We start from the raw sequence: 115,037 nt of genomic DNA on the forward strand, positions 1-115,037 counted from the left end.
AGGATTGTTTGCACAATGTAACTGATCCTGACAATCAACATAAATGATCCTATCAGTCAACATTTGGAAGCAACAAGGCCTTTATCCCTGTTGGGCATTCAGCATCCTGGGTCTCTTAGTCAAGCAAAGCTCCTCTCCTCCTGCCCAGCCCCCTCAAATCTTTCAAAGATTTTCAGGTGATTTCACCTTTTTACTGTTATCATGGGTATCTTTGCAACCCCCCTTGCAAGAAATACAGCCTTTTTGATCCAACCTAAATTCAAAATGCAGTCACAAAACTGGTTAGATTCTGAGATGTTAAAAGAACATAGTCTAGATACCTTACACAGTCTCACACACCCATAGACACCAACAAATCTCTCTTTCCCCAAGAGCAAAATGCTAGCTTCTGCCTTGTATCAGCCCTAGTGAAATTGGTAGGTCAATTCAGGGGCCTAGATTGTAGCCCTGATTCTGCCACTCTGTAAGTGAATGACCTTGAACAAATTACTTCCCTGAGCCCCAGTTCCTTTATCTGTAAAATGATGATGATAATAACTATGTCATAGAAAAGAAAAGTAACATTTTCACACTTTCTGTATAAGCCACTCTGCAGACAGAACAATGTGTGTGGAAGTGCTTTGAAATGAGAAAGCTCCACGTATGCAGCAGTTGACTACATTTTAAACAAATACATGACCAAAGAAGTAACACATCCAAAATTAAATATACCCCCCAATGTCTTCAGTCTTTAAAACCAATTCCAGGTATATATTTCTGCAAAATGACCCAGTTCACAAATCTCATCCTTCAACTAGAACACATTACTTATTAGCTAAAGACAAAGAGTAGGGTCAAGTACTCCTGAGGAGGTTAGTCACATGCAGTCATTTGCAAGTTCAGCAAGCACCCAGCAGTGTTGGCTCTGCAATCAATTCCAGAAGCACACGCATGCACATATAATTGTACTGCCTGCTGCCTGTCCCTTTCCTTCACGCAGCTCATCAATGGAATTGGAACTCTCCTTATTGCTCAGCCCCACCTCTGTCCTTATTCACTTTTGGGAAACTGTCACTCTTGCAGTCCTTCAGACTTCCTTGCCTGGCCAGAGAAGTTCCTGTTTCAGCCCTAGGGGCAGCAGTACAGCCAGGTTCTGACCTCTGGGACACACTTGCCTACCTGAGGTTCTACCCCCAACTGCTTGGGGTGGGTCTGATCCAGTCAGTTTACAAAGGCACAGATCTGGTTCTCTCTGCTCTAAGCACCTTGGGGGCCTGACCCTGACCTAAACAAGGTACTTAACTTGTTTCCCCACCACTTTCTCTAGTCCAGTGTTTCTTAAAATTGACACCAGCTGAGGGGCTTGTTAAAGATTGCTGGGCCCCACTGGGAGAGTTTCTGATTCAGTAAGTTTAGGGTGGGACTAGAGAGTGGCTTCTCGAAAGTTCCCAGGTGATGGTGATGCTGCTGATCCTGGGAAGTACTTATTTGGAAACCCTGCCGCTCTTCTAATGCTGCTAAGAAAGAGGCTCGTTCGCCTAGCTCTGTGCTCACCCATGCTGAGCAGTGTGCACATAAGGAATAACCCTGCAGCAGGGGAGGCTAGAGACCCGAAGGTAGGACCTGAACAGTCTGGAGGGGTTTGTGCAGGTAAGACACTAGGCAGAAAGAAACTTGGAAGCCTACGGATGTTACTGACCTGTTTCTTCATTCAACATGGTCTAGGGTTAGGAAGGTGAAAGGACAGTGTCCTAACCCTCAAGGAGTTGCCTGCAACTAGAAGGGAAGTACACAAACAATTACAACTCCAATACCCTGTTCTGTGGAGGGAGTGCCTGAAGGGAGTATTGAACTTCAGTGCAGGGTGGGTGGGGCTCTGAAATCTGTCTGGGTTACTGGAGGGTTCATAGAAGAACTGGCATTTATGCCCAGACCTGCAGAATTTATGGGAATTTGTCAGGAAGAAAGGGTAGCAGAGAGGTGGGGTGGGAAGAGCTTTCCCCAGACAGAAAAAGTAAGTCATAAGACTACCAAAACATAAGGTTCCAGAGGGAGAAGTGATTGGGAAGGCAGCTCTCCTGTCAGCCTGGTTCCCTCCTACCTTTCTGCTGGCTTCTTCTCCATCTTCTCGTCCGCTGCTTGTCTGTTGCCCTCCCTCATAAACTGATGTTCCCCAAGGATCTGTCCTGGCATCTTTTCCATCTGTGTCCACTTCCCATGGGCTCCTCCACATGCGAGGTCTCACTCCCTGCTCACAATAGGACCCAAATCTGTTTCTGATCCAGTTCTTACCTGCTCACCTTCACAAGGATGTCCTGAGGCACCATTCCTCATATATGCTGTCCCAGTGAATGGCACCTGCATCCACCTAATTACCTAAGTCAGAGGTAACCTCCTTGAGAGGTTGCTGGGGAAAAGTAAATTGGCACGATACATTGCTGGAGGCATTTACCAAGGCACAATATGAGAGGAAAGACACTGGTATCAAATTCTGAGACTATAACTTACTGGATGAGTGACTTCATGCAAATCGTTTCCTTATCTCTAAAATGGGTTTGATGATAGTACCTACCTTACAAGATTGTCCTGTGGATTAAAGAGTAATAATCGTCGTTTTTCGAGCCCTATGTTAAGTACTTTGGATTCTTTCAGAGATGGTGAGGACCTAGTTCAAGGTCACACTGTTAGCAAGTGGTAGAACCAGGTCTGAAAGTGAGTTTTCTTATGCCATCTTCACACTGTCACACTGTCTTTCCAGTCTGTATGCCAAATAGGAAAATGTTTATGGTATTACATTAAGTGAAGAGATTGGCAAATTACATAATCAGTGAAAACAACCATGTTAGAAAGAAATTCAGATTATTAAATATGGTTGTATTGGGTGATTTTTTTAAAAATTACCTATATCCACATTTTCTTTAATATACATTTGTTATTTAAAACATCAAAATATATTGCACTGAAAATAATTAAGTCCATAACTTCTTGTGTTTGAAAATTACACTCTAGTGGTATTCTCAGTTCTAGTCTTACTTTTCTGAATAGAAAGTCTTCAGTCCTTCCACAGACCATGGTAGGAAGTAGGTATTGCAGCCATGTTCACCACTCACCAATGACTGACAACCTGGCTACTGGAGCAGGCTGTCAAAATCAGGCCTGCATGAGGGAAGTTTCAGACACAACTCGGGCTGCTTTGACTGCTTAGGGCTTTCTGCACAGCGCTACTTGAGATCAATTACTTTTTTTTTTTTTTCCTTCTAAATAGTCGGCCGAATGCTCTTTTTCCAGTTCTGGCTGAGTTGTTAGCTTCAGCCGGCGGGGTTGCCTGCCAGGTACCTGGCTTGGTGAACACCGCCCAAACTGGTCAAGCTAGTCCGCTCCGTGCCAGGACTTGCCCGTGTGTTAGAGACCCACCCTTCTCCACAGCAACCCAGGTAGGTGGAAGGCAGCTGCGGGCACCAGCCTGGCAGTCAGGCCAGATGGGTGGAGCTGAATTAATCTAACCTGGAATTTCAACTTGGCCTGCCCAACAGGTGAGGGAAAAAGCAGCTGAGAATGGGCAGTTTAGCAACTTGCAAGTATTCTTGCGCCTTGCCCCATGTCTGGAATATAGCCCAGGGTGACTTTTCAGTGTCTGTGCCAGGTTTTAGGGCTCGGCCACGCTATGGTCCCTCGGAAGCTGTCCCAGCCCCTCTTGAACGCGGTCCTCCTTGGTTACCCTCCGCGACGCGCCCATTCCCCCTCCTCTGGGAGGCAGGGCGGGGGTATCGGATTAGTCTTTGTTTTCGACGAGAAAGAGCCGAGCGCCGCGCGGGGGAGGCTTGTGATGGCAGGGCCCTGGGGTCCGCCTGGGCATGGCGCTCGGCCGTGACCCCCCGCGAGGGTGCCTTACAGCCTGCCCGCGGTCTCTGCCTCGGGGCATCCTCTTCTTGCCGGCCAGGCTGACTTGGTACGCAAACGCGCGATGTACCCCATTGTCCTGCCTCTGAAAGAGCGAGCGGCAAACGGGGAAAAGGGGATCAGTATGGCCCGGAGCTAAGGGCTCCTGGAGGCGCCGGGGCCGTCCGGGACCGCTCGGGCCCACAGGGAGTGGCAGGAAGTGGGGACACTAAGGCCGGCTCGACCGAGGGCCTAGGTTGGGAGGCCCGCGTGGCCCACCCCACCTTGCCAGGTCCGGCTGCAGCACCACCGGAGCGCAGGGACGGCCAGCCCAAGGGGACGGCCGAGTCCAGAGATAGCTGACCGGGAGGGTGGGAAGGTGCTGCAGGTGCAAAGACACGGCAGCCCAGCCAGGCCCTGCCCCCACTCGCTTGCTGGCTGCCGGCTCAGATCCCCCACTCTCGCCGCGGGAACTCCCCCCTCGCGCGGCCCCGGGCCCGGCGGCTGGGGCGACGGCGGGGCCGGCGGGGCTCTGCGGGGCCGCACGTGCGCGCCCTCCCGGGCGGGGGAGTCCCCGGGCGAGCACGTGCCGCAGCGCGCGGGGGGCGGGGAGTCCCGCGGCCGCCTTCATTGCTGCTGCTGTTGCTGCCGCCGCGGCCGCCGCTGCCTCTTCCTTCCTCCTGCGCCGTCCCCTCCTCGGCCCGGGCGGGGGGCTCGGCGCGTCGAGCTCTGCTGAGTCGGGCGCTCCGGGAGGTGGACGCCTCCGGCGGCGGCGGCGGCGGCGGCCGCGACGGTGGTGGTGGCAGCGCGGGCCGGGAAACTTTGCCCCTTTGTGCGCTCCGCCCCGGAGGCGGCGGGCAGGTCGGTGCAGTCGGTGCTTTTCCGGCTCCGGGATGGGGGAGGGGAGGTGTGGGAGGGCCCGGCCCTGAGAGGGAGGGGACGGCCTGGGGCCGGCGTGTGGGGGGTGCTGCTACTTTGTTGCAGGGGGCCAGGCGGGGTGCTATGGGTCACAGTGTAGCGAAGCCGGGCGGGGACGGCTGGGCGGGGGCTGCGGAGCTGCCGGAGCCGTGCGGCCAAGGCCCCAGAACAAAGGAGCCCGAGCGGCTGCGCGCGCGCGCAGCCCGGCCCGCGCCCCAAGCGCGCCCCCCTCCCGGCGCCCCATCGGCGGCGCTGGCCGCCCTCCCCTGTCGGGCTGCGGGCGCGGCGGGGCGGCCGCGGGCGCGCCCCCACCTCCAGGCCTCTTCCGTGCCGGGGGCGCTGGGCAGCCTGGCGAGCGAGGCTCTCACCAAACTTTATTTTGAAAGCTTCGCTCCCTTGGGGAGGGCCCAGCGGTCCCCGGTAAGAAGGGTATGAGGGAATTTTGGTGAAACTCACAAGCCTGTGGGATGGGTGCAGAGGACAACTTTCTCAGACTTTTCCACTTTAACCGCCTCCTTTAAATTCTTCGTCCAGGCCCCCTCATCACTCGGTTCGGCTGTAGACCATCCCCCTGGCGCGTCCTGCCTGAGGTTCTGGGCAGGACTTCATTTGCGTTAGCCCCTCTCTTCCCCCATTTTCTCTTTTTTCCAGAAACAGGAAGAGGTAACACGTGAAAGTTGTCCCTGAGCCCCAAGTGATGCGCTTCCCCTTTCTGTCTCTTTCAGGCAGCGCTGCCTTCTCTATCATCCTGACCCAAGAGGAGAAAAAATACTGGGAGAAGACTCCTTGCCTTGCTCTGCCCCACCACACACCCACTTGCTCACCTCATGCCTGGGTCTCTGGTGGGTGAGGGTGAAGAACTCACCCAGCCAAGATGATCCATTCCCTAGGTGCTGTTGCTGCTGTCCTCCCCCAGATCCGGGGCCCCATTAGGTGGGAGAGTGGCCCTGGAAGGAGCCCTGTCAGACTGCTTCAGAGAAGGTGAAGAGGGCTTAAGAAGAGGCGCCCATCCCAGACACAGAAGCTCCTTGCCTTCGCCCTGTAGACTCTTGGCCGTTTTAGGAGAGAAGAACCTGTTGGTGACCCTTGGGCAGGAGGAAACTGGGCTGTGGTTCTGCCCTGCACCTATGCTCCTTCCTCTGACAGCATCAGTGTCATGAGCCAGTTTCAGGTGCCCCTGGCCGTCCAGCCAGACCTGCCAGGCCTTTATGACTTCCCTCAGGGCCAGGCGATGGTAGGGAGCTTCCAGGGGCCTGGGCTTCCCATTGCGGGGAGTGAGGCCCAACTACGAGGGGGTGGAGATGGGAGGAAGAAACGGAAACGGTGTGGGACTTGTGAGCCCTGCCGGCGCCTGGAAAACTGTGGGGCTTGCACCAGCTGTACCAACCGCCGCACGCATCAGATCTGCAAGCTGCGTAAGTGTGAGGTGCTGAAGAAAAAAGTGGGGCTTCTCAAGGAGGTAAGCTGGCCCTTGCTAGGCTCCCTGTCCCTTCCTTGAGGATGTTAAACTCCTGGAATCTTGTTAAAGATTTGTCCAGTTAAGCCCATTCTCCCATTTTAGGTCTCTTGGTCCACCTTTGAGTGGGCCCATAAGCAGCGAAGCTGACATTGCAAGCACAGTGGGCTTCTTTTTTGTAGGTCTGATAATTTGTATGGAAGTGGGAGTGACTGGGTCTCAGAGGTTGCTAAGCCAGCACCCTCATCTCTAATGTTTGCATTTGATGCAGGATAGTGATGTCTAGCTTGGTTTCTAGAATCTAGTTTCTTGACTTGCTTGAAGCCCCAGACTCTGTATTTCTAGGTCACATTAATGTCTGAGTACAAGGGCAGTGATAGTTCCTGACGGATTGGCAAAGAAAGCTCTGGAGTGACAAGGTGGTTTAATGCTGTCCTGATGGAGTGGGCTATTCCTTCCCTAAACTTTTCTTGGGTGCCATCATTTTTCTTAGATGGCAAGCCACTTGAAACTGTCTGGAAATCTAGTGAGAAACACATGATTTGGGTTTCCTATGGTACTAGTACTTCTTGAGGCCAAAGACTTAAAATCTGTGTTCTAAGGACAGTAGTACCTTGGTGGGTAGCAGGCACCAGATACTAATTCATTAATGAATAATGTCCTTTTAAGACACTCACCCCAAGGAGGAGAACGCCCTGTATTTGGGGTGGATGTGAGAACAAGGAGTTGAGATGAGAGCAACCCCCGGTGAGAAGTGGAAGGACAGTAACTCTGAATTGGCTGTCTTTCCCATTCTGGTGGTAGACTGCTGGCATGAGGTCGGTAGCAGCCGCGACAGTGGAGAGTTGGCAGGAGTACGGACGCGCGAAGTTGAGCAGATTAGGTTGAGCGGCGGAGGTCACTTCAGGCAGCGGAACTGGCGCTGGACAGAGACAGAGGCTTGCGCTGTCTGCAGGGCTCCCCTGGCTCTGCTACTGATTCCTCCACAGGCCCTTGACAACTCAGGCCTTACTGAGCCTGTCTTCTCCTTGGGGAAATGGAGGAGTTGTACTTGATGGTCTTCATCTGAGCTGAGAGCTGCATGCGCTATGGGCTAGAGCACCTGTGGCTGTGATGGGCTCGCAGCATGCACTTGGAATTTCCTTGAGTGCAGAGCTGTGCCTCGAGCTGGGAGGACAATGATCTTGTGACTAGGAAGAAAGAGCCATGTGTTGGAAGCAGGGAAGAGAGTATTGCTGGATGTTTCTTTCCCTTCTGCCTTCCCATGCTCACTTGCTCTGGATGCTGTTTGTTGTGACCCATGGACCACAGACTGTGCCCTACTTATCAAACTGATTAAAGCAGACACCTGAATCACATCTGCAGCTCCCTACCTCAACCTGGGAGATAGTACCCAACTCCTTTATGTTGCTAGTGTGAGGGCAGGTTAGCACGCTGCTCTAGTGCCCTGAAGGTCATTTCTGAAAGGGCTGGGATAAGGTAGAGTCTTTATTTCTGAGCATTGGATCTGGTGTTCTGCTATAAGGAGAACCTGCCTAGTATACTTTGTAAAGCTTGGTTCTTTCATCTCTTTTTTTAACATTCATGTCCTTCCCTACTCCATTCCTCCCATAACCTAAACCTGAAGGGGTAAAGAGGCTGAGCTTTGTGGACTTAGATGCTATTGGAACCAGTGGTCCTTGTGGATGGTGTTAAGTGCTTCTTTTGGAATCAATGGGGATACCTGAGTGACAGGGTCTGGGAGTGAGGCCAGGACCTGTCATTCTTCCGTGTAAGCTGCCAGCCTAGGCTGCCTGGGTGGTCATGGTAAAGATACCATGGATCTGGGTTGGCTGAGGCTTCCACACAACTCTGCTGAGAGGTGTCTGCACCCTGTGGACCTCACCATGATTGGTATCCCCCACCCTCCTACACACCCTGGAGCCTCCAGGTTCAGGTAAAATACAGCTGGATGGCCTGTAATCTCCTAGGGCAGAAGGTCCACATGCAGGTCTGTGGATCAGGGCTGGCTCCCAATTTCGGGAGAAATAACACCATGGGGACAATGGCATCGAGTTTTTTTGGTTGTTGTTTTCCTTAAGGCTCACTTTCTTTGACTTAAAGAGCAGTGCTGTGTTCTATGGATAGGTTTTTTTTCTCCTTTCTCTTACAAAGTGGAGGTGTGGATAGAAAGGTCTATTAAAAAAATTTTTTTTTTTACTTGCTAAAATAGTAACTGGTGGCACGCTCCACTTTTTTTTTTTTTTTAAATTGGTCCATGAAGGCAGAATGACTGGGAACTGCTCTCCAGAAGACACCATGTCTAATGGACATGTCTCTAGCATAGTTGCAGAACTGAGATGTGCCTGACTCTGCCTGAACAAATTGTTTAGGAGCCCCAGGGGGACCACTGGGACCTTAGTCACTAGATCTTAGCAGAACATGACCCCCCCCCGCCCCCCCAGTCCTGGGACATTTTTGGCTCTGACTCTTCAAGTGGGGCAAGACACATCATCCCAGGGAGTCTTGGAAATCTGAGGCTCGTGTCTCCACTCCCTGATATTTCCTCCTCTCTGTTAGAATAGTGCTATTTCTCTGGGCACCCTTTCCTTCCATTCCGGCTCCATTTCTCCCAGCTGCCTTTGGGGCTTTGTTTGAGCTGTCTGCTGACAGCTGCTTTGAATCATCCTGTAAGGGGGAAGATTATCTTGCGTTTCTGTCTTCCTTCCATATTCCTCATTCTTTTTCCCAGTGGGCTTTGGGAAGGTGCTGGGGAATCTGTCTACTCAGAAAAGTAGTTCAGTGCTGTAAGACTAGAGATGGCTCCTGAGAGGCAGGCAGCCACTTCCCTGGGTCCTAACTTAAGGTTGGGGCAAGTTGGCAGTAGCTGTAGGTAATACATGTGAAAGGGTTTATTTGTGTAGCATGGTCTGTCTTCCCAGTTCCAGGAATGATTTAGATCCTAGGCTGATGTCAGAGGCTGTTTAACTTGCATTCTTTTTTACCTGAATGGTGGTTTGGTAGCAGAACAAAGACAGCCGATTAGAGTGGGTGTGGAGGCATTGGAGGGCTCACAGTAGGACAACATAGTTAATAATAAGATAGCCCTGCAAAGAAGGATTGCCCCTATTGTGTGATTGAAAGGTAAGAGAAAATATGCTTAATGCCTGGCACATAGTAGGCAACTAGTGCACTGTGACAAAATGTTCCTAGATTGTGTAGAAGAAAATCTTTATGCATAAACAACTGTGCATTAGTCTGAGGTCTAAACATGCAATACAAATTGTTTATCTTAAAATGTTCCCTGGCTTGCTGAAAGAACTGTAGCACAGAACCTGGGGGCCAGGCATAGGGAGAGGAAGAGGCTGTACACCAGGAGCAAAGAGATACCATGGTGCTGGGCCTGTCTGAAAAGTTACCCATGGGTGAAGAAACAAATACTTGATTGAATAGGAGAATGACCCTTTATGAACACAAAAAGTCTGCATAGAAAAATATATGCATAGTATTGGAAACATGACTGAGAAAAGTATGGGTGAAAATTAGAAAAATGAAAAGATAATATGGTTTGAGAATACTTTCTAACCCTCAGCCAATTGAATTTAATGGCTGAAACACATCTTTCCATCAGATATGAGACAAGATATCTGGGAACTGGGGTGGAGGGATGTCTTTTAACCTTATTAGAAACTGGGTGAATTCTTGCCCAGCCTTCTGATAGCCCTCTTTTTCTGAATCTATAGGGTGTAAGGAGGGATGCTCTCAGCAACAAAGGGTGAATGGATTGGTGGAGAAGCATTGAAAATCTTTAGGGAAAGGGGCACCATCCTGGCATTTATGAGGCCTGAGAGAAGGCTGGGCAAGGAGAAGTGTTTACCATAGACTTAAGAAAATTCTTTTAAATGCAAGCCACTTTTAACCCAATAGCCACAGACTGTAAAAGGGAAGTCAGCTGGAGGGGCAGTATTCATTTTTTTAAAAGGAAATGCTAACAGAACAGCCATGAATGGTAGTCTAAGGAGGAAGGTGGTGGTACTGGGGAAGGACTGAAATGTCTGTGCAAAGGCAGGGCTGCTGTCCAGTGAGTGGAAATAGTAAAGGCCATGCTCACTGGAAGAAAGGTTCAGAAGTGAACTGAGCCTTCACAGGCATATCAGGAAGTCCAGTGACCAGAATGTGCTGAGGCTGGTAGAAGAAAACACACATAAGAATTATTATCATGTACATTCCCATGAAGAATGAGAAGGAAGGGGTAGGTTTGTAATTTTGGGAGCCATAACTGGGGACGGAGAGAACAGCCACTGGGGCCTGGTCATTGCTAGAATGTATAAACTAGAGAAAGGAGAGCCAGTTAGGTGTTCTGCCTGGGCCTGGGACATTGCTCCCTACTGAATGCCTTCACATGTGTTAAGAGAATCACAGTTTTTATACAGAATTATGGTGAGTGAAAGGGGGCCAAAAGACCAGAGACTCATCTTTTGTTCAATTTTTTAGAGATCTTAGAAATTTATAAATGCATAAACTTGATGTTAATTTTTTATAGTTCCAGAATAGATTTTATAAAAAAAAAAAAATGGTTTGTGATACTTTAGAAAGGCAAGTGGTAAACTGTGGATGAACTTAGCCCAGTCAAGCTAAGATCTGGATTTCTGCAGAGAAATAATGGGATCCCCAGTCAGCTTCTTGAACCTATCAGAGATTCTGTGTTTGACATAAAGTTATTCTGAAGGAAAGGCATTGATCTTATGCCCTGTTCAATCTTTTTATCAACCATGTAGATCGGGAATTCCATACTGGGATCACTGTGGAACATTTTAAAAATACCATTGTCTGTGTCCCATTTGCCAAGGATTCTGACATAAGTAATCTGGAGTGAACTCAACTGGACTGGGGCTTCCCAGGTGTATCTAATGTGTAGCTTGTGTAGAGACTTCTGATGCAGATAAGACTGAGGTATTGGGCTCCTGCCTGGCCTTTTCTACTGCACATTGCTTTCTTGAGTCTACAGGCACCTGAATAGTTCACAACCTCACTTCTACCTTACTACTGAGGAGAACATCAGCATCATCTGGGAACTCATTAGAAATGCAGGATCTCTGTCCCTACCCTAGACATTTTGAATCAGAATCTGCACTTCAACCAGATTTCCCAAGTGACTTGTTTGTCCATTAGAATTTAAGGAGCTAGTCTTCACGTCTGTGACTAGGAGAAGGGGGTGGGACATGAAGAAGTTGGCTAATCAGATAAAGAATTTCATTTGCCAAGCAGGATAAGGACTCAACACATTTCTTTACCCTGTAAGCCAGGCAAGAATCTCTTGAGATTTACTCCAAGTTTCTTCTTCTTCTGGAGTTCTTTCCTTTTAGTCTACTGGGTTATCAGTAAACCCTTCATGAATTTGTGTGTATTCTGAGAACAGTCAGGAAAAATCTCAGAAGAGTTTGCTACTCAGCCTGATTCAGGTCACCTGAAGAGACAAAAGTAGTAGACGGTGTTATCAAGAGGAGGGGATGTGTCCATGGAATCCTGGGTCTTGTAGAAGGGTCTAGAGATCTATGGAGCAGAAGGGATGTGTGCTTTTTTCACAAGATTCAGGAAATAGGTGTGTCAGATTCTTGAGTGGGTGCTAGTGGTTAGGATAATGTAGCTATTAAGTTAAAGGATAAAACAAAGGGCAAAGGAGACTGGAGTGGCCTAAGCAGAGAGCCCCAGCCAAGTCAGTGGGATTTAATCAGGATAAACACAAAGTCCTGACCTTTTTAAAAAGAAAAGTGTGTAAGGAGCGCTAGCTTCCTATCAGGTAGAAAGAGTTGAAAGGAGTATTGACAGCCTATCTTGTTCTGTAAGAGTGGTCACATACGGAACAAACAAGACACAGGACTGTTTGGCTTGCACGTGAGTAGAAGAATGCAGGCTGAGGCAAGTGTTAGGTGAAAGAGACTCAGTTTCTTCATGAGGAATGTACAAAACTTTTGTTAGTGAACATTTTCAGCAGACAATTTAAAACCATGTTAGAAAAAAGAATAACATTTTATAGTTTCTACATTGAAGAACTGGTCTGAGAGGTACCCTGTTTCCTGTGACTGCATGAGTCTGGGTAGAGGTAAGGTGCTGACTGGCAGGAATCTTATGTGGACATTCTCTCTCAGGTGGGGGCTCTTCACTTGGACTCTTGCTAGGACTATCATAATATAATATTAGGTCTATTTTTATATTCATTAGACAGCTATATTCCAGAAGAAAGATCTATCATAGACCACATTTTTGGTCAAGTTCTAGACTTTTTTTCCTTTTTGTGATGCTGGGGTTTGAAATCATGGGGCTGCATGCATGCTAGGTGAGCACTCAGTACTTACAACCCTAGCCCTAGACTTAATCTTGTAGCAAGACCTAATCTCAGACCTCAGTTGGGGAAAGGTTTGTGAACTTCCTGAGTTTCAGTCAAATGTTATGTGAATATGTAGAACTGTATTTTCACAGGGGAGAAGGTCTGTGGTTTTTAGTAGAGTCTCAAAAACTATTCATGACCTCCACGAGTTTAAAAAAAATGATCTGAGTTGTTCAATATGATACCCATAAAGCCACAGTGGCTATTTAAGTTAACATTAATTAATATTAAACAACTGTCACACTAGCTACCTTCCGAGTAGTAGATAGCCATATGTAGCTAGTTTGTGTATTGGACAGTACAGATAAAGAATGTTCTTGTCATTGTAGAAGTTCCGTTGGGGCTGTGCTGTGAGCCTGGACCCTCACCACAGCCTCTTTCTAGGTTGGGAGAACAGCTGCGTGGGTTGGCTGCTCTCAGATGTACACTTGGGTTTAGGATCATGGCGCCCACCCTAGGTAAGTGGTAAGGTCTGTGGAGGAGGACATTGCTTTCCTGGGTTTTAACATAGGAGGCTCACTGCTGCTTGAAGGCATGGCAGTGTTTTATCTGCTCTGGGGAGAGAATAGCAGTGAGAATGAGGTGTGGCTTCCCACCCAAAGGCACGCTCCACAGCTCTTCATTGGGGAAAATGAGGCTTCCCCACCCATAGTCCTGATCGCTAGCCCCAGTGAACCTTGTCCATGCCAACTTCTAGTCTCAAACATACTTCTTCAGGGGACCTGTCTGGAGTTGTCCGTCTGCCTTGGATTGTCTTATTCTGGAGCAGACAGTATGGTGACTGGGTGTATTGGCAGCACATGCCTGGTGTCTCAGGAGTTGTCCCTGATTTCTTGCTCCATTACCTATCACTTCTTTACAGCTGCTTTGTGGAATGAGGGTAGGATGCTCAAGAAGAGAGTGGATTTGAAAGAAAAGAGACTCCTTTGTCTTCCTCTTGAGCTCTGCTACACCAGGTAGCTGTTCCGGGAGAGTTCTTCAGGGTTGCTGATGGCCTCTGGGTTCATTCTTGCAGGGCTGAGGCTGCTGCTACACCTGGAATGCACATGTCCTTTGATGGCCTTGTCCCCTGGCACTTCTTGATGAGAAATCAATAACCTAAGTTATCAAGGGGGGAATAAAAAAGAAAGCCCTGACTGGTTTTCAGGTGATCGCAAGTCTGGATGGTTGCTTGATTGCTTCAAGTAGCACAGGCAGCTGGCTGGGGCACTCTCAGATGACTCTGTCCCCATAGTGCTGCCTCAAATTGTAGAAGTTCAAACTCTTGTCCTGTCCTGCTCCCCCACACCCACCACCCTGGGAGTTAATGGACAAATAACATAACATACCACTACTATTAGAGCAGCAACACTGGAGTGTCAGGATGGAGTGGGAGTTTGATCAGATAAAGTCATTTGGGGGCATTGGCTAGAGACTGCAGGTGTCCCTATAGCCCCTTCCTCTCCTATTTACTGCCAGGAAGGCCTCAGGAAGGGAGCATAGGAAGCTTTGCCAAAAATCAAGTGATACAGTACTGGACTAGAGTCTGTTCCACTTTTGAGCCATTCTTGTGGGCAAAGATATTGGGTTGCTCTCTCCCATCTTTTTCTGTGTTTATTGAATTGCTCTTGCAGGGTAAGCTCTAGGCACCCCAGTTCCCCCAATGATACTGGGAATGATTCTGGAGCTCTAGAAGAGAGAGCAAGGGCTGGGTCCTGTTTGTATTGTGTTTACTCTATGGGGTGAGGAGGGACATAGCAAAGGAGTTGGGGCTGGAGTGAGAGGAGAGCTGGTTCTAGGAGGACAAGGAGGAGATACACCTTCCTGGAATGTTTCCTGGGCCTCAGGACCTAAACTGTCCTTTGTGCTGGAGAAGATCAGCTCCCCTCTCTGGTGTTGCTTCACTTTTCAGAGACACAGTGATAATCTGCTTTTACCTGAAGATGTGAAAGCTGTCTTCCCAACCCCATTCAGCAAGCTTTATCTAGGACCAGGTGGGCAAGGCACTGCGTTGAGCCTGGGCAAGGAGTAAAGGGGAGGCAATGTTAACTGTCCTTAATGAGCTTGAGGTGGGAGGGAGAGGGAGACATGCATGGAAACAGATAATTACAGCACATTCTGGTACGGCTGTAAGGGAGGGGTGCCTTGAGGGCAGAGACCAGCCTTAGTCACCTTTGGGCCCCTTTCAGCCCAGCTGGGAAGGGAAGGAACATGTCTTGAGAGGTTCAGTGGAGTGTCATGTGAAGTAATGAGGGTATTGTCTCTTTTGACCCAGCCCGGTGTGGAGATGCTACTAAAATGCTCGTGGCTGGTAGGAGGGGTATGGAAGGACACAGGGAGGCTGCTGGGCACTCCAGAGGATATTTAGGTGCTTTGTATTAATTCCTCTTGGAAGGCTTTCCTCCAGGGCTGCCACATGTTTCTTAAGTACTCAACCTTCTTGTTTTGCCTTCTGCATAATATCATATGGTCCCTCATTATTTGCTTAGGTCCTGGAACATTTTGTGGTCCAAAGCTGTTGAATTTGGGGTGAGGAGACCTTGATGAGGCTCATAGAAGACTTTCTGACAAGCATCTAGGAGGGCATGTGGTGGTAAGCATAGTGTCAACTGCTACCTGTCAGAGACTCTGTGTGCATCCTGTTTTTGGCATGGAAGTGAGAAAGTAGACTTGTTGGCTGCCTTTCATTTGGACATAGATGAGTGCCTTGGTTTAGTCTTATTCTGCGTCTCCAAGAAGGGGCATCTTTTTTCTTCTATTGCTGCTGCTGCTGCTCCTCGGCTTCCTCCTCCCTGTGATTGCCGTTGACACAGACTTCCGCTGCCAAAGCTAATTGTGAGGCCTGATCAGTGAATGAAGGCAAAGGCAGTTCCCATGACAACGGCAAAGAGTTTCAAATATAGGGAATGATGTGTGTGTGATGGGCTGCAATTACTTGGGTGGAAATTGATGCGTGGACACCGGGGACTTCAAACATAGGCTCCGAAGGTGGAGGGGGTGTTAGGTTTCTTTAGCAGAATCCTTTGTGTAGCGGAGAGGGAAGCAGGTCATAGATTTGCCTCATAGTCAATTTCCCATGCCTTCAGTGTGTGGAATGTTGACAAAATCCTCCAGAAGCTTTGGAGAGGCATGACTGTAGCCATTCTAGTTGGGGCGGCAGCACATACACACAGAAAAATTTCAAGTGTCAAGTGAGAAATATCAGAAATGATGTAGGCTGGTGGAGGGCTGGGGTAACTAGATGTGGCTTCCTGGAGGAAGTAGGCTTCAAATAAGCTTTGAAGGAAAGCCCTGTGGGCAGTGACCTCATTCAGGACACAGCCAAGGCAAGGGAAGAGGACAAACCTTTCTTTATCTCCTGCTAGCTCTAGAAGAGGTAAGTGGATTTGAACATTGTAGAGCTACTCATAGTGGCCTTGACTGAAAGTGAGGGGATAGCAAGAGGTCAGCTTAGTCACTTTCTAGCTGTGTGACTTTGGGCAAAGTGCTAAGCCTCTCTGCATTCCAGTTTCTCTGTTAAATGAGCATGAATAATTCCTGTTTTATTGGCTTAAGTTTTTGTTGTTGGGGGAGCGGGGAACTAGGGTTTTGAATTCAGTGCTTCACACTGGCAAAGCAGGCACTCTATCACTTGAGCCACACCTCTGGTCCATTTTGGAGTTGGAGTCTTGAAGTATTAGAACTACGATCCTCTCAATTTCATTCTCTCCCAAGTAGCTAGGATTATAGGCACAAGCCACTAGCTTGTTCTGAGGTTTAAATAAGATTTTGTATGACACGCCTCCTGGTGTTGGGCCCTTCGTGGGGTTGATGCTTGGTTGCTGCTCTTGCAAACCTCTGGAAGTGTCATCATTCCCTGGTCTATCTGTGTGGTGTCCAGCCTACAGGTATCCATATTCTTGAACTTCTCTGTATGTGTCCTGAAAGTGGGTGAATGCATTCACTTCTCCCAGAGGGAACGTCTTTGGCCCCATTCTTCCTGCTCAGAGTGCCATAGGGTTGGGATGGAAGATGGGGGAGGAATCCTCTGGTTTGGTCACTGCGAAGCCCCAAATGTAGAAAGGGGGCATATAGATATGGGAGGAGGTCAGTTGGGGAATGGAATATCCTGGATGGAGATTGGGTGGCCTGGCATGTGCCTTGCCTGAATCAGCTCTGGCATTCTGGGTACCCCAGAAGAGGAAGGAGACCAGAGTGGGATGAGGATGGGAGTAGGTTGGCTGTTGCAGCTCCTTTGAGGTACCAAGGGTTGCTTGAGGGATAGGGTGGAGACTTGTAGTTGAGGTACGGTTGAGTTAGCTTGGAGAGATAAGGTTGACAGGGAGTTGGGGTGAGAACTTGGCTCCATAACTCCTGCAAGCTAGTGAGGAAGATGTGTGCTAATTGAACAAGTCTGGGACTCTGCTGCATTTCAGCCATGGCAGGTCCTGTGCTCCTAGGAGAGCAGGTGTTACCCTGGATCCTTGGGGACCTCAGTGAGAGGGCTGAAGAGGAGAGGGGCCTCCCCACCTGAGGACCCACCCACCCCTGCTGCTCCACCGTCCTTATGTAGAAGCTCAACTCAGCACATTCCAGCTCTGTGCAGAGCCTAGTAAAGTGGGAAAGACAGGGCCCTGCCCACGTGTGGAGACTGTGGAGTAAATAAATAACTTCACTGCGATATGACTGGTGCCCTAGAAGAGGCAGTACGCTGTTCCATGAGGACCCAGGAGGAGCTGGTGACACTCAGGGAAGCTTGGTGACTGAAACTGGATTAAGCCTTGTACCACATTTGCTTGCTGGGAATAGGGGGAGAGTGGGGAGGGATATCTAGGCAGAAGGAGCGGCATCAGGAAAACTCCCAGGCATGAAAGAGAAGTGGTTGGTTCAAGTAACTCCAGTTTTTTTTTGCATCTCTCTGGGATTGACAGAGGTCATTAGAGAATTGCATTGAGAAAGGCCTAGGTCTGAATTCCAGCTACAATTCCAGCTGCCACTCACCAGCTGTGTTAACAGGCAAGTAACTTAATGTTCCCTAAGTCTGTTTCCCTGTAAGAGAAGAGTAAGGCAAATGAGATGATCTTACAACATGTTTGGCACACAGCCTGGTGCGTAGCAGGGGCTTGGTAAACTCTGGCAGCCATGGCAGCAACAGTATTGATACTGTTCAAGCAGTGTTAGTCTCTTATCCAACAGCATTCTGTGTGTAGGGAAGTGGGGTAGCACAAGGATTGGAGGACCAGGATATAAGGAGGGACTCGCCTAGTCAAGGTGAGTTAAGAGGGCCAAAAGCCAAGTTTTTAACCTAGAGCCATGGCTTAGAACATTGTTCCTTATACTGTCTTATCACCTGCTCCCTTCCCTGCCCTGGGAGGAGCACAGTGGAACTGCCCTTTGTCCCCAGGGGGGAGGCAGGTGTGGGCCTGGTGCCTCCTGGAGCCTCCTCATCAAAGGCCAGCCTTGCTGTTTCTCCTAAGGCAGCTCATCCAGTTCTGAGTACCCCCTGGGGCTCTGGGGAGGGGAGCAATTAGGCATCTGTGGTGGAGTGGGTAATAGAGCAAATCATCAGCTCAGGAGTGCTCACACATCCTATGAGTCACATCTCTCTGGCCTCGGCTTATTCATCTGTGAGAATGAGAAGTAGCACCCGGTGAGCTCCTCCACAAATGCAGAGTGCTGCCGGTAACTAGCGAGCAGCACTGGCAGCTTGGCAGGCAATGTGCTGTGTTTCTTCACGGGAGTCCTCGCAACTGTGTGAAGTAGCTGATAGTTCCATTTTTACAGATGAGCAAAAGGAGGCTAAGAGAGGTAAGTTACCACCAGCTGGGTAATACTGAAACTGAACCTAAATTTGAGGGTGGCAGAGTGTAGAGGTAGAAGTTCTGGGGTGTTCAGCTACATGAAGTGGGATAAAGAACAACGTACCCAGGGATACCCAGAAATTGAATCCAGCAGTGGATTGGAGGACCCTTTCTCTTTTCTCTCTGTTGTTACCCTTCCTCCCCTCCCCTTGGTAACCCCTTTGTCTTTCTGGTTGTAGCAGACCGGAGTTTGGGAACTGAAAGACCAGAACTTTTGGGAACTGGGCCATCTTCCTTCTTTTTTTTTTTTTTTTCCCTCCTTCTTCTCATAGCTAGAATTGTATTTTATTTTTTATTTTATTCATATGTGTATGCAATATTTGGGTCATTTCTCCCCTCTTTCCCCCCATCTTCCCTATTCTGCCTCTTTTAGAGATAGGAAGCCCTGAGGACTGAGGTGGGGGGGGCACCTCCTGCAGCCTCTCCAAGAAAGGAGAAACCATGGCCAAGTTGGGTGGGGTATGTCCCAGCACCAGGTGTGACTGATCCTAGAGTGAGGTGGGTGTTTGGGGTGGGGGTGGAGAAGCTGACTTGGGAAAGCTTGAGACACAGGCAGTGCTGGCTCTGGGAAGCAGCTTATTTTCTGAGTCGTGTGCAGAAGGGCAGGGAGTAGTGCAGAATTGTTAAAGAGTATGATCTTTAGAGCTTCACAGCCCTGACTTGGAATTTTAGCTGGTATGTTCTATTTGTATCACCTTGGTTAAGTTACTTCACTCTTTTTGCCTTGTTTTCTCATCTGCAAAATGGGATAAAGGCTCTTGCTGCCTCGGCTTTTTTTTTTTTTTTTCTTCGAGGATTGAAGGGACTGTTGTGCCTCATACTCTTATGTCCTAGCTACTGCCAGGATTAAACTGGCCAGAGTGGCGGGGGTGGGAGACCCAGGCGCAGTCTGGCATTTTTGACCCCGGAGGGGCAGTGGATGCCTTCTGCGTAGTATCTTCGGGGTGTCCTCAGGAGGAGGTGCCCCGGAATCCCCAGACTGCCAAGGGAGCGTTGGTGGCGGGCCTGGGAAGCAGCCCTGGTGGCTCAGCGGCACCCTCGGGGGCGGCCCCAACCTTGAGGCTGGGCAGGTCCATTGGCGGGGGCAGGGCCGACTGCGGGATTGGCTGACGTGCGCACCGCCCCCTCGCACACCAGCCTCGCGGCAGGGAGGGGAGCGCAGCCGGCAGCTGGCCGCCGCCTCCTCTGCAGTGCCTCCCTGCGTGCGCTCCCTCCGGCGGGGATAATGGGAGGCCCGGCGGCGGCCGATGCACCGGAGGAGGCCGGCCGAGGTATAGCACGGAGGGCCTGGAGGGACTGGCAGACCAACACGGGTTCGGGGGAGAAGAGGGCAGTGTTTTCTAGGATTTGGGGAGGATTCAAAAAGGAATAATGAAAACAAAAACAGTAGAAGGCGAATGGGACCATCATTGCGGGTCTGGGAGGCAGCTGGGGGCAGGAAGATGGTCCCTGCTAGCTTTTCTTCCCTAGGCCCCGTCCCCTACCTTGACTCCTTCCCCTTCAGTGTGCTAGGGAGTGCTGCACAAGGACTTTGCTGCTTTCCTGGTACCAGCCTTGCTTATCAGTCTCTCTGGCTTCTTTTGCAGGTGGAAATAAAGGCTGGTGACGGAACGGGGCCGTGGGCACAAGGGGCGGCTGTCAAGGTACCTCGTGTGTGTGTGTGTGGGGGGGGGTGAAGTGTTGGACTGGATTGGATAAAAATAAAGGGTCTCCTCTGGTGATTCCTTAATCTCCCACTGTGTGTGTAGCAGCAGCTGAGGGGGAGGGGCGGTGTGAGTGTGGGCGGCCAATGAATTCTCAGGCCTGTGTGGGTTTTGTTTGGATTCTTTTTGCTTTCTCAGCTGGATGGTTTGGGTGCAGTTGGGGCTTGGTTTGTTGAACTATTTTTCTTTTTTAAAGACATGCAACCCACTTCTCACTCCTGCCTCTGGAAATCTCTGGAGAATGTCCCTGGTACTGTTGGTTTGCATCCAATCTGCAGAAATCCCGGGGGTGGGGGGGTGAGGGGAGAGTGATGATAATGGGGAGGGGAGGTGTGCTCCTGAGTCTGAAGCTGATAGGGTGTCATTAGTCATACTGCTGTCACCATGGAGATGGCTGGAGAGGAAAGGAGGTGGTGGGGGTGAGGATATTTTGGGTAGGTGGGGGCTGATGCAACATCATGGCTGGAAAGCCAGAGGGTGTCTGCTGTTACCCTGTGCAGTTTGGTGTCTGGGAGACTGGAAGGGAGTGTTTCCAGGTGCATGGGAAGCAGAGAAGGGGTAACTGAGCTCCTCCAGATGGTTGTCTGAGAGTGGAGGTTGAGGTATTTGGGGCAGGGGAATGTAGAGTCTGGTGGGATATTGATCATTACTGGGAAACTACGGATAATCTTCTTCCTAGGCTCGCAAGGGCCAGATCAGTAGATTTCCTTGGGCTTTGCCCCTGTATTCTGGATTGGGGACTACTTGTGAGTTTGGGATTACTCAGCACTATCTTTGTTGGCCCAGGGTGAAGGAAACAGTAGGAGGCAGCTCTCAGCAGCAGAGAGATTGGGAGTGTGAGGACAGGTGGGCAGGGGCAAGTCTAGTGGGACTCCTCTTAGAGGAGAGGAAGCTGGGGGAGCCTGGCTACTCCAGTAGCAGGTGGGTGAGCTGTTGGTGACCCTGAATGCTCTTAATCTCTCCTCCTTGAAAATCCTCCTCCCACTTCCTGGGAAAGCTGTGGGAAGCTCCATGGAGGTGCTAGAATTGGCACCCTGTCACTTCACTGGTTGAGTGGGGACATTGGTAAGGAGAGGCTCTGTTTACCCATCTGGGAAGGGGGGCTCCTTATTGAGGCTTCAGGATAAATCTGGAAGCCAGGGAACCACCCTGGAACTTGAGGCAAGGAATGTGCTTGGGGGAGTACATGGATTTTTGCTTTTGAAAAAGCTTCTGTAGGATGGAGAAGAGCCAAAGTGGCATTGGCTCCCCCAGGAAGCTCATATGTCTTGGTGACGTTGGGAGTAGTGGGCGATCACCTGGGATGACACTGTCAGAGGCACTGAGGCAAGCAGAGGATGGCGTGTACTGGTGATGCTTTTTTGGGGGGGCGGGTGGGGAAGAGGGTACGCAGGAAAGAGCTGTGAGCTCACCTCTGTTCATGCTGGCTCTCATTCCACCTCTGCTCCTGAGCAGAATCCCTAGGTTCCATCTCTGCTTCCTCCCCTGGCTGCCCACTGCTGACTAAGGTGAGGTAATAGTCACCACGTGTACTATTTCAGGGCTGTATGCACTAGAGATGTGGAGATCCTGGAGTGGACCTGTTCTGCCCCAGACTAGGGAAAACAGAACAAGGGGATGGAGACAGATGGACTCAGGGAGTGGGCAGCTCCCTCCTCTTCCTTCTGTATTTCCAGCCTTGTCAGCCTAAGCTTCCCTTTGCTGGGAGAAGGAACTGTTGGCTGGTCTGTTTACTCCCCAGAGCACCCCTCCCTCCTGCCTGCCTGCTGTGGTGATGGCTTTCCCTGGCAGACCTGCTTTCCTTCCACTCTTTGCCAGTGTGCCCTCCAGTTGTCCCGCTAGCATTCTCCTGGTGTAGAGTGAGGTCAGTTCTGCAGATCTGCTGGAGACTCTGAGCCCAGTACCCACACCCTTGGGAGTATGAGCATGTGGCAGGGGCTACCTGAGAACCCAAAGAGTCTGCCCCTTTCCCCTTCTCGGTGAGGGCCTAAGGTGGCTGTGTTCTTAACGCTCTGAGGTTGTGTCTGTGCTTGTTTTTATTGTCCAGTTGTTTATCTGAGAACCGTAGCTTCCTGTCAGCCTGGGTACTGCCAGCCCTCAGGTCTGTGCCCCATCGTTCCTGGTTCTGCCGCCTTCTCCCTACCTTGGTTTTCTTGGGTAGCTAGTTGGGGATAGTGTTCCACAAACCCCGGATGAGACAGTTTTGCCCGATTTTCTTCTGTCATCAAGTCATGGTATGGTGTATGATAAGTGTATGATGTATGAGCTTGTTCTGAGGTCAGAACAAGTGTGTGTGTGATAGAGAGCGCGAACGTGCATGCGCGCAGACAGTCTGTGGTCCCCACAGGATAGGTACAAGAGTAAGCGGTGTCCAGTAGCCAGAAGGAATATGCAATACTCCTATGTGCCGAATGCTGCCAGGGATTTAGCACTATCCTGATATGTGGGTGTACACAGTGCCTGGTGCAGGCACAGAGCTGAGTTTGATGAATGCAAATTTTATTGTCTAGTATGCTCCATGATATCCCAAGGAATATGCTATGGCACACACAGTTACCACCTCCCCCCCCCTCTCTTGGCAGTCTGGATAGGAGTGAATGCCCAGTGCTGAGAGCACCAGGCCACCCTGCTTTTGGGTTCCCACACAGCTCCCACGCTCTGCCCCATGGGAACACTCCACTGCACTGGCTGAGGATGTCTGGAAACTATTTTGGGACTGTGCCCAGGATCTCTGCCTTCTGTCTTTCCTTTTGACCACTGCAGAAATGCCCTGTTGTCAAGAATTTGTGGTTCTTAATTTTCCAACCACTGTATGTCGCTCCTACTAGCTCTTTCTTGCCTGATCTTCCAGCCCTTTATGAGGGTTCAGAAGGATCCCCCTTTTCTATAAGGTACATTGATAAGCAGCAGTGAACTTGGAGATACAGAAGCAGGTGACCCTGTCAGGCTATAGAGCGCGAAAGGAACCAACTAAGAAGATTTCAGAGTTGAGTTTGAGAATGGAAAGAGAGGGCATGATAAAAACTAGAGTTAAATCTTAGAGTTTAGCTCTATTTCCTTGGTGACACCGACCCTTTTTGAATGTCAGGGGGAGGAAAAGAGCTTGGCAAGATAGAGTTGAACTGAAGGAAGAGCTTTCCTGTCCATGATGGTATAGGGGCCCAGGGGCTGCATTCAGGGATCCACCATGATGGCTTTGCAGCTCTTTTGCTGGACCTGATGAGGAGGGGCATGAGTGCTGGGCTTCCTCCAGCTACAGATGGACATTTCTGCTAGAAATGGGCTTTGTGGTCTTGCCAAGTCCCCTCCCATACCCTAGGGGCTGTAGCAAATGGTTTGGCTGGCTGGGGGGGCAGGCAGGGAGTATAGGGAGAGGCTTTGGTTTGGCTCAGCTTTTGGGTCTTCCAATCCTCTTAAGTCCTCTCTTTCCCGCTCCTGACCTCTTAGGCTTTTGGCCTCATTTCCTATCACACCCAGACATCTGGCAGTCAGCTGAGGACTCCCTCTCATTCCCAGCATCTCTGCAGCTTCTGAGAAGGAGGTGGCTTTCTTGTGAATTAGTTTAGGAATCCTTTGGCAAACAGAGGACTGGGATAGTTTAGATGATTAAAATGTATAGATTATTACACTAATAAGGACTGTGACCCTGTCTCCATCCACTTTATCTCCCTTTCTTTGTCCCTTTTGACTTTCAGCATTTGCTGAATATTTACCATGTTCAGAGGACAGTAAAAGTGGGAGAAACCATTATCATTACAACCTCATAAAATCATTTGATACTTCCCTAAAATCATAAGTCTTAAGTGGGAAAACGAGCATTGCCAGTTTTTGTTTTCATACAGTGAATGGCTTTGATCTTAACTGTGTGTTTGGGGCTGTGAACTTGCACATTGCAGACACAACCACTCATCCTGTGTACACCCAGCTTTTTACCTTTGTTCCTCTTTGGCTCAGTGAACCTCAAGGGACTTTGAAGGACAAATCAACATGTTGACCTTGTTTTCAGAATGTTAGTGTTTCCGGGATCTGGTGATAACAGGTTAGGGTAGTGCTTCAGAAATGGTCTAGCTGGGAAGTGAGCTTAGTTTTTAAAGGAGAGCATTCACTTTATCTGTGTTGAGTTTGAAATCCAGAGAAAGCTGTATGGAAATAACTGTGCTTGGGCTATTTACCTGAATCTGAACTTGCCTTCAGCTCATTAAAAGTGTGAATCCTGTAGCCCTTATTGCTTCAAGGGGCTTCAGCAAGACCTACTGGCTGAGAGGAAAGGGATAAGAAGTGCACTTGTCCCGTTCTCGTTCTCTCTCTCTCTCTCTCTCTCTCTCTCCTCTCTCTTCTCTCTCTCTCTCTCTTCTCTCTCTCTCTCTCTTCTCTCTCTCTCTCTCTCTCTCTCTCTGTTTTCTACTCTACTCCTACTCTTGGGTTCTGCTGTTAGTCATGGGGAAGTCATTTAATGTCCATGGACATTGTCTCTTCTGTGAAGTAAAGGGGGATTGTCTTCCAAAGTTAGCTTTTCTCAAACTAAATCTGAGAAAGGACCAGTTTTTTTTTCTTGCTTTTAATTTCAAAACCAAACATGGTCCTACTTTGTAAAGCTAACTCACAGCTTGCAGCATTTGTGGCTCACCTCAGGAGTTCAGTATCATTCAGACTGGCCTATGAGCCATTCAGTAGGGCAGGTTCAGTACTCATGCTCTTGGATATCGTGGTGGCTTCATGTTGCTGTAAGTTTGTTGTGATGGACTGGTGATGAATGGTTTACGGGCCATACCTTGGACAGCACTGCTTTTGAACTTTGCTTCTGGATGTGCACAGGGAACTCTTGTTTTGAGGCCTCTCCACCCTTTCTGGACATGACTGCTGTTATTCTGTACTCTCCATCTGGGAGACAGACAGCCACCACTTGGAAAAGTGGAGCTCTTTCTGTACCAGAAATTCTGAGTCCCCCCAAAATTTATTTGTACCTTAGTTTCTGTAGATGAAGAAGCCTCCTGCCTTCCCTGTCATCTCTGCAAGTCTAAGAATCTGATGGCAGAACCTCAGGTCCCCAAAACCCCCACGAAGGGCAGGACTGTGTGTATGTGTGAACTGCTTGACTTAAAGAGGACAGTTTAGGATGAGGCCATGATTCCTGAAGTTGCTGGTGTGGACTTCTTGGTCCCTGCAAGAAAGTAAAGCTGCGTAGCTGGAGGCAAGGCACTTTGACTTCTGAGATTTTTTCCATTTGGTGATTCTTAATAATTTAGAGATGTAGTCCTTTCTTACTGGGGGCTAATTGCAGACTCTGCCCTGATTTCTGTAAGAATCAACATGTATGTTTTCTTTTTTGGGGGGGGGGAAGGAGGGGGGCTGCATGGTACTGAGGGTTGAACTCAGGACCTCAAGCTTGCTCGAGGTGCTGTATCACTTGAGCTATTCCACCATCTAATCTTTTTGACTGCTGAGTTTAAGCATCTTACCCTACTTCCTCCCAGCTGGGAATTTTTTATTTTTTTTGAGATTCTATAGATTAGGCAAAAAGGTAAAAATACTAGCTGCCTCACTCTAGAGGATAGAAGGAGGGGTATAGGGTAAGTAATATTGTCTTGCCACAGAATATTCCTTAAGAGGTAAGCACGCAAAGGATAGGAGGATTAGAGTCTAAGCAAATCCTGGTTGTGTCTGTGGCCTGGAACTCTTGTGCCCTTGGTGTTTAAGTAATTGGATTTCTCAGCCCCGCCTCCAAGCATTTTCACGTGTAATCCTAACCTCTGGGGCTTTGCAAGGAAACAAAGGCATTGAAAGGGTTTGCAACTTGTCCCTGACAGCGAGCCCTTGAGCTCTGTGCCATGTTGACTGACTTCCGCTTTGCTGCCTCTGCAGTATCTACCACCTTTCCCCCAAAAGCCTGTCCCCAGGAGTGTTTTTCTGGCCTGCAGGCTTTGGTTCCCAGCCCTGCTAAGCAAATGGAGTTTACAGAAGGAGCTATTTCTTGCCAGTCCACCTTCCTGCACCTCAGGGATTTTCCATCTCTGGCTTTGTTGGCTACCTTGCAGAAGGGCAAGATCCAGGGAAGACAGTAACACCTGTCAGAGGCAGAGAGAAGGGCTGAGAAGGGCTCTGGGCTGGGAATCCTATCTGGCTCCTTAGACCTGCTGTTTCTACCTTCTGCCTTCAGAGTGCCCCCTTGGGCCAAGCCACTTCTCTGCTGGCTTAAACAAGTTCATACTGAACAAGTTCACAGCAGGTTCTTCTGGACCCATAGAGGGGATGCTAGGCCTTCACAATGTGGGTCATTGTTTCCCTAAACCCCAAGCTCTAGGATGATGAACTTTTGGTGGAGGTGGTTACCCCAGTGATGTCCACCCTGTTTTTTCAACTAGGAGACAACATTTTTCAGGGCTTCATCTTGGGACAGTCTCCATCATAGGACACTCTTCAGGGCTTCAGCCCAGAATAGAGATTCCCATTCCTCATGCTTTGAGCATAGCTCTAAGTCCTAGACTTTGCAGACGGGGCCTCTGAGGGCATGTTTTGGGAAGAGGGGCCCAAGGACTCCTTGGGCCAGAATCGTTTAGAAAGCTAGTAAAATGTCATAGGGCTGTCTGATCAAGATAGCTATCTGCTGGGTCAAACCTGTGGATTCTTATTACAGTTAGGTAGAGTGGCAGAGGTGGAGGCTAGCATGGGGGTCCCAGATGGTAGTGCTAGAAGCTCTGGGCAGGCAGGCCATGCAGCATCCCCTTCCTTACAGACCCTGCCATTTGTCCCTGAGCCGGGTCCTACCTGATAGTTGAGCTCTATGCTGACCTCTGCCCTGTAGCCTTTCCTTCTATTATTTCTCCATGGTTTCCTGTTTCCCAGCTGTGGGTTCCCAGAGACATCATTTGGACCCTGGGTAGTAGTTAGGGCTTAGCTCTGGGGTTGTGTGGTTGGAGTGGCGTGTGTCTTGGGGCTGTACTGGCAAGTGGTCTAGAGCAGTCTGGACACCTCGGCTAGGAGCCAGAACCCAGGATTTTGTGTCCAACCCCAGGGAGCTCCTCCCCCTCACTTAACACATGCTGACTCCTCCATTGCTCTCCATTAAGTCTCTGCCTGAGGTCTGGGGAAGTGGGATCTGGAGGAGGACCTGGGTGGGTGCCAAAGCATGCCAGCCTTAAACACTCCCACCCCATAGCTTCCACTAGAATAGGCAGGGAGCATGCTTTAACTTGTCTAGAGAGTTTCCAGTAGCCAGTCCCTCTGGTTCAACTAGTTTAGTGGTTGTCAGCCCCCACCATATACTAGAATCATCTAAGGATCTTTTAAAAAAGAAAATGTCAGTGCCTGGGCCCCAACCCCAGAGACCTGGATGTTGTTGCTCTGGATTTAGAGCCAGGCCCCTGCATTTTTTTTTTTTTTTTTTTTTAGCCTCCCCAGATGATTAGAATGTGTAGTCAGGGTTGAGAGAAGCTACCTTGTCCAATTTGGCTCTCCCCATGTCTCCCACACCAATGGGTAGCCCCAGAATATCTTTGTTACCTGCTGATAGCTTCAGTGATAATGCAGACTCTGGAAAAGTTAAGACATGTCACATTGGATTGAATACCCCATCCAATGAGACCGATTTATGAGTTCATAGATACTAGAATTGTGAAATTCTATTAAACTACAATTTCAGAAGTAAACTCTGTAGCAAATGATAGAAACTTAAGTTTTCTTCTCAGCTTTTAAAATTTTAAATGTTTCATTGAAGCATAGTATAAAGTATATATTGTATACAGAATGGTAAATTTTCACAAACATACCTGTGTTCAATACTACCTGGATTGAGAAATGAGTACCCTTGCCCTGTTCCAAATGCTCAGAATTTCTGTGCCATTTGGACATAGTTGGAGCAGGCCATGTTACAGCAATGTATGCTGGCTTTGGGCCTGGAGGATTTTAGTTTAGCCTCTGCCAGGAATACCTTTAATTACCTTCACATACTTAAAAGGAGTGGATGTCACTGAGATAGGGTGGGGCGGGAAGGAGGATCCTGTGGGCCCCTCCTCTGTGTTACCCTTCTTACTCCTTTAGTTCCTTTTCCAGCTCTGCATGTCAGTCCCCAGCCTTGGGTAAATTCAAAAAGCATATCTCTTTCTTCTCTGCCTTTTATTCGTTCTCCACTATACAGGTAATACATGTTCTTTGGAAAAAATAGAAAATAGGAGAGGAATTTGCCCATAGCATCACTATAATCACTATTAACTGGAGTACCCAGCTTTTATTCTCTGCCTGTACACCTTTGTAGTGTTTAAAAAATGGAATCTTGCTGTATTATAACCCACTGTACACTGTATAACAGCTAGCAGTCATGACATTCATTGAGCATTCCACATGTGCATAGTGAGCATGTGGACATAGTTTTCATAGCTCTCTCCCTTAGTTCTCATGGTAACTCTGGGGTAGGTGGCAAACCCTATTTCAGATAAGGACACTGAGAATCTGACCAGGAGTTTGACAGGGACTGATGTTACATGAAGGGTAGAGCTGGAGTCAAGGCTAAGGACGTCTGTCCTTCTGTGTTAAATATATTTTCAAAATATTTATTGGTCAGAGAACATCTTTTTTCTAAGTGATTTCTATTCTTTTCACTTTTAATGTGAATAATTGTCATTTTATCCTTAAGTATAGTATTGCCGTTTGGTTGAGGTCTTACAGTTAGTGTTTTTGTTTTGTTTTCTTTTTTTGTATATCATGCTAAAGAAATGGTCTCATTTCTATTTTTTTTTGGCAGTACTGGGTTTGAACTCTGGGCCTCATGCTTGGCAGGCATTCTACCACTTGAGCCACTCTTACCAGCCCTCATTTCTTTTTATTAAGTTTTTTACTATTAGCAGTGGGTGTTTCATTTTGTCTTGTCTAATTAGCATAATTTGAAAATCAAATGGTATTTCTGCCTTTTAATAAGTTGAATTATGTTAATATATTAATATTGAACTGTCTTTGCATTCTTTGAACATACCATACTTAGTAATGGAATTTTTTTAACCTGGTATTTGATTTATTAACATGAGAGTTTTCTATCTATGAGTAAAATTAACCTGTAATTTTTCTTTTGTGTTTTCATTGTCAGATATTGCTTTTAGAATTATAGTAACTTCATATAACAATGAGTTTATTCTTTATGCATTGGTGCAATTAAAAGAATATAGCTGAATAATTCCATTCCTTAAGAACTTGGAAGAATCTGATAAAACTATCTGAACTTGTTACTTTTTTTGAGGGATAGGTCTTTTCTTTTTTTCCTATAGCTTTTGGTATAATACTTTGAAAATGGATCACTCACATAGAAAATACAAATTTATTAGCATAACTGTATTTCATTTCCCGCATAATGTGATTTTTTTTTTCCCCTACTTTGTATAGGGTGTTTTTCCCTTTTTTTTTTTTTTTTTTTTTTGGTACTGGGTGTTTAAACTTGCTAGGCAAGTGCTCTACCACTTGAGCCATGTCTCCAAATCTTTTTGCTTTAGTTATTTTTTTGAATAAGGTTTCAACATCACCCCCCCCACATACTCCACTCCCCCCACCCTGGCCTGCAGTTCTCCTATTTATACCTCCTTTGTAGCTGGGATTATGTAGCTGCAATCCTCCTGACCTGCACCTCCTGAGTACTAGGATTATAGGTGTGAGCCACCATGCTTGACCCAATGTAGCTCTTGATCACTCCCTGAGGCTTTTGTCTCAACCCCCTCTAGTAATAGCTTACCAGCTTGGCAACCAGGATCTGTGGGAAACTTTTTTTAACCGAAGCAAAATCTGAATTTATTACCTTGTGCGTACTTAAGCTCCCATGGAAATTGTAGTAGTAGCACTTAGAAAAGTGTCATGTAATACTAGCACCAAAGGAAATAGATGGAAGCTACAGATAGTGAGAGGGAAAGATAAGCATTTGACCTGGCGCTCATGGCCTGAGATGGCTTTAGGTTAAAATGTTGGCTCCCGGCTTGTTTCATGTACCCCTAGAAAATATCCAAATGGTATCCTTCAGGCTCTAATGAGTGTCCTGGAATGCAGAAGACTGTAGAGGAAAGAGATACCAGAAAAAACAGGGTGGGCATCTCTTGGGCACTGCCTCCAGCCACATTTCAAGTCCATTTCCATATTCTTACCCTAGACTTTGGGGTACAGGGCAACAGTGACTGACACTGTGAAGGCCTGACCTCCTCTGTGTGAGTCCAGCAAGGCCTGTTGCTGTCCTGTACTTGTTCAGGCCAGTAGAGAAATGACTTGGCCCAAAGGAGAAGGTACAGTAGCTTGAGGGATAGATTTTCATGCCCTTTATACTGACTCCTTAGAAGCTATAAAAGGGTAAGGGAGGTTATGGGCAGGGGGATGGACTTTGAGTTCAACATAGAAACCAATAGTAGTTATTATTGGTCACTGTTTCTTTCTTTTAAAATAGAAGTATTTTTGAACTTTAAAAGTAACAATATGTCCATTTAAAGAAACTAAATATAAAATCATGTAATTGTAAGCTGAGAATCCTTATTTCTTCTCCATGCCAGTGTAATCACTAACAATTTATACATATCTTTCCAGACTTTAAAATAAGCACATGGATTTCCTACCTTTCCCTACAGTAATGTGTTTGCAACATACCTGTTTTTGAGTAATCTTTTATTTAGTCACTAATACGTTAAAGACATCTCTCTAGGTCAGTACATCTGTCTTATCCTTTCATTTATTTAGGTGGTACTAGAGTTTGAACTCAAGGCCCTATACTAGCCAGGAGGCAGTCTACCACTTGAACCATGCCCCCAGCCCTTTGTTGCTTATTATTTTTCAAATTGGGTCTCACATTATTCCTTGGGTTGGCCTGGACTGAGATTCTCCTATTTATAGCTCCTGTGTAGCTAAGATGACACCACCATGCCCAGCTTTTTATTGCTTGAAATGGGTAACTTTTTGTTCAGCTGGCCTCAAACTGCAATCCTCCTGATCTCTGCCTCCCAAGTAGTTAGGATTACAGGCATGAGCCACTGCATCCAGCTTTATCTTAGCCTTTTAAATAGCCGTGAAATATTTCATTTTATAGGTTTATTGTAATTAAACTTATTTTCTATTGATGGATACTCACAGATCCATTCTTTGCAGTTATAAATGATAATATAATGAACATAATTTTATTCATTAGATCTTTTGTTACTTGTCCAAGGATGTCCACAGGTCAAAATCATGCAAATGAAATTTTAGTTGATGTTACCAGCTTACTCTTCCAAAAGGTAATTTGATACTACCTATTCTATGTACTTTCACCAACACCAAATGAAGAGTTACCTGTTTTTGTTTGTGTTGAGTTGATAAAGATATCTCATTTTAGTTTTTTACTAGTGAACCTGAGAATGTTTTAAAATGTTAAGTCATTTGCATTTATTCTGTGTATTGCCTGTTATATCCATTACCTCCTCTCAAAAAGACTTTGTATTGATCCATAAAAGTTCTTAATATATTCCTGATATATGCATATGTGTTTGGTTTGTTTGTCTTCGTCCTGGGGATTGAACCCAGTGCCTTGTACATTTTAAGCATGTGCTGTACCACTGAGCTACACAATTAGCCAACTTCTGTTTGAATTTAAAAAATTTTTTTGACATCTGTTTTTCATTGTGTCTGTCATATGGAGATGTCACTTTAGTGCAATCAGAATTTGTCAGTATTTGGCTTCTGAGTTTTTACCTTGAAGTCTTATTTTAAGTATTCACATTTCTAAGGTGAGAATTTTTTTTTTTTTTTTTTTTTTTGTGGGTGGCAGCACGGTACTGATGTTTGAACTCTGGGCCTCACACTTGCTAGCCAGACACTCTACCATTTGAGTTACTCCACCAGTCCTTTTTTGTGTTGGGTATTTTTGAGATAGGGTCTCAAGAACTGTTTGCCTGGAGCTGGCTTTGAACCACCATCGTCCTGATCTTTACCTCCTGAGTAGATAGGATTATAGGCATGAGCCACCAGCACTCAGCCAAGATTTATTTTTTATAAATGGTATGAGATAGGGATTGACCTTTTCCGAAATAGCAAGCCTATTATTCTCAGTCTGCTAGTTTCCCCAGTGGTTTATAATTCTGTTAATCATTTCACAAGCACTTATATTTATTGGTGTTCTAGAGTCTCTCTGCAGTTGTTTGTTTTGTTTTTGTGGTACTGGGGGTTGAACTCGGGGGCTTTGTGCTTCCTAGGTAGGTGCTCTACCACTTGAGCCACTTCATCTGTCCTTTTTACATTAGTTATTTTTGAGATAGGATCTTGCTTTATGCCCAGGTTGACCTGGATCACAATCCTCCTTTTTGTGCTTCCCCAAATAGCTGGGATGACAAACACACACCACCACACCCAGCCATTGGTTGAGTCTTGCAGACTTTTTGTCCAGGCTGGCCTCTTAACTGCATCTTCCAGATGGGGTCTCACTATATAGCCCAGGCTGGCCTCAAACTCGCAATCTTCCTGCGTCCACCCCCTCAATGCTGAAATTACAGGTGTGTATCACCACACCAGACTATTGCATTATTTTAATAACTACAATTTTTAATGTAACAGTTTGATTTAAATTTTTTCCCACAAAATCTGTTTGCATTTTTGGGGGAGCTGGGGGCGTTTCTTTCTCCAAATAAGCTTATGAACAACTTGTCAAATTCTGTGAAAAATGTTGGGAATTTTCTATTTGGATCACATAGAACTTACAGATCTGGGGGAGAGTAGACAGCTTTATATTGAATCTTCCCATTCAGGGAAAGGGAAGTGTATCTTTCCATTTATTCTAATCTTTCTGGGTGTTCATCAAAGTTTTCTTCATATGGATGTTACACATTTCTTAGTTATTATTGCTGTTGTGAATGGGTTCTCTTCTGTTGCATTCTCCCCATCCCAAGTGCTGGGATTGAACTGGGGCCTCACATATGCCAGATAAGTATTCTACTACAATGCTACACCCCGCAACCAGCCCCAGCCAGCAGACTTTTTAACTTGTCTCAAGGCACATTAGAATTGTTCCCATGTTTCTTCACCTCCCAGCCCCTCAGATCCCTGTAGCTCATTGTCTGCCTCTGTGGCAATACTGTAGTGCCTGGATATGGGTTCCTTGTGGTAGGATGCTCATCTTATCCATTTCACATCCTCAGAACCTGGCACAAAGCCTACCATGCAGTAAGCCCTTTTGATAAATGCTTGTGGAATCAAATTGGTGAGGGACCATGCACTTTACCTCTTCAAAGTGTGCAGCCTGGACCAATGCGAGGATCAGAGCCTAAGGCAGCCCTGGCTCCAAGCCTGGAGGCTGTAATCTGGATAACAGATGAGGTTAGGGGTACCCTCCCTCTCTCCGTAGGAAAAAGAAAGTCCTGGACCATTTTTCCACATGCAGACATCAGGGAGGAGCCCATACCTCATAATTACCCTGAGACCAACAACCCACTTGTCATTAACACTCATTAGTACTAACTAGTAGGGAGACCCGCTTTCTTGTTTCCCAAATGCCTGAAGGAAGCACAAAACAAACATATCTACCACTTCTCTTCAGGGGAGAGGAATCATCCAGGCTGGAAGCAGAGCTTGTAAAGACCACTGGTGAAATGGGTTCCACATCTCTGTGCCCAGGGACCTTTGTCAGGGTAGCATTTTCTTTCCCTTTTCTTCTCCAAAGTCTGTACCCTGCAAGTGGTTCCTAGGCCGGGTTTATACCCAGCAGCATGCTAATCCTTACCATGGTGTTTGTATTTTAAGCTTCTGTTGCTGTCCTGCACTGCCATCTTGGTGGTTCTTTCAGTTCCTCTGGTCCTTATCTCTGCTGCCCCAAGAGCTAGGGTGGCAATGGAGGTGTCTGTCTGACAGGAGGGCTGGGTCCACCTGAACCCATGAGGAGGGGACTCCTCATCCCTGGAGCATGGGGCCTGTGGACTTGGAGATGTGGTTCTCCTTGCTGTGAATTGGGGTGAGGATTTTTGCTCTTGACTTGCATAAAGTGAAGGTAGGGACAGAGGATCTGAGCAGGTCAGAACTGTGCATCTGCATGTCACTGGTTTCACTTCACTGCTGCCCTGAACTGTAGTCTGGGCTCATCCTACCTTCTGGCTCACTCACCTCCCATGCTCAGGGTAGTAGGGGAGATGGAAATACTTCTGGCTCATTTACTAGCTTGTTTTGAATCCTCAGAAACAGTAGAAGCAAGGGTACACTCAACAAATGTTGGGAGTAGGGGAGGGAGGTGCCAGTATTGCTTTGGGTCTCCATCCCATCCCATCTGCATCTGTTCAACTCCTAGTGCCCACCTGGAGAAGGCAATGCCTTGTGTGCCAGGTGGCCCCAGGACTGAGAGAGGGGCCCCTCCTGGCAGCCACAGCTTTATCTCTGCCAGCTTTGAAGGAGCTGCCTTCTCAGGGTGCTGAGCAGAAACTATGACAGATGGACCTCTGTGAACCCATGGATTTGTTCCAAGTGCCTTCTCCCGGAGCAGAGCACATTCCAGCAGTGAGGCTGCAAATGCTGGACTGCTCAGAACTTCACCTCACCTGTTGGACAGAGCTTTTTTTTTTTTTTAACCTCCTCCTATATATGAGTTGCCCTCTTTCAAAGAGCAGAGGCACTGACCACTGATGAGTGAAGTCTGTGTGTGCACACAGGAGGTTGACTGTTGTCCCGGACCAGCCTATAAGAGCCCTCGTTCACCCAGCTTCTGAACTATCTGGGGCTTTCCTCTTGTCTCTACTCACCCTTAGCCCCATAGGGTTATTGAAGTCATGGTTCTCAAGCACTCCTGCTTGTCAGTTTGGGGACCACTTGAACCATAATCCTCTCCTGGTCAGACAGGGATGAGGGTGGGACCTGGGAATCAGTATCTATAGCCAGCTTCCTGCAGGTGATTCCTTTGCCTACTGGAGTTTGAGAACTGCTAGTCTGTGGACTAATGAAACAAAAGGTTCCCTGCGTATTTGGGGCTCTCAATACTTGATCATGACTGAGAAGACCTGCCTTTCAACCCTGGATGGTTTGTGCAATAGCTAGGTGTTATGCAAATACTTGTAAAAGCACAAGGAAGATTGTATAAAAGCTGTTCTGTTTCAGATATGATCAAATTCAAAATAGTTAAAACTTTTTTGCTGTTATCTATTATAAACAATGCAGTTTCAATGCAGAAAAGTCAAAGTTCAGGTAAACAGAAAAAAAATTTTTAATTCTTAATTTTTTTCACTTCTCATGTGCTCCATGTAATGCTGATGCTGCTGGGTTTTGGACCACACTTGGAGTGGCAAGGGGCCAAAAGGGTCCACAACTGGCTGATCACAAGAGGTGCCTCAGGGGCATGTCAGAACTCAGTTTTCTGGGCCTTTTTCTGGAAATGTCAGACTGTGCCACTGAGTCCCACATTTGACTAAGTGATTTAGACAATGGCTGGGCCCTTCAGAGTGAGTCCCTGTATTTCTTGTCTGCATATACAGCAGAGAAGACATTACTTCATAGAGATCTGCAGAATTAAATGAGAGACTACAAGAGGTCAACTCAGCTATTGGGCAGGGTGGAGTGGTGGTTCTCTGACAGATGGAGATGTCTTCTGTGGTGATTGATACTTTCAATATTTCTTTTTTTTTTTTTTTTTTTTTTGTGGAACTGTGGTTTGAACTCAGGGCTTCATGCTTTACAAAGCAGGTGCTCTACAGCATGAGCCCATTCCAATTCATTTTTTGCTGTGGTTATTTTGGAGAGGGGGGCTCTAAATCTGTTTCCCTCCTCCTGATCTCAGCCTCCCAAGTAGCTAGGATTACAGATGGTTAACCATGGCACCTGGCCTCAATATTTCTGTCAATTGTTGCAAAAATTTCCTAGTATAATGTTGTTTCATGTTTTCAAAGTTTTTAGTAAATCACTTAAATCCATGGATGGTGACTATATTCCTTTTAGCGTTCCTAATATTTGCATTTTTCTTTTTAAAATAACCAGTCTTGTCAGGTTTTATCTATTTTATTGGTCTTTTGGAGAACCATCTCTTAGATTCATTTATAGATACTACTATGTTTTGTTTTCTAATCAGCTACACTAAGCTCACCTTATTTGTAAATTTATTGCACTTGGTCAAAAACAAAAGCTTGAAATGCTCACATACATTATGCAGCACAGTTGATGGGAAGCTCTGTCAGTCCCGTGTTGTCTTCAGTTGTGTTTAAATTGTGTGATCTACTGAGTGTGTCCCTGCCCTTAATTTTGCAAAACTGTATCTCCCAAAAGAAAGATAAAAGTGACTGTTTATTTATTTATTTTTTTAATTTTTCTTTTATTATTCATATGTGCATACAAGGAGTGACTGTGTTTAATTTAAGTGACAAAGTGAAAATTTTAGAACTGTTGAAAGGCAGCATTGTGGGAAAAAATGAGTCAAGCACCTACAGTACAGTACTGAATCTATGCATCCTGAGCACTTTCCTCAGCAGTGGTCTCCTTGGCACCGTATATTCGTAGATATCACAGGTCTACTGTATTTGTCTTTATGTGTAGTGACTGATTTTTTTTTTCCTAACTTTCTTCTTTACTTTTATTTTCTAGCTTTTTGGATTGAAACTTTATTTTCTTTCTTATTTAGCAAAAGTATTTTTGGAATCATGAACTTTTCTGTTGATATATACTGTTCTCATTAATCTATAAATTTATAAATTTATAGTTGTGATTCTGATTGTTTTTAAATTCCTTGATCCAACCCTAGTGTATTATTTAGGAGACTTGCTTAGGATTTGCAGATGTCCTGTTCCTTCTGCTTAGAGAGGGCTTGAGAACTGCCCATCCCCAGCTCTCCTGCTTGTCAGACCAGGCTGTGAGTCGTGTTCTGTATGGGCCTGGGCGTCTGTGTTTGGAGCTTGTGTTTATGTTACTGAAGCTTTGGGATGAGGGACAGTTACTCCCTGTGCCTGCAGAGGGGAGGAGTCTTGGTAGGTAGGGGGTCCCTGTTTCTAGATTCCCTTTGCTTTTTCTGACAGCCCTGCCCTCACAGGGTGCTGCTAACACTGCCTAGGTGACCCCTTTCTTCCTTCCATCTCTCCTCTGTACTTCTCAACCTGGTGGTATCTCACTGAGGGCTCAGCGTCCCTCAGTGTTGGAAGAGCTGGGGTCTGGTAAATGAAGACAAACTTCAGTCAGAGAATCTGGGTTTCGGAGCCCTTCTGCTGCCACTGACAGCTGCTGACCATGATTACTTGTTTCATTCTGTTTGTTCTCCCTCTCTAAAATGTGGAGAATGTTACCTTTCCACAGAATCTGGAAGACTCAGAGATCTATCTAGCAACAGCACTCTTAAAAAAAAAAAAACTTTTTATTTTGGAATAATTTCATAGTTTAAAAAAAAAGTTACAGAAATTGTTCTTTTCATTCAGATCCCCAAATATTAACATTTTACTACATTTGCTTTGTTCTTTCTCTGTAATTAAAAAAGAAATTTTGGTGTTGCTGGGGATTGAACCTACGGTCTCTGGCATGCTAACCATGTGCTCTTCTAGTGAGCTATGCCACAACCTCCCCTTTCTCAACATGGTGTCCTTTACTTCTAAATAATTGAATGTGAATTTTCTAAAATCACATCAGTAACCACAGAACAGTGATCAAAATCAGAAAGTTAGTGTGGATGCTGCATCACTTGTTAATCTCCAGGCCTTATGCAGATTTTGCCAGTGGTCACTAGCTCTTTTGTGGGAGAAGCTCTACCAGCTATACCCCGTATTCAGTGGTCAGAGCTTTTTTTTGTTTTTGTGATACTGAGTTTTGATCTGGGGGCCTTTTGCTTGTGAGGCAGGTGCTCTACTACTTGAGCCAGGATCCCCATCCTTGTTCTGTTTGAAGTCTCCTTTAATCTGGAGCAGGTTCTGTTTTTCCTGGTAGTTTTTAAGGTGATGAGGAATGTAGGCCCAGATAGGTAAAATGACTTGCCTAGATCTTGCAGCAAAATAGCTTTAGAAGAGTTGGGGCAAGAAATCTGGTCTCTGAGAAGCTGGCTGCTTATCCTGACAGCCTCCAGGTCTGTGTCATCACCTAGGCTTCAGGCAGAGAGGTGGGAAGGGCCTGCTACTCAGGGAACTGTCTCCCCTTGCTTTCCTTCCCCACCCCCTCTCCCACTTCACCGACTGGTTTGGTGTTGGCCTGGGATCAAGATCTTAGCTAGGGAGCAAAGGACTTTAAAACTGGTCCTGCCACTGCCTCTCCCTGGGAACAGTGCTGGGGAACTAGATCACTACCCTGGGTGGGGCACAGCTGCTACTTTTTTAGGAGTAACACTCTGAGATTGGGGGTGTGGATTTCAGCCATACTCTACCCCACTCCTGCAATTCAGAGTAAGTGGCTGGGATTGTTCATTCCTTGCTAGAGTTGGGAACCTGTGATGTGTCCCAACCCAGGTGTGTCTTGAGTCTGGGTGAGGGAGAGCCCACTACCTGCTCCAGTCCTCTCTTTAGTGCAGTACCTCTGGAGTAGCCATTTACATTACAAGAGGGATGCTTAACAGGTAATTGACCCTTAGGTTATCTTGCAGTAGCAGACTCCCCTTGTATTGTGGGTATCAAAAACATAATTACTTTAAGAAAACAAAACAAATGATTTGCATTTAGCTTTCTTGCTACCACCCCTGCAGTGAGGTCTCTTCAAGTCTGAAGGTAAGAGGTATTCTTTGTCTATGTTGGAAAAGGAACCACCACTATGGTCCCTAGGATCGGCCCCTCTTGTTTTCACTATCACTTGTAACCTAATGGGGACAAACCTTGTGGGAGAGTTTCTCTGAAGCACTTTTCCTGTTTGTTACTCAGATCTTTCCTCAGTCCCTTGCCCTCCACCTTTTTTGAAGGCAAGTTCATTGCCCAGTCCTTCCCTCCTTCAGCTTCTGTGTTTTCTTACAGCTTATTACAGAATCACAGAGATGGTTTTCTCTAAAGGCTCTTATTCAAATTAGAGTTTTATTGAGATGTAATTCATGTAGCATACAGTTTACCCACTTAATGTGTACAGTTCAGTGGATTTTAGTACATTCAGTTGTGCAGCCAACACTACTATATTTCATAAACTTTTTATACCCACCAAAGAAGCCCTGTGACAAATGGCACTCACCTACCTTTGGCTCCTTCCAGCCCCCTCAGCCTCAGACAACCATTAATATACTTTAAAAGTGTGTTAATATACTGTCTCTAGATAGATTTGCCTAATCTGGACATCTCATAAATGGAATCATATAGTATGTGGCCTTTCATCTTTGACTTATTTCACTTAGTACATTTTCAAGGTCTATTTGTATTGTAGCATGTGTCAGTACTTCATTTTAAGTCATACTTCATTGTATGAATAGACCAAACTTTGTTTATCCATTTATCAATTCATGGACATTTGGGTTATTTCCACTTTTTTGGCTGTTAATGTTGGTATGAATAATAGTGTACAAGTTTTTTGTGACCATGTGTCCCTCTCCCCCTTTTTTTTTTGAGATAGGGTCATGCTCTGTAGACCAGGCTGGCCTTGAACTCATCCTCTGCGTCAGCCTCGAGTGCTGGGATTATAGGAGTGTGCCACCATGCCAGGGTAACATGCCCATTTTTAAACTGGGTTTTTTTTTTTGAGTTTTTATGCAGATAGGAATCTCTTATCAGGTACATAATTTGCATTTATTTTCTCCATGGCACGGTTCTCTTTCTTTCTGATGTTCTTGGCAGCTCAAAAGCTTTTTCATTTTGGTGAAGTCCAGTTTATCTTTTGTTCATTGTTACTTGTTCTTTTCTTGATGTCACATCTTAGAAGCCATTGCCTAATCTGAAGTAATGAAGATTTATGCCTATCTTTTTTCTTAAGACTTTCATAGTTTGAGTTCTTACACTTAGATCTTTGATCCACTTTGAGTAAATTTTTTGCATATGGTGTGAGGCAGGTATTCAAATTAGTTCTGTTGAATGTGGCTATTGAGTTGTTCCTAGTACCATTTGTTGAAAAGACTATTCTTTTCCCATTGAATTGTTTGATGCACTCTTAAAAGTTTCTGAGATATTTATACTGAATAAGATGGCTAGATATTTGGAGCTGTCTTATTGGTTGGTTGTGTGAAATTAAATGATGTAAATCGGTGCTCGTTAAAAGTTTCTGGTGAAGGACCAGGTTTTAAATTATTTTTAAAACTTTAAATTTTTTAATTGGCACATTAACATTTGTACATATTTATGAGATGGCAGCGTTAACATTTCAATACATGTATACAATTTGTAATGTTCAAATCAGAGTAATTGGCTTATCCATCATCCCAAACATTTATCATTTCTTTGGAACATTAATGATCCTCTCTATTAGCTATTTTGAAATATACAACTAATTGTTGTCAACCATAGTTACACTGCTGTGCTGTAGAAGATTGAGTTACTCCTTCTATCCAACTGCACTCCTGAGCCTAGTAGCTATCCTCTCTAGTTTTTTAATTTTCTAATCCATCTTAGACTGATTATATTGTAAGATAAAATAAAAATGGTAGGTAAATGATAATTTCAGTGTCAAATTGTGATACAAGTTCTAAAGTTAACACACTCAGCTTTTGTATATACCTTGTCAGCATGGACTGATAGACATTTTAGAACAGCACTGTACCAGAGAGAACAGTGCAGCTATTAAAAGTGAAATTCTTTTTTTTTTTTTTTTTTTTTTTTTAAGGTACCGGGGTTTGAACCCAGAGTCCCTAAATTGCTAGGTAAGCATTCTACCACTTGAGCTATGCCCCTAGCCCTTTTTTGTTTGTTTTAGCTATTTCTCAGGTAAGGACTGGCATTTTCTGCCCGGGGCTGGCCTCAGACTGTGATCCTACCTACAGCCTCCCACATAGCTGGGGCCACAGGTGCATGCAACCAGACCCAGATTGTTGGCAGAGGGTCTCACTTTTTGCCCAGACTGGCCTCAAACCATGATCCTCCTGATCTCTACCTCCCAAGTAGCTGGAATTATAGGCATGAGCCACTGTACCCTGTGTAAAGGTGAAATTCTTGAAGAATGGTTAACACTCTAGATAGAGGCTTATGATATACTAAGGGAAGAAATTAGCATGTAAAACCCCACTGAATGTACTCAGTAATCTTAATTTTGAAAGCTAAGTGCATATTGTATAGTCTTAAAAAGGTACTAAATACAAACTGTGGTCATCATGGTTATATTGTTTTTACTTCTCTATTTTCCACTTTATAGTGAAAGAGCCTCCTGTTCTCACATCTCCCTGAGCAACTTCTGAAACTGTTCTTTTTCTTCCTTATTCTGATCTTATGACCTCTGGGTTATGCACCAGAGTTTTCCCTGGCTCTGTAATGGATTTATAGGATGCCTCTGATACCCTACCAGCAACTACACAAAAGGCAGTTTCACTTGGAGACAAAGTCACACTTAGTGTCAGTTTTCATTACATATTCAAAGTCACAGAGATGTAACATAGGCTTATGCTGCCACATACATTTTAGTGATAGTGGTGCAGTACATTCCTAAAGGAATTTTGCGGGGGGAGTACTGGGATTTGAACTTGGAGACTCACTCTTTCTAGACATGCACTGTACCACTTGAGCCACTCCACCAGCCCTGTTTTGTGTTGGGTATTTTCGAGACAGTGAACTATTTGCCCAGACTGGTTTCAAACTTTGATCCTCCTGATCTCTGCCTCCCAAGTTGCCAGGATTACAGATGTGAGCCATTGGCACCTGGCTTGGAGAATGGTCCTTTTTTTTTTTTTTTTATTCATATATGTGCATACATCATTGAGAGAATGGTTCTTAACACGACTTTTTTCCAAAGGTAGTCCTGAGAAAGAACTGCTGGGAAATTAAGACGTGGTAAATTAGGTTTAAATGTGTGGGCTTAAGTTGCATGCAAGTAGAATCATGTCTGATAGCTGGAGGGCAGTGAAGGAAAAAAGAAGCTTTGGGTTATTGGTGTAGACAGAATGGTAATTTGGGATCGAGAACTAGTTTCCAAGAATGCAAATGTGTGAAGACTAGCTCCTTGAGTGGACGTAAGAGGCAGAGAACGAGGAGGAGAGCCTGGATCCAGCAGTGTCACAAAAACGAGTTAGGTGTGAAGGTGGACAGGAGAGTGGGTGGTCTGTCAGAGGATTCCCAGGGCCTTCCTCATCTGCATCCTTGAGACGGGGCCAAGGTTTCTATTCTCCTTTTTTCCAGCATCACAGACAGGACTTTCAAATGCCAAAGTACTGGCGTCTTTCGGTTTCCTGGACAAACTGATCAGCAGTGATTGCCAATAATGAGGCGTTTTTGTGTGTGTGTGTGTGTGTGTGTGTTGCTGGGATTTGAACACAGGGCCTTACTAGGCAGGTGCTGTACCTCTTGAGCCACACCTCCAGCAATGAGGCTTTACACAGAGATGTGTTGTGATTTATTTCCTCCCCAGGAGTTGAGGTTTAGGATAAAGAGAACTTATTTGCACTCCCTAATTTCCTGCCTTCTGACAGCAGCAAACTTGTCCTAATGGCAGATACGCACGCCCCTTTCTCACTGCCTAGTCCACTGTGTGAAGTTGGCCTTCTGACTGATTTTTGGGTTGCTTAAAGATTTTTTAAAAAGAGAGTTTAAGCCCTCTTGAGTTCTTGAGAAAGGAATGAGCAAGGGTCAAACTCATAAGGGGTTTGAGGGAGAAATTGAAATTATTGAGCCTTTTCCACAAATAAAGGAGCTCATTCTCCAAAAGAATGATTAGAACTGGGTAGCTGGGAGGCCATGGGCATTCACATCAGTACTATTGATGTTGGGTTCAACTTTTGCCACTCGCTTATCCTCTCTGTGCCTCATCTGCTCATCTACTAAAATGAATGTGGGCAGCTGGTCTGTCACATTGTTGGAAGAATGGAAAGGTTACATTTAATCATAGAAGTGTTGCTTAATCCAGAGTTTTCACTTACCACTCAAAGCTATTAGTTGCCATCCTCTTCCTTCTCTCTAACCCTAGCTCCTTTGACACACTTGAACTTCCTGTGAGTTTTGAGGGATTGGAGGCCCCTGCAGGAATCATGTCATAGTGCCAGCCAGTACTGGCTGGCTCTTTGTCAAGGCACTGCGGCGCTAGCAATGTTTGCTTTCTCTTTTCCTTTTCCTTTCAGGCTTTTAGGGCTGGAGGTGTTGGTGAGGGCTGGGTGTGAGCAGCTGGTGGGCGAGACTGCCGGGGACGCCCCGCCTCCCGGGGATCTCTGGGGCTCTTCTGGCCCAGGGACGTGCGCAGCGTGGCTGGGTGGATGGCCCCAGCGGCTCCGGGGCTGTGTGTGTATGCGCGCGCGCATCAGGGGAGTCGGGGCTGTGGCTAAGGAGCCGCCTGCGCGTCATGACCTGGTTCTTGTGTACTGGCGGCTTCCAAGGCAGCCGCTGTTGCTTTTTGCCAGGCCTAGATGTGGTCGGGCTCGATATCCTCCCCGCTGGCCAAAGGCCGGGGTGCCACCGGCTACTTGAGGCAGGGGCTTCTGCCAGGAGTGTTGAATCCTGCCCCCTGGCTGCAGACCAAGAGGCTGGCGGGGACCCTGCCGTGTAGTGGTGGCTCTGCTGCCACTGGGTGCTTTGGGGGAAGGGGAAGGGGTCAGTTGGAAGGGAGTGCTTCTGCATAGATTGGAGTTACAGGACTGTAGGTTAGAATTCTGGTCCAGCACAGGTAGTTGAGAAGTCTTTCATAAGTAGGAGTTTCAGGTCCAGCACTCCACCTCCGCCGGTCTCAATCTTCCTCTTCTAGGGTACTCTTTATCTTTGATACATTTCCTCAATTTTCTTACTTTTTGTGTGTGTGCTCTACCTCTTGTGTGTGTGTGTGTTGTAAAGCAAACGACTCTAGCAACAAAAATAGCAGCCCCCCCCCAAAAAAAAAACCCTCACCCACAAATTCCTGCCCAGAAGTTCCCTTCTAGTCTTGTTCGCAGGCATGCAGTTTGCATAGGTTTCAGTAGTGTTATAGGTTTTCTACTCTTACACCCTTTTCCCTAAAGAAAAATGAAGTACAATAAAGTTTGGAGGCTGTGAGCAAGAGAATACACTCTTTCTCTACCACCCAGAGGTAAGCACTGTTCACATTTCTATATATTCCCCTTGGGTTTTTGGGTTTTTTTTCCCCCCGTCGTTTTGCTTTGTGTTTGTGGTATGGGGGTTTGAAGTCAGGGTTTTGCATTTTTTAGGCAGGCACTCTAGCACTTGAGAATCATGCCCCTTTTTTGCTTTAGTTAATTTTTAGGTGGGCCTGGACTGAGATCCTCCTAACTAGAGCCTCCCATGTAGCTGCAATGACAGGAGCACACCACCTCAGCTTGTTGGTTGAGATGGAGGTCTCCTTAACATTTTGCCTGGGTTAGCCTCAAACCTTGGTCCTCCCTATCTCCACCTCCCCAGTAGCTGAGTTACAGGTATGAGCCACCCTGCCAGGCTCCTTTGGTGTTTTATGTGTGTGCATAGGTATACAGTGTTAATGGAATGGGATTGAACAATATTTTGAAGACTGTTTTTGTTTTTCCCCACTTCAAATCGTATTCACTTTCCCCATAAAAACACTAGGAAAACATCCACGTAAGGAGTATGTTCTTAAGTGTCATTTTTTTTTCATCAAACACATTTGTTTTTAAGTGTTCCTATTCTTTATCATTTTGAAGTTGTGTATCTACTGATGAAATGTCATACAATTTTTCTTAGGTGCACACACCAAACCTAGTACATGTGTGTGTGTGTGTATGTATATATGTATATCTATCTGTATGTATATACATATATATATAAAACAGATAAAGCATAACAATAAAAAACACAATTGAATTCCTTACCCATGTTAACTAGGATGTTGACAGCATCACTGAGTGTACCATTTTCTTTCAGTCCATTTCTGGTCTTCATTTCCAGGGGTAACCATTGCCTTGAATTTTATCTTTCCTTTTAAAGTTTTTATTTTTTTACATTTAACTTTACTTCTTTATTAGAGGTTTTTGAATGACAGAATAGAATGTATGTAATCTTTTGAAACTTGTACCTTTTTTTTTTTTTTGAGTCTAGTGTCTGAGATTCATTCTTGGTACTGTGGTTTGTTCATTCTCACTGCTGTGTACTATTAGACTGTCCATTCAGTGGTCGATGAGCACTTTTGCTTTCCTGCCAGAGATAAAAGAAAGTTGCTGATAAACCCTGTCAGCACTTGGTGTTGAACTAAAATAACTTTTCATGGTGCTTAACAATGTACTTGTGCTATTATGAGTTCTTTTTGTTTGTTGGCTAATTCCTGGTTTACAGATGAAGAAATGCAGGTACAGAGAGATTAATTGGCTTAGGGTCACACAGCTAGTAAGTGGCAGGAGCAAGATTTGAACTAAGCATTTTTTCTCCTAAGTCCTGTGATGACTGTTGATAGAATGGAATCTTAACCATGGAATCTCTCTCTCTCGCTCTTTATTTTCTTTTCCTGAGGTAGGATCTATTGCTGTATACCCAGGGTGGTCAAACTTGGAATCTTCCTTCCCTCACTGCCATATAGCTAGGATTACAGGTGGGCACCAAACACCATGCCAGGTCTTTTTGCATGTCCTGAAGTGGGAGTAAGAGTATTTAGAGGTTAAAAATGGCTGTGACCTTCTAGATTGCTTGTATGATCCAGAAATTCTACTTAACCTCTTGGTGTTCAGTGTTCTTATTTATAGTCTCTACCTAATAGTTTGTGATGATTAAATGAGATAGATAAATGTGGAAACATTAGCAAAATGTTCAGCCTTTCATAAGCCTGTTTCCATTAGAGTTAGACTTTCCTAGTGCAGCCTCTTCTTTTCCTTTCTTCCTTGAGTCCGCATTAATTACTGTTAGGTCAGCAGGCATGAACAGTCATAGGCTTGTATTTTTGCCAGATATTATGACCTTGGGGAATTAGGCCCATTTGAGCATTTTCCTTAGCATCACCGCAGCCACTGAAAGATCTACTGTATCTGTCCATTTTGTAGCAGCAAAAAAATTAGACTTTTTAAAATGTTTTACTGTTATGTACCTATCACCACAAGAACCACCTTCCCCCAAAGAATGTCCTCTACCAACATGTGATCTTTCAAGAAGTTTCATGTAATCCTCTTGGGTTTCTTCTCTGCAGAGAATGCCAGTTTGGTGGGAGGGGGTGCACACTTGGGCCTGAGCTAACTGTGTGTGTGTGTGTGTGTGTGTGTGTGTGTGTGTGTGTGTGTGTGTGTGTGTGTGTGTGTGTGCGCGCGCGCGCGCATTCTCTGCAAGGGTCCTCCAAAAGTCTCTCTGCACTCACAGATTGGCTTTGTTAGTAAATCCCAGGAGAGAGAAGTCTCTTAAGAAATAATTGATCAACTCTAGACAGAACTTGCCATAAATATGACAAGGGAGTTGGGACTGTGTTTGGGCAAGGAAGGAAGGATTTGGCCTCATGTGGAAGTGGGTGCTGAACTCTTATGACTGAGAAAAAGGGTGAGGCTGGAAAGTTCAAGCCCTCAAACAGCTGGTGGGGGTGTGGTTAGGGAAGTGCTGAGTGAGATTTATTGACCAGCTGGCAGAAAAGCAGCCACCATTATCTTGCAATCCCATGAGAATTTGCTCTTGGAGATACCACTATACAGCTTGGGTCAGTAGCCTCTGTGGAGGGTGGTAACAGGTTTGTTCATTCTGGTTGAAAACACCTTCTCGGACATGTTTCTTCTGACCTGGTATAAGGCAGCAAATCAGCCTTCTGGACTCTGTTCCTCTTCTAACTTCACTTTCTCCAAGGCCTGAAGAAGGTATGGCCAATGAGAAATTTGCTGTTTCTAGATAATGTCCTTAGCCTTCCTTACCCGTTTCTATTTCCTTTTGAGAATTGCTTATCTGCTTCCCATGTGTTGTTACTATGTAAGTCAGGAAAGACTTAGGAAGCTGGTGTCAACTCTAAACCTCACTGTGACTGAATTAAGTGTTTGGAGAGTGGAGTGTCATTCTTTTTTAGCCTCATCTGGCCATCTGGAGGCTCTGGAGCCCCTTGGGTGGGAAGGGCAGGCTGCCATTGTTGAATCCCTATAGGTATATGGGGGCCAGTGGTAAGGATTTGTGAGCCTAGGAATGGATTCGCTGTAGAGGAGGTGGCAGTGGGACCTCAGAGTCCTGACTGGGCAGGACATAGGGTCATCTTCCAATAGAAGTCCCTGGAGAAAGAAAGACGTGAAGGACTTCAAAGATGAGAGCTGTGATGTGGGCGGTAATACCGTGTTAGTTCTTCAGGAAGGAGCGTGAGAGCTTAAGTCTTTTATTGTATCTAAGAAGGACATTTAATGTTTACCACTTCTCAGGATAAATCCCTGCTTGCCCAGAGATGAGGGGAACTAGTCATACATTCTTCTATAAAGATCCCCAACAGAATGAGGCCTTGTATGATGACTGTAGATTCTGGGTCCAGGTGCTGGGGTGGGCAGGACTGATGAAGGAGGACTTGACCAGGCAGGAGTTGATTCTGTTCCTTATCTCATTCTCCACAGCTAATAATTTACCTGATCATGTTTTATCTGTCTCCCTACCAGTGTCCTAGTTCAGACCCTTACTATCACAGTTCTGGACAGTGGCATTCATCTACCTGGTGTTTGGGTCACTAACTTGACCTCTGAAATATTGCTGTTGTAGGGACACCTGAATGCTCCTCCTAAAATGTCAGTCTACTCTCTTCTGTGTTCATGCTGTTGGCCCCATGTCTGCCACCTCCCACTTGAAGATCAAAATACGCTCAGCAGCTTACCCGACCCCACCAGTCCCCATCCTGACGCTGGGTCTTTGTGTATTCTATTCCTTCCATCTGGGATTCTTCCTCTTTCTTCTCTTCCAAAATACTTGCCCACCTTTCTGTCCTCATCCTGAAGTAGAGATGAACCTTTCTGAACACCCACGCACCCACTTATCTGGAGGGAACTGACTCTTCCACGCAACCCACAGGCCCAGCTATACCCTGCCTTCACAGCACTAAATATGCTTTAGGACATTTGTTCACAGGCCTTTTTCTCCCCTTCTTTATCTTCATGAAGTTCTTGAAATAGTCTGGTCTGTTGTTAGGTAACAGTCACCCCAAAACTTAAGGGCCTAAGACATCAATCACTATTCTTAGATTCTGTGGATTTGTCAGAAATGACAAAGCATGGGTGGTTTGTATCTATTCCTTGATGTTTAGGGTCTCAGCTGGGAAGGCTTAAGAGCTTCGGGTAACTTGACACCTGGGCTGAGATCCTCAAAAGGCTCCTTCACCACTGTGTGGTAGTTAATGGCCACTACTGGAACTTCAGTTGGCTCTGGGCTCTCCATTGTCCTGGGCATTCTAACATCAGGGTGGCTGAGCTCTAGCTGCCCAAGCAGTAAAGCTATATTGCCTTCTTTGTTAAATTTTTGAAAGTCGTGTAGTGTCAGCCATTGTCACAAGCCCACCCAGATTGAAGGGAAGGTAATACAGACCCCCACCTTCCCATATGAGAAGTGCCAAAGTCACAGAATAAGAAGAATTTATGAGATTGATGTGGCACTCTTTGGAAAACAGTCTTCCATACACACTAAGCACTTAATGTGTACACATAGCACCCTTAAAATTTGATGGCATGATAGAATATGAGAAAGACTTACGAAGTTGGTAGCTGGGAGTCTCAAGGGAAGATGAGGTATATTCAACAATAGATTGTAGATGGAGAAAAGAGCATGGGTATGTGGAGCGAAGGAAGGGGGCTCAGAGTGCATAAAGTTGCTTAAAGGAGCCACTGTCCCATGGGACAATTAAAAAAGTGCTTACACACAAAAAGGCCTGGAAAGGCATGGAAAGGGAGGAGACAGATGAAGAGACGGTTCATGTTCAGGGTTATTTGACTGATGACTGGCTCCTTGCAGGAGTCTATGTAAAGTTTGGGTTGAGAACATTGGTGGGTGCAAAAATCAGAAAAGGAGCTGTTGGAGATGGGGAACAGTGCCAGCTGTTTTGGACAAGCTGGCACTCAGTGGGCTTGTAGCACCTGCCAGGTGTTGGAGCTGGCAGGAGGGCTGGTGAGGAATCCAGTCAGGAAGCAGACGGGGAAAAGCATCCTTCAAGTGGTATTTGCTGGAGCCCAGAGAAGAAGGAGAGCTGAGGGGGAAAGTGTGGGTTTTAGGGTTGTACATGTCTGAGCTGGTGCCCTGGAAGGGCCTGAACTGGCCTCCATGCCCGCCAGCACTGCACTGCCTCTCTGCTGATGCTTGCCGGACAGCTACTTAGTTTCCTTGTCAGTGTCTTCATGGATAAGAACTTGTTACTCCCTGGATGTTAGGGCCACTGAGTTCAGTGCATTTTTGAGTATCATAGTATTAAGAAAACTTTTCCCTAAATGGAATTCTCCTAAATGCATGGAGAACTCAGGCTTTACCTGTTTTCTAATTCTACCTTAAAACAGGTCTGATTCTATTCCTAAACAACAAATGTTTAAAGACCACCTTGAGTTTTATCTTCCTCCGAACCAAATGGAACATGTTCCTTGTATGAGTTGTTTTGTTGACAAATTATAGTTATACAAAATTAGAGATAAGGGCAAAATAGTTTCTGCCGGGTAGTGGGGAGAGGGAGGGGACGAGGGGGTGGGTAAGGAAGGGAGGTAGGAGAAGGGGGGAGAAATGACCCAAACATTGTATGCACATATGAATAAAATAAAAATTTTTTTAAAAAATTATAGTTGTATATATTTGTGGGGTGCCCTATTATGATTTTGAGCTGTTCTGCTTGCTTTCCTCTGTGTTCCCAGAGGTCATGGTTCCAAAGAGAAGCCTGTATTCATGTAGGGGACTGTCTGGGTAGAATGGTGCTTCACTGTCTGTGCTACAGGTCTTGTTTGGGTTATGTCATAGCTATGTGTGTGTCAAACTGAGGAACCTGTTAGTTTGAAATCAACTTAAATAGATTGCATCCTACATTGAAAAAGAAAGGAAAAACAGAAGAAAGACATTAGATAATATAGGAAGAGGAGGTACTGTTTTGTAAAATGTCATAAGTATATAATGAATTGGTATGAAGTGAGTCATTACTGTGAAATGTAGTTAAAATGCTTGAAATAAAACATGGGCCATAGGACTGAAGCAGCTATATCATATCATATTGAGTGCAGCATCAGTTAACTGACAGTCTTTTCTCTTCCCTGGTTCCTGAGACATTTTAATGCACACTGCTGACATTGTTAAATGCCCTTCCCAACAGTAATCTACATAGGTAAAATTTAGGATCTAAGTACAGGATCCTATTTACCCTGTTAAGATTTTTTTTCTCTCTAGTCTTTTCAGCTACTGTTCCAAGCCTGTGTGACTTTATGGCACTTGGTGCTGTCACTGAACATAGTGTACCTTCTCTATCATTATATGAATATGTTGAACAGTACAGTTCTGAGAAAAGAACCCTGTGGCTATGGCAAACCACTAGAGATTCTTCCCCCTACCAGTTGATACACCACTTGTACCCTTTGAGCATGGTCGTCTAGCCAATGGTAAGCCAGCTCTAAGCCTCTCACTCTGTAGCTGTCCTCAGAGGGGTCATGGAAGACATTCTACAACTTGACCACTTACAGACTGAACTGCAAACTCAAAAGCCTGCAGGGGCTTGGCAGGTAATACAAGTGAATGAAGTGATAATTAATTCAGGCAATTAATAAGTAATCAATCCCTGACCCCTGGCCTTGGTTTCTGGAAGGCAATGTGGATGATGAAACCAGGAGTGAGCTGGATTATTTATAATTGTGTAAGCAAAGGCCACTGCTCTGTTATAAGCAAATTTGCCTGATAGAAATGTGGACCTTCAAGAAAATCCAGGTTTTGTGTACAATTTGATTATTTTTAATTTTGGCAAAGCAAAATCATTAACACTAGATAGGCCAACTAAAACAGACCTGTAACAAATTTGGCCCCCATCTCTGAGTCTATGACCCCATCCATGGTATTCCCTCACCTACTGATCCACTGACCACATGACACAAAACAGTAAAATTGGTAGGCTCTTGATGGGTTGATGGTCTTCTGTGGAACCTGACTCCTTATACTTCCTTTGTTAGCTCTTTCAGGAATCCTACCTGAGACAGTGGCTCAAGTGGTAGAGCACCTGCCTAGTACTTGCTAGGCTTACTAGCCTAGCAAGCATAAGGCCCTGAGTTCAAACCTCAGTACCATTTAAAAAAAAAAAAAAACACCAAAAATCTCAAATCCTGTGGACTGAAAGTTGGGAATTATGCTTGCTCTCTGTGCCTGTTGGCACTGTCTGCTGGCATATTTGCTCTGGGATCACTGGAAGGTATTGAGAAATAAATCAGTGGGGTCCATTGGCCAGGAAGCTGCAATTTTGGGTTTCTTAACATCTTCCCATCCATGCTGGCTTTACCTCCTTGCACTCAATATCCCTATCTTTTCCCTTCTTTTTGATCTAAAAAGCGTTTTCTTTCTGAAGGAATTCAGAAGCCAATAGCTAGCCTTAGCCCTTCCTTGTTCTTATTCACACACCAAAAATAACTTTTTAAAATCCCTTTTAGTTGTCTTGACCATTTTGGGGAAGCCTCAGCTCATGCAGCATTAGTCTTCCTGACACTGTTTTTGTAAATCCATGCTGCTCTCTTATGTTTCTTCCTGGTTACACGTGCTCCTGTCGTTTATACATAAGCATGTAAAATTTGGTTGCTTCAGACTTTGTAGCCTCTCTTCAGCACACTTGTGTAGGTCCCTAAGAAAGGAGGGAGTACCAGATCATCAGAAACATTCACAAGTATCTGAGCGGTGGTCTTCCAAGGTTAGGAGAGGCTGGACTACTCCATAGCCAGTGGGAACAGGAGGTCTTTCCTTCTCTTGGGAGTGTGCTATTGCACCAGCTATGGACAGGAGGCACAGAAGTCACTAGGATTTGGACATTGCCTTGTAGGAGCCACCTGACAGGGGAGGTAGCTGCTTGAACGTGTAATAGTCATGGCATGTGATAAGTGCTAGTAGAGGTGCCATGAGAACCTAGGGGAAGGAGCCACGGTGTGCAAGATGCATAAGAGCTCAAGAAGGGGCCTTCCCTGCCAACTGGGTAGGAGAGGAGGTGACCATGAGGTAATGTTTGAAGGGTATGCCATTGTGACCCCTCTAAGAGGCTAGAAAGGCTGGTAACCGTATGTACAAAGTTTGGTAACATCAGAGAACATGGCCTATGAGAGAAACTTGAGGGTCCTTTGTGGGCAGAATAGGCATAGTTATGGGGATGAGGGATGAACTACAGGTTGGGGCCTCACCTCCCACAGGGCTGACTCTAAGCCACAATTTTCACCATCACTTTGGAGCCCGTGATGACCATGTCTGACACTTTAGCTACCTGTCTTAAGTATTTTTTTTCCTACCCAAGACAGTAATTTTTCTTAGCTTTCTTATTTTGATAGAATTTTAAGACATACAATTTCATTTTATCATTTTCTCTGGTGGGTTTTTTTTTTTTTTTTTGGGACGGTACTGGAGTTTGAACTTGGGGCCTTATGCTTGCTAGTCAGGTGCTCTACCACTTGAGCCACTCCAGCAGTCCTTTTTTGTGTTGGGTATTTTACAGATAGGGTCTTGGGAACTTTTTGCTCAGGCTGATTTCTTCCTCAGACTGATGTCTGCCTCCTGAGTAGCTAGGATTACAGGCATGAGCCACCGGCACCCAGCTGTATGTGTGTGTTTTTATATATGCATATAATTTTTGGAACTGATTGAAAGTAAGTTAGAAATAATTGTCCCTGCACCCTAAACACTTCAGTGTGCATGCCCAAATAAGAATTTTCTCCTATATAACCACACTTTGATGATCTAAGCAAAGAAGATTAAGATATACACAATATTATCTTGCCCATGTCCATGTTCAGATTTCATTTATTATCCCAATAATATATTCTTTATTGCTGTGTTTCTAATGTATGAGCATGCATTTTCTCATACAAGCTGAAAGAAATTCTTTCTTGATTTTGAAATTTTTGAAGAGAACATTGTAGGCACTTTGTAGAACACCTGCAGTTTGGATTTATCTGACATTTCCTCATGAATAGATTCAGGTTCTGCACTTTGGCAGGAGTTCTGTGTAGTGGTGTGAAGTCCTCAATACATTATGTGGAGAGGCATATGGTTTGTTCCAGTATTGGTGATGATAACCTTAGTCATTTGGTTAAGCTGGTGTCCACCAGAGTTCTACATCATTGTGTCAGCCAGCTTTCCATCACAGTAACAGTACCTGAGAAAAACAACTTAAAAGGAGAAAATATTTATTTTGGTTCATGGGTTCATTGAGGTCAGTCCATGCTTGGCCTTATCACTGTGGACCTGTGGTAGGTAGCATGTGGTAGAATAGACTGTTCTTCTCATGGAGACCAAGAAGCAAAGGAGAAAGGGGTGGGGGTAGGGGCCCCAATATTCTCTTCAGAGGCATAAATTTGAAGTTACTGTTGTAATTAATCTTTGAGGAGAAGCTTTCGGACCATGTATCTATCCTACACCTCATCAGGCTTCCACTTGCTGCTAGCAGCATCACTGTGGCTTTTGAAATCTGTCATCCTCATGCATATGAAGAAAAACGTTCCTGAGGGATGAATCTTGCAAACTCAATTTCATCTCTTTCTATTAGCTTTCATCTTGCTGGGCTGGGCCCTCCTGGCCCCCTTCCTGCCATCCCTTCCTTTTTATGTTCTTCTGTAGACAGCTGGTGTATAATGGTGGTTCCTGGGCTTAGGAAGAGATCTGAATCTTTTTTCCAAGTAGGAACTCACATGCTATCAGCATGACTAGTTTGACATGGTTCTAAACACATATTGTGTAGGCTCATCAGTTTTTCCCTCAGGCCTGGGACTGCATGTGGGAACGTGTGATCTGTCACTAGCTCTCTGAGCTCAGCCTGGGCTTAAGTGAAGGCTTAACGGGGAGAGGAAGGAACTATGGGTTCCTTCCCACTAGGATGGTATGGCTGTGCTTATGAAAGCTGTTCTTCTGACCCCTGCAACACACATGCTTTCCTTTTATAGCACATGATTACATGCTGGGCTTGGTTAGCTTTCTTTCCCTCTTGACTAAAACAAAAAACAAAAAAAACAAAACATGGCCCTTTGGTCATTGAGAGTTAAGGACCTTTTTCTGGTTTTAGGGGAGCCCTAACAGTGTGATCAACCTGAGGCTCTCACTGAGCCTGACCTACACTGAGACCTCCACATTTTTGCTAGTGAATCAGCTAAGGAATGGAGATATGGGAAGGTAAATTGAGGCTCAAGTACCAGGGAGAGAATTTGCAAGAAAAGTGGGGTCTAGAAATGCTCCTGAGTGTTGTGAAGCAGGGCGTTGCTTTTCAAATACCACGGTTCATCTTTTTCCTTTTTGTTCTCTTGTCTCTCTCTTCTGTCTCTCCAGACAGGCTCAGAGCTCAGCCCAGTTGATGGACCTGTTCCAGGTCAGATGGACTCAGGGCCAGTGTACCATGGGGACTCAAGGCAGCTAAGCACCTCAGGGGCGCCGGTCAATGGTGCTAGAGAGCCCGCCAGACCCAATCTACTAGGGGCTGTGGGTCCTTGGCGGGTAGACCAGAAGCCCAACTGGGACGCTGCCCCAGGCCCAACTCACACTGCTCGCCTAGAAGATGCCCATGATCTGGTGGCCTTTTCGGCTGTGGCCGAAGCTGTGTCCTCTTATGGGGCCCTTAGCACCCGGCTCTATGAAACCTTCAACCGTGAGATGAGTCGTGAAGCTAGCAACAATAGCAGGGGCCCCCAGCCAGGGCCTGAGGGCTGCTCTGCTGGCAGCGAAGACCTTGACACCCTGCAGACAGCTCTGGCCCTTGCACGGCATGGCATGAAACCACCCAACTGCAATTGCGATGGCCCAGAGTGCCCTGACTACCTCGAGTGGCTGGAGGGGAAGATCAAGTCTGTGGTCATGGAGGGAGGGCAGGAGCGGCCCAGGCTCCCGGGGACTCTGCCACCTGTTGAGGCTGGCCTTCCAGCCCCAACCACCAGGCCACTCCTTAGCTCTGAGGTCTCCCAAGTACCTCCTCTGGAGGGTCTACCCCTGTCCCAGAGTGCTCTGAGCATCGCCAAGGAAAAAAACATCAGCTTGCAGACAGCCATTGCCATCGAGGCCCTCACACAGCTCTCCTCCGCCCTCCCCCAGCCTTCTCATTCCACCTCCCAGACTTCTTGCCCCCTACCTGAGGCCTTGTCCTCTCCTGCCCCATTCAGGTCTCCCCAGTCCTACCTCCGGGCTCCCTCATGGCCTGTGGTTCCCCCTGAGGAGCACCCATCCTTTCCTCCTGATAGCTCAGCCTTCCCTCCGACAACTCCAAGGACTGAGTTTCCTGAAGCCTGGGGCACTGACACCCCACCAGCGACACCCCGGAACTCCTGGCCCGTGCCCCGCCCAAGTTCTGACCCCATGGCTGAACTGGAGCAGCTGTTAGGCAATGCCAGTGATTACATCCAGTCAGTATTCAAGCGACCTGAGGCCTTGCCCACCAAACCTAAGATCAAGGTTGAGGCACCTTCTTCCTCCCCAGCTCCGTCATCATCCCCCGTTCTCCAGAAGGAGGCTCCCCCACCATCCTCGGAGCCTGACACCCACCAGAAGGCCCAGACTGCCCTGCAGCAGCACCTTCACCACAAGCGCAGTCTCTTTCTAGAACAGGCCCACGATGCCTCATTCCCTGCTTCCTCAGAGCCTCCTGCTCCTGGCTGGTGGGCCCCGCCAAGCTCACCTGCCCCACGGCCTACAGATAGACCACCAAAGGAGAAGAAGAAAAAGCCCCCTGCACCAGCTGGACCTCTTGTGGGAACTGAGAAAGCCACCCCTGGGATTAAGCCCAGTGTCCGAAAACCCATTCAGATCAAGAAGTCTAGGCCCCGGGAACCGCAGCCCCTCTTCCTGCCTCTCAGGCAGATCGTCCTGGAAGGGCTGAAGTCCTCTGCCTCCGAGGAAGTGCAGGCACCTCCACCTACCCCTCTCCCCAACCCTCTCCCTGCCACACAGGGCTCTGCTCTCCCTGTGCCCCCAGAACCTTCTCTTGCGCTATTTGCACCTAGTCCCTCTGGGGACAGCCTGCTGCCCCCTACTCAGGAAATGAGGTCCCCCAGCCCCATGGCAGCCTTGCAACCAGGCTCCACTGGCCCCCTTCCCCCTGCTGATGACAAGCTGGAAGAGCTCATTCGGCAGTTTGAGGCTGAATTTGGGGATAGCTTTGGGCTTCCCGGCCCTCCTTCTGTGCCCATTCAGGACCCTGAGAGCCAGCCATCATGTCTCCCAGCCCCTGAGAGCCCTTTTGCTACCCGCTCTCCCAAGCAGATCAAGATTGAATCCTCAGGGGCTGTGACTGTGCTCTCAACCACCTGCTTCCATTCAGAGGAGGGAGGCCAGGAGGCCACACCTACTAAGGCTGAGAACCCACTCACACCCACCCTCAGTGGCTTCTTGGAGTCACCTCTTAAGTACCTGGACACACCCACCAAGAGTCTGCTGGACACACCTGCCAAGAGGGCCCAGGCTGAGTTCCCCACCTGCGATTGCGTCGGTAAGTCCACCTGGGTGTCAAGGAAGGGCAAAGGGCCACAGCATGGTGTGCTTGGATTTCCAGGTTCTTTCATTTGGCAAACATTTACTGTGTGCTGACTGCTATATTAGGTCCTGGGAACCTAGAAATGAGCTAATAGGCTAGTGGAAAAGACTGAAGAAAACTGATTATGATGCCGTATGATGATGTGCCATATAGGTAGGCATAGGTGCTGTGTGGTACCCATCAAATCAAAGGCATATGGATACCTTCCTGTGGGAGACAGTGCCTGCACTGAGTCCTGAGGGCCATCAAGTGGACAGGAGACATTCTAGAAGAGAGAACAACTTGGATTGTAGGAGGATGGGACTCTTTCGGACTTTTCTTGGTGTTGCAAGAGCAAAAGAAGATGAAGAAAAGTGGTTTGAGGGACAGGCAGGGGCCAGATCTGTCAGGGATCTGGGAGCGAAGATCAGGAACTGGACTTGATTCCATGGGTAGTAGTTGAGCTCCTGAGGGTTTTAAAGCAAATAATATCTTGTCACCTTCTGCTTTTTTGGAAGACTGTTCTGGCCTGATGGGATAACTATAAGAGAGGTGTCCTTAACAGGACAAGGGCCTGCCTGAGAGACCAAGGGCCTCTTAAGGGGAGGATATGAGGCCAACTCAGTCTTGGTTTTGGTGGTGGTGTTTACTTGGGACGCCAATTTGGAGGGGAAGTGATGTGCTGTTTAGATGTTTCTAAAGTGGCTGAGAGATTGGAGGTTGAGTTCTGAGTTGGCTGTTCTAACAGTTGTGTACAGGCTGTGTGGGCACCTGTGCTGCAGGTCAGAGTGTTGAGAAGCTGAGTCAACTTGTTAAGCCTTGCCTTCTGGATTGAAAGTGGGGCCTGGGGCCTCAGAGGACCAGTGCTATGGACCTGACCATCCCAGAGGAGGTCACTGGTGCAGTGGTAAGCTCCAGGTCCATTCTGACCTCCCATGCTGTACTGTTAGTGGAGCATTCTGTGAAAGACTTGTGCATTTCCGGTGTTAACAGAAAGACATATTGATGCTTGGCAATGAGCACGTTGAGTTCTTGAGACTTTATGATACACAAACGGATCTTTTCCTAAGACTAAATGCACAAATAGCAATTAAGTTTTGTGACTCGTTGGGATGCTGCATCCCAGTCAGTGAGGATGAACTGGGCAGTCCTCCTGCTCCAACTATCCTTGGTATGAGGTCAAAGGACCAATGACAAAGACTCATTTGGGGAATGAAGAAAGTTGGCCCCTGTACCTCTAATGAGGAGGTGAACAACCAAGTGGAGGATCCTGCTGAAAATTTCAGACATGCTCCAAGATCATGGTCCTACTAATGCTGCCTTATTTTGATATGACCTTGAAGGGCCCCTTACTTTCCAATATTTGGGGAAAGTTTGATGTGGTCACATGCTTCCCCGCCTCTTCCCGTTTCTGCAGAGTTGTTTGCGTCTGTCCAACCTGCCTGGGTTTAGTGCTGTGTTCAGTATTTCTCCTACGCCAAGGTCAGGAATGTCCTTACCTTGGGACTTAGCTGATCCTTAGTAAATGTTTAAATTGTTGCATTTGGTTTTGTGGATATTAGAATTGGTTAAGCTAACTTTTTTTAAATGGAATCCCAACTCCATCACTTACTAGCTAGGAGAGCGTGGACACTTCATGTCACCTCTGTCTCGTTTTCCTCCAGTGTACAATGAAAATGATTACACCTACTTTTTTGAGGGTTGTTAGGATAGTCTGTGCAAGGACTTAGAATTGCTTTGGGCGCATATGAGGACTAGAAGAATCCTCACAGGATACACAGACAAGAAGAAAAGACAAGAAGAAAAGCATTGGCCATTCTTTATTTCAGTCATTTATTGATTCTCCATGTGACTACCAATAGGAATTAACATAAAGAGAAATGATTCATATGGTGGCTTACTTGAGACAAACTAGATGATAAAATATCCAGTGTCCCATTCAACAGGGTCTGCTGTATGCCTCCTTCCCCCCCGCAGCTGTCATGGGAATGTAGTCACAACGTGAGAGTATGTATAAGTCCAGGCTTAGTTGTCATCACAGAAGATAATGTTCAGGAAGCTCTTATTCAGAGCTGGATTTTGAAAAATGTAGGGAATATGGATGGAGAGAACAGCAAGTGTCCCCTCCAGATCGAGGAGTATATGAGCAAGAGTTAGGGGTCCCAGGAGTGTGAAGACAGGATGAAAGGCCAGTGGTGCAGGAGTGGTCCTGAAACCTCAGTGTTCTATGTTGCTCTGACTTAAGGAGCCCCCCCCCCAGAGAGGATGCAACCCAGCTTGAAGCCAGTGAGCAGAGATACAGGCAATAGACAGGGTCTGAGATATCTGGCAGTGGCAACATGGCAGCTGCTGCCTTGGCAGTTGGGTGGGCCCTGGCATGGGGAAGAAATAGGGGAGCAGAGTCCCATCACTACCAATCATTTATTGCCACAGCTTGCATTTTACCTGTATCTTAGTCTAAACAAAAAATTAGAACCAAACCTATGTTATATTGTTAAATGTTAACTTATAGAAAGATGCTTAGGAAAAACTGCAGAAACAAATAATACGTGAATGATCATCTCACCTAGGTGGAAAAATTTGGAAAAAAGACTAAAAGGAACTACACCAAGTGATCGCTTCCATGGTCAGACTGAGTCACTTTTCCCTCATGTTTTCTGAAATTTTCTGTGGTTTAAAAAAAAAAAACCTACATATATATATATATATATATATATATATATATATATATATATATATTTCTTTTCTCCTTGTGATACTGGGGTTTGAATTCAGGGCCTTGCTTGCACTTGCTAGGCAGGCACATTACCATTTGAGCCACTCCTTCAGCCAGAGATAATGTATCATATATATAAAAATAATATAGACATATTATATTGGTGGACAGTAATAGATAACCTGTAGCAGGAGATTGGTTAGGACACTGTTGAAAACAACAATAATAGTATTTAATGAAACATGTGCTCTGTTCTAGGCACCAAGCCAAGTATTGTATAGCCACCATTTCCTTTAATCCTTACAGCTGTATGATATGAAGACTGTCAGTCTTTGGGCAATAGGTTTCCTATAACCACCATGTCATATTGTGATTGAAACTGGTTACTTCAGAAAAAACCCTAACTACAACAGTGCAGTAGAATGAAGAGAGCACCAGACATTTTTGTTTAAGATAGCTATACAGGGAGTTTCATTATGACATTTCCATATACCATTTTCCCTCTATCCTGCGTTGTTTAACAGTTTTCAGTGTTTTGTTTTTATTGTTTTGTTCCTACACAGATGTGATACATTAAATATTGTTCACTTTCTTTCCCTCCTACCTTGGTCTCCTCTATCAGTCCTACTTTTGAGTAAAAGTTCTGTATACATTTCTATGTATGTACAATATTACTGGTATTTGTATTGGGTCTGTATTCCACATATGAGAGGAAACGTGACTTTTCACTTTCTGAACCTGGCTAACTTCATTCATTTAAGATGATATTCTCCATTCCATCCATTTACCCGAATGGGTCGTAGATGTGTCTCAGTTGTACTGGAGGTTGGTGGGCTAGGGTTGCAAGTGGCAGTCAGAGATTCCACATCCACCATTCCTGGTCTTTTTTCAGGGTCCAGGACTTTGCCAGCACTTTCAGGGCTCAAGTCTGCAATCCTTTTTGTTGAATTTTATTTACTTATGTATGCATGCTCTTCAGAGAGGGAGAAACCACTTCCCAGCAATGCCTGCCTGTCTAGGGATGTTTGGTGCTTTAAAAAGCTGAGTTTAAAGGTTGGTCATTGTAGATTTGGTCTGCCCATATATTGGGGACTTCTTATTTGGCAGAATAGCTAGATTCCCTTACCCTTGCTACCATGAACCTGAGGTTTTCTTTCAGGCTTGTGAGAGTTCAGCATTCTGGGGTTTATCAGCAATCCGCCATCTTGGCTTCCCCCTAAGAAGTAAATTTAGAAGACATGAAAGGAAATGTCTTCCTCTGAAAGGTAGTGTGATATTAACAGTTTTGAGAAAATTTGGCAAGTTGGATTTCTATATTTAACCATTATAGGAGATATGTGGCTGTCATCATATCTCTAAATTTTGAAGCATGCACTGGAGATTCCCCCAACCACCCTTAACCATTCAGACACTGAGCTGCAGGGATGGTTGGCTCAGAACTTTTGCATTGTGTCCATTCTCAGTAATGAGAAATTCCCAGAGGAGCCAGGTGAGGACAGAGAATGAGTCCAAATGACTTTCTAGTGGGAAAAGTATCCTTTGAGATCTAGTCACCATTTTACAAATGAGGATACAGTTTGTGTTAGCTCTTAAGTGCTGTCCTGGTGTCTCTGTGGAGCGGCCAGCAGGAAGCTGCAGAGACTGAACCAGAGCCACAGCAGACGATTAGGAGATGTAGATTTTAGGGACTTCCTTTCATAGAAGTGCTGCATTTTAATCAGTTGATTAACCTGCCCAAAAGAAGTAGTCACAAGAAAAAATCTCCCTTCCCTGGAACCTGGTGACATCCAGGTAAAGGAGTGGTATTATCCATCAGATGGGGCTGATTGTGGTGTCTGCCAGGTGACTTCAGTAGGAACCAGAGTCCTGATGGAGAGTGCTCAGTTATCTGTTTACAATCATGTAAAGTCTATTTCCTATAATTTTTATGAAAACTTATCCTCCTCCCTTACATTTGATTTGAAATAAAGAGGAACTTCCTATTCAAGTATTTCTTGAGACAACAGAATATTTGGATACCAATTTAAAGACAGGGAATCTGACCCTTAGTAGGAGGGTATCAGAACTTCCTGGAAGAGGTGATGTTTGATTGAGTTTTAAAGGATCAGTAGAAGTTTAGTTGGTTAACAAAGAGATGATAGTGTGTGCCAGGCAAAGAGATGTGAAAATCAAAACCACATGGAGATGTGGAGATGAGAGAACACAGGGAAATACAAGTAGTTTTGATTTGACTGATGTGTTAGATGAAGGTTTGGGAGGGGCTGGAGAGCAGAGTTTCAGGGGAGTGGGGGAAGATACTAAAAGCAGAGAAACTAGTTTGCAGGCTCAGGTGTCTTTCATGCAAGAAAGAATGGGTACCTGAACTAAGAGCATGACTAAGAGTAGGAAGGGAGAAGAAGAGTGGATCAGAGAAAAACTTAACTGCTTCAGCAGCAGTTGGATATAGGAGAGAGGGAAAAGGAGCCCAGTCACAGGTGACTCCTGAGGGTCCAGGTTTGGAGACTGGGTGGATGGTGTTGTCATTCACCAAGATTGGAAATTCTGGAGGAGAGTGAGTTGGCATTCCAGCCTTGGAGACATCTGTGGAAGGAACCTGCAGTGTCTGGTTGGATCTGGAGGTTCTTTGGCATTGATGGCAGTTGAAGTTTCAAATCATGGTTATTTCAGACCAAGAAGGAGACTGAGAATAGAAGAGACTAACATTTAGGGGAAAGGGACTCTCACAGGAGGTTCTGAAGAACATGTGGAAGAGATACAGGAAGAAAAGGTAAAGAGAGTAGGTTCAGGAACCCAGGGATAGCTACCAATATTAGTGCTAAGGAAAAGTCAGGATTTAATGCTGGTTTGTCTGACTTTATTCTCTGTGCACTGGTTAAATCCCAGGTTCCTTCAGAACAGGAACTGTGAGTTGTATTTCTAAAGCACTGAGGCTAGTGCCAAGCACACCCTACTTATTTTTTGGTTATTTGGTCATCCTTATCCGATCTGTATATTTCAGCTCTACAAAGATTTTAGATTGGTTAGGTATCATCTCTTTACCTTTAATCTTTGTGGTTAGCCCATTCTTATGAAGGCATTTATATTTATTAGTAAATCCTGCAGGCTCCCCATGGACTCATAGACAGATGACCTGATATTTTAATGTAAAAAAAAATTCATCTAACATGCCTGATCCCTGATAAGGCCTGCCCACTGCTATGGACGTATGTCTCTCAGGAAGCATACCATTGATCAATTATTGACTGACATGGAAGTGGATCTAATTAGCTTTCTACTCAAGCTGTTAGCTCTAAGCCTACTAAAATTACATTAGAAAACAGGCATTATAGAGGATTGTTTGGAAAGAGGAGATAGGTACAAATAAAATCCTTGCATGATTTTTTTTGGGGTGGGGACATTTAGGTATTTATTTTACACTATCTTTCTGTACCAGTGTCATTTTTTAAAGTGCCCCAGATGTGCTCCCATGTACATTTCTAGACTTTGGTTTCCCCCCAGGAAGTGTGAATGCCCTAGTCTGTGTGTAGAGAAGGAAGGAAACGTGGGAGGTCATTTAGAAACTGAGGGTCTCTCTGTTATAATAATGAGTAGTTTCTTATGTTTAGTAGCTCTTGCTGATAGCAAAAAAAAAAAAAAGATAGGTTTCATTTTCTCCCCAGCCCAGTGCAGAACTAGAACAGAGCATATTTTGCTATTTTAATGAGTATGAAATTAAGTGCACAGGGTTAAGAAAAACACTAGAGACATATAACCAGCATTTTCTCAAAAATTGAATCTTGTTCTCCTGAGGTCTCTCCTGAGCTCTCTATTATGTTTAGAAAGCAGAGAGGGGAACCTTCTTGTTTCATTTCTTGTTTTAACCTACTGTAGATTTTTCTTTGAGTTGAGCCATTTGTTTGCTTTCCACTTTATCTTTATGGGGAAGGAGGAATATTACTGGTGACTGAAAGGAATAATGGCGACCCAACAATAAGATAGCAAAACACTCCTTTCCTGAAACCCCATGTGACAGAAACTGAAAGAAACAGAATTAGAGGACTAAGTTTCCCCAGCTGAAATTCAAGGATAGCCACAATCTTAAACCAAGGGCTGTCTGCCAATATAAGAGCCATAGATTAAGTTAAATTAAAGGATGATACTACAATATACAACTCCCAGCATTGGAAAAACATTCTTGGAGGCTCAGAGGAACCCCACAACTTGAGAAATGAGCTAGAGACCACCTGTACAGAAGGCATGCTCTGTGAAAAGTGGGGAGTCCAAGTAGGTTGACTTTCTTCCTCTGTCCCAGCTTCTAGTGGGGTAAAGTCTAGGCTGAGGAGACGGGAGACCATGTACTGGGAGTCAGCTCTGAGCTGAGGGCCAGCAGTGCCAAAGACCGTTGTGTAGGGAAAAAATGTTTGCTGAACCACCAAACAAAAATCCTGCCAAATATGGGGCTTTAAAAAAAAAAAATATTCGATCTCTTGGCCTAGTGAAGTGGCTCAAGCAATAAGAGTACCTACCTTGCAAGTGTGAGGCCCTGAATTCAAACCCCAGTCCCACCAAAAAAAAAAAAATTTTTTTTGATCTCTTATTACAACAGTAACCATTTCTCACACCCTTTTGAGGGAATAAACCAAAATCCCAAATTGTCCACATCAAGACAGAACATATAAGTCAACCCTCCATACACAAACATACAAATTTAGAGGTATCAGCTCCAGCAAAACGGCATGTTTGGAGATGAAATGTCCCAATTGCAAATGTCTAGACCAGAGCCAGCCCACTTCCTCCCATCCTCCTCTCAAGACTGCTGAACTCTTGAGCCAATAATTGAAACCTCTACAACATCCAATTCTCTAGCTTAATTTCTACCAGAAAAATTTGAGCAGTGACCAAATTTTAGATAAATGAGTCTAGACCAGTGGCTTTTAGAGGGAGGCTGTTTGGTCCCTCTCCTAACAGTGAACATTTGGCACTGTCCAAGGGCAGTTTTAGTTGTCATAATGAGTGCAATTCTGCTGGTATCTAGAGTTCAGGGATGCTTCTAAACTCCTACCACACACAGAACAGACTCACAGCAAAGAATTATCCACTCCATAATGTTAGGTGAGAACCTGAAGGTGGGAAGTCCTAAAGATAAACTTCCCCTAGCCAAAGTTTAACAGGGTCAGGCATGGACTGGAGGTGCAACTCAAGGGATGATAAGTGCCCTGATTTGCAAACCCGAAGCCCTGAGTTCAAACCCCAGTCCCATTTAAAAAAAAAAAAAAAGCCAGGGTTGGGCATGGTGTGGTACATGACTGTAATTCCAGCACTTGGGAGGTAGAGGCAGAAGGATTGCAAATTTGAGGCCAGCCTGGACTACAAAGAGAAAACTTGTCTCAAAAACAAAACAAAACAAAGATAAACAGAAATCCAATATGGTACCCATTTAAACTGTGGGAAAAGTGTAGTGATTAGTATAACATCTAAGATAGAAATTTACATTGGAAAATATAAGAATTGTTTAAAAACCAACTTATACTTTAAAGGAAGCTGGATAATATGTTCACTGTGAAATCAGAATTGAAAGATGAAGTGATAAATTACAAAGTTACAAGAGTTACAGATTAAATTCCAGAAGAACTATGCTATTCCAAAGCTCTTAAGTCTATATGGGAATGGGAAGCTGCCAAAAACAAAAAAGCAGACTCAGAGTTACAAGAAAAACATCAGTGAGGATGAGAGACAGGCATGCAAGACCACTCAAATATAGGGGAAAAAAACTAAACCAAAAATCATACAGCCATAGAAATGAACACAGAGCGGAAATGAGGGACTCAGAAGGGAGACTTTGGGGGTCCCACACACTGTCATTTTGTTGGAAACATTGGGAGCATTCATGGGTGTCCTCACTGAAGAACATGGAATTGAAGAAAGGTAAGAGCCAAAGAAAGATCTTCTCTGAAATGAAAAAAGCTTTATGATAAGAAATTACCATATCCTGGAAGACGTGAGTGAAAATTGGCAAATAATGATTCTGAGGAACTTACTGAATTTCAAGGATAAAGAATTGCCTACAGATTAAAGTTGGTCCCATATACTTGTTTTTGAAAAGAAGTTTTTTTAACTTTAGAAGGGTGTTTTTTTACTGAAAAGCACATAAATATTAATTTTTCAAAAGAAACAATCTTGTGTAACCAGTAGCACAAAACCTTACCAACACCTCAGAATGTCCCCACTCCCCACATCCTCTGATCCCTACCACCCTGATCCCTTAAACACCATGGGTTGAAAATTATGGTCTGTAGACCAAATCTGGCCCACATCTGTGAGTAAGCAATAGTTTAATGTTTCTAAATGGTTGAAAAAAAAAATCATGACTCAAAAATTGTGTGAAATCCAAACTCTAAGGTCCATAAAGATTAACTGAAACATAGTCGTGCTCACTCACATACATGTCATCTAAAGTTATTTTACACTACAGTGCAAAGCTGAATAGTTGGCATTGAGCCTATGTGCCTTGCAAAACCTGAGCTGTTTATGTTTACCCTGTCCCTGTCCTCAGGTAACTATTCTAACTTCTAACTACTCTGGTAAGTTTTGTCTGTTCTTGATCTTCATTTGTATGGAATTGGACATATGTACATATGTCTCTTATATGTTCTGGTTTTTGTTCAGTGACTGGGGGATTAATATGTTATATGTAGCAGTGCCTACGTGTGGTTCATTCTTACCGTCTGGTATGTAGTCCATTTTATGAATACACCACTGTGTAGCCACTAGATTGAAGATGGTCTTTTGCATCATTCCCAGTTTGGGGTTGTTATAAATCATGCTGACATGAAACGTTCTTACTCGTATTTTTGGTGCACTAGTATACTTTCATATATCTCTGAGTTTCTTCCTAGGACTGAAATTGTGTACCTCTAGTTTTAGTGGGTACATCAGGTTTCCAAGCTGACTGTGATGATGTAACCTCTCACCAGCATCAGTCCGCATCTACCAGCAAATAGTGCCGGTCAGTCTCTTTGCCACTGTGGTAGGTGTATGGTAATATCTTGTGCTACTTACACTTCCTTAATGACTAATGAGGTTGAATACTTTTCATATACCCTCTTTAGTACAGTGCCTGCACAGTCGTATTTCTTTATCTTTGGGTTTTTGTTCTCTCTCTCCCTCTCCCCCCAGGGCCAAAATCCTCAGCCCTTTTTTGCTTTAGTTATTTTTCAGGTAGGGTCTCATGTATTTTGACAGCAATCCTGCTTATGCCTCCTACACAGTTGGTATTATAAGTGTGTACAACTGCACTCAGCTTTTGTTGAGATGAGATCTCACTGACTTCCCTGGCCTAGCCTCAAACCATGATACCCTCCCAAGTCATTGGAATTGTAGCCATGAGCCACTGTACCTGGACATCTTTGTGTTTCTGTCTTATTCCTACTTGATTGATAAGGGTTCTTTATTATGGACATGAGTCCTTTGTTGGATATATGTATTTCAACACTCAATGTAGAGTGTTGAAATGAACAGTTTTACCCAAGAATTCTGATCCAATCAAGTGACCATTCATATGTGTAAAGACAGTTCCAAATACACAAAAACTACAGTTTTCTGGAAATGCAGCATACTAAATGAGAGATGGGGAAGTCGTGTTATGAATGGGTGGCAGTGAACACTAAATCTGTTCAAACAAAAAGTCTAAATTTAAATAACTGATACCTTTCTAGAACATAGGGCACTTAGGTTTTACTTGAAATTATTTGGGTGGTACTGGGGTTTGAACTCAGAGCTTTGCACTTGCTAGGCAGGCACTTTACTGCTTGAGCCACACCTTCAGCAAAATAAGTTTATTTTTATGTTAAACATCTTATAATAGGGTGGGAGAAAAATGTTCATGAAGATATAAGCAAAAAGCAGGTGGTAAAATTAAGGAAGGAGGTGGGAGAAATTGTAAAAGTGCCAACTTATTTCTCTTTAAAAGACTTTTTTACAAAAAACATTACAGATTTTCTAAGTTACTAGGGGGAGTGCTGGTGGAGGAATAAAGGGAAGTGTAAGTTGGCTCACCTAGTGAATTGAGGGTGAATAGCATTAAACAGCATCAATAAGTAAAACTTATTTCACTGTGGGAAAAACGGTGCCATCCATTGGCTGTTGGTTCAGAGCATATATTGCATATACAGTCCTGCAGCGTTTGCCTCCTGTCTGGCACGGTAATTGAATGCAAGCCCACTGGCACATTCCGTTAGCTGCAGTGAGTTCCAACTGCAGTTCTGTGATGGTACCATGTGACGGGTATTGTGTAAGGCCACAAGCGGTGGTTGGGGCAGAAGCATTGCAGGAAGGAAAGGCAATCCATGCCCAGAGTGTGCTGAAGAGAACAGAGCTGTTTGTCTAGTATGTTGTCTCATTATTCTGGATTTGTGTCGTTGCTTAATATAGTCCTGTACCCCTGTGTTTCCTGTGGACTGAGAGTTAGCTCCAACAACTTAATTCGGTTCTGGTGAAACTTTTTTTTCCAGAGGTCTGATTGTCCCACTTTAGTGATACCAGATTGATCGCTAGGTTAAAGTAACGAAAGCCTGTTCTTGCTGTTGTAAAGTTACTTTCTTCCCTTTGCCGCCAACAAGTAATCTTTGGGACAGTACTTTGCCACCATGAGATTATCCATATCCCCTTGATTCTTATGTAAGCTAATTGCCCATTAGAGATTGCAAAGTGATTTTCTGTCACTCTCAGTACTTGTCATTTCCCTAAACTTACACAGATCTAGAAAACATTATGCTAAGTGAAATAAGTTAATAAGAAGCACACATTCTGATTCCATTTAGGTGAGATATGTAAAATAGTCAAACTTACAAAAGTAGAAAACACAATGGTGATTGCCGGGGCTAAGGGAGAGAAATGGGAAGGTATTTAGTAGATAAAAAGTGATGCAAGATGAGTAAGCTCTAGAGATTTGCCGAATGACATAGGGCCTATGCTTACCAATACCATATTATGAGATTAAAATTAAAAAGGTAGATTTGTGTGTTTGTGTGGTACTGCAGTTTGAACTCAGGATTTCAGGCTTACTAGGAAGGTAGGTGCTCTATTGCTTGAGCCACACCTCCGGCTCTTTCTGGTCTGATTATTTTTTAACTAGGGTCTTGCCTTTTGCCTGGAGCAGCCTGGACTGTGGTCCTGCTTTTTTATGCTTCCCTCCATAGCTACAATGATAGGAGTGTGCTATCACTCCCAGGTTTTTCTGTTGAAATAGGGATCTTATGAACATTTTTACCTGGGCTGGCCTAGAACTTCAATCCCCCGATCTCAGGCTCCCACATAGGTAGGATGAGAGGTGTGCACCACTGCCACATCTAGCTACTGGTTGAGATGATGTCTCGTGAACATTTTTTTGCCCAGATTGGCCTCGAACTGTGATCCTCTAAATCTCAGCCTCCCACAATTACAGGCCTGAGTCACAACTCCTGGCTTAAAAGTATAGTGTTACTACCTAACAAAAGTGCTTTACTTCATCATTTAGTTGCTTTGTTCTACCAGGAAGCCAAAATAATCCATAATTTTCCCTTTAATCATTAATTATCAGAATATGAACAACAACAAAAAAAACTTCTTTAAAGCCAGGATATGGCTTATAATCAATGATGTCTTACATAAGTTGTCAGTCAATTACACAGGATGCAGGCGTAGGAAGATCACAATTAAAGTCCAACTCAGGCCAAAAGTGAGACCCTATCTGAAAAATAACTAAAAGCAAAATGGTTAGAGCACCCACCTAGCAAGCACAAAGCTCTGATTTCAAAGCCTGGTACCCTCCAGAATAAAGTGTGTGCTGTGATTCAGCATTGAAACAAGTTATTATGTATGCAAAAAAATAAAAAGCATGTAAACTAAGCTTCAAGGCATAAATTTGATGTTAGCAGCACAAAAGTTTGTAGTTGAAGTGACCACATTCCATGTATTATGAAACGACTTATTTAGCTCATTTTTCTCTATATATATATTGATGTGTAAGATACATTTATGTAAACAAGTTTAAAAGCTTTTTCCATAAGTACAAGACAAAAAATTTAAATTATGTGAAGTTTTGTTATGCTTTATGTAGCAGAGTGTTATCTTTTTTAACAGTACTATTATTAAAATTATACATATTACAGCAAATGAATAGTCACCTCCAATGATAGTAAATGAAGGTTTATCTTTTTTTCCTGCTTTTCTTTATTCTCATTATGCATTTATAAATATGTTTATACTTCATGTATTGTAGTTATAGTGTTTTTGCTCAAATTATCCCAGATTTGACTGAGAACCCCTGAAAGGCCAACTTGGATGCTCTTTGGATATACTGCACCTCTCAGCCATTCTTTGAGCACTTCTTTGCTTTCTATACAAGATGTTTAGAGCACACATTATGTTTTTCTGCCTTAGACCTTAAGTTGACCATTTCTCTGAGCACACACATCTGGTCCTTTTATTGGATGATGATATTTACTAGTCAGAATCAGAGAGCTAGGGATAGTCATAGCTATCAGAGCATCGCTGCTTTTATGCTCTGTCAGTGAGCGTAACCCAAGTTCATAGTGATTATTATAGTTTGTATCTTGAATGTCCCTCAGGTCCCTGTGTTAAAGCTTGGTCCCCAGCCTTTGTGTTATTGGGAGGCAGCAGGACCTTCAGGAGGTGGGCCTAGTGAGAGGTCATTGGGGAGGTGCCCTTGAGGGAATATTGGGATCTGGCACCTCCTCCTCCTCTTTCTTTGCTTCCCAGCTGCCATGAGGTGAACAGGCCTCCTCTGCTACACACTCCTACTATGGTACACTGTGTTGCCACAGGGCCAACTGATCATGGACTAAAACCTCTGAAACCATGAACCTATTCTCATTATAAGATCTCAGGCTTTTTTTATTTTAGTTTTTCATAGTGATGAAAAGCTGAGTAACACATTCAATATTTAGAATTCAAACTTAACAGTACAGGGTTTTTACATAAAGTTTTGATGTTTATATTTGTATTTCTTCTCTTATACTTACAATGTTAGCTCCTAACTTAATAACCTTTAAGTACCATATATGATATTGAATATACAAAGCAAAACCTGTATGAAAACAAGGAGATATTATTTATATAAGAAGAAATTGGTAGTGTCAGTGTGTGTGTACGTTGTTAGATTTATTCCCACAGAATACCTCCCCGCTCCCCAAGTACAAGTATATACTCGAGGAAAGGGATACAATTAAAAGAAACAGTGCTTCTGGGCACTGTGGCTCACAGCTATAATCCCAGCTGCTAGGGAGTTGGAGTTCAGCAGGCTCATGGCTCAGAGCAGCCTAGGCAAAAAGCAAGACCCCATTTCAAAAACCAGTAAGCTGAGTGTGGTAGGGCATATGTGTGGTCCCAGCTCTGAGGGAGGCATGTGGTCTGATGCCCTTGGCAAAAATACAAGACCCTATCTGGAAAAATAACAAAAGGAGTGGAAGTATATCACAAGTAGTTGATTGTCTGCCTAGCAGTTGTAGGGCCTTTAGTTCAATTCCAGAGCCACCAAAAAAATAAAAGAAACCATGATTTTAAGACACTGCTGGGCTGCCTTGTGAACTAATGAAAGTGATTTTGGTTTTGTTGAGCTCTGGTAGCATATCTTCCCTGTGTATTTTTGTGGTCCTCCCAGAGAAACCTGACCAGCCAGTTTCCAAGTTGGCTTGGTTTAGATGTTAATTTCTTCCCTTCCTGCTGCTGGGGTGGAGCTGCTGAGATTTAGTTTGCAACTTCTCCTTGAAAGTCTCTTTTCTCTGCCCTGAGCCATGTGAGTTTTGAGTTTTTCTGATTTGAGGCAGAAGTAGTCACCAAAAGCTACATTTATATTCCAGTTCCATCCTAAAACCCTGTGTCAGATCATAACTTTGAATTTTTTCCAGACAGTAGAAACTGGAACAGAGCCCAGAAGTTCTGGCATATTCCTGTGTTCTATTTTCTGTATACCCTGTGGCATCCCAGCACCTGTAAAGAGCTTTCAGACCACTACCTCAAGCACCCACATTCTCCTGGCTAGTCCCCCTCCCCCACCCCTGCCTCTTCCACCCTTTACTTGAGTTCTTCTGTAATAATCTAATCTCAATTTCTCCCTCCCTCCTTCCCTCCTTCTCTCCCTTTCCTTGTCTCCCTCCCTTTCAGTGGTTCTAAATAGTATATGTTTGAAGCAGATAGCTTTTAACTCCTTAATTGAAATCATTCATTCTTGAAATGTTGAAGCCCTGGTACCTTATATTTTATCTAATCCTCAACAATTCTATAATGCTATAAATATTATTCAACTGCTTTAAGGCTTATGGAGGTTATGTAAAACCTTCAGTGAAACAATTGTTTGGCAGAGCCCGGACAACAGCAGCCTATCGAGTTCATATTCCGTGCCAAAAAACTACTAAGCCCTTTATGTGTCGTTTATGTGAAGGCATGCATGAGGATTAGAGAGGCTAGGGAATGCAGTGCATCATTTTTGCCCAGGTCTCTTGCCTGAAAGATCTGGGTTCTTTTCCCCATGCCACATTAACAGTTATGTAAAGGATCAGGATCCATGCCTCAATATTGCTGTTGAACACAAGGTACTAGGAGAGGGTTTAATAGGGCTTTACAGAACAGGTGACATTTAAAGTAGGCCTTAAGACGTGAGTTTTTTCAAAGGGACAAATAAAGGAAGGCAGTGTTGTCAGTGAGAAAACACTTAAAGACACAGTATATTATGTGTGGCAGGAGGCAGTGGTGGTAGGTGCAAGGTCAGGAGGTGCATAGAGATGGGGCGGGGGCTGTGGACAGTGTTCTGCAGTTGGGTTCTGGCTTCCGTCTAGGGTCATTATGGAAAGCAGTGTGAGCAGATTTGTTTGGGTAGAATGACTTAGAAAGGAGACTAGTTAGGAGATCGTGATAATCATTCAGGAACAGCCTGATCCAGGACAGTAGGGAGGGTTGGAGAGCCTTCCTGAACTGAAGATGTAAGTGGGAGGTGACTTGATCAGTTCACTTGCTGGGCTGCGCACATCGTTGTTAACCTTTTTTTTTTTTTTAAAGCAGGAACACAACTGAACTCAGTTTAAACTTGCTCTAGCTCTACTATTCTTAGCATTGGTAATGACATATACGTACTTTTATGTTTATATGTGCTACCTAAGCATATTACCCATGCTATCCAGAAAAGTCTGTTTCCCTTTGCTTAAAATATCTTGGATAGTTCTTCATTTTCTGTCATTAATGTGGAGCTATGTAATTCCAGCTGCTTAATAGTATATGGATTGCCATAATGTATTTAACAAGTCCTCGATGATGGATATTTAGGTTCTTATCTTTTTCCGTTACAAGTATTTGTGTACACTTTAAAAAAAAAAAAAAGGTCTCACTATGTAGCCCAAGCTATTCTTGAACTCACCATCCTCCTGCCTCTTCATGCCAAGTGCAGGAATTACAGGCATATGCCCCCATAACTGGTTGGTATGCACTTATTTTATACATACGCAAGAATAACCAAATTCCTACAAATAATTTTTTTTCAAAATTTGAAATTGCTGGGTCAAACAGATTGTGCATTTGTAGTTTTAACATATTGCTGAGTTGTTACCATACTGCTTGTTTCCTGTACCCTCATACAGGGAGTTATCAGATTTTGGTGGTGACTCATCTTAAAGGAGAAAAAGGGTATCTTAATGTAGCTATATGCATGTTTGAGCCATTTACACTTCTCTAATAACCATTTTTATACTGCTTTATTTTTTACTTATGTTACTGATCTTATTTAGCTATAATAACTTCTAACGATTAAGGAAGTTAGCCTTTTGTTTGGTGTGAGTTCTTGACTTTTGGTTATTACTAAAAGGTTTTTCTTTAGTTAGATTGGTCAGGATTTGTTTGTTTTCTGAATTTCATGTCATTTCTTATAGAAGATTTTCCCTAATACATGACTCTTTCTAAACGCTTCCGTTTTTAACTTCAGCACTTGAATAATTTTTTTGTCTTTAAATCTTTCAACCATGGGTCATTTTTCCACCAGTTGTCCCAAAATCATGCATCAAAAATTTAATCTCTTGCCATTGATGTGAAATGCCATTGTGTATCTTATGTGTAGGCCTTGTCTTTCCAAAAAAGATCATATACTTTAAGTCAGTAATCAGGCATTGTCCTGTTTTGTGTGCCCCATAAAACTGGGCATAATTTTCTGCATAAAATAGGTATGAACTAGAGCTACACATGGTGGTTGATACCTGTGATCCCAGCTACTTTCCAGGCAGAGATAGGAGGACTATAATTTGAGGCTAGCCTGGACAAAGAGTTAGCAAGAGCCTACCTCAAAAAATAAGGTAGATGTGGTAGATGCCTGCAATTCCGGTTACTCGGGACATAGGTAAGAGAACTGTGGTCTGAAAATGAGTTAGGCAAAAACTCAAGACCCGATATGGGCAAAAAGCAGGACCCTGTCTCCAAAATAACCAGAGGTAAAAGGACTGGAGACATGGCTGAAGCAAAAGAGTGCCTGCCTAGTAAGTGCGAAGCCCTGAGTTCAAACTCTAGTACCGCTCAATCAGGAGTTTAGTTTAGTTGAGCCTGTTTTTGAACATTGTTTAAACTTTCTCTGTTCAGTTTTATGCTTCTTTCATTCACTATGATGTTGTAGTACTCAGCAATGACTGAAGGTTATAGATTCTTATTGTTGGATATACTCCATTATATGATTACTACATTTCATTTATCCATTCTTCTGTTGCTGGATTATGGGTGTGTCTTAGTCAGTTTGGGCTGCTGTAACACATACTATATACTGAGTAGCTTAAATGACACTTCTCACAGTTCTTCTGGAGATTGAGAATTCCAAGGGCAAGGTGCCAGCATACGCAGCATCTGGTGAAGGCCCTCTTCTAGCTTGTAGATAGCCACACTCACTTGGGCCCGGAGTAGGGGGTACAGAGTAGAGGAAGCAAACTCTCTGTGTTCCTTCTTGTAAGAGCACTAATCCTATTCATTAGTAGTCCACTCTCATGACCTAATTGAATTACTTCTCAAAAGTTGCACTTCCTAATGGCATCACTTTGGTGGTCAGACTACAAAGCCTGATTTTAAAAAGGCACAAACATAACCACCCATAGCAGGTGATTTCCAGTTTTGGCTAAAATTTTATTTTTTTATTTTTATTTTTAATATATTTTTTGGTTAATTTTTTTCTTTATTCATTTATTCATGTGTGCACACATTGTTTGGACCATTTCTCTTCCCTGCCCGCTCTCCCCTCTCTCTCCCCCACAACTTTTTTTTAAATACTAAATTTTTTGCAAAGTTGTATATCCTTTTCATACCTTTCCTAATGTAAGTATCTTGTATAATTATGGTGCATTTAAAGTTAAAACATTAATATTGGTAAAGTACTAATAACTAAAGATTTTTTTAAACTTCCATCACTTTTTTTCTGTTACAAGACCCAGCAAGATACTATATTGCATTTAGTTGTCTTGTCTCCTTAGACATGAAACAAACTTACCAATTGTAGAACAGTAGTGTACTATGTGTATAGTTCTTGTGTTTGGTCTTATAGTATCCAGTCAAAACACTGTTTTCCAAAGTTACTATAATGTTGCCTTTGGGTTCTGGTTCCTTTCACTTAGAAAAACTTACTTAAAATTCTGTGTTGCAAGAATCAAGACCTCATTTTTTAAAATTTAGGGGAACTTCACAAACATGACATTACCAATTTTAAAGTGAAAAATTCAGTGACCTTGAGTATATTCACAACATTGTACAGCCACCTCATATTCCAAAACATTTTTACTTCTCTGAAATTAAACCCTGTACTGGTTAAGCTGTTGCTCCCCATCACTTCCTCCCCCAAACACCCACCCTCTGGCAACCACCAGTCTTCTATTTCTATAGATATATCTTATCTGAATATTTTGTATGAATGGAATCATACAAGATGTGACCTTTTTGTATCTGCCTTTTCACTTAACATATTTTCAAGGTTTACTCATGTTACAGCATGTGTCAGTACTCCTTTCCTTTTCTTAATGATAAAAATATATATCATAATTTGTCATTTTAATCACATTTAAGTGATACAATTTAGTGGCATTAATTACATTTGTAATTTATGCAGCTGTCAGCACTGTTTCCAAAACTTTTTCATCTCCCTAAATAGTTATCCATTAAGCTTTAACTCCCCATTCCTCACTTTTCCTAGCCCTGATAACCTCTTACCTACTTTCTATCTTTATGAATTTTCCTGTTTTAAATAATTTTTATCAGTGGAATCTATGCCTGACATATTTCACTCAGCATAATATTTTCAGGGTTTACCCATGAAATACCCATGTATCAGAATCATACTATATGGACGCAACACATTTAATTTATCCACTTATCTGTTGATGGATACTTTTGTTGTTTTTCACCTTTTGGCTGTCATGAACATTGGCATTTGAGTCCTTGTAGTTAATTCAGAGTAGCTTGCTGATGTAGACTAGCGTAAATATGTAGGAGTAGAATTGCTTGGTCATACACCGTACAGTGTTTACCTTTATTGGGTGATGGCAAGCTGAACAAAGAGGTTAGACCATAGTCTTGACAATACTTGGTTTTATCAGATTTCTAAATTTTGGCCCATTTGTTGGGTATGTAATGAGCTTTATTGTGATTTTAAGGTGTATTTTCCTAATTTCTGAAGGAATTGGACATGTTTTCACATGTTTATAAGGCATTTGGTTTCCTATTTTGTAATATACTTATTTTTTCCTATTGGTGGTTTGCCTTTCTAAATTAGTGTTGACTAATTGATGTCTCCAAATAATGCCTGCTCTTGGTGTCTCTGCAGAACAAATAGTGGAGAAAGATGAAGGTCCATATTACACTCACCTGGGATCTGGCCCCACAGTAGCCTCTATCCGGGAACTCATGGAGGAGCGGTGAGTGATGCACAGACATCCAAGGAGAAATGGGTGTTCGTTAATGGAATGTGGCTTGTAAGCATCTCTTGTTTCCATTGCCTTGCATTAGACAGTATTCAGAAAGGAAGTCCTGATACTCAGTCTGTCTGGCAGGTTGAATGTGGGGATTTCACTTCCAGTCCTGGAGTTGTTTTTTAATCTGTAGATTTGCCCTCCGTATGTGCCCCCCACCCCACCCCCTCTCTTGTTCCTGAAATATTTCTATTGCAGAAAGGTGGTTCTGTGTTATATGACCTACAGAATTACTTTCCACAGCCTGAGTTTTGCTGATAGTTCTTCCATGGCACTACTCAACATACCCTTCTACCTTCTAGAAGTCCTATAAATTGGTAGGTAGAGCTAAAAGCCTTTTTTTTTTTTTTTTTTTTTGGTATGGCAAGATGTTCTGGGCTCATGTTGTACATGTATCCACAAAGTTCTGATTCCTTTTGTTGAAGGAAAAACATTTAGAAAAAGACTTCGGGTACTAAGGGTAAAGGTGCTTATTGCTACAGGGATGTTTTTAGGCCATTTAAGTAGAAAGAGTGAGTGAAATTTTATTTGTGGATTCTTAATTTTTGTTATCATTTCATGATTTAATACATCATGAGTTTATGTTGGCACTCCCAATTCAAATTAAAGACAATGGAGTTTTTAACAGGTTTTGTTTGCTTGTTTGTTTTAAAGCAGTTCATATAGAGTCTATGTCCATGGCCAGGGCAGATAGTAGATACTCTGAGTTCCAGTTTATGGAGAGTTATATATCTCAGTTGCTGGGAGCATGGATGCTGGAGCTAGACTGGGGTCCTTTCCTGGCCCTGCCACTTACTGCTGAGTCCTGGAGAAGTTGTTATACTGCTCTGTGACTCAGTTTTCTTGTCTGCAGAATAGATGACAAAAGCACATACACTATGGGAGTGTTGTGAGGCTAGACTGAACTGCCATATGAAAAACAGGCAGTGCTCATTGCAAATATTAGGCAAAGGGCAAGCAGTCTTTGTCTACCTTGTATACTTCTGCACCAGTTGCATTTTTTGTAATAAGCATTAGTGTTTTAAATAAAGGCAAAGGTGATACAGACATAAGTGTATGTTTGCTAATACATATACATGAAGTTTTGTGGGAGGCTGAGTTTCCACAGATTTGAGAACCAGATTTAGTGTGATGAGGGGAGCCAAACTAGTCCTGTCAGTGTACCAGGGAATCATGATTCATGATTACTGAATTTCTTGTAAGGTGAGATGAATGGAGATCAGTGATCTGCAGTAATCACTCTTTATTTCCTGTGTCATCTGGAAATGTTTCTATTCAGAGTAGCCCATCAGGAAAGCATTTGACCAAAGACCTGCTCTGTAAATTCAAGCCTGATTTGAAGACCCCTCTGAGCCCACAAAAACAACAGATTTAAAGCAGGCTGGGTGCAGTACTTGGGAAGCAGAGATTGGGAGGATTGTGGCTGGAAGTCAGCTCAGGCAAAAAGGTGACAAGACCCCATCTCAATCGATATCTGGACTTAGTGGTGCACACCTGTCATCCCAACTATGCAGGAAGCATAAATAGGAGGATTGCAATTCATGCTAGCCTGGGCATAAAGGTGAGATCCTGTTGGAAAAATAACAAGCAAAAATAGCTGGGAGTGTGGCCCAAGTGATAGCATATCTGTCTCGCAAGTGCAAGGCCCTGAGTTCAAACCTCAATACACAAAAAAGAAGGAAAAAAAAGGATTTAAAGCAGTGCATGCTGTACATGCTCACTGCATATATCCATGTGTGTGTATGTGCTGCAATTTCCAGATTAGCACTGTGAGTTTTATAAGGAATCTCTCAACACCATCCTATGCTACAGGGGAGTCAGATGTACAAGTGTGATCTGGAATGAATGTTTGGTTTTCATTTTTGAATTTTTAATTTTTTGAGGAGTAATAATTTTAGAAGATGTTCAGACAACTCTCTAACTTTAATTCAGAGTACATTCTGAAACAAGGATTAAGAGATAGTGATGAAGTTGAATGTATTTTTTTCTCATTGCTTAAAAAATAACAGTCCACCTATAGATTCTTAGGAAAATAATCCAAGGGAGCAATTACTCTTAAGACCAGGTATACTTGTGTTACAGCAACTGGTTTATTTTTGTCTTAAGGACCTTGTAAATCGTGTAACAAATTGCATTTCCATCTTTATATGTACATCTTTAGAGCCAGATTTGTGTTACTCTACTCCCCCCCAACACACACACACATGAGGTGGCATGTGCTATCTCACCTCTGGCTTGGGAGTCTATTCAGGTCATTCCTGAGTCCTTTTGACACATCACCCTAAGGAGTCTTCAGTAATGTTTCTGACTTTTCATATGAAAAGATGTTTCAGGCTCATTTCTCAAACACATACAACCCTACTGATAGTATTTTGTGAATCAATATATCTGTCCTTTCCCCTCTTTTTTCTGATTTTAACACCTATTATTTGTATAGACTTTTGTTTTTTGTGCTGGGGATTAAACCCAGGGCCTTGCTCTACCATAAGCCACATGTTCGGCCCTTTATTGTGTAGGCATCTTATTAAGATCCTTTATAGAACAAAGAGGGGAATGGATGAATGATGAAAATACTGGTGCTTGGGGGTTGAGTTTGTGAATGACCCTGGCTGTCTCTTTCTCTACCTTTCCCCTCTGCCTTTCCTATGCAAGACCACTGTACTATCAAGAGTTGGCTAGAGTCAGAGAGGAGAAATAAATTGAAACCAAGGAATCATTGGTACCTTTGCTTTTCTGGTATAAATTTGGAGGAAGTGGGTGAAAGTTGAAAGCAAATCCTAGAGTGGCCCACTTTATTTATGGGCTTCATACTACATGGGTACCCACGTACTTGTCAGATAACTGAAGTCCATTGTCAAACTCATATCTGAGAATGGTGCATTGCAGAGAGTCTTGTGCATTCTGTCTGGGAAAGGAATCCTCTGCAGTCTAGGAGTTCATTAAATGCTTGTTCTAGAAGGAACTAATACTGTGCTTGCAAGTTCACTGAGCTTTGGGAGAAGAGTATGGTAGAGCTCTGAAGAAGCACAGCTTTAGAGCAGTGGTTCTTAAACTTGAACAGGATTTCTGAAAGCTCCACTGAGTTTCTCACTCAGCCAATCTGGGATGGAATACAAGCACCTACTTCCCATTTCCACTGGCTTAGATAGCTAGTTACCCTTCAGAACAAAATTTCAGCTTACCCTTGCAGATCCAGTTAGGAGTTAGGGGATTTATCTGTATACTAGACGGGCCTCTTCATGATAGGCTAGAAAGCCTGGACTAGACTATAGGCTAGATATTTCAAGGAGAAAGAGCTAACGCAAGAGTTGGTTGTCTTTAAACCCAGAGATGATCCCCTCTGGTTTTTTGTGTTTGCTTTTTGTTAAACAAAACATCTAGCTGATTTGGCAGTACTTGACCCTTTTATTTGCTTTCTGTCATGAAGCTTACTGCAACCTTGGGCTGCTGTCCTGACAGAGAGCCCCAGGGCACACTGAGGTGGGTGGCTTCTTGATACATTCTTGCTGAGGTGAGAATTGTCCAAGAATCAATCAAGAACAGCAGTATGCAGTCTCTTCCTCATGATCCAGACCACACTAGAGAAAGTCTTGAGTTCTGTCTCCTTTCTATAAGGAACTAATAGTAATAGAGCCTTCAAATTTTAATGTATGCTGGATACCAGCAGCTCTCACCTGTAATCCTAGCTACTTGTGAAGCTGAGATTGAGAGGATCACGATTTGAAGCCAGTCCATGCAAAAAGTTTGCAAGACCTCTTTCCCAACCAATAGTTGGGCTTAGTGTTGTGAAATGGGAGAATCGAAATTCTAGGTCACCCAGGGCAAAAACGTTATCAATACCCCATCTCAACTGGGGAAGGGGGGAAGCTGGGCATGGTGGCATGCTCCTGTCATCCCAGCTATAACAGGACAGTTTAAGTAGGAGAATCGTGGTCCATGCCAGCCTAGGCAGAAAACCAGACCCTATCTCAGAGGTTTGGAGACATGGCTCAAATGGTAGAGCTCCTTTCAGGAGCTAAGCCTTTCAGGGCTTAGCAAATGCAGAGCCCTGAGTTCAAACCCTAGTACCACCCCCCAATTTTTTTAATGTTGTAATGATCTGAAGTAATTCTTACCCCAACCTAAGATCTTGAGTGAAATAAACACCATAGAACTCAGAGGAGCCTTAAGTCAGAATTTAAGAAAAATAAAATCTTTGTTCTTTTTTTCAATTGCAACAGTAAAATAGACATTAAAAAAACTTACAAGCCAGGTGCTGGTGGCTACTCAGGAGGCAGAGATCAGGAGGATCGTGGTTTGAAGCCAGCCCAGGCAAATAGTTTGTGGGACCCTATCTTGAAAAAACCCTCACAAAAATAGGGCTGGTGAGTGGCTCAAGGTAAAGGCCCTGAGTTCAAGCCCCAGTAACTAACACGCACGCACGCACGCATGCGCGCGCATGCCAGGTATAAGTGGTGCATTTCTATAATTCCAGAATTCAAGAAGCTAAGGCAACAGGATCGTGAGTTCAGTGCTAGCTAGCCTGGGCTTACATAGTAAGATCCAATCTCAAAAAACAAAAAATCTGAGGTAGAGGATGATTAAAGCTCTCCAGTAATTATTGTTCCTGCAAGAAACTTTGTTAAAGCTTTGATGTTTACCTTTTAATCTTTCTAATCATTTACAAAGATATACTTAACACGTGTCTTTGAACCAAAGGGGATTAATCATACCCAGTATTATACTACTGGTTACACCCCCAGCCTGATGTAGTTGTGGTTATTTTTGAAGTAGTGAGTCCTAGAAGTGAAATGGATAAGATAAAGAATGTATTTTAAACTGTAATAACTATTATACTTTATTAAATAGTATTTTTAAATAATCTAATTGAATTCATTACAGAAATACAAGAATACTTTGATTTAGACAGTCTTTTATTTTTTTTTTTTACTTTTTTTTTCCTTTTATTATTCATATGTGCATACAAGGCTTGGGTCATTTCTCCCCCCTTCCCCCAGCCCCTCCCTTACCACCCCTCCCTTACTGCCCCCTCCTTTTTCCCCCCACCCCCTCAATACCCAGCAGAAACTATTTTGCCCTTATTTCTAATTTTGTTGTAGAGAGAGTATAAGCAATAATAGGAAGGAACAAGGGTTTTTGTTGGTTGAGATAAGGATAGCTATACGGGGCATTGACTCACACTGATTTCCTGTGCGTGTGTGTTATCTTCTAGGTTAATTCTTTTTGATCTAACCTTTTCTCTAGTTCCTGGTCCCCTTTTCCTATTGGCCTCAGTTGCTTTTAAGGTATCTGCTTTAGTTTCTCTGCGTTAAGGGCAACGAATGCTAGCTAGTTTTTTAGGTGTCTTACCTATCCTTACCCCTCCCTGTGTGCTCTTGCTTGTAGACAGTCTATTTTAAAAGTATACATGTTAATTGATCAAAGAACTATCATTTAGTAATCTATCTCCTTATAAATTAATGGATTCAAAAAAAAAGTTAACTGATTCTTGCTGTGGAAAACTACCTGTCTACATGCAGAAGGCCAAAATTAGACCTGTATCTCTCACCCTTGTACAAAAATCAACTCTTAATAAATCAAAGATCTTAATGTAATACCCGAAACATTGAAACTGCTACAGGAAAAAAAAAATTAGGAAAACTCTGAAGATATAGGCATGGGTAACTATTTTCCAAATAGACTCCAGTTGTCTAGGAAATAAGAACAAGAGTTAGAAAATGAGACTGTATCAATTAAAAAAGTTTCTACACATTAAAAGAAAGTTACCAGAGCCAAGAGACATCTACAGAATGGGAGAAAATTTTCACCAGCTATTCAACAAATACAGATTAATATTCAGGATATACAAAGAACTTAAAAAACTAAGCAGCAGAACACATAATCCAATTAATAACTGGGCAAATGAATTAAATAGAAGATTCTCAAAAGAAGAAATACAAATGGCTAATGCATACCTGAAGCAGTGTTGAAAACCTTAGCCATAAAGGAAATGCAAATCAAAACTACACTGAGATTCCATCTCATCCCAGTCAGATTTACCACCATCAAGAAAACAAACAACAAATGCTGGTGAGGATGAAGGGGGAAAAGAAACCCTCCTACATTGTTGGTGGGAATGTAAACTAGTGCAACCACTAGGAAAATAAGTGTGGAGGCTTCTGAAAAAACTAAAAATAGACCTACCTTATGACTACTCTTGGGCATATACCTGAAGGAGTATAAAAAGACACCTGCATGCCCATGTTTTATTACAGCTCTCTTCACAATAGCCAAACTGAGAAATCAGCTGAGGTGCCCAACAACCTATGAATGACTAAAAAAATGTTAACACACACCCATACATACAACACCCACCCCATGGAATATTAGCCATAAAGAGAAGTGAAATTATGTCATTTGCAGAAAAATGGATGGAACTTGAGATCATCATACTGAGTGACATAAGCCAAGCTCAAAAGGCCAGATGTTCTTGCTCATTTGTAGAACCTAAAATGATAACAGGACATGAACATATGTGATGGACTTGGGGGGAGGGATCATCACCCAGGGGGAAGGAAGAAAGGACACCAAGTAGTGAAGAGGATGGAAGATAGCACAGCCAGGTGCTAGTGTCTCATACCTGTAATCCTTGCTACTTGGGAGGCTGAGATTGGGCAGATTGAGGTTCAAGGCCAGTCTGAGCAAATAGTTCAGGGCACCCCCATCTCTGAAGTCACCAGAGCAAAATAACTGGAGATATGGCTCAAGTGGTGGAGCACCTGCTTTGCAAGCACAAAGCCCTGAGTTCAAACCTCAGTTCCACCAAAAAATAAAAAAAAAAGAGCGTAATGAAACCCTATTTGAAAGTTGGAGAAAGGGAAGAATGGGAATATAACAGAGGGGTGAACTCGTTTGAGGTACACTGTACACACGTATGGAATTACTACGATGAAATCCCCTCATTGTTAATGTATGATAAATCAAAAATAAAATTTAAGACTCAGTGACAGGCTAAAAAACAGATGACGGTTACATTCCCCCAAAATAAAAGGACAAAATGCATTTATTTATCTCAGTTAATACCAAGCATCTACTTATTTTTAAAAAGTTAATTGATTAAAAGTTCTTAGAACAGGAGACCCTTAGTAGCACCTTCAAAATAAGGAAGTCTGATTCTCAGGTCCAGCCAGTTTTATGCTCAGTGATAGATTGTTGGAAACATTTTCAGTGAAATCAAGAAATAAGCAAAGATACCACCCCCCATTAGCATGTCAGGAGCACTGATCCAGTGCAAGAAGACAAGAAATTGGAAAAGAGGCATAAAGAGTAGAAAGGAAGGCAGTGGCAAAATGATTTTTCTGCAGATAATATTTTGTTCCTGAAACTAAGACCTATTAAAAGTAAAATGGTGTTCTGTAAGGTGGCTTTTACATTATTAAAGGCTCATTTATTGGGCTCTTCCTTCATGACTGGAACTTTGAAAGACTTCAAATAATATACTCCCTATTATCATTTGATCTTTACCATGCCTAGGAGGTAAAAATAAATTTTATCTCCATTTCACAGATGAGAAGACTGAAGCTTAGAGAAGTTTAGTAATTTGATCACACTTAAATATTGAGAAAGTGGCGAGACTGGCTCTCAAACCCAGCCTATCTGACCTCCCAGGCCAAATTTGAACTACTGCTGCCACAGTGCAGTTGTGTGGTCTTGGACAAGTCAGTTCATTTCATTATCTCTGAACATGTGATTGATTATATTATGTCAGAAATCTGAGGCCCTGTGGTGCTAGTATGTGGGCCCAGGGAATTGGGTTTGTGCAGGGACCAGAACTGTCCTCCATCTGGGGAGCCTGGGCATGCACATTTGTGTGTGACTGGGTCATTCTCCTAGCCTTGTCATGTTTGGAGGTCAGCTGGGTTGGTTAAAAGAGAACAATAAAGGTTTTCTAACTTATTTTATTTTGTGTATTACACTTATAAATAGGTAACTCAGCTATCAGGACTGGGTGCAAGTGCCTGTGTTGATTTAGCCTTTGGTTTTAGGCCCCTTCTTGGAGGTTCAGAGGCGGTGATCAGGGACATTTTGCCTAACTGCCTCTCTGTTCTGGAACAGACATAGGCCAGATGGATGGGAATATAGGAATGGCAGATGTACCAATGTCTAGAACCTGGAAGTAACCACTGTGTCTCTAGAGCCTCTGACCACAGAATGACCATTTAAACCTTTCTCTTGTGTTGCTCCTACAGTAACTAGAAGCTCAAACCAAAGCACACTGGGTCCTGCCTTCTTACCATAGGTTATTTTTCTCTGGTTCTCCACTATGCTGATGGTGGCTTCTGTTTTCCCTCTCTAGGTATGGAGAGAAGGGAAAAGCCATCCGGATCGAGAAGGTCATCTACACCGGGAAGGAGGGAAAGAGTTCCCGGGGCTGCCCCATTGCCAAGTGGGTGAGTGTTGAGTCCCCACATCCATGTAGTGCCTGGCTCTCCTTGCCCCTTGATCTTGCAGAGCAGGTTGCAGACCAATGCAGGAATGTGTAGGAAACAGATACACAGGAGATGCACTACCAGGAGACCCTGGAGCCAATGCCCAGTGCTTGGTTAGGGTCATTTTCTCCTAGGACCAACTGTTTGTCTTTGTCTTGATTAAATGCCAGCCCCTCGAATCCTGGGCTCTCATAACTGTTAATCATTATGCTTAATTCATGTGGCCTCTGGTTCAGGGATGTAGGGGTAGGGACAAGAGGAGCTGGAGACGCTGCCATTGCTCAGTGCTGGTTCCCTGAGTACGCTGACTTCTCTCCCTTCTGTTTGTAACCTGGAGCAGCCAGTGCTTCTGACCTTCATCCAGAAGCCAAGGAAGAAACTGAAGTCTGGCCTACTGTGACCCAGCCTGAGGGATGAGGCAAGGCCTCTGGGCAGTATTGTACGTGCCTCTGAGCTGCTGCCCAGAAAGCCTGGGCATCTCAGCAAGGAAAGTATCACTGGACACTGACCCCAGTTCACCAAAACAAAATTCTCCTGCCCCTGCCTTTCTGGCCCACAGGGAGCTCTTGAAATAATGAAACATCTGCTTCTGCAGATCAAGGCCCAGGAGGTACAGCAAAGCTCTTAGAGTACCTGTTGAACTTAGTATGTGCTGGGTGCCTTGGCAGGGAGTATGCATGGAAGATGTTTAGTCTTCATGTTCAAGTAGTTTATGCTTTGGATATCCTTGAAATAAAGTTGTGGAGGCATGAAAAATTGAGATTTAACTGAAAGAGGCAGATGTGGTGCTATGGAAGTTCAGACACAAGGGACCAGAGTAGCAGAAGGAATGTTCAAGCTAGATATTCCCAAGATGGTAGACATGTGCAGAGCTGTGGGTATTGGGCCACGTTAAGTGGAGTGGAAGCATTCCAGTGAGGAAGGTCATGATAAAAAGACTGGGTGGATATACACATGGCTGACTTTTCATGAAGGAAGATGGTGGGACAACGACCTTTGTCAGCATTTGTCTATCTGCACACATGTCAGTTTTAACTAGTATAGACCTCTTGCCTCTGAATTTTTGCATTTAATGAAAATTAAAAGTGTATGAACTTCAACTACCACATGCCTATCTTTAGCAGTTTTCAGTCGCTATTGCAGAATTACATACAACAAAAGAATCTGGTGCTGCTTAGTGCATTAACAGGTATAAAGAAGCATGTTGTCCCCATCTCCTGAAAGATGGCCTTTGTGGTGGAAGGTCTAATGTGTCAGGGTGGTAATGGAAATGGCATCCAGGAAATGACATTAGCCATACAGTGACAGCTGCATTTTTCTCCTGCTAATTCAAGTGGTTGTTGAGGAATTCCAAAGTCTTGGGCAGGAAATTGGAGATCCCTGGGACACAAGTAGAGGTAGGGACTTTTCCAGTTTCAGAAAAGTTGGTACCTTAGAGAAGGCAGCTGACTATGTGTGGATGGCATTGAAGAAGAAAATATGCACATCCAGAGCCTGAAAGTGGATGGTAAAGCATTAACTCCTGACCATGCTATGTAGCTCTGCCAAGGGCCAGAGAATGCATTTACTGCTTATGAAAGGGAAGCATGATAGTGGAGGGGAGGAACTTGGTCCTCAGCACATTGGTCTTCCTGGAGTCTAAAGTTAGATGCCCCAAGGAGAGTACACATGGCACAGAACTTGAGGTTACATGTAAAGATGGAACAGCTCATGGAGATACCCAAGCCCTGGTAGATGATGCATAGAAGGGAAGGCAGGTGGCTAAGTGGCTTAAGTGGTAGAGAGCCTGCCTAGCAAGTGTGATACCCTGAGTTCAAACCCCAGGACTGCCAAAAAATAAGGGAATGCATAGTGAGTGTTCCTAGGGGTGGAGAAACGCCCATGTCTGGAAGGAGAGGAAGAAATCTACTGGGGTTTGAATGTAAGATCTCACACTTACTAAGCAGGCATTCTACCTCTCGAGCCAATCCTCCAACCCCGAGAAATTATTTTTTATGTGAAGAGTACATGGGTGGTTAGTCACAAAGTCAGTGGCATTGCCAGGGATTTGGAGTTTTTTTTTTTTTTTTTAGTTGACTTCCTTCAGTGTGGTGGACTTCTTGGAGTTGGTTGTTTTGCTACACTACTGCCAGATAACCCTGTGTGTTTTGCCAGGAGAGCTCCTCTAGAGTTCTACCTCCTTTGGAAGTTGGAGTCAGGGCAGGTACTCTCTTCTTTGCTCTGCTGAGAAGGTAAATACTTATAAAGGCAGACTATTCTTGGTGGCAGCTTGGCATCAAAAGCCTAATCCTGTGCTCTGTGGTCATGAAGTAGCAGCATTCAGCTGCCTGGGTTCGACCTTACCTCCCGTGAGTCTCTGCACCTGACCTAGTCCTGAAGTTTTTGTTTTACAGCCAGGGTTCATGTCTGTTTTTATAGCCCAGACACCCCCACAACTCCCCCTCACATCCCTGCCAGTTGGTACCTCAGTACCTTCCGCTAAAAGCAGTGGGACCAATGAGTTCTACACTTCACTGGCCAGAACTTGGGGGACAAAGTCAAGGCACATCATGGGTCTCCAAAAAATGTCTTGAGAAAATGATGTGAGAGCACAATGGGCCAACCCATTATCAGGTAACGTCTGATTTTAAGGTGGCCTGTACAAACTACAAAAGATGTCAAACATGGGAGAGGGTGGCCAGGGAGTCCTCAAAGGCTCAGAATAAACAGGCACGTCAGAAACACAACACCAAGAACAGCAAAAGTGGGTAGAACCACAGAGATGCTCTGTGTGGGCCAGTGTGTAAAGGTAGTAGAGGTGGGAAAGCAGGTTTGTCAGGGACCTGTGGAGTGAACTGACTCAGGAGATCCTGGAACTGAACCAAGCCCTCTGTAGAGGGGCAGGCTGGGTTTTCCTCTGGGAACCATGCTGCTCTGGTTTAGTGCCAGGGAATTCCCACCCAGAACTGGTGAGACATTTATGATTCCAACAGATGTGCACCATCTGTGTTGCAGTGCTCAAGAGTGGTATGTTCATGCCTTTCCTTCACCTCTGAATTTTACATTTTTGTACATTTCATCCTGTGGGGTTCCTTCAGTGACATGTGTGTATGGAATAGCTTCTCTTGTTTTCTTAGTTTTTTGGGTGTACCCAGAGACCAGTGGTGATGTGGCCAGAGAATGCTGTCTACCTGTGCCTGTGATATTTGTATTTGCCACTTTGGGAAACCAAACTGACATGGCCTCAGTCACAGCTTTGGCTGCTCGGTGTCTCGCTGTGTGCTGTTAGCGCATGTCCCATGAATGTAATCAGCCTGTGAGTTGCCCTAGGCAGTGAACAGAGGTTGACCTTAGAGCCTGGTAAAAAACCCTGGTTTGGGGACCACTTGCTGTCTCTGACATCAGTGTCCACCCATACCTATTGATGCCCATGATATGCCTAATTCAGTCTGCATGCAGGAAGCCTGGTATCCACACATGGAACTGTTGTATGTCACCATATAATAGCTGACTTGATAATCTTGTTTGCATGTTACTAACTTCTAAAAACACAACTCTAAAAATTATACAACTGATGTTTTAGTAGTAAGGCACCATTATTGCCTTGCCTCAAAGCAAGAGTTCTTGGCCAGAGATGTTTTGTTTAGAATGCAAAGTATCCTTTAAAAGTTTATAGGAAATTGACACATGCTACAACATGGATAGACTTTGAGGACATTACACTAAGGGAAAAAAAAGTCACAGAAGGACAAATTTTATGATTCGACTTATATGTAATACCTGGAGGAGTCAAATTCATGGAGATAAAGGAGAACCATGGTTACAGGGGTTGTGAGGAGGGAAGAGTGGAGACTTAATGGTTCATGAATAAAATGTCAGAATGTGACGCTAAGGTCTTTAAAAGAGGATGGTTCATGTAAAATTACATATTTCTACTTTTTCTTGAAAACTGGAAGAACTAGCTGCATTAGGCTGGGATTCTCCCTGGCAGTGAATGGAGAGAAGCTGGGCTCCCCACTTCAGACAAATGCCTCCACCTTGCCATAGTCTACACCACTCCCTGACCTTGGTTCTGGCTCACTTTTATTATTTATTTATTATTATTATTATTACTTATTGCCTGCCCAGCTCCCCCTTTTTACATCTCCTTCATAGGCTGTATGGCCAGTGTGACCATGTGTGTCTGCAACTCGGACATCTTCTGACCTTCAAACTCACTGTTTTGAGTCCTGGTAGAAAAAGCCACATAAGTGTTTCAAGTAGCTTGACCTCAGCACACTCTCAGTTAACTTTCCTTTCAACATCATCACACCTAGTCTCCAGCTCTCAGGCCCCTGACACATCTTTTTGTTTGGGGGAGGGAAGGGCTGGTGAGAACCCAGAAAAGGGAACTGCTGGGTTCCCTGTGCAGTGCCTTGGGGCCCTTATTTTTATTTTTTTTTTAAAAGCTTTGTTAAGAATATAATTCACATGCCTTATAATTCAACCATTTAAAGTAAATAATTCAATGGGTTTGGGTATTATACCATTAAAAATTATGGTAAAATATACTTAACATAAAATTTGCTATTACAACCATTTTAAGTATCCAGGTCAGTGGTGTTAAGTATGTTCACACTGTTAACGCAGTCATCACCACAGTCTTATTTACAAAAGCTTTTTTATCACCCTCAGGTCAAGCTGTCTCTATTAACAGTAACTCCTTATTCCTTCTCCCCCCGCCCCTATAACTTCTCATCTACTTTATCTGTGTGTGTCTGGCTGTTCTAGGCACCTCATATTAGTGTAATCATACAATATTTGTCCTTTTGTGTCTGGCTTATAAAAATATGCTGTTGTACATGTATGCCATATTTTATTTATCCATTCATCTGCTGGTAGACATGAGTTTCTTCCTTTTGGCTATTGTGTAACATGCTGCAGTGAACATTCATGTACAAGTATCTGTCTGAGTTCCTGTACCCAGTTCCCTTTGGTATATTCTGAGGCATAAAATTGCTGCATCACAATATTAATTGTGTATTTTTTTTTTCAAGGAACCACAAACTCTTTTCCACAGTACCAAGTCTCTTGCTTTTTAACCAAAATCACATTTTTTCTGCAAATGCTTTAGGACAATGTAAAAATTTCTGGCTATATTTCTGGCTCATGATTTTATGTATTTTTACTCCTGAGTCTGTGAAAGTCATCAATATCTTAGACTTTGTAGTAATTATTTTTCATTTCACTCTTTTTTACAAAGATGGTTTTGTTCCCTAATTATAAGTCTTTTAGTATGTGTGGTTGTTGTCTCTAGGATTTGACACCCATGAGACGGTGTCCTAAAGACCAGCACCCCAGGTCTGTAGCAATGACACTATGCATGGGAGCATAGCTTCTGTGGTTAATGGCTTGACCACACATCCCTGCAGGTGATCCGCAGGCACACACTGGAGGAGAAGCTGTTGTGCCTGGTGCGACATCGTGCAGGCCACCACTGCCAGAACGCCGTGATTGTCATCCTCATTCTGGCCTGGGAGGGCATCCCCCGCAGCCTTGGAGACACACTCTACCAGGAGCTCACTGACACCCTCCGGAAGTACGGGAACCCCACCAGCCGAAGATGTGGCCTCAACGATGAGTATGTGGTGGAGTGGCAGTGGGTGGGCAGGGCATTGGGACCAGAGTCTTCCACAGGGCCCAGGTAGTAGATGCAGGGATTATGAGTAGGCTCACCCCCTCCTCTGAGTGCTGTGGCTCCTGCAGAGCTGGGGTTGTGGGTGAGGAGCATTCACTCACCTCTGGGTTCTGGCCCTGGCTCAGCTTTATTGCTAAGCCCCAGATCAACTCTGAGGCGCTAATGATGGTAATGAATATGCAAAAAGTATGTGTGTCCCACAAATACTTGGTATTAATATTTATGAAACCCACCTATTTTTTATTAAGAATGTATTTATTTTCAATAAAATTGATCCTTTTAGTTTGGAGAGTTTTAACAAATATTTACAGTCATGTAACCACCACCACCACAGTCAAGACACAGAACAGGTCTACCACCTCCCAAAATTCCCATTGCCCTTCATCCCTTCTCTAAGCCCTTGGCAACCACCAATCTTTTTGCTGCCTTTGCAAAAATGTCACAGAGATGGGATCATACTGTGTATAGGTTTGTTCACTAAGCATGTTTATGAAGTTCACCCATGTTGCCATGTGTCAATAACTCATCCTTTTTACCTCTGAATAATACTCCATTAGGTGGATATGTTGCAATTTGTTTGTCCCTTCCCAAGTTAAGGGGCAGTTGGGTTTCCAGATTTTATTGAACATTGAATTTGAATGTGAGTGTTGTTTCCAACAGTATCTGAGCTATAGGAAGCGGGTCTGTTCGGACCCTGGCATTCACATCATTCCCTACCATTGAGGCTGGCCAGGATATTAGACTTAAGGTAAAGCATGAACCTTCCTGGGCTTTCTAGATTTTTTCCTCTATCTCAACCCATGCACTTCTCCCAGTAACAGACTGGCTAGGCCTCTGGCTGAGCACACTGCTAAGAGCCGACTAGCTGACTTGCAGCTTAAGGAAGTTTGAGGAAGGAGCTGGGGGCCAGGAAGGATGAGTCCCAGTCACTGGGGAGCTGGTAGATGCCAGGCCCCAGAACGACCTTCCTTGAGAGAAGATGATTCTGGAAAAGAGCAAACCTTATCCATATGCCTACCCTGTAATGTATTTTACAGCCGGACCTGCGCTTGCCAAGGCAAAGACCCCAACACCTGCGGTGCCTCCTTCTCCTTTGGCTGTTCCTGGAGCATGTACTTCAACGGCTGCAAATACGCTCGGAGCAAGACTCCTCGCAAGTTCCGCTTGGCGGGGGACAATCCCAAGGAGGTGAGCAGAGCTGCGCAGGGAGCACAGGAGCCTCCCTCTCGCCCTTTCCCACCTGGGGTCCTTAACAGTCGAATGGAAGGTAGGACTGGCATACCACAGATGTGCAGAAAATATAACTCTTGCTTGACTTTTTTTTTTTTTTCCTTAATGGTTTTTTTTCTTGCTGTGAAATAAGGTATGTAAAGGCATGAGAAATTAGACTTGCCATTGACAGCCACCTCAGACTTTCAGTTTAAATAGTCACTTTAAGGTAAATGTTCTGAATACTTAAACATTCAAATTCTTCATCAGAATTTGACCCTTTGGGAAGGGTTGTTTCTTCCCAGGACATCCTTTTGGGAGTAGGTGATATAGTAGGAAGCGGGGCCTTCAGTTCCTGGGCTACCTTCTGAGTCTTTGCTGAACTTTTGAGGCATCCCAAGTCCTCCTTAGCTGCTAGGCAGACACCCCAGCATTTGGTCATCTGAACCCATGCTGGGGTCTGATCCTTGGACACTGGGCATACCCAGTATACACACAGTATAGCTGCTGGGTGTGAGGCCTTCTCTCTGAAGCCTCCTTACCTGGGCCCTTGCTCACAGAGCCTCTCCCACATTCCCAATTAAAAGGACAAGGCCCCCTTGGTCTCTACTGCAGGCTTCACTGAGGATGTCAGAGCAGTAAGTATCAGTGCAGGCCACCCTACTGCTGCTCTTTCTCCATGTGGCACATCTTGAAATGGTCTCAGAATTCCAAATGGAAAGCAGGCACAAGCCGTCTGGGCTCACCATCATTTCACCACTACCCTCTCTCTCTCTCTCCTGCCTGAGCTCCCTAAGGGATGGAGATGCTGAGGCCATTTGCTAGAATTCACGCAAGCGTCTTCCCAATTTCGAAACTCTCAGATTAAAAAGGACTTCCCACTTTCCCACAGGGCAGGGATATCTGTTGGGCCCTCTTCTGTGCTCCACAACCCATATACTTCTATGCTCCAGCTTCTAAGATTTGTTCGTCATAAGTAAACTAGAACTTCTTTTTTCCCAAAAAACCTGACTTTTACACTATTTTGTAAGCTTAAGGTAGTCTAATTTGATAAGAGTCTTATAAGATAGGATCCACCCTCCCCTGAAGCAGCAAATGCAGTTGCTTCATTTAATGGAGGAACCCAAGGGCCACCAGTACCTAAGAATTGCCAGGAATGAAGCTTTAATTTCTCAGATTGGCTTTAATTTCTTAGATACTTCCCTGTTTCTGTCAGCCACCATTTCCTGTGTACTTGGTATGTGCTGAATACTGTAGTTATCACCTCATAGGTATCTCACTTAATCTCAGGATCTCCCAGTGATCTATGCAGTTACCTAACTTTACTGAGAAGCAAGTGAACTTGCACAAGGCCAGTGGCTAAGTCATGGTGACAACAGGATTCCACCCCATGCCTGTGTTTCCCTAGTGCTCACAAGTTTCACCTCTGGGCTGTATAGCTTCAGGTTCCCTATGCTGGTGGCAGCACAGCAACCAATGAGGTGGACAGGCCTTGTCACTGCACTGGCTAGCCAACTGAGCCATTGCTCTCAATTTCTATTTCTATTTCTAATACTATGTACTTGGTTCTTTTTCCTTCCTCTCTTCTCCTACTTGCTTCTTCATAAACTCTCTGTGCCTATGCTCAAGGCCTACTAGGAGCAAATCCTGCTTGCTACTCTGAGGCCAGAGAGAAGCTATAGACACCTGACACTGTTAAATGTGATGAGGTGACTGTTGCTTTGTCTAGAAAGTTCTACTGGAACTGTATCTGAGGATGGAAATGTTCTCTGCTGTCCACTGCAAGAGCCACATGGAGCTACTGAGCATTTGAAATGTGGCTAGTGTAACTGAAGGACCAAATTTGTAATTTCATTTTAATTAAAATTAACTTACATACCAGTAGTCACAAGTGGCTTGTGAATAACATATTAGATGGTGTGGGTCTGGTAGTCAGAGTTTTGGAGTTCCTTGAAGCACCTGCCTGGTAACAGCCTCTAAGCAAAGCTGGCTGTGGAATTCCTGGCACAGAAGTGTGTCTCCCTCTGCTTTCCTGTCTCTAATATGGAAAGAGATGATCTGTACATGTTGGTCATTTTTTTTTTTCCCCTGCCTCTAACATACCGCACCTGTGACCCAGGATGTTCAGCACTAAAAGCAAGAGCGTGCTTTGAGTCCTGGACTATATGAAAGAGTAGTAGCTTTGCAGTCAAGATGACTGGACCTTCTGGCAATGGCTTTTCTTGGTGGGCCTCAGTGCCCTCAACTTTAAAATGGATGTGACAGAGAGAATGATATAAAACCCCAATGGCAGCTGACTTCCTAGCTTCCCAGTAACCCGAAGATGGTTCTGGATGGGGTCATTTTTTAGCATGTCAAATTTTTCCGGCAGGGCAGCTCTGGATGTGTGTAACTATTCTATCTGCAGGAAGAAGTGCTCCGGAAGAGTTTCCAGGACCTGGCCACTGAAGTCGCTCCCTTGTACAAGCAGCTGGCCCCTCAGGCTTATCAGAACCAGGTACTGGGGCCTGGGTCTTTCTCTGCCAATATGCCATCTCCACTCAGACTCCCCAAAGTTGGGAAGTGGAAGAGTGGGCTCCTTTGTGCTCTTCCATAAAGAGCCATCCCAGAAGTGAAGGGATGATATAGTTCTTTGACGAGACCCCTTTTTTAATACCAAGTTTAACTTCATCTCCCACCATCTTTCCAAAACCCCTGTTCTTCATAGCCTCCCCCAGTAGTCTTCTACCAGCTCTGATCTGGTTTCCAATGTGGAGGCCAGAGCTTCTCCCATACCAAGCATCTCCAGCTAAGACAAGGGCACAAGATAACCCAAGAGAGACCTACAGGGCCTGAAAGGAACTGTTTTGGAGCTGGAGTCTCTGAACCAGAAAAACCTCTTCTCTGTTAGCCCAAATTCAAGGCAGCTGAGATCCTTAACAGTCCTCATCTCAGTTACCATGAGCAGCTCTTCTTGGCCATTCACACAGGTGACCAATGAGGAAATCGCAATTGACTGCCGCCTAGGGCTGAAGGAAGGACGGCCCTTCTCCGGGGTCACAGCCTGTATGGACTTCTGTGCCCACGCCCACAAGGACCAGCATAACCTCTACAATGGGTGCACTGTGGTAAGGAAGTTTGTGTTGGGTCCCAGCCCCACCTGCAGTGACCCTGGGAGGGAGCCCAACTGGTCTGTGGAGAAAGTGGGTGCAGAGTAGGGAGGGACATGGAGACTGGATTCTCAGAACTCTGGCAGGTGCCTTGCCAAACCACCTGCTCCTACCCCTTATCAGAGAAAACCCTCGCGGGAATGAATGGACAGGGCTAAGCTGGACTCTGTGTCTTAGGTGGATACAGCCACTTGGGTGCCTGCAGTCCCTGGTTGCATAAGATGTGGTTCCAGAAGTCCTTGATGCATTCATTAAGCAAATGTTTATTCAGTACCAGCCTTGCCACAGTCCCTGTCTAAATGCTAGGGAATAAAATGAACAAAGCCTTTAACCAAGTAGGTGAATGTTGTTCAGTAGTGCTTGAAGGCCACAAGGGAGAAATGAAGTGTAGCTTAGGGCATAAAATGATAGGAGATGCTTGAGCAACTGGGGTGTGTTGGTGTCACTTATTGAACAGAATATAGGGAAGGACCAGGTTTGGGAATGGAAAATTAAGAATTCAGTTTTGAGATATTTGTTAAGTATGCAGATGAGATGGGGAGGGGAAGAGTTTGGACAGCATGGAGCTCACAAAGCCCAGATGGATTTCCTGGGCAGTGAGTGTGGATGGAGAAGAGAAGAAATTTGCAGTGTTCTGTTTTTTAGGTAGATCCTGTGCAGGGAGGGCTTTTAAGGGGTCTGTGGAAGAGGCAAGGGGGCTCCTAGATTCTGGTTGTGAGTCTTGGCTCCGTGGGGATTGATGGCTCCCTACCAGAATTTCATATCTCAATCTTCTGTTTCCATGTCCAAGACAAGAAGCAAGATGGAGCAGGCTCTGTCTACACCCTAGTGTAAGGGTATCTAAGTGAAATTCATAGAAAGGCTCTAGGGTTGGAAGAGAGGCAGAGGAGGGGCACTGGGAAATACAGAGCAAGAGCACAGTGAGATTGCTTGGATCTCAGAGCTTCTAGAGCTTGGGGTGAACAAAAGTAATATTTTTTCCAAGGTGAGAAATACTGTCTTTTCAAGGTAAATAATAAGCATTATTGAAAGCAAAACTTTAATATAAAAGATTGGCCTGAAATCTTGTGGAGATAATCATTTAACATTTGATGACCATCCATTTAGATAGTTCTCTGTGTGTACACGACTATGCACAGCAATATAAAATTTTACGCCATTGGAATTCCATCATACGTACATACTGTTCTATGATGTGCTTTGCTTTTTTTTTTATATGTTCTATCATTGTTGTACTGGATGTACATTGTGACATTTACAAAAGTGCTTACAGCATATCTTAGTTAAATTCATCCCCCCCATTCTTAAGTCTCATTTTTCCATTTTCATACATGAGTACATAATTTCACCATATTCATCCTCCTGTACCTTTTCCTTATATCCTTCCCCATCCCTCCGTCCCAACCTCCAGACAGAAGTGGTTTTATCTTCTTGTCTTCCATTTTTGAAAAAAGAGACATTTTTGGTTTTTTAAGATAGCTATATGATACGCTTTTATTTATTTATTTTTTATTTTTTTGATATGCTTTTCTTTACTCAAGGATAATTCAAGCTATGTTCAATGGATATGGATTTGCTTTCACATTTGCCAATGCCGTATGTATGACTGTGCCATCACGTATTTAACCTGTCCCCCATGGATGGACAGTCAGTGCTTTCACATGTCTCCTGTCTTTACCACAGCTCAATGTAGAGGTGCATTTGTCTCCTGGAGGTCACAGGGTGGAGACAGTTACATACGCAGGTGTAGAGTGCCTGTTCTGTTTCCTAGCAACACCGGGTTGTGTCACTCTTTCTAGTCTTTGCTTGTCTCAGTAGCAAATGTATAATCTCATATTAATTTCTTTTTCATGCTGCAGAGATCAAACATCTTTTCCTGTTTTTCTTGTCTGTTTTAATTTCATCTTGTGATACCCCATTTATGTCCTTGGCTGCTTGGTTTTTTTTGTTTGTTTGTTTTATTATTCATATGTGCATACAAGCTTGGGTCATTTCTCCCCGCTGCCCCCACCCCCTCCCTTACCACCCACTCCGCCCCCTCCCTGTCCCCCACCACCACCTCAATACCCAGCAGAAACTATTTTGCCCTTATTTCTAATTTTGTTGAAGAGAGAGTATAAGCAATAATAGGAAGGAACAAGGGTTTTTGCTGGTTGAGATAAGGATAGCTATACAGGGCATTGACTCACATTGATTTCCTGTGCGTGTGTGTTACCTTCTAGGTTAATTCTTTTTGATCTAACCTTTTCTCTAGTTCCTGGTCCCCTTTTCCTATTGGCCTCAGTTGCTTTTAAGGTATCTGCTTTAGTTTCTCTGCGTTAAGGGCAACAAATGCTAACTAATTTTTTAGGTGTCTTACCTATCCTCATACCTCCCTTGTGTGCTCTCGCTTTTATCATGTGCTCAAAGTCCAGTCCCCTTGTTGTGTTTGTCCTTGATCTAATGTCCGCATATGAGGGAGAACATATGATTTTTGGTCTTTTGGGCCAGGCTAACCTCACTAGAATGATGTTCTCCAATTCCATCCATTTACCAGCAAATGATAACATTTCGTTCTTCTTCATGGCTGCATAAAATTCCATTGTGTATAGATACCACATTTTCTTTATCCATTCGTCAGTGGTGGGGCATATGTTTCCATAACTTGGCTATTGTGAATAGTGCTGCAATAAACATGGGTGTGCAGGTGCCTGGGAGTAACCTGTGTCACAGTCTTTTGGGTATATCCCCACGAGTGGTATTGCTGGATCAAATTGTAGATCAATGTTTAGCTTTTTAAGTAGCCTCCAAATTTTTTTCCCAGAGTGGTTGTACTAGTTTACATTCCCGCCAACAGTGTAAGAGGGTTCCTTTTTCCCCAAATCCTCGCCAACACCTGTTGTTGGTGGTGTTGCTAATGATGGCTATTCTAACAGGGGTGAGGTGGAATCTTAGTGTGGTTTTAATTTGTATTTCCTTTATTGCTAGAGATGGTGAGCATTTTTTCATGTGTTTTTTGGCCATTTGAATTTCTTCTTTTGAGAAAGTTCTGTTTAGTTCACTTGCCGTTTCTTTTTTTTTTTCATTTTTTTTTTCATTTTTCTTTTATTATTCATATATGCATATAAGGCTTGGTTCATTTCTCCCCCCTGCCCCCACCCCCTCCCTTACCACCCACTCCGCCCCCTCCCTGTCCCCCCCCCCAATACCCAGCAGAAACTATTTTGCCCTTATTTCTAATTTTGTTGTAGAGAGAGTATAAGCAATAATAGGAAGGAACAAGGATTTTTGCTGGTTGACATAAGGATAGCTATACAGGGCATTGACTCACATTGATTTCCTGTGCGTGGGTGTTGCCTTCTAGGTTAATTCTTTTTGATCTAATCTTTTCTCTAGTGCCTGTTCCCCTTTTCCTATTGGCCTCAGTTGCTTTAAGGTATCTGCTTTAGTTTCTCTGCGTTAAGTTGCCCATTTCTTTATTGGTTCATTAGTTTTGGGAGAATTTAGTTTTTTAAGTTTCCTATATATTCTGGTTATCAGTCCTTTGTCTGATGTGTAGCTGGTAAATATTTTCTCCCACTCTGTGGGTGTTCTCTTCAGCTTAGAGACCATTTCTTTTGATGAACAGAAGCTTTTTAGTTTTATGAGGTCCCATTTATCTATGCTTACTCTTAGGTGCTGTGCTGCTGGGGTTTTGTTGAGAGGTCTTACCTATACCTACTAACTCCAGAGTATTTCCTACTCTTTTCTGTATCAACTTTAGAGTTTGTGGTCTGATATTAAGATCCTTGATCCATTTGGAGTTAATATTGGTATAAGGTGATATACATGGATCTAGTATCAGTTTTTTGCAGACTGCTAACCAGTTTTCCCAGCAGTTTTTGTTGAAGAGGCTGCTATTTCTCCATTGTATATTTTTAGCTCCTTTGTCAAAGACAAGTTGGTTATAGTGGTGTGGCTTCATATCCGGGTCCTCTGTTCTGTTCCACTGGTCTTCATGTCTGTTTCTGTGCCAGTGCCATGCTGTTTTTATTGTTATTGCTTTGTAATATAGTTTGAAGTCAGGTATTGTGATACCTTCAGCACTGTTCTTTTGACTGAGTATTGCCTTGGCTATTCGTGGCCTCTTGTGTTTCCATATAAATTTCACGGTAGATTTTTCAATCTCTTTAATGAATATCATTGGAATTTTGATGGGAATTGCATTAAACATGTAGATTACTTTTGGGAGTATCGACATTTTTACTATGTTGATTCTACCAATCCATGAGCATGGGAGATCTCTCCACTTTCTATAGTCTTCCTCAATCTCTTCAGAAGTTTATAGTTTTCCTTGTAGAGGTCTTTCACATCTTTTGTTAGGTTTACACCTAGGTATTTGATTTTTTTTTTGAAGCTATTGTAAATGGAATTGTTTTCATACATTCTTTTTCAGTTTGCTCATTGTTAGTGTATAGAAATGCTAATGATTTTCCTATGTTGATTTTATATCCTGCTACCTTGCTGTAGCTATTGATGATGTCTACAAGCTTCTGAGTAGAGTTTTTTGGGTCTTTAAGGTATAGGATCATGTCATCTGCAAATAGGGCTATTTTGACAGTTTCTTTACCTATTTGTATTCCTTTTATTCCTTCTTGCCTAATTGCTCTGGCTAGGAATTCCAGTACTATGTTGAATAGGAGTGGAGATAGTGGGCATCCTTGTCTGGTTCCTGATTTTAGAGGGAATGGTTTCAGTTTTTTTCTGTTAAGTATAATGCTGGCTGTAGGTTTGTCATATATAGCTTTTATAATGTTGAGGAACTTTCCTTCTATTCCTAGTTTTCTTAGTGCTTTTATCTTGAAATGGTGTTGGATCTTATCAAAGGCTTTTTCTACATCTATTGAGATGATCAAGTGGTTTTTGTCTTTGCTTCTGTTAATGTGGTTTATTACATTTGATTTTCATATGTTGAACCACTGCTGCATCCCTGGGATGAAGCCTACTTGGTTGTGGTTAATAATCTTTTTGATGTGTTGTTGAAATCGGTTTGCCATTATTTTGTTGAGGATTTTTGCATCAATGTTCATTAAGGAGATTGGCCTATAGTTCTCCTTTTTGGAGGTGTCTTTGCCTGGTTTTGGGATAAGTGTAACACTGGCTTCATAAAATGTGTTAGGCAGTTTTCCTTCACTTTCTATTTCATGGAACAGTTTAAGGAGGGTTGGTATCAGTTCTTCTTTAAAGGTCTGATAGAATTCAGCAGAGAATCCATCAGGTCCTGGACTTTTCTTTTTGGGGAGACTCTTGATTGCTGCTTCAATTTCATTTTGTGTTATAGGTCTATTCAGGTGATTAATTTCCTCTTGGTTCAGTTTGATGATCATATGTATCTAGAAATCTGTCCATTTCTTGAAGATTTTCAAATTTATTTAAATATAGGTTCTCAAAGTAGTCTCTGATGATTTCCTGGACTCCACGGTTTTTGTTGTTATCTCCCCTTTTGCACTCTTGATTCTACTAATTTGGTTTTTTCTCTCCTCATTTTAGTCAGGTTTGCCAGGGGTCTATCGATCTTGTTTATTTTTTCAAATAACCAACTTTTTGTTTCATTAATTCTTTGTATGGTTTTTTTGGTTTCTATTTCGTTGATTTCAGCTCTTATTTTTATTATTTCTCTCCTTCTATTTGTTTTGGGATTTGCTTGTTCTTGTTTTCTAGGAGTTTGAGATGTATCATTAGGTCATTGATTTGGGATCTTTCAGTCTTTTTAATATATACACTCATGGCTATAAACTTTCTTCTCAAGACTGCCTTAGCTGTGTCCCATAGGTTCCAATAGGTTGTGTTTTCATTTTCATTGACTTCCAGGAACTTTTTAATTTCCTCTTTTATTTCATCAGTGATCCATTGTTCATTAAGTAAAGAGTTATTCAGTTTCCAGCTGTTTGCAGCTGTTTTTTGTCTTTACTTTTGTTGTTGAGTTCTAGTTTTACTGCATTGTGATCAGATAGTATGCGTGGTATAATTTCTATTTTCTTATATTTGCTGAGACTTGCTTTGTGCCCTAGGATATGATCTATTTTGGAGAAGGTTCCATGGGCTGCTGAGAAGAATGTATATTGTGTAGAGGTTGGATGAAATGTTCTGTAGACATCAACTAGGTCCATTTGATCTAGAGTGTATTTTAGATCTTGGATTTCTTTATTGATTTTTTTATTTGGATGACCTATCTATTGATGATAATGGGGTGTTAAAGTCTCCCATGACCACTTGTTGGCGTTAATATATTCTTTTAGGTCTTTCAGGGTATGTGTGATGAATTTGGGTCCGTTGACATTGGGTGCATACAGTTTGATTATTATTATTTCCTTTTGGTCTACTTCCCCTTTTATTAGTTGGAATGTCCTTCTTTATCACGTTTGATCAATGTAGGTTTGAAGTCTACTTTGTCAGAGATATGTATTGCTACTCCTGCCTGTTTTCAGGGGCCATTGTCTTGGTAAATCTTCTTCCAGCCTTTCATCCTAAGCTTATGTTTATTTCTGTCTGTGAGATGGGTTTCCTGCAAGCAACAAATTGTTCACTCTTCCTTTTTAATCCATTTTGTCAAGCGATGCCTTTCGATGGGTGAATTAAGTCTGTTAACGTTAAGTGTTAGTACTGATAGGTATGTGGTGATTCCTGTCATTTAGTTGTCTTAGTTGTTTGAAGGTTTGATTGTGTGTACCTAAGTTGAGGTTACTCTCTACTTTCTTGCTTTTTCTTTTCCTGAGGTTTGGTGCTGCCTGTTTTTTCATGGTTGTGTTGGGTTTCACTTTCTGTGTGCAGAATCCCTTGAAGAATCTTTTGTAGTGTTGGCTTTGTGTTCACATATTGTTTTAGTTTCTGCTTATCATGGAAGACTTATTGCTCCATCTATTTTGAATGATAGTTTTGCTGGGTAGAGTATCCTGGGGTTGAAGTTATTTTCATTCAGTGCCCAGAAGATCTCTCCCCACGCTCTTCTCGCTTTTAATGTTTCTGTTGAGAAGTCTGTTGTGATTTTGATGGGTTTACCTTTGGTCTTTTTTTTTTGGTCTTTTCTTTTTTGGTGCTGGAATCGAACCCAGGGCCTCATGCATGCTAGGCAAGCGCTGTACCACCAAGCTACATCCCAACCCGGGTTTACCTTTGTATGCTATTTGTTTTTTCTCTCTTACAGCCTTCAATATTCTCTCCCTAGTTTCTGAACTTGTTGTTTTAATGATGATATGTCATGGGGTAGGTCTGTTTTGATCTGGTCTGTTTGGTGTCCTGGAGGCCTCTTGCATCTGTATGGGAATATCTTTCTCTAGATTTGGGAAATTTTCTGTTATTATTTTGTTGAATATATTATGCATTCCCTTCGCTTGCACCTCTTCTCCTTTCTCGATGCCCGTGATTCTCAGGTTTGGTCTTTTGATGGAGTTGGTGAGTTCTTGCATTTTCTTTTCACAGGTCTTGAGTTGTTTAATTAATAGTTCTTTGGTTTTTCCTTTAATTACCATTTCATCTTCGAGTTCTGAGATTCTGTCTTCTGTTTGTTTTATTCTGCTGGATTGGCCTTCCGTTTTGTTTTGCAGTTCTGTTTTGTTCTTTTTTTCTGAGGTTTTCCATATCCTGGGTGATTTCCTCTTTAATGTTGTCTATTTTTGTCCTGAGTTCATTTATCTCTTTATTAATCGTGTTCTCTGTTTCACTTTGGTATTTATACAGTGCTTCTATGGTTTCCTTTTTTTCTTCTTTTGCTTTTTCAAATTCTCTATTTTTGAAATGGAATTTCTTGAGTGTCTCCTGTACATTTTGGTTACCATATCCAGTATCATCTCTATAAAATTCTCATTGAGTACCTGTAGTATGTCTTCTTTTAAATTATTCTTGTGGGCTTCATTGGGTTCTTTGGCATAGTTTATCTTCATTTTGTTGGAGTCTGGATCTGAGTATCTGTTTTCTCCATTTCCCTCTGGTTCCTGTACTAATTTTTTGCTGTGGAGAAACTGGTTTCCCTGTTTTGTCTGTCTTCCTGTCATTGACCTTGGTGTTATTACTGTCCCTGTACTGTGTCAATTAAGTATTTTCTAGCTTGTAATAATAACAATGGTCATATTTAGAATGGAAGGATAAGAGGAGATGGAAAGCAAAGAAGTAAAGAAAAAGGGAAAAACAAATAAACAGACAAGTAGTAAAAACCAAAGCAAAGAATCAAACAAAAAAGTTTCAAAGATATAAACAGAGAGTGTTAGTGTACTAATCGACAGTAAGCTGAACAGGCATTAGAGAGACAGAGGATTGAAAATAAAAAATTAAAAGAATAAAGATAAGTATAAAAATAAGTAAATGAAAGAAAAAATGTATATATATATATATATATAAATAAAATAAAACAATATGAAAAATAGAAAATTAAAAAAAAAAACCCTCCAAATTCAAATGCAATGGAGTTTCAGTCTTAATAATTTTGGTGTCTGTCTCAGCCTCCAGTCCTGGAGATGGTGCCTCAGATGTGTTCTGTAGTTCTCTCATCAAAGGGGACACATAAAGTCGAGCAAAACTTGTCTTCCCAAGCTGTCTGGGCGTGGGTGACTGGCGTCCCCGGGGCCCTCCTGGTTTCTCTGTTTAACGTGAAGTGGAGATTCTCTGTGCCAGCTGGAGGTGTGGAGGGGTCAACGTTTTGCCTCTTCTTGGTGGTTTTGCCTGCAAGGTGTGTCTCCAGCGTCTCTCCAAGATTTCACTATAGGAGGCACGCTTTCTGCTTCCTCCCTCTAGCCGCCATCTTGGAATCTCCTGCTGCTTGCTTGTTTTTTAATCAGGGTTGCCATATCTTTTGAGATTTCTAAGGTATCTTTCATGTGTTAGGGTTAGAAGCAGTTTCTGTCATCTCTCACCCTTTGCATTTATTGTTGTCCTGTTGTTTATAATGTGAGTGTCTTACAGAGTGGTAGGAAGCAAGACTGGGAGCCATCTAACCCAGAAAATATGCAGAAGTGTGATCAGCAGAGGTCTAAAGACCAACCTGTGCTCTGGGAAGAAACAAGCTTAGTAGAGCACGAGGAAGTCAAAGTGAAAGGATTCATGAATCTGACACTATAAAAATGTACTTTCTGCTGAATAAAGAATCACAATGAACGTGGAAAGGCCAATACAAAATTGATAACTTAAGTTATCTTCAAGTTAAATAAAGCAGATCCAACAATAGCATGGGTACATAATATAATCTTGCATGAAAGTGTATGTAGCTGTATGTGTGCACACAAATTCAAAATGGTCATCAGAATGCTCATAGTGTCTAACAGTGCACAAAACTGAAACTACTTGTGATAGAGGTATACTAAATCTGAATGTACAAAGATGACTGTATATAAGTAAAAACAATAATCTATAAAAATGAGCAAAAGATATAAAATGCAGAAGAGAGAAAAGAAAATTAGAGGATTGTGTTAAAATCTACCCAAGATTTGTTTTAATCATGCATTGGAAGACATGCAGTTGAGGAAATGACTGTCATCAAGGAAGGTCATTCACAAATCCCTAGAAACAAGAGGCATGGCATGCCAAGGGAGGCAGAGGATCAGTCAGGAAATACAGGGTGCTGGGGAAAACTAGGCTTACAGCCTTTATTGTGGTTTCCACAGGAAGGAATGGGTGAAGCAAAGTTTAGGATTGGATGGTCTGGATAATTTCAAAAGGCTCTGGGATATGGAGGTTGGCTTCAGGTTTCCTAAGACCTGGCTTTGGGGTAATTTAGGGCAGGGAGAAATTTGGCTGGCTTGTAAGAGCTTGATAAAGAGGTGGTTGGGGTTGTGGGCTCTGGATTTGTTGATTTGGTTCATTCTCAGGAGTCATTGACTGTCTCCAGGAAGTAGATCAGTCTGAGTTGGGGCACTTTCCAGGATCAATGCCAGAACATCAAGAGTACAGAAAATGAGGAGCTGGTGATGTGGCTCAGTGGTAGAGCACCTGCCTAGCAAGCACAAGGCTGAGTTCAAACCCCAGTACTGCCAAAATAATAGATAAAATAAAAATTACAGAAAATAGGGATGGAGGCATGGTTCAAGTGACAGAGTCCAAGGCCCTGAGTTCAAATCCCAGTATCACCACAAAAAAAGCAGAAATTTAGAGAAAAAGCAAGCCTGGTTGAGAAATGTAATCCATCAACAGTTTTTTATAATGAGCAAAGTGTTTTTAAAGAAATTAATGGCAAAAATATGGAAAAATTAAAGCACATTCTGCTGGTGTGAATGAAAAAACAGTCATTTTGAAGGAGAGTTGGCAATATGTAGCAGCCTACGCTTCCATAGCATCTAAGAAATTGAGTACCTTAGAAAATGTATTTCAAAGGAGATTTCAAAAAGTTGTGTTATGCTAAGGAAAACTTGGAAACAAGTTGAAATGCTTAAGGGATTAGGTGAGTAAAGGAACACATTGATAGAGTGCAGCAGTACTATGCAGTTCTTAAATCATATAGGAGAGAATATTTAATGCATAAGACATTCAATGTTAAGAACAAATGAAGTTATTACAAAATTGTATGCATAATATCCTGTTTAATTACCAAAAAGTATTTGCTTATGTTGTGTATGCATGTATTACTCGTGTTTACAATGATTATTTTGGGTAGTGAAATTATGGTGATAGTTTTTATTTGCTTTTTGCTTGCCTAAATTTTGTCCAAATAGCCATTAAATAAAAAGGAAAATTATCTTAAGAACAAAAGGAGCTGAGTGTTTAGAATAAGGGTGGAAGATCTGAGGCTCTAGGTAACATGGTACAATGGCAGCAATGAAGGGCTGCAGAGCACAGATGTCTCTTGGTCCCAGCTCAGCCCCTCTTTGTCATCTCATCCTCTAAACAGCATCAGGAGTTTGGTTTGGTTTTGTTGTTTTTGGTACTGGAGTTGGAACTGAGGGTTTCCTGCTTGCTTTGCAGATGCTCTGGTACTTAAGCCATGCCCCAGCCCTTTTAGTCATTTTCCAGGTATGGTCTTGCATTTTACCTGAAGCCAGCCTCTAATCATGATCCTCCTACCTATGGCCTTCCGCATAGCTGGAAATCAGGCACACGCCACCAAGCCCAGTTTGTTGGTTGAGTTGGGGTCTAACTTTTTGCCTGGGCTGGCCTCTTCACCTCCCAACAGCTGGGATTACAGATGTGAGCCACTGCCTGGCCCATCTGGACAGTTGAGATAACATGACAGATCTGCTTTGAAGACTACAGTGCAGATTGTACATGTTGGTGAAACTTACCTTTCAGAACCTCCAGGAAGGGGAGAGAGCAGTAGGGGCAGGTGAATGACTGGTGGTGGGACTGTGTGGGGAAGGAGGAGTCCTATGTTTGGGAGCTCAGACCCCTTCCTTCCAGCATGGTTCCTAACCCCATGCCTTTTCTCTCCTGCATGGAGCAGGTCTGTACCCTCACCAAGGAAGACAATCGCTGTGTGGGCCAGATTCCCGAGGACGAGCAACTGCACGTGCTCCCGCTGTACAAGATGGCCACCACAGATGAGTTTGGCAGCGAGGAGAATCAGAACGCCAAGGTGGGCAGTGGTGCCATCCAGGTGCTTACTGCTTTCCCTCGTGAAGTCCGGCGACTGCCTGAGCCTGCTAAGTCCTGCCGCCAGCGGCAGCTGGAAGCCAGAAAGGCAGCAGCTGAGAAGAAGAAGATCCAGAAGGAGAAGCTGAGCACCCCTGAGAAGATTAAGCAGGAGGCCCTGGAGCTGGCCAGGGTTCCCACTGACCCAGGTGTGTGGAGAGGATACCACCAGGGCAGGCACGGGCCCTGTCCTTGACTGGCCTCACCACCACCCTGTCCCACTTTCCTGAATCGGGCAACTCAGGCAGAAAGTCCTGCGGCCTCTGCTCCATCTTGTCAGTCAGAATGGTACCTGATGGAGGAACCTGGGAAAATGAATGCAGAGCTGACTGGTTATCTTCAGGGAGTGAGCTTGCTAAACAGACAAGAGGAGGTTCCCTTCCAGTGTGCTCACATATCCTCTCCATGTGGGGAGAAGAGCATTGCTCCAGGGTTCATGGGTGGGTGGCAGGACAGCAGGGTACCTTTGCTATTTTAGCCCAATCCCTACAGTGACCCTGACCTCTGTCTAGTATGTGGGTACTAGGGTAGGGTGAAGGGGAGTGGTGCTGAAAGGACTGTGGACTCTATGAGGCACTTCTTTCCACCCCAGGAAGTCTGGGCCTGGGCTTAGGCGGTGCCTGGGGAGCAAGTCCAGGCCTGGCTTGGGCACCCCTCAACACTTCACCCATCTTACCTCTCCCAAGAGATCACATCTCAGGGAAGGAAAGATGTTCCATCCCTAGCTCTCTGCCCGAGGCTTTGCCGGGGTGGGGGGTGGTCTTGGACCCTTTTTCACCTTGCTTTCTGCTTTCCCCAGGTCTCTCTCTTAAGGGTGGTTTGTCCCAGCAAAACCTGAAGCCCTCCCTCAAGGTGGAGCCACAAAGCCACTTCAGCTCCTTCAAGTACAATGGCAACGCGGTGGTGGAAAGCTACTCGGTGCTGGGCAGCTGCCGGCCCTCTGACCCCTACAGCATGAGCAGCGTGTATTCTTACCACTCCCACTATGCACAGCCCGGCCTGGCCTCCGTCAACGGGTTCCACTCAAAGTATGCTCTTCCCTCCTTCAGCTACTATGGTTTTCCATCCAGCAACCCTGTCTTCCCCTCTCAGTTCCTGGGTCCTAGTACCTGGGGACATGGTGGCAGCAGCAGCAGTTTTGAGAAGAAGCCAGATCTTCATGCTCTGCACAACAGCCTGAGCCCGGCCTACGGTGGTGCTGAGTTTGCCGAGCTGCCCGGCCAGGCTGTTTCCACAGACACCCACCACTCTGCTCCTCACCACCAGCAGCCTGCTTACCCAGGCCCCAAGGAGTATCTGCTTCCCAAGGCCCCCCAGCTCCACCCAGCATCCAGGGACCCCTCCCCATTTGCTCAGAGCTCCAACTGCTACAACAGATCCATCAAGCAAGAGCCAGTAGATTCACTGGTCCAGACCGAAACTGTTCCCAGAGACTCTATTAAGATGGGCAAAACGCCTTTGCCTGAGGCATCTCAGAATGGGGGACCCAGTCACCTATGGGGACAGTACTCAGGCTCAAGCATGTCCCCCAAGAGGACTAACAGTGTGGGTGGCAGTTGGGGTGTGTTCCCTCCAGGAGAGAGCCCTGCCATCATCCCCGACAAGCTCAGTTCTTTTGGAGCCAGCTGCCTGACCCCTTCACACTTCCCAGATGGCCAGTGGGGACTGTTCGCTGGCGAGGGGCAACAGTCCACCTCCCATTCTGGAGGACGACTGCGAGGCAAACCATGGAGCCCTTGCAAGTTTGGGAACAGCACCTCGGCCTTGGCTGGGCCCAGTCTGACTGAGAAGCCGTGGGGGGTCGGGGCAGGGGATTTCAACTCTGCTCTGAAAAGCAGTTCCGGATTCCAAGACAAGTTGTGGAACCCCATGAAAGGGGAGGACGGAAGGATTCCCACCCCAGGCATGAGCCGGCTGGACAAAGCCTGGCAGGCCTTTAGCATGCCCCTTGGCTCCAGTGAGAAGCTATTTGGTGCCCTAAAGTCGGAGGAAAAGCTGTGGGATCCCTTCAGCCTGGAGGAGGGGACAACCGAGGAACCCCCCAGCAAGGGGACAGTGAAGGAGGAGAAAGGTGGCCCTGGTGTAGAGGAGGAGGAAGAGGAGCTATGGTCAGACAGCGAACACAACTTCCTGGATGAGAACATCGGTGGTGTTGCTGTGGCTCCTGCTCACGGCTCCATCCTCATCGAGTGTGCTCGGCGAGAGCTGCATGCCACCACACCACTCAAGAAGCCTAACCGCTGCCACCCTACCCGCATCTCGCTGGTCTTCTACCAGCACAAGAACCTCAACCAGCCCAACCATGGGCTGGCCCTCTGGGAAGCCAAGATGAAGCAGCTGGCAGAGCGGGCAAGGGCACGGCAGGAGGAGGCTGCACGCCTGGGCCTGGGCCAGCAGGAGGCCAAGCTCTTTGGGAAGAAGCGCAAGTGGGGGGGCGCCATGGTTGCTGAGCCCCAGCACAAGGAGAAGAAGGGGGCTGTCCCCACACGGCAGGCACTGGCCATGCCCACAGACTCAGCGGTCACCGTGTCCTCTTACGCTTACACGAAGGTCACTGGTCCCTACAGCCGCTGGATCTAGGTGCCAGGGAGCCAGTGTACCTCAGCATCGGGCCCAGCCCGAGCTGCCTCTGTGGTGCTTTCGCCCTCACATCTGGGGGCGGGTTGGGGGTGCAGAAGTCTTTCTATATCTACATATATGGATACATCTATCATATATATGTATTTATGGTCCAAACCTCAGAACTGACCCGCCCCTCCCTTCCCCCACCTCCCCAGCACTTTGAAGAAGAAACTACGGCTGTCGGGTGATTTTTTTTTTTTTTTTTTTTGTGATCTTAATATTTATATCTCCATGTTTTATTTTCCCTTTGTTTGAGGGGCTTTTCATTTTGTTTTTAAAACTCTATCCTTGTATATCACAATAATGGAAAGAAAGTTTATAGTGTCCTTTCACAAAGGAGTAGTTTTAAATTCCATTTAAAATGTGTATTTATTGGATTTTTTTTAAAACAATGGTCATGGTAATGGCTGGACAGGCGAGGCCAGCAGTGCTGCTCCTGCCTGGCCTCCTGGGAGCTGATAGGTTCTCTCGGCCATCTGCCCCTCACGAGCCAAGGGCAGCATGTAGCTCCAGTCCATCCCTCCCTCCCTGTGGGCAGGGAGCCCTCGGAACAGCCTCTGTCCTCTCTGTGGGGTGAGAGAAGCTGTAGAAACCATCTGGGGCCCCTTTCCAGTCAGCAGTGGGCCAGAGGCACCACAGGCCTGGCCAGAGATGCTGATGTAGATCTCCCCAGAAACCGGGTTGGAAGTAGACAGCTTCAAGCTTGCTAGTCTCCACACTGAATCCTCTGTCCGTTATTTATCAAGTACATGATGTCCTGGTTCGCTAGGCAGCACCTCAGGCTGGAGCTGGAGTCAAGAGGCTGCTAGGAGCCCTTTCCGCCGCTTTGGTTAAGCCAATGAATACTGGGCTGAAGGAATCTGTCTTAGTGGCAAGTTTTAAAATGCCCCAAAGTTTATGCTGATACTGAAAAAGGGCTACTGTATCCTTACAAACAAGAAGTTGAACCCAAGCTGTGAAGAGCCAGCGGTGGCTCTGTGCACGGTGCTGTGTGATGCGGTGCTGTGTGATGCGGGAGCCTGGTGCTGTAGTATTGTGCTGGGACTTTCTTGACTTTGGGGGCAGGTTGTGTCCTGCGGGAGCTCAGCAAGCCAGTATAACAGCAGTTAACACATCTGTCTTTATCCTGGATCTCCACATTGGACAATGGTGCATGCCTCCCCAGCCCACCCCTGTGCTCTCAAGCAGGGAGGGGCCTACACTTAATTTTAAAAGTGCAAGAGTCATAGTTTTCAACAGGTTGCTATGATTTTCCTCCCTCATTGGTGCCAGTTCTCCATTGGATTTTTTTTTTCCTTTCCTCCCCTCTCCAACCCTTGTAACACACCCATTCTAAAATTCTGGTGCATTCGTTTAGTTCTTTGAAATGAGAATGTGGTGCTTAATTTTCATGACATTGTTGAGAGAGGTTGGCTCCTATAGGTGGAAGCAACACTTGTCCACAGCAAGTCAGACTTCTCAGAGTGTTTGTTTTTCTGGTGGTATTAGCAGAAATGAAACCAAGGTACCCATGTGGATGTGTGTTGTGAGTGGGGGGCTTCATTAGGACACACAGAGAGGGATATAGCCACACGGTGAATGTCAGCCAAGCCCTGAGAGAAACATTAGGTATTAATTAAGCAGCTTTGTTCAGATGTGGGTCTTCATAAATCAAGTTTAACAATCAGATGACAATGCTAAAGGCAAGTTCCTGAGCTTCCAGGTGCCTTGTGTAAGAGCTAAGAACCGACCCTTTGGGTGTTTACTGTAACCTTTTGGAAGCACTGGTGGAGAGTCGCTGTAAGATGTCCTGAGCATTTATGTGGTCTGGTTTTAACTGTAAATAGTGAAAGATTTTTTTAAGCACTTTTGCCTAGATTTAAACAGCAACTTGAAAAAAAAGTACGTTTTAACATGTAATTGTGGGAGAAATTGTAAATAGTAGCTGAATATTTAACGTGCTTTTGTCTATCCTCCACTTTTACCATATTCTGTAAAGTTGCATTTATTTTACAGGACAAAAATGAAATATTATTGCTTTTGAAATAAATACCCAAGAGCTTATCAGGATTTAGAATTATTCAGAACTCAGATTTATAGGAAAATCTCTGACCTTCAGTTTGACAAGCTAAAGGAGGCAGAGTCTTTAAGAAGCATGCTAATTTTCTAGTTTTGAGGAAAAGTTGGGTCCTTTAAATGCTATTTTGCTTATCGCATCAGTACTTTTACGCAGGTCTCATTTGACTCCGTGCTTAGGTAGATGCGGGGGTGCCTTGAAAACTTCATTTTAAATGATCTTAAGCAAGAAATAAGATATTTTACGAAACATTTGGAGAATGTGACCGTCTGTATGGCCCGTGGAAGCCCCAGGTTGGCTGTTGGTTTGGAAGGTCCCGAGTGTAACCCAGGTGATTCTGACATGTGGCATGTGTGAGTCTCTCTGATGTGTGTTAAATGTACTCTTTCCCTTGTCACCGTTTGGTAGCAAAGCCATTAGATGAGAGGAGAAACCAATACAAGCTAAAGCATGTGACATGTCCCCCAAGCCCACACTCCTGGTTCATAAGCTCTAGGCCAGGACAGGCTGCTGTGAGGTGAGGCAAGAGGCAGTCTGCATTGAACGTTCCTGTTTCTCTGCGAGTGCTGTTCCAGAGTGACGGGTGCTGTGGCCATGTTCAAGCCCAGGCTCATTTTCACACACTACATGTATAACCTACCTCAAATCTCAGTCATTGAAATTAGCATGCTTTACACGTATATTTAAGAAGTAACTATGCACAGCTCTTTATCCCCCCCCTTGCTGCTGAAGGCTTCTTAAAAAGAAAGATCAAATTTTTATTTTTACTGGCACGATCATTTTTTAAGTAATTGACATTTAATGATTGACAGACATTTTTATCATTAGAAAAATAAAGCCATTGCAATTTAAAAAAAAAAAAACTAACAGCATGACCAAGTTTTAAGAGTAATACAGCAACAGAAAATGATGGTATCTTATTCGTCTCCCCAATGCACCCCATCCGCGGACACCATCCACATACAGTGTAAATGTTTGCTTCCTTTTTTGCTTTGTTTTCTTTTCCCTGCCTGTTGCATGCAAGGGAAGTATTTAAAAGTTCTATGCTAAGAGATTTTTAAAAATAAAAATCACTTTGCAGCAGGTTCTCAGAAAATAACTGGTGCTAGCTCAAGAAACCAACTTACCATCAGAAAGCTCCCGTTAAAGGTGGTGAATGGACTGGGTGGGAGGTTGTTTTGGGGTCTGGTTTTTAGCAGGGCCTTCGTGCCTCACACCCTGGTTTCCTGGGTGCTGTTTTGCCTTCTCACTGAGGTGACACTGGTGTGCACGGGAAAGGGATTTTGACTGCCCCTCTGGTCCTTCCAACCTGCCTCTGGGAAACAATAGTTTGTACAGCAAGGGATTTTTAAAGTGCTAAATCAAGGAAAGAAGTAGCAGAGCTTCATTGCTTTGTACCAGACAGCAGTAGGTGTGTGAGGATGGTTGATGATGAGTAGATGGTAATCTGATGTCACTGAGAGAAATCCAGCCAGACTTTCTTCTTGAAGTTTAACCACTGCGAGATCTCAAACCAAGTCAAAGCTGGTGGAAAACTCTGATATATCCCTGATGTGCCTCAACCAATATCTTTCCTTTTGTTACTGAAGTGTGTTTTATGGACTAGGAAGCATTTTTATGAATTGAAATAGTCTAAATAAAATGGTGCTATGGTGTTTTAATGTGACTGTTCCTGATCCTGTCTTGCTGAGGTGCTAACAATGTTCTGAAACCACAACCAACCAAAAACAAGGTGGGCTCCAGTCGCTCTTGGCTTTTTAAATTTTTTTTTCTTTTTCTTTTCTCTTTTGGTGCTGTCTTCTTAGATCTGTTTACCATGCTATAATCTGCTCTGAGCAATTTTGTTTTGTTTTATTGTGCTTCCCTTGGTGGCCAAACAAAGGCAAGAGGCAACTCACCCCTTGCTGAGGATGGCAGGGCGGACACTGTATTTTGTACCCACTTCTCCAGCCAGATGAGAAAAACGGGGAAGGCCTGGGGTTGACGTCGTTGAGGAAGGGAAGTGGGGTACTCCTGCAGCCCAGGGTGCTAAGCAGATGTCTCTGGAGCCTCGAGTGGGGATGCTGAGGATCCACAAAGAACTCCTTCCTCTTCTGGCACTGCTGGGGCTATGGCCAACAAGGGGCTCATTCCTTTGCTCCTTAAAGCCTTTCCCCAGCATGGCTTCTGCTGCCTGTTGGTAGCCCCTTGCATTCAGACTAAAGGTAGGAGCTTTCTTTGTCTCTCAGTGCCACCGAGGCAGCTTTTTAGTTGGTGCTAAATTTCTCCTTGGGTCCACAGAAGGTGATGTTTTTAGAACTCAACAGGAAGCTCCATTTTTGCATCATCCACTGTCACAATTTTTTTTAAATACCTCAAAAACAAAATATTGTGACAACTTTGATAGGTTCTGTGAGGGTCTGATTTCTGCAGGTTGTCCATTTGATGACATACTTGACCTTGACAAATATGGAGTCATTTTGTTTTCCATTCTTCAGCAGTTACAATGGCAGAATGCCTAAAGGAAGGAGTGTGGTTGACTTTATTAAGTTTTGGTTTTGAATAAAATGTGAATTTCTTATGCCCATCTCATTGAGCTTTCTCAGTCATTGTTGCTGTCATCTGAAATGACTCCCTCAACACCTAGTTTTATTAGCCAGATCCATCTGCTTTCGTACATAGCCAACTTCAGTTTACCCTGGACCAAAATAACATTTTTGAGGTGCATACCCCCACTCAGGCTTCACAGCCACATACCCTCACATGCATAGTAGTTTCTGCTAGGGCTGCTTGTCTGGCACGCCTGGCCCTTCCTACTGCAGTGCTGCCGACAAGGGCAAAGCAATAGGCTTCTCCCCTGAGCAGAGACCTCAGCAGAAATGCCAGGTCTGAAGCTGATTTGTGTCTGGAATCAGCGAGCTATTTGGCCTGTTCCTCATTTGCTTCTATTCTGATAATCAGGGACGCTTTTTGTAGGGTATTTGTGCTTTTCTCATTTTTGACACCCATCATTCAGGAGGACTCATCACTCTTCACATGGGGACTTAAAATACTAACTGGCCCATTTGGACATCCCAAATTTTCTTAGTTCCATAACCTTTTATTTTGAGGGGAGAAAGAGGGAGAAAAACAGGAGTGATGTCATTTTTTTCATGTATTTAAACAAGGACCGGTCGTCTTGTGGCATATTAATGCATTAGACTTAATCTAGAACCCTGTAGCTTTCGGATGTGGTTTATTTCTTATCTGTTTGAATTCCTGTTTGGTTACTTGGCTTCCAATGGAGGTGAACTTAACAACCATACTTGAATATTCCGTCTTGACTTTGTAAACTGTGGCTACTTGAAATGAAGTTTATCTGGGGTTGATGGATGAATGGTAGATTTTTGCAATGTCTCAAGGCAATAGGATGTGTATTATTAAACTGTAGATATTCTTAGTACAGTAAATTTATGCCGATAATTTTATTTTGTATAATTTTTACTTTGTTAATATTTTTTCCTTCCACTTTATTGGTTTGCCTCCTGAGCTACCCTTCTTTACCTTCCCTTCTCCCCCAGTGTTTCAGTAAATTTAATTTAGGGTGCCTAGAAATTGCAAGTATGTATCCTTTTTTGATTTGTATTTTATTATAATTTACACAAACAACTGGGTTTGTGAACTGTATTACTCCTGGTATCTTTAAAATATTGTGGGTGTTTTAATAAATTTTATATTTATTTTTTGCACTCAAATTCAGTGTGAGTCTTTTTGTTCCCCCTCTTGAACCTCAACTCAACTGTGAATTGAAGGGACCCTGTAATCCCAACTCTCCCAGCCTTTAGGTTGGAGATGCCCAAATGAAGCCCTCACAGAGGGAGCTCATGCTTGTTCATCCTGCCACTGGTAGAGGGATGCTTAAAGATCGTCTGCTGGTAAATCTGAGTGGGAGGGAGAGAGGCAAAGAGGACGTGTTGTTTTCCTTCCCCTTTTGTCCCCCTTTTTCACTCAACTTGGAGATTTCTCCCCACCCCACCATTGTAATG

The 115,037-nt window shown here is 44.1% G+C and overlaps 1 protein-coding gene across 5 annotated transcripts; it reads left to right on the forward strand.

Annotated features, from left to right (window-relative positions):
- The first annotated feature begins 4,517 nt into the window (after positions 1-4,517).
- On the forward strand, positions 4,518-114,746 carry Tet3 (tet methylcytosine dioxygenase 3). 5 transcript variants are annotated; one of them, XM_074050020.1, is made up of 12 exons: positions 4,518-4,719; positions 5,502-6,235; positions 20,005-20,061; positions 54,465-56,610; positions 76,161-76,251; positions 84,641-84,734; positions 90,164-90,372; positions 91,467-91,617; positions 94,046-94,135; positions 94,608-94,745; positions 106,168-106,504; positions 107,155-114,746. In XM_074050020.1, the coding sequence occupies exons 2-12, from the start codon at positions 5,933-5,935 to the stop codon at positions 108,933-108,935; spliced, it is 5,397 nt and encodes a 1,798-aa protein (XP_073906121.1). In that variant the 5' UTR covers positions 4,518-4,719; positions 5,502-5,932; the 3' UTR covers positions 108,936-114,746. The 5 variants fall into 5 exon arrangements, with proteins under 5 accessions (XP_073906121.1, XP_073906122.1, XP_073906119.1 ...); XM_074050021.1 differs by lacking the exon at positions 4,518-4,719 and adding an exon at positions 5,060-5,196; XM_074050018.1 differs by lacking the exon at positions 4,518-4,719 and having other exon boundaries at positions 5,111-6,235.
- The last annotated feature ends 291 nt before the right edge of the window (positions 114,747-115,037 follow it).

This window comes from Castor canadensis, chromosome 12 (assembly GCF_047511655.1).
Source record: "Castor canadensis chromosome 12, mCasCan1.hap1v2, whole genome shotgun sequence".
Lineage (NCBI taxonomy): Eukaryota > Metazoa > Chordata > Mammalia > Rodentia > Castoridae > Castor > Castor canadensis.

Excerpts from the sequence above, each read along its gene's own strand:
- Tet3 (XM_074050020.1), top strand. The coding sequence starts at position 5,933 with ATGAGCCAGTTTCAGGTGCCCCTGGCCGTCCAGCCAGACCTGCCAGGC. Across the intron at positions 90,373-91,466 it reads AGATGTGGCCTCAACGATGA|CCGGACCTGCGCTTGCCAAG; the intron begins GTATGTGGTGGA and ends TGTATTTTACAG. Across the intron at positions 91,618-94,045 it reads CGGGGGACAATCCCAAGGAG|GAAGAAGTGCTCCGGAAGAG; the intron begins GTGAGCAGAGCT and ends TTCTATCTGCAG.